The sequence below is a fragment of the Ornithorhynchus anatinus genome, chromosome 3 (assembly GCF_004115215.2).
Source record: "Ornithorhynchus anatinus isolate Pmale09 chromosome 3, mOrnAna1.pri.v4, whole genome shotgun sequence".
NCBI lineage: Eukaryota > Metazoa > Chordata > Mammalia > Monotremata > Ornithorhynchidae > Ornithorhynchus > Ornithorhynchus anatinus.
Genome location: NC_041730.1, coordinates 109663761 through 109807939, shown reverse-complemented (window position 1 = coordinate 109807939; position 144179 = coordinate 109663761). Strand labels below are relative to the sequence as shown.

At 44.9% G+C, this 144179-nt stretch overlaps 1 protein-coding gene and 2 non-coding genes across 3 annotated transcripts; 1 reads left to right on the top strand and 2 right to left on the bottom strand.

Annotated features, from left to right (window-relative positions):
* Positions 1 to 24444: 24444 nt before the first annotated feature.
* On the bottom strand, positions 24445 to 24580 carry LOC114810473. The gene has a single exon (XR_003758172.1). It is a non-coding gene; the product is annotated as a small nucleolar RNA SNORA7 (small nucleolar RNA).
* Positions 24581 to 37197: 12617 nt separating this feature from the next.
* On the top strand, positions 37198 to 37335 carry LOC114810413. Its single transcript, XR_003758113.1, has one exon. It is a non-coding gene; the product is annotated as a small nucleolar RNA SNORA7 (small nucleolar RNA).
* A 12313-nt stretch (positions 37336 to 49648) lies between these two features.
* Positions 49649 to 123480, bottom strand: PTEN (phosphatase and tensin homolog). Its single transcript, XM_029059784.2, has 9 exons — positions 123226 to 123480; positions 100685 to 100769; positions 83413 to 83457; positions 79882 to 79925; positions 78690 to 78928; positions 66251 to 66392; positions 58720 to 58886; positions 55029 to 55256; positions 49649 to 53276 (listed from the first exon to the last, which is right to left on the bottom strand). Exons 1-9 carry the CDS (start codon positions 123302 to 123304, stop codon positions 53091 to 53093), a joined length of 1215 nt encoding a protein of 404 aa, XP_028915617.1. The 5' UTR covers positions 123305 to 123480; the 3' UTR covers positions 49649 to 53090.
* Between the last annotated feature and the right edge of the window lie 20699 nt (positions 123481 to 144179).

Here is a 144179-nt window from a genome sequence, read left to right as displayed (position 1 = left end):
TGGGCTTGGGAGTCAGAGGTCATGGGTTCTAATCCCGGCTCCGCCGCTTGCCAGCTGTGTGACTTTGGGCAAGTCACTTAACTTCTCTGTGCCTCAGTTAGACCTCATCTGTAAAATGGGGATTAAAACTGTGAGTCCCACGTGGGACAACCTGATCACCTTGTATCCCCCAGTGCTTAGAATATAGTAAGCGCTTAACAAATACCAGCATTATTAAGGGATTTAAAGAGGCTACCGCCGTGGTCCCGGGCCCGAGCCAGAAGCTGCGTCCTGCCTACCGGAAAAGGAAGAGCAACGTGGTCTAGTGGATAGAGCACCGGCCTGGGACTCAGAAGTACCTGGGTCCGAATCCCGGTTCCACCGCTTGCCTGCTGTGTGACCTTGGGCAGGTCATTTCACTTCCTCTGTGCCTCAGTTAACTCATCTGTAAAATGGGGATTAAGACGGGGGGCCCTTATGTGGGACAGAGAATGTGTCCAACGCGATTTACTTGTATCCACCCTCCTGCTTAGAACAGTGCTGATTATTATTATTAGCTAGAGCAGCAGAAGTAGAGGCCTGTTTTCTCCCATCCCCACTCAGAATCCTCCCAGGAGCAGCCCCATCACCCCCTCTAAAGCCACACTGGCTCTGTCTACTAGCCGACAGCGCTGTTCATGGCTGACAGGTCACCACAGCCCGAGCCCCAGCCTGCAGCTCTGGCCAGGGCCAGGTGCCACATCACGCCCAAGACCTCTTCCTGACCACAACCGGGAAGGGAAACCTAGCTACTTAACCAATCAATCATATACACTGAGTTCTTACTGTGCATAGAACACTGTACTAAGCACTTGGGAGAGGGCAGTTTAACAGAGTTGGTGGATACATTCCCTGGCCTCAGTGAGCTTACAGTCTAGAGTGGGGATATAGACATTAATTTAAATTATAGATATGTATATATGGGGTGGGGCTGAGGGAGGGGTAAATAAAGGGTGGAAATCCAAGTGCAAGAGTGACAAAGGACTGGGAGAAGAGGAAATGAGGGCTTAGTCAGGGAAGTCTTCTTGACTATGTGCTTTTAATAAGGCTTTGAAGACAGGGACAGTGATTGTCTGTCAGATATGAAAAGGGAGGGCGTTCCAGGCCAGAGGCAGGATGTGGGTGAGAGGTTGGCGGCGAGATAGATGAAATCGAGGTACAGTAAGTAGGTTGGCATTAGAGGAGTAAAGTGTGAGGGCTGGGTTGTAGTAGGAAGTCAGGGAGATAAGGTAGGAGGGGGCAAAGTGATCGAGTGCTTTAAAGCCAGTGATAAAGAGCTTCTGTTTGATGGACAACCACTGGAGGTTATTGAGTGGGAAAACATGGACTGAACATGGTTTTATAGAAAAATGATCCAGGCAGCAGGGTGAAGTATGAACTGGAATGGGCAGAGACAATAGGCAGAGAGTTAAGTAAAGAGGCTGATACAGTAATCAAGGCGGGATAGAATAAGTGTTTGGATTAACACGGTAGCAATTTGGATAGAGAAGAAAGGGTAGATTTTAGCTACGTTGTAAAGGTTGAACCTTACAGACTTTAGTGACAGATTGAAAATGTGTGTTGAGAGATGAGTCAAAGATAATGCCAAGGTTACAAACCTGTGAGACAGGGAGGATCGGTGGTGCCCTCTACAGTGATGGAAAAGTCGGGGGAGGACAGGATTTGGGTAGGAAGATAAGGAGTGAGGTTTGAGGTGTCAGTGAGACTTCCAACTAGAGATGTCCTGAAAGCAGGAGGAAATGTGAGATGACAGAGAAGGAGAGATATGAGGGCCGGAGATATAAATTTGGGAATCACCCACCTAGAGGGTGGGTCAAAAGATTTCCATGACTAAGCCCTCATTTCCTCTTCTCCCAGTCCTTTCTGTGTCATCCTTGCACTTGGATTTCCACCCTTTATTCATCCCTCCCTCAGCCCCACCCCATATATTCATATCTGTAATTTATTTATATTAACGTCTGTAGTTGAAACCATGAGAGCAAATGAGTTCTCAGGGGGAGAGGGTTGGAGAATGGAAGGGGACCCAGAACTGAGCCTTAAGAGACTCCCACAACCAGGAGGTGGAAGGCAGAGGAAGAGCCCACAAAAAAGACTGAGAAGGAGCAGCCAGAGACATAGGAGGAGAACCAGAAGAGGACAAGTTCAGAGAAGCCAAGTTGGATAATGTTTCCAGGAGAAGGGGTTGGTCGACAGTATCAAAGGCAGCTGAGCGGCCGAGGAGGATTAGGATGGAGTAGAGGTTGTGGGATTTGGCAAGAAGGAGACCATTGGTGACCTCTGAGAAGGCAGTTTCTGTGGGGTAAGGGGGGCAGAAGCCATACCGGAGAGGGCGAAGGAGAGAATTGAAGAAGAGGAAGTGGAGACGGGATATAGATAACTTATTCAATGAGTTTGGAAAGGAATGGAAGTAGGGAGATGTTGTGGTAACTGCAGGGAGCTGTGGGATCAAGGAGGGTCTTTTTAGGATGGGGAGACATGAGCATGTTTGAAACCAGTGGGAAGTAAGCCACAGGAGAGTGAACAGTTAAAGATGGTGGTCAGGGAGGAAAGAAGGGAGGGAGGACACCACTGAATTTCCCATCCAGGCAGCTCAGCCCCTCAAAGAAGCCCCCTCACAACCTCCCTCAAAACCACTTCTGTTTTGGAATAATTCATCCTGGATTAGGTGATCTAGGCATGATTCTTTCACCAGTGCCCCACCCAGAATTGTCCTATTTTACTTTCACTCAGCAAATGATGTTCCTAAGAATTAGAGTCACCAATCAGACCATTATAATAATAATCGAGGTACTGGGTAAGTGCTTACGATGTATGGCAAACACTGTACTAAATGCAGGCTACGAACAACCTGATTCCCCTGTGTCTACCCCAGCACTTAGAACAGTGCTCTGCACATAGTAAGTGCTTAACAAATACCAACATTATTATTATTATTATTATTATGATCAGATCAAACAGAGTACCTGGTCCCTATGGGGCTCACAGTCAAAGTAGGGGAGGGAACAGGTATTGAAGCCTCATTTTATAGATGAGAAAACTGAGGCACATAGCAGGCCCAATATTAGAAGCCAAGTCTTCTGATCCTCAAAGCTGTGCTCTTTCCTCTAGGCTGTGTGGCTTCTCAACCATAAGCAGTGGTTCAAATAAGAGGTGTATCCAGTTCAAGATTCTTTCCCCGACAGTGGCATCAAAAGTCACCTGGTGGAACAAAGTGATGGTTATCTTCCTGCTCCAGGCATACCATGGACTGAGTCACAACGTGAAGCAGCATGGTGCAGTGGATAGATTATGGGCCAGGGAGTCAGAAGGGCATGAGTTCTAGTCCTGATTCCACCACTTCTCTGCTGCGTGACATTGGGCAAGAAGGCACTTCACTTCTCCGTGCCCCGGTTACCTCATCTGTAAAATGTGCATTGAGACGTGAACCCTTCATGGACAAGGACTGTGTCCCACCCGATTTGCTCGTATCCACCCCAGCACTTAATACAGTGCCTAGCACATGGTAAGTACTTAATACCACAATTATTGTTATTATCAAACCCTGCTCCTCTAACTACCACTCCTTATTGACTCCAGCCCTCTTCCCAACGTATATTCATAGATTGTGGTCCTCAAAGGATAGGGTCCATGCCTAATTCACTCTTGGGTACGCTCTCCTCATGATCAGTATATAGTGCTTTGCACACAGTAAAAATACTGGGAGTCAGAAGGTTATGGGTTCTAAACTTGGCTCCACAACTTGTCTGCTGCATGACCTTGGGCAGGTCATTTCACTTCTCCGTACCTCAAGCATCTCATCTGTAAAATTAAGATTAAAACTGTGAGCCCCATGTGGAACAGAGACTGTGTCCGACCTGGTTTGCTTGTATTCCCCCGCAGTGATTAGTACAGTACCTAGTTTATAGTAAGCGCTTAACAAATATCATGATTATTAAATGCAATCATTACTACTAAATTCACCAGAGCAGTTGGAAAAACTTCTTCAAACTCATTCATTCATTCATTCATTTGTATTTATTAGGGCTTACTTCCTCTGATTCCCAAGCCGGTGCTTTTTCCATTAAGCCACGCTGTTTCTCAGAGTGTGGGAGGCAGACATCAATACAAATAAATAAAATAACAGACAGAGTGGGTAAATTCAATCCCTGCCTTCAAGGAGGGATTAGCCATCTTCCAAGGGAATATATCACCTCTGTTGCAGCAACCCTGGCTGGTTTCCTCTTGCCTCACCAAGGAGCGGCCCCACATCCATGACTTGGAGCAGAAAACTCTGAACCCGCAGGAGGGCGGACAAGGAGAGACAGAAGCGACTGACCTCAGAGTAGTTGGCGGCAGTGCACGCTTCTGGATGAAGATTCCTAGAGGGATGAGTATGGACAGATGAAAACTAGACACCTCTACCTTTGGGCCCCTCCCCTCCCTTGAGTCACCCATGTTGGGCGAGCGATTTCCTCTAGACTGTAAACTTGGGCAGGGACTGTGTCTGTATATTGTTATATTGTACTCTCCCAAGCGTTCAGTAGAGCACTCTACGTACAGTAAGTGTACTAACAGGGTGTGGAGCTGGATATGGACCGTGTCCAGTGTCATGTTATCCTATGAGAAAGTCCAACTACTTATCCACCTGTATGGTGTATGAAACCAATAAGAGCCCTGTAGAGCTGCTTGGTCATTCTTTGAGTTCAGCTACATATTAATATCGGTCACCCCTTCTAGCCTGGAAACTCCTTGTGGGTAGTGAAAATGTCTACCAACTCTGCCATACTGTACTCTCCCAAACGCTTAGTACAGTGCTGGGAACACAGTGAGCGCTCAGTAAATACCATTGATTGAAGGCGCTTACAAGTGGTCAGTGGCTGAGGGGCTGTTTCCCCACCTTTGGGGCAAGTTTGGAAAGACCCCCATAGTAAGGTGTGGGGATTTGCCCCAGGGTTCCAAAGAACTCAAAGGTATGTTAAGGAAGAAACCTTAGAGAAACCTTAGAGACTGAGAACACATCAACCAATCTATAGTGTGTGCTCGGCATCTAATCTCTTAGCACATTGTGCCGCACAGAGAAGGGAGAATATAAGACCTTCACTACTCCCTGCCTTCAAGAAGCTTACAATCTTGTGAGGGATACAGACAGAATAATTGGGAGAATAATAGGAAGAAAAAATGCTGATACTGTTTGTAAATCGGTTTGCATTCAAAATGAGAAGCGGTGTTGCCTAATGGAAAGAGCAAGGCCCTGGGAGTCAGAGGAACCTGGGTGCTCATCCTAGCTCTACTAATTGCCAGTGGTGTGACCTTGGGCAAGTCACTTAACTTCTTTGTGCCTTAGTTTCCCCAGATGTTAAATAGGGATTAAATACCTGTTCTCCCTCCTACTTAGACCTTGAGCCCCATGTGGGACAGGGACTGTGTCCAACCTGATTAACTTGTCTCTACACCAGGAGTTAGAACAGTACTTGGCATATAGTAAGCGCTTAATATAATAATAATAATCCTACAGTTGACTGTGAGTGTAGAAAAGTGCTGAAGTGCTGATGTGGTATTTGAGGGAACATGATGGGGGGAGAAGAAAAATTTATTGGGAAAAACTGGAGGTGATGGAATTACAGAAGAAGGAAAGAGCTGAGATTTGTCAGATTTGGAGGAGGAAGGAATTCCAAGCAGGAGAAGAGGCTTGTGCAAGAGGTCAGAGGCAAGAATAAAGCACAATGAGAAGATGAGCTTGGGGAGGACGTAGGATTAGAAACTTGGACATGGTGGAAGAAAAAGAGTGGAAAGGTAGGAGGGAGGAAGCCGATAGAAACCCTTAAAGTCAATGGTCAGGGATCTGTACCTATTGCAGAGAAGGATAGATAGCAATTAGAGGATCTGGAGGAGCGACGTCTGAGGAATGATGCTTTAGAAAGATGATCTGAGCAGCAGGGTGAAATAGGATCTAATGACACATCGTAGTCTAGATGGGATAAGAAGAGGATCTTACCCCCATCAAGAATGATGAATCAGACCTGGTCCTTAAGGCACAATGTAGTGAGCCCACAGGAAGCCATTTTACGAGTGGCCGTTTTTGATCCCGCCAACAGTAATAGGGAATAACCAATTGGCAGATGGACTAGGCCACTCTACTCCAGAGCAGATCACTGCAAAGGCAGTCTAGGAGGCGGAGCTCGGAGGGAGGGGTAGTCTTCTCCACCCGGTCTAGCCAGTAACGGGCCTAGACCGATCAACAGCTGCCAAGTAGAGCCATTGCAATGCCCCAAATAGATAAAAAGGCGGTCACTTTGAATAAGGACGGGAGAAGGAGGCTGTGGAGGCTTGTCTCAGAAGTCTGCACCGCTGCTTGCAGCCAGCAACTACTTGAGCATAGCCTCCCGAGCCGCCAGGAACTTCTCCAACTCTTCCGCCATGGGATCATCTGCACGCTTTTGGCAAAACCGTCAGATGGGCAGCTATATTCGTTGTAGTGTGTGTGAGTGTGTGTATGTGTCCCACCCCTGCAATTAGATTGGAAACCAAGCAAAACTTTCCACAGTATATGGTGGTGGTTTGGTTTTTCACTCTGGGCTTGTCACAGAGTGCCCGGTCTAGGAAACACCTGGTCGGTACGCTTACTTCGGGACCCGGGGCTGATGACATAAATCGGCGTAGTTAGCGGGATTAGGAAATATCCTGGGAATCGATGTAATAATAATAATTATGGTATTAGTTAAGTGCTAACTGGGTGCCAAGCACTGTTCTAAGTGCTGGGATAGATACAAAGTAATCAGTTTGGACACACTCTCTGTCCCACATGAGGCTCCCGGTTTTAATCCCCATTTTACAGATGAGGTAACTGAGGCACAGAGAAGTTAAGTGACTTGCCCAAGGTCACACCACAGACAAGTGATAGAGCCAGGATTAGAACCCATATCCTCTGGTTCCCAAGACCGTGCTTTTTCCACTAGGCTACAATGCCCCTGTACTTCAGAGTTGCAGATGGGAAGGAACCTCGGGGGAGAAGTGGTCATTCGGAATGATTGTAGCAGCAGGTACTACGCGTGTACAGTGGGGATTCTTAAACGTACCCCCCTGTACCTTCCACCCTGCCAGCAGCTTGTCCTCACCTGGCAATATAGTATGTCACCGAAATCTGCTGTAGGAATCTACAAGGGGTCATTAATGATCTGGTAAGGTAAGGGGGAGTGTATAGCCCCCAGTCCCCATTTAACAGCCCTGTATGGCCAGTAAAGAAGCCCGATGGGAAAAATAGAGGCTCACTGTTGATTACCAAAACTAAATGCTGCGGCCCCGAAGGTAACGGAGTCAGTCCCCTTATTGAGTGACCGGATCTCTCAAGTGGAATTGGCAGGAAACCCACACATGGGAGCAGTGGATATCGCCGATGCATTCTTTAATGTACACATTCACCCCACCTCCCAGGAACAGTTTGCCTTTGCCTGATCTTATTGATGCCTATTTACTTGCTTTGATGCTTGTCTCCCCCTTTCTTGACTGTGAGCCCATTGTTGGGTAGGAATTATCTCTATTTATTGCTGAATTATACTTTCCAAGTGCTTAATACAGTGTTCTGCACACAGTAAGCGCTCAATAAATACAAATGAATGAATGAACCTGGTAGGATATCCAATATATGTTCATGCAGCTGCCATGGGGACATGTGACTAGCCCTATATTATGCTACAGCATTATGGCAGGGGAGATTAAAGAGATTCCTGGGTTAGGAACATTAATGATGTCTTGATAGGTGGGGAAGACCCTCATGAGATAAAACAATCAATGCAACTCAGTGTCCTCGCTAGAGGCCCGTGGACTGGTACTCAAAGAAGATAAAATCCAGGGGCCCAGTCAGCACATAAAGTTCCTCGGGATCGAATGGACCGGAGATGAACGTGGCATTCCATCTGAGGTAGTGGAGAAGTTATTGGCATGGGATATCCCCACCAACAAGAAGGAAATCCAGGCATTCCTCAGGGCAGTGGGGCTCCGAAGGGCCCACATCCCACATATGGCCCAAATTGCCAAACTCTTGTACTAGTTGGGTAGGAAGTGAAATGAATTTGAATGGGCCCCCACTCAATAGAAGGCTTTTCGGACTTAAAACAGCAAATTTCACAGCCTATGATCCTGGGACCGCAGGACCCTAAGGCGGAAAAAGTCCTATTTGCGGAAGCTGCCCCCACTGCCATTGTTTGGAGTCTGTGGCGAGAGTCTGGACTCTGTCTGTTTTGGAGCTGCTTATAGGAGCAGAAGCAGATTATTCTCCCCTGGAACAACAGGGCCTGGCAGTTTCCAAGGGACCGGCTAACACCAAAAACGTTATCGGGGAGCGAGCCGATCCAAGTGAGAACGGGGCAGCCGGTGTTAGGGATATTGTTGACAGGTCAACACCCCAAGTCTTGGGGCTCAGGTTCTTAATCGCCATTTTATAAATGAGATAGACACCGAAAAGTTAAGTCTTGGCCGAGGTCACACAGCAGACATGTAGCGGGGCCAGGATTAAAACTCAGGTCCACACTCTACTCTTCTAACCCCACCCCGCCTCGCTGTCAACCCCTTGCTCACATTCTCCCACCTCCTTGGAACTCCCCTTCAAGTGCGACGTCTAAAATCACATCTCCAATAAACCTTCCCTGACTAACCTCTCATTTTCCCATCCTATTCACCTTCCCTTCTGTGTTGCCTACACGTTTGGACCTGTGATTCTTAAGCATTTTGATACCCTATCGCAGTGATTATTTCTACCCACTCTATAGTATTCTTTCCCAAGCACTTAGTCCAGTGCTCTACACACAGTAAGTGCTCAATAAATACGATTGAATGAATCAATGAATTGTGGATAATGCTTTAACCTAGGGGCCCTTAAGCCAGAGCAGAGTTGCAGGAGGAACCTGGCTCTCCCTTCGTCTAACCTTGAGAGATAAATAGAGACAATGCTTGGGAAATTCTCATTCCTGCCCCTGCCCGTGATCTGCAATAATACTGTGGGAAATCCCAGCCCTCCCCCCAACTAGGAGGACCTCTGGCCTAGGGGTCAGGAGATGTGGTTACCAATTTATCTTTGGGCTCAACAAGTTGCATGTCTGTGTTTCCCTTCCTTCTCACTGTTCTAATCTCTCTCTTTCAGTTGTCTCAGCTGTACCCTGAAGAAAACTTGGAAAAATACATTCCTTGCCTAGCTCGTTCAGATTCATTTTATCTAGAAAAAAGCCACATGGACTTGGAATCGGACCTAAGGTAAAACTCTTAACGAGCTGCTCTTCTATTCCTTTTGTTTTCCAAAAGGAAAACAGAATCCAAGTTTTGAAATAACACAAGAATTTTGGAAACTGTGGTATCACGAGTTGTTTGCTATGAAGAAAAATAAATAGAAATCCTTACTAGGGATTTTCTAACGTTTTAATATTCTGCCTCCCCTCCCTCCCAAGGAGTCAGGGTATTTTGATGTACTGCCTAGTAGCATGTGCCAGGGAAGCAGGAAAACAGTTCACATGTCACCTAAGCCAACTTGGGAGTGTTGGTTCAGCTCGGGGCAGTTCTGGAGGAGTTAATATAAATCTGGAGCGGGCCCAGGAATCCAAAGATCCAGGAAAGGTAGATTCATTCTTGGCCAAAGATGCAGGATAGATAGATTTGAGCATATCCGAATTTTAATCAGGGTGTAAAGCTTGAAGCTGACTTTCACAGGGTAATGCTGGAAAGAAGCTGATCTATTGTTTGGATCTAGTGGGATTGATTGAACGGATTCAAATTTCTTTGAAGGTGTCATTTTTCTTGTTCTACAGTAAGCTGTATTCTGGAAATTTCCTGATTGAAAGTTTTTACCCTGGAAAATATTTGAATATATGTATTCTTTCATTTAGAATTGAGATATAGGAAGCTGGCTTCATATTTAAACTATGACCAAGTTCTTTAAAAAAAGAATTCTTAGGAAAATAATCCAGAACTTTAAAAGCTTCTAGAAATGCACTTTGATTAATGGTCTGGAAATTATAGCTCAGTAAATTTAATTTTTTATTATTGATAATAATAATAATTGTAGCATCTGTTAAGCATCTACTATGTGTCGAGCACGGGGGAAGATTCAAGATAATCAGCTCTCACATGGGCTCACAGTTTGAGGAGGGAGAACAGGTATTGAATCCTCATTTTGCAGGTGAGGGAACTGAGGCACAGAACTGAAGAGACTTGCCCAAGGTCACACAGCAGACAAGTGGTGGAGCTGGAATTAGAACTCAGGTGCTTTAACTCCCAGACCTGTGCTGTTTTCATTAGGCATAGCAGTCCACTTGGGTCAAATGGGCTACAGGTTAGGGCCAAAGCAGGCCCAGGAGGTCCCCCAGCATTGGTAGAACCCTCCTCTGATGGCCCACCAGGACAGAAATAGTGGAGCTCCTCTCTCGAGCAGTTCCTAGCCCAGTTGGGCAGGGATTGTCTCTATCTGTTGCTGAATTGTACATTCCAAGTGCTCTGCACATAGCAAACGCTCAATAGATACTATTGAATGAATGAATGGCCTATGGATGATACTGCTAAAATCCAGTAAAAAAAGAAAAGTCCTGAGAAAACGTGGAAGAGGCAGACCGGCAGCTAGATGGATAGAGATCATAACGACGATAACGGAAGAACCGTTAGAAAGGTCGCCGATTATGGTAGAGGACAGGTAGTTCTGGAGAAAGTATATCCGTGGAGTCTCTATGGATCGGAAACAACTCGCCGGTACTTAATAATAATAATAAAACTGCTAAAATTGATAAACAACAGATAGAAGCAAATGTAGTGAGCCGGCGTTTCCTAGACCGGGCACTCTGTGGCACCCCTTGAAGGAACTGATTAGAGCGTCACCGCCTCGTCCCTGCCTACCATGTTCCCGCTGGAGCCCCAAGTGCCACAAGCGAGGAGTCGGATAGGGGTGCAGTACAGAGAAGCAGCATTGTCTAGTGGATAGAACACTGGTCTGGGAGTCAGAAGGACCTGGTTTCTAGTCCCAGCTCTGCCATTTGTCTCCTGTGTGACCTTGGGCAAGTCACTTCACTTCTCTGTGCCTCAGGTAACTCATCTGTAAAATGGGGATGAAGACTGTGAGCCCACTGTGGGACAGGGATTCTGTCCAACCCAATTACCTTGTATCTACCTCAGCGTTTAGTACACTGCCCGGTGTACAGTAAGAGCTTAAATACCACAATTATTATTATTACACTGAAAATAGCACTGGAAGGTTTTCACATATCCTCATCGATGGTATTTACTGAGCACTTACTGTGGGCAGAAAGCACTGTACTAAGCGCTTGGGAGAGTACAATCCAATGGAGTTGGTATGCCCGTACCCTGCCCACAGCAGGTTTACAGTCTATACGAACTGTCGATACAAAATGAATTTATGGCCAGAGAGAGGCGGCCCAGTGCCAAAGCTGGGCCACAGCCCCACATACCAGCAGGTGGTGCATCAATCTTTTGATCAATCGTATTTATGGAGCATTTACTGTGTGCAGAGCACTATACTAAGTGTTTGGGAGAGAACAATCTCCATCACCTTGCCCCTTCTTACCACACCTCCCTTCTCTCTTTCTACATCCCAGCCAGCACACTCTGCTCCTCTGGTGCTAACCTTCTCTCTGGGCCTCTTCTCCCCGTCCCGCCAACGACCCCGGCCCACATCCTACCTCTGGCCTGGAATGCCCTCCCTCCTCACATCCGCCAAACAATCACACTTTCCCTCTTCAAAGCCCTACTGAAGGCTCACCTCCTCCAAGAGACCTTCCTACACTAAGCCCCCATCCCTCAGCTCCCCTCCCACTATATATATAGTTCTATTTATTTATACTGATGCCTGTCAACTTGTTTTGATGTTTGTCTCCCTCCTTCTAGACTGCGAGCCCGGTGTTCATTCATTCATTCAATAGTATTTATTGAGCGCTTACTATGTGCAGAGCACTGTACTAAGCGCTTGGAATGTACAAATCGGTAACAGATAGAGACAGTCGCTGCCCTTTGACGGGCTTACGGTCTAATCGGGGGAGACAGACAAGAACAATGGCAATAAATAGAATCGGTGTGGGCAGGGATTGTCTATTGCTGAATTGTACTTATCAAGCTCTTAGTAAAATGGTCTGCACACAGTAAGGGTTCAATAAATACGATTGAATGAATATGATTGAATGAATGAATACAATAGAATAGGGTCGGTAGGTACATTCCCTGCCCAGATATTAATATAAATCCTCTAGAGCATAAGCTCACTGTGGGAAGGGAACATGTCTATCATCTGTGTTGCATTGAATCCATCAGTACTCTTTGCACACAGAGCTCAGTAAATACCGCTGACTGATAACAGATATATTCATAAGAGTCGTGGGGAATAAATGCTGTAGTCCTTTCCACCCTCATTAGCCTCCTTTTTTTCAGGATACTTGCTGACCTTGTCCCTGGTTGGTTCTTTGGTCAGAAACCTTCACTTTCTGATCAATCAATCCATGATATTAAATTGAGCACTTAGTCTGTGCAGAGCACTTTTCTAAGAGCTTGAGAGAGTACAATACGAAGAATTAGCGCATACGTTTCCTGCTCAGAACGAGCTGACAGAGGTCTGGCAGGCATCCCTCCATATTGTTAAACTGGGATTTGAACTCAAGCCTCCTAATTTCCAGATCCGGGCCCTTTCCACTGGGCCAACTGCAAACCATCTTACCCAGAGAGCATTTATAATGCTATCGTTACATACTGTAAGAAGCAGCGTGATCTAGTGGATAGAGCCGAGACTTGGGAGTCAGAAGATTCTAATCCCGGCTCCACCATTTGTTTGCTGTGTGACCTTGGGCAAGTCACTTCACTTCTCTGGGCCTCAGTTCCCTGATCTGTAAAATGGGAAATAGACAAAGAGCCCCATGTAAGGCAGCGACTATGCCCAGCTTAATTAATTTGTATCGACCCCATGGCATTGTGGATAGCTCACAGGTCTGGGAGTCAGAAGGTCATGGGTTCTAATCCCAGCTCACCATTGTCTTTTGTGTGCCTTTGAGCAAGTCACTTCACTTCTCTGTGCCTCAGTTCCCTCATCTTTAAAATGAGGATTGAGACTTTGAGCCTCACGTGGGACTGGGACTGTGTCCAACCCTGTTTACTTGTTTCCATCCCAGCGCTTAGTACAGTGTCTGGAACATAGTAAGCACTTAAGAAATACCACAATTATTATCATTATTATTATCTAGAATAATGTCTGGCACATAGTAAGCACCTAACCTCTATACTGTAAACTCGTTGTGGGCAGGGAATGCGTCTACGTAATAAGCACTTGATCTCTATACTGTAAAATCGTTGTGTGCTGGGAATGTGTCTGTTATATTGTATTCTCCCAAGGACTTAGTGAAGTGTCCTGCACCTAGTAAGTACTCAAATACAACTACTACTAATAATATTAATATCAATAAGTGTAATGACCATGGTATTTGTTAAGTATTCATTATATACCAAGCAGTAAGAGTGGGGATGCAAGATAATCAGTTCAGGCACATTCCCTAACCCACAAGGGGTTCACAGTCTAAGTGGGAAGAACTGGCATTTAATCCTCACTTTACGGGTGAGGAAACTGAGGCCCAGAAAACTAAAACAACTTGCTCAAGATTCATTCATTCATTCAATCGTATTTATTGAGTGCTTACTGGGTGCAGAGCACTGTACTAAGTGTTTGGAAAGTACAATCCAGCAATAGAGACAATCCCTGCCCCCAAAGGGGTCAGTCTAGAAGGGGGGAGACAGACATCAAAACAAGTAAACAGGCATCAATAGCATCAGTATAAATAGAATTATAGATATATACACATCATTAATTAAAGTACATAGAATCATAAATATGAACATATATACAAAAGTGCTGTTGGGGGAGGTTGGGATTAGAGCAAAGTGAGCGAGTCGGGGAAATAGGGAGGGGAGAGGGAGCTGAGGAAAAGGTGGGCTTAGTCAAGGAAGGCCTAAGGTCACACAATGATATTTGTAAGCGCTTACCATGTGCAAAGCACTGTTCTAAGAGCTGGGGGAGATACAAGGTGATCAGGTTGTCCCACGTAGGGCTCACAGTTTTAATCCCCATTTTACAGATGAGGTAAATGAGGCACAGAGAAGTTAAGTGACTTTTGCCCAAAGTCACACAGCTGACAAGCAGCGGAGCCGGGATGAGAACCCACGACCTCTGACTCCCAAGCCCGGGCTCTTTCCACTAAGCCACGCCGCTTCTCTAGAGATCAAGATCACAAGATCAAGATCACACAGCAGCCAGGTGGAAAAGACAGAATGAGAACCCAGGTGCCCTGACTTCCACTCCCGTGTTCTTTCCACTAGGCCTCGCTGCTTCTCACGATATCTCTAGACAGTGAACTCGCTGTGGACAGGGAACATGTCTATCAACTCTATTGTACCGTTCTCTCCCGAGCGCTCGATAATCACAATTGATTAATGACTCTACTATTTATCTAAGGAGACTTTAAATGCCCTAACTGTACAGATGAATACCATTTGTAAATTAACGTATCCACGCTTCTGTGGTCCGCGACTATTTACCGCCGACAGCGAGAGGCGCATCTCGCTACCTCTGCCCGCCCTTTCTTCGAAAGATAGCAAGCATCTAGCAGACGGAGTTACTTGGGCACCGGGAGCTAAAGTTCACCGGCAGGGGTGACGTCTCTGAATTTGAAGGACAACTAGATAGCCGCCTCCCACACCAAGCAGACTCCCTCTTCCCCACGCTTCCTGCGATGCCGGGGAAGACTATTTCCTGCTCAACCCACACAGTTGCCTAAATGGGCTCAGGGCCTGCCTTCCTCATGGGAAGTTTCCCTCTCGGGATTTCCAGAACCCTCTAGCTCAAACTCTTTTGCGAATGAAAGCCAACTGCCGTTGCTGTAAGATGCAACGATATTCACGCAGCCACTGCCACTATCCCAGACACATCCCAAACCACATAAGTTCTTATTGTTTAAACAGACTACGGCAGCTGTTAAAACAGACCGCCGCATATCAAAGCCGCTCTAATTAACTTCCTGCTTCTCTGGGACTTCAAAGTGCTTCTGCAAAGTTTTGAAACAGTATTTTTATAGAGAATTTGACCTAATATATAGGGAAATGTTCTAAGTATGCCCGAGGGACTTCTCCCCCGCCTCGGCATTTCGGACTCCGAGATTAGAGGAGCCGTGAGAATTCTGCAGGAAAGAGGGAGCCTCCGCCCGCAGAGAGCAGTAAGGTAAAGTGGGGCTTCCTGGATCCGCTATGGACCGATGCCCTCCGGGACCCTTCCCGTTCATTCTGACGGAGATTTGGTTTCGTCTAAGTGGGACAGATCGAGAACATTTTTGGGTCACGGGATATTCTGCTCCCAGTTGCCTCCCATTTGACTCCCTCCTGATTTCCCACTAAGCCATGACTGGGGACTTAGGTTCTCAGGGTGGCCTCGTGGATAGAGCACAGGCCTGGGAGTCGGAAGGACCTGGCTTCTAATTCCGGTTCCACCATGTGTTTGCTGTGTGCCCTTGGGCAAGTCACTTAACTTCTCTGCGCCTCGGTTACCACATCTGTAAAAGGGGGATTAAGACTGTGAGCCCCATGGAGGACAGGTACTGTGTCCAACCTGACTGTATTTACCCCAGTGCTTAGAACATCGCACGGCACATAGTAAGCACTTCACAAATGCCACGATTATTATTATTCTTCTCTGTGCCTCAGTTACCTCATCTGTAAAATGGGGATTAAGACAAAGAGACCCATTTGGGACATAGGCTGTGTCCAACCCGATTATGTTTTTAACTACCCCAATGTTTAGAACAGTGCCTGGCACATAGTAAGCCCCTCTAGACTGTAAGCTCATTGTGGGCAGGAAATGATGTGTCTCTTTGTTATACTGTACTCCCCCAAGTATTCTCTCAAGTGATGAGTACAGTGCTCGGCACACAGTAAGAGCTCAATAAGTATGACAATGAATTTTTTCCTCAGCTCCCCTTCCCTCCCGTGTCACTGACTCGCTCCCTTTGCCCTTCCCCCACTCCCCTCCCCACAGTACTTATGCATATATGTATATATTTTAATTCTGTTTATTTACATTGATGCCTGTTCACTTGTTTCATTGTCTGTCTGCCCTGCCCCCACAGACTGTAGGCCTGTTGTGAGCAGGGATTGTCTCTTTTTATTACTGTATTGTACTTTCCAAGCTCTTAATACAGTGTTCCGCACACAGTAAGCACTCAATAAATACGAATGAATGAATGAATGAATGAATGAATGAATGAATGAGGTTCTGCCCCGGGGAGGAGACTAGATTCCTGAACCAGCCCTTGACTGTTCGAGCAGGCAAGGGCTGAGGCGATATTCAGTGCCTTGGGATTTGCCCACCACGGGCTTTGGGCAGAGAGAAGACAAGAGGCCTTCCTGGCCGAAATCCTGAAGTAAAGGGCTGCCAAGTTCCTCTGGGTACTGCAGATGAAATCTTGCCAAAGGACAAGATTACACCCCTTTAAATCTCACTGCTGTTTCCTCATCTGAAGGATGGGGATCATGATACCTACATCTCCCTACCGCGTAATAAAAAGCATGGCCCGGTGGAGTCAGGAGACCGACACATTCCGGGCTCCTTCACTTGCCTGGGGTGTGACTTTCTCTGGGCCTCAGTTTCCTCACCTGGCGATATGTGGTCTCAGTCTGTGAGACAAGGTCTGTGCCCAATTTGAATATCCTGCATCTACCCCAGTGTTTAGTAGTACCCTTGGCGTATAGTAAGCATTTAACAGATACCGCAATCATTATTATCTAAACCGTGAGCCCCTTGTGGGACAGGGACTGCGTCCAATCTGATCATCTTGTATTTCCCCCATCACTTAGCAGGGTAAGAACATACTAAGACAATTATCACTATATCAACACTGACTATAAATTGCCAAGCTACTTCCTCTTTCGGTTTATTACTGTGCCCGAGCCCTTATTACAGGGTTCTGCACCCAGTAGATGCTCAATAAATACACTGAACGATTGATAGGGAATAGCCCCCTTGGGATTCCAAGGACTCTCCCCCTCTAGACTGTAAGCTGCTTGTGGGCAGGGAACAGTCTACCATCTCTGTTGTCTTGTACTCTCTCCCAAACATTTAGTACACTGCTCTCAAAAAATACCAGCATTCGAATGATTTCATGCAACATCTCCATGCATGTTTCCTTTTGGGGGCTTTTGGTTTCCACAGCTCCTTTCTCAAGACGCATGGTACTGCTTACAGTGAGCCACAGCTCAGTTACTGCAGCTGGAGACAAAGGCAGACAACGACAGAGCTGGAGAGAAACAGAGAGGAAAGATCACTTGGGGAGAGTAAGCAACACCTGGCAAGAGGCAAGGGAGGCCTTCCAAGCCCTTGCCACCAAAGTCTGTCCCCATGACTCACCACTGAATGCAAGTTCTTCAACCTTGACCACACATCGACCTCAATTGAGCATCGCCAGGAAGAACAGTTCCCAGCATTCGTCTTCTTCCGAGGAATCTGCTTGGAGTTGTTTTCAAGAACGAGCCTCAAATATGCTTAGCTTAGGGAATGAACAACAATTTCAGCTCTTCCCCACCAGACTTCGCTTCTGGCTCTCAGGGAGTTGGGGATTTTATAAAGAGAAAGACTTTTCCTAGCTATTTCCTTCAAAGCACTTAGATTGTGAGCCCCTCCTGGACTCCTACCTACCCCAGAACTTAGTACAGTGTTTGACATACGGTAAGCCCTTAGCGAATTCCACAATTATTATTGATTTCATTTTTAATGGTACTTTTTAAGCCCTTACCACTTGTCAAGCACTGTACTAAGTGCCGGGGTACCTGCAAGCTAATCAGCGTGGACCAAGTCCGTGACTCAACCATGGGGCTCACAGTCTTAATCCCTTTTTATAGATGAGGTAACAGGCACAGAGAAGTGATGTGACTTGCCCAAGGTCACACAGCAGAAAAGTGGCAGAGCTGGGATTAGGACCTAGGTCCTTCTGACTCCCAGACCCGTGCTCTATCCATTAGGCAACACTGCTCCTCTCGTTTGTATTTAGAATGCGTTAAGGAAACGCAGAGTTTATGGAAGTGAGAGGGTCCCTACCATCCTAGGATACTGCAGCCCACTGTTCAAATCCCAGAAAGCAGAATGGTCTGCATGGGAAGAGAAGGGCCTGGAAGACTGGTGACGTTGGGTTTTGGTCTCAGTTCTGCAAACGACCTACCGAGTTCCCTTGAGTAAGTCACAAACACTCCCTGGACCTCAGTTTCCTCATCTGCAAAGTGGGGGCTGTGATCCCTGCCTCTTCTGAGCTCACAGGGGCACTGTGAAGTTAAACCAAGGTAACTGAGATGAAAGCGCTTCGGAAAAATCAAAACACTCAGCAAGTTCGAGGCATCGTCATCAGGACCAATTTGGCTTGGAAGTGGGCGGCGTTCACCCTCCTTCCTCCCTGCTGTGCCAGGGTAAATCAATGCTGGACACCCCCTCAGTGCCATCCCCATCTTCCAAGTCACCACCGGCTCCACTCCACCTCCATCTTCATGGCCTAAGTGGATAGACTCGAGCCTGGGAGTCAGATGGACCTGGGTTCTAATCCTGGCCTTGCCTCTTCTCTGCCATGTGACCATGGGCAAGTCACTTCTCTTCTCTGGTCCCGTTACCGTATCTGTAAAACGGGGATTAAGACGGTGAGCCCCACGTGAGACGGGGACTGTGTCCAACCCGATTTGCCTGTATCGATCACAGAGCTTAGTACTGTGCCTGGCACCAAGTAAGCGCTTAATAAATACCACCATTATTAGATGCTGGAATTGTGGCAGAAAAAGCACCGGATGCGTGGGAGGCTGAGTGAGGTGTTCCCATCAGCCTCTCTGGTCATAATGACCCTTCCCCCAATTTCTTCCTCATTCCACGTAAAGTCCAAGAATTCCTCTAATTCAAGAATAACTCCACAGCATCATCAGGCGAGAGAAAATGCCACGCTGCCGAACACAAACCGCACCCCTGAACTTCGCAGCCGAATATCAAATTACACTGCTCCCTCCAAACAAGCCCTCGTTTCTTAATCATACCCAGAGGCGGGCCGCCATTTCTAGTGGACTGTGCTGATAATATTGAGAATTTCCAACTTCCGCAGTCCCTCTCTTCCCAGGACCTCAGAGCACTTAAACTTTATTGCGAGGATCAAGGATTTTCCAGAAGCCCCCTGGCAGTTCTAGTTGTGCCTTCCTCATGTGATACTATACCTTCAGTAGAACATTTTCAAGCCATTTTGTGGTCCATCACGTGTTGGTCTGCTTCCTCGTTTTTTGTAGTAAGGGCGCGGGAGCCAAAGGACAACTGGGAATATGAAATGAAGAAGCGATTTCTGCATGCAGATCGTTTTGACCCTCCGTCTCTCTAGACTGTAAACTTGTTGCGTGCAAGGAGCGTATCTATCAACTCTGTTTTGTGCCTTCCCAACTGCTTAGTACAGTGCTCTGCATCCAGTAAATGCTCAATACATTGATCTGGGAGATTATTAGTTGACCGCGTTTCACCGGGTTTTTTTCTCCCTTTGCTCAATTTGCATCATCTACTCCATATTAACCAACCTTTCTGCTTCTCTCTAGGGACCACATACCCCTTTGAAAGCTGGCTTTTGGAAGCTATTTCTCTGACAGGTCTGTTGTCAGATTCGGAGCTAAGATGAGGGGCTGATAGATGTGGAGTCTCCTGATTTTTTCTTTTCCACCAGAAGTAAGTTTGTTTCAGTTGTGTGCCTGTGTTTGTTCACACATCCTCCCGTGTTCTACTTGGTTTCTTCTTTCACGGTCCGAGGGTCCTTTCCACGCACTCCAGCCCACTCCAGGCCTGAGTCTGCTCTTGGGTCTGTACTCAGTCAAAGTTCTGGGGTCCAGCCTATCTGGTCAGAGCCCGCTGCCCACAGCCTGAAGATAAGAAATAGAATCCAATAACTTTCCCTGATCCGTCTGAAGCCGTTGGCAAGGCTGCTCTCAATCCCCCAAACACATTCTTAATACTCTAAAAACTACACATGTGAACTGTGGCCATGCTTTGTTTCATTTTTTTTTTCCTTCAGAAATATTCTTGCGGCCAAAAATAGAACATTTTCCATTCTGGGGAACAAGCAGTATCCATGGGAATTAAAGCAATGCTGCTTGCCTCTCCAGAAAATTCCTGTCAGACACGCACATTCACATACAAGTCATTTGCAAACTGTCAGATAGCTTCGAGGGGGAGTGGGTGTGCGGTAGTGACTGGACCCCAAAATCTGTTTGTTTGTTATCCAAGGTAGTTTCAGGAAAGGGGCACAGAAACACCACTTATGGGGGAGTGAGGGGAAACTATCCCCTCCTCTCCCTCCCTTCCCCCCCCCCCAGCAGATACTCATCCCTCTAAACTGCTCAAAGCTTCCAGAAGTCCAGAGTTTATTGCTTCTTTTCCACTTTAGATGATTAGTCCTGGGGACGGGATTTTAATGAAGTCGCTTCTAGGGCAGAATCATAGTTACAGGTTTGGAGAAAATACTGTGCCGTTGTCACTAGGACATAACACATTCTGGATTTAATGTCTTACGTAGCTCAGAAATACACTCCCTGAACAAAAAACACCTCTGTCTACCATGTTAGCCGAGGCCAAAAAGATCACCTCCTCTTGACATTTGTGTAATGGTGGGAATGAACAGCAGGGGAGCAGAGAGGGAAATCCCAGGATTAGTAGGTGGAAGTTTGCTGGCGCGAAAGGGAGATGAGGAATGGGGTGGGAATAAGGAAAAACCATGCAGGCAAATGGGAGAGATGGGAAAGAGGGGCAGAAAGGAGGATAAATGGAGGGTGGAAGAGAGGAGTGTGGCTGGAGAACAGAATAGTAGAAATGGTATTTTATTGAGTACCTCTTGGATATAATATACTCTATCTCCCAAGCACAAGATCACATCCCTAGCCACAAGCAGTTTACATTCCCAATGGCAAAACAGACTTAGGAATATCAACTATGCACATATGCCAAAGTGCTGAGGAGGAAGTAAAGAAAATAGATAATAGCGCAAGAGACGACTGCAAGGTTGTTAAGAGGAAGAGACAGAGACGGGGAGAGAGAGGGAAGGAAGATCTGAGGGGAGTGGAAAAATGAGGAAGAGAGTGGGGGGAGGGAGGAGAGAGAAGAAGAGAGAGGAAGGAAGAAGGGAAGGAAGGAAGGGGAAAGAGAAGACAGAGAAAGAGGAAGAGAGGTAGGGAAGGAAAAGAGAAAGAAGCAACTGGGGAGCAGGGGAGAGAAGGAAGAACCAAAGGGCAGAGGGGACGAGGAGGGAGGGGAGAAGAGAGCGAGCACATCTCCACACCCAAAATTGTCTCCAACATCCACTGTCTGCTCCACCATTCAACCCTGGCACTGTAATAAATCTCCAGGGGAGCTTTAGAGTCTCTTCATGAGAATATTTTTCCCCTTTCTAAATAGCTTGGAATTGGGTCAGAGAAATAAGTAGAAAGAACGACGATTATTCCTAATACAGCCTGTGGACTCTTAGCAACGTCTTCAAAGTCAAAAGTGTGGGCAGACCAAAGTGATACTAAGGCTTCCAGAGGCAAGAAAACACTGGGACAACGTAGCACAGGGAATGCCTTCTTCATCTGATTAACTCGAAGCAGGACGTTTCTCCTGCTTGTAACAAGGGTCATGATGAAGAACACTTCCCCAGACTCTTTAACTCAACCCGCAAATGTGGTCGCTATTGTACTTTCATCCCAGAAAATAACCCTAACTGCATAGGAAACAAAGACCTCCTTGAAGCTCAGCAGAGGAATGGGGTTTAGCCTTCTGCAGCTGGGAGAAGAGGGGAAGGACTTTACTGGAAAAAAGCTTGGAGCTTTGACCCAGCCACTACTAAATTAAAATTTTAAATTGAATAAAAGAGCAGAGACGAACATGACCAGTGTTTTATAAGCAAGAGACTCAGGGTGACACTTCCCACTCAGAAACAAATCGAACAGCTAGCTTGTCACCGATAGCTATCCGACCTCGTCCAGTTGACCTGGTCTATGGTGAAATCTGCCGGGAGGTTCTGTGGGAAGCAGGTGGTCCTGGTGCATCGCGAAGAAAAGATGGGCTTTAATCTGAGGCTATGATCACCTTCTAGGCCTGCAGGCTCCTGTATGAAACGGAACGGAAAATCCACTCAACCTTTGCTCCATCCGAGGGGTACCTCTCTAGACTGAAAATTCCTCCTCTAGATGGTAACCTCCTTGTGGGCAGGGAATATGTCTACCAACTCAGTTATATTGTACTCTCCCAAACACTTAGTACAGTGCTCTGCACACGGTAAGCATTCACTAAATACCACAGATTGATCAAAAACAATTCCACCTGGGAGCAGAGGACACAGATAATAACAATAGTAATAATAATGGTGGTATTTGTTAAGCGTTTACTATGTGCCAAGCACCGTTCTAAGTGCTGGGGTAGATACAAGGTAATCAGGTTGTCCCAAATGGGGCTCACAGTCTTAATCCCCATTTTCAGATGAGGAAACTGAGGCACAGAGCAGTTAAGTGATTTACCCAAGGTGACAGCAGACAAGCGGCGGAGCCAGGATTAGAACCCATGACCTCTGACTCCCAAACACAGGCTCTTTCCACTAGGCCTTGTTTCTTCTACATACACTGATGGGGTTATTGGAGGGGCAGCTATAGTTCACCCGACTGCCGTTGATGCAAAGCCAGGTTCAGAATCTGAGAATCAATCCATCAGTGGTGTTTGCTGAGTGCTTACTGTGTGCCGGGCACTGCGCCGATTACCTGGGAGAGTACAATACTGTAGAGTTGGTAGGCTCCATTCCTGCCCACCGAAGCTTACAGTCTAGAGGGGGAGACAGACATTGAAATAAATACAGATATAGAAACGGCGGTGTATAAGGATACGTACACAAGTGCTGTGTGGCTGGGGCGGGGCAGTGAATATCAAGAGTTTACAAGTACAGACCCAAATACGTAGGTGTCAGTTTGGGAAATGAGGGTTTAGATGGGGGAAGAGCTCTTGAGGGAGATAATAATAATAATAATTATGGTATTTGTTAAGCACTTACTATATGCAGAGCACTGTTCTCAGCGCTGGGGTAGATACAGGGTAATCAGATTGTCCCACGTGGGGCTCACATTTTTTTCTTTAATTCCCATTTTTACGGATGAGGTAACTGAGGCCCAGAGAAGTTAAGTGACTTGCCCAAGGTCACACAGCAGACAAGTGGCAGAGCCGGGATTAGAACCCACGACCTCTGACTCCCAAGCCCAAGCTCTTGCCGCTAAGCCACGCTGCTTCTCTGTGAGATATGTTTTTAAGAGGGTTTTGAAAGTGAAGAGAGTGGTGATCTTTGGATATGAAGGGGCAGAGAGTTCTGGGCCAAAGGGAGGATGTGGGTAAGAGGTCGATATCAAGACAGACTAAATTGAGGTACGGTGAATAGGTAGACAGAAAAACACACATGTTAAAGACGGATGTACGTTCAAATTTTTCATTCCAGCTTCTTATAGAAAGCACTCATAAGCAGTGTGGCTCAGTGGAAAGAGCCCAGGCTTGGGAGACAGAGGTCATGGGTTCGAATCCCCGCTCTGCCACTTGTCAGCTGTGTGACTGTGGGCAAGTCACTTAACTTCTCTGTGCCTCAGTTACCTCATCTGTAAAATAGGGATTATCTGTGAGCCTCATGTGGGACAACCTGCTTACCCTGTATCTACCCCAGCTCTTAGAACAGTGCTCTTCACATAGTAAGCACTTAACAAATACCAACATTATTATAGTTTCAAATAAGGTAATGTGGCAGGTAGAAAACTCTGCCAAGGGAAACCCCACAGACTAGATTTCCTGTTACTCTCCCAAAATGTGTCCCACCAGATTAAAGATAGGGAGCGAGGGGAGAAATGATAGCAAAGAGAGTGAGGGGAAACAGAATGGTTTTTCACAGCTCAGAAACAGAAAACCCTGAATTTGAGGTTATGAGTTAGTTGTATCTTCCCTTCTTTCCTCTGCCGGCTCTGAGAGTGGAAAGGGAGGGGGTGATTAGGGGTGGGGGTGGGAGGGTGGTGAGGGTGGAGAAGGAGTGTGAGGGGAAAGGCAGAGACAGAAAGAAGGCAAAGCCCGAAGACTGGAAAAGCCACACCCGAAAACAGTCATCTGAATGTAGCGGCACATCATTTTCAAAGACCAAGAGCAAAAGTATCCGTGGAACGCTGTCGACCCATTCGTCAAGTCGTCTCCAACCCACAGCGACGCCATGGACACTTCTCTCCCAAAACGCCCCACCTCCATCTGCAATTGTTCTGGTAGTGGATCCAAGAGTTTTCTCGGTTAAAAATGAGGAAGTGGTTTACCATTGTCTCCTTCGGCACAGTAAACTAGAGTCTCCGCCCTCGACTCTCTCCTGTGCCACTGCTGCCCAGCACGGATGAGTTCGTAGCAGATTGCCTTCCACTCGCTAGCCACTGTCCAAGCTAGGAATGGAATGGGTCTGTCTCTGCTTGACTTTCCCTCCGGTAGTCGAATCTGGTAGAGGACTGGAAACTCTCCAGGTGTGACCCATAGGTCTCAGTTATGAGGACCTGGTCCGTCGGCCATCATACGTGACCCTACTGCGTCCATTTCATTCTATCAGTCGGACACAGGTCTTGCCAACCTTTTCACTGGGTGTTTACTTTTACTTGGTCAGTATCACCAACAGCATTTGGTGATATCGAGAAGCAGTGTGGCCTAGTGGATAGAGCACGGATCTGGGAGTCAGAAGGACCTGGGTTCTAATCCCGGCTCCACCACTCATCTGCTGTGTGACCCTGGGTAAGTTATTTCACTTCTCTGTGCCTCAGTTACCTCATCTGTAAAATGGGGATTAAGACTATGAGCCCTAAGTGAGGCAGGGACTCTGTCCAACCCGATTTGCTTGTATCCACCCCAGCCCTTAGTACAGTGCCTGGTATATAGTAAGCACTGTACACAATTATTACTAATCTTATTATTAATAACAGATTAGCATATTTTGGACACAATCAGTAGGACTAATTTTCTGGAGAAGACACTAATGCTAGGAAAAGTTCAGGGAAAATGTGGGAGAAACAGACCAGCAGCCAGATGGATAGAGACCATAACAACGATAACAGAAGAACCATTGGAAAGGTTGCAGATTATGGCAGAGGACAGGACGTCTGGAGAAAGTATATCCACTGAGTCGCTGTGAATCGGAAACGACTCGACGGCACTTAATAAAAATAATAAATTAATAAACATTTACGGAGTATCTGTGTGCAGGTCACTGTACCGGGGGCTCGGAGACATCACACATGTAGAAGGTCCTGGAGGAGTTTGCAAAACGTGTTGCGTAAGTAAAGTGTTGGATCCTCTATTACCTCAGTGACAGAATTGGGTGACGACATTGAGTTAGGTGACAGATAATAATAATGTTGGTATTTGCTAAGTGCTTACTATGTGCAGAGCACTGTTCTAAGCGCTGGGGTAGATACAGGGGAATCAGCTTGTCCCACGTGAGGCTCACAGTTAATCCCCATTTTACAGATGAGGGAACTGAGGCACAGAGAAGTGAAGTGACTTGCCCACGGTCACACAGCTGACAAGTGGCAGAGCCGGGATTCGAACCCATGACCTCTGACTCCCAAGCCCGGGCTCTTTCCACTGAACCATGATGCTTCTCTATGTAAACTGGGCACCAGATCCATACTCCTGCTCTGTTACCTCATAGCACCTCTGTATATATACTTATTCTCTGCTACTTTCCCCTCTCTGAAACTTACTTTAATGTTTGTAAGCTTCTAAAGGGCCAGGATTGGTTTACCTACTACTTTGCACTCTCCCAAGTCCTTAGTACAGACCTCTGTACACAGTACGTCAATAAGTGGCATTTTTTGATCACTTACTAAGCGCTTGGGAGAGTACAATACGATAGAGGTGGTAGACAAGTTCCCTGTTGACAATGAACTGACAGTGTAGAGGGGGAGACAGACATTAATATCACTTATAAAACACAGTTTATAGATATGGACGTATGTCCTCAATAAATACTATTGATCGATTGATGAAAATCCTTGGCTGTCTGTAGGACTTCCAGAGGACCTCTCTTCCACTGAAGCATAGGCTCTTTGTGAGCAGAGAACATATTGTTGTACCTTCCCAAATGCTTAGTACAGTGTATTGCATTCTCTATGTGTTCAATAAATCATCTTCCTCCTCCCTGTATGACTTTAATTTCTTCAGGTTTCTGTTCAGCCCAAAACAGTGCAGAGCGGTTCGATATCATCCCTTGCCCATCAGATTTGCACTCTGAATTATGTCTTTTATATTGCCTTTGTATTTATATTATTTCATCTTTTCTATCCCTTTGTGATTCTAAGATTGTGGGTCCCTGCAGGGTCAGGGTCCATCTAACTCTCATCTGCGTCTTTTTCCCCAGGGTCTGGCACAAGGCTCTGCACTCACTAGGTACTTAATAAAATGATTACCACTGCATGTGTTCACACAGATGAGCCTCCAGATCACAGTTCTTCAATCAATGTTATGTACTGAACAACTTGTTACGCATTAACAAGCACCAGAGTTATTATCCTTCCACTGGCCTGGAACTTCCATCTCCCTCCATATACACCAAACCCCTTCTCTCCCCACCTTAAAAGCCTAATTAACGTCATCTTCTTCAAGTCCTTTTCTCCCCCCCGACTCCTTCCCCCTTCTGCCTTATCTATAACTTTGGATCTAAACCCTTTGGGCATGTGGTGTTCACCCCACCCTCAGCCCAACAGCATTTATGTACATATCTGTAAATTATCTATTTATATTAGTGTAATAATAATAATTATAGTATTTGTTCAGCGCTTAATATGTGCTGAGCACTGTTCTAAGCACTGGGGTAGATACAGGATAATCAGACTGTCCCATGTGGGGCTCACATTTTTTAATCCCCATTTTTACAGATGAGGTAACTGAGGCACAGAGAAGTGAAGGGACCTGCCCAAGGTCACACAGCAGACAAGTGGCGGAGCCGGGATTAGAACCCATGACCTCTGACTCCTAAGTCCAGGCTCTTTCCACTAAGCCATGTTGCTTCTCTAAGCTCACTGTGGGCAGGGAACATGCCAACCAACACTATTGTATTGTACTTTCCCAAGTCCTTAGGGGAAGCGGCATGGTGTGGTGGATAGAGCACAGACCTGGGAGACCTAGGATTCTAATCTCAGCTCCGCCACTTATCTGCTGTGTGACCTCAGGCAAGCCACTTCACTTCTCTGGGCCTCGGTTATCTCATCTGTAAAATGGGGACTAAGACTGTGAGCCCTATGTGGGACAGAGACTGAGTCCAACCCGATTTGCTTGTAACCACTCCAGTACTTAGTACAGTGCCTGGCACATAGTAAGCACTTAAATATCATAATTATTATAGTGCTGTGCACCTAAGTGCTCAGTGATTACCTTGTACTTGCCAAGGTGCCAAATTACTTACCTAGGTAAGTTCAGAGAAGCAGCGTGGCCTAGTGGATAGAGAGCACAGGCCTGGGACTCAGACAGACCTGGGTTCTAATCTCAGCTCCACCACTTATCTATTGTGTGACCTTGGGCAAATCAGTTTACTGTTCCTCAGTTTCCTCATCTGTAAATGGGGAGTAAGACTGTGAGCCCCATGTGGGACAGGGACAGTGTGCAACCTGATTAGCTTGTATCTAACCCAGTGCTCGGTACAGTGTCTGGCACATAGTAAGCACTTAAATACCATTAAAAAGCACTTAAGGATAATAATAATAATAATAATAATGATATGGTAAGCACTGGGGTAGGTACAGTATAATCGGTTTGGACATAATCCTGCCCCACCCAGGGCTCATAATCTAGGAGGGAGGGAGACTAGGTATTGTATTAAGAGAATTGAGGCACAGGGGGATTAAATGACTTGCCCAAAGTACCAGAGGAGGCCAGAGGCAGAGCTGGGACTGGAACCCAGGTCTCTCGACTCCCAGATGCATGATCTTTCTACTAGGCCATTAAGGGAAGCTATTTGTCTGTCTGGGGTCTCCATTTTTCCAGAAGGCCCAAAACAGTTTCATAATTTTAATTGCTTCTGGAGGTCCACCTATTTATTACTTGCTGCTCTTTTTCTTAAAATACACTTAGAGCAAAGAAATACAAGGAGCAAACCCACTATTGAAGGAAAATGAAGCCATAATTGTGCTCAAGAGACGTCAAAGTATTATGAGCAGGAAGTGTTTAAGTGGAAAATCCTGAACTATGGAACTAATACAGCAGGCATCTGAATGTAAGTATGAAAACTGGTTAAAAGATGTGAGGAAAAAGAGAGAGAGGCTCTTTTGCCTTTAAGTCAATTCATTGGTAAATGATCCTTGATGAATCCAAAATTACATAGGGATTTAAAACTTTCCATGCTCTTCTATTTCATCAGCTGCTTTTAGTTACTTTAAAGAAAGATATTTTTAATGAGAAATCTTGACAGAGAATGTGATGCAGATGTAAATCGGAGGAAGAGTTCTTTACTTTCCTGCTGCTGCTGACATAGTATGCTTTAACCATTTAATCAAATATTGATTAAAACCCTACCCTTTTCAGGGCCCTAGTCCTAACTGTGACCCTCAGGAAAACATCTAAGCAAATACCTTCCCATCAAATGTCCAATGAGAGGGAAGTCCAAAAGAGAGAAGTAACTCCAACTTCCTTATCCATGCTGCGTCCCATCCGCTCCCACTGCCCCCGACTACTCAGGATGTCGACAGTGACGATGATAATGCTGCTAAAAATAATTATCGTACTTGTTAAGTGATTACTTAGTGCCATGCGCTGTGCTAGATGCTGGTGTATACAAGATAATCAGGTTGGACACATTCTCTGTCCCACATGGAGCTCACAGTTTAAGTAGGAGACAGTAGGACTTGGGAGTCAGAGGTCAGGGGTTCAAATCCTGCCTCTGCCACTTGGCTGTGTGAGCTTGGGCAAGACACTTCATTTCTCGGTGCCTCAGTGACTTCATCTGTAAAATGGGGATGAAGACTGTGAGCCCCACGTGGGGCAACCTGATTACCTTGTATTGTACCAGCGCTTAGAACAGTGCTTGGCACATAGTAAGCGTTTAACAGATACCATAATTATTATTATTATTATTCCCATTTTACAGATAAGGAAACAGACACAGACAAGCAAAGTGACTTGCCCAAGATCACAAAGCAGGCAAGTGGCAAGAACTGGGATTAGAACCGAGGCCCTCTGTCTCCCGGGCCTGGGCTGCTTTCATTAGGCCGCACTGATTCTTATGTTATTATTACAACTACTATCAATAATAATAATAACAATTATAGTGGTATTTGTTAAGTGCTTACTAAATGCCAAGCTAATAGCTAGAGATCAATCAATGAATGGTATTTATTGAGTGTTTACTGTGTGCAGAGCACTGTACTAAGTGCTTGGAAGAGTACAAGACAACAGACTTGGTAAGCACGTTCCTTGCCCACAAAGAGATTACAGTCTAGATGCTACAGTCTACAGATAAAAGATACTAGATCATCAGATAGAGCACGGTCCTTGTCCCACAGGAGTTGCCCTGTCACCAAGGGGGAATATCAGGGATCCACGGAAAGTCAGTTCTAGCGGGTGATAGGAGGCAGACTTGGGTGTTTTCTGGGGTCTGAACAGGACACGGGGGCCAAGGAGTCCGTCGTTCTCCAGAAATTGACATCCACTGCCTTTTACTCTGCTCTTTAGGGGTTATAGCCACTCACCCCGCTGCTCAACTCTCCAAAAAGCATGGCCTAGTGGAAAGAGCCCAAGCCCGGGGGACAGAAGGACCTGGTTTCTAATCCCCGCTCCACCACTTGTCTGCTGTGTGACCTTGGGCAAGTCACTTCACTTCTCAGGGCCTCAGTTTCCTCATCTGTTAATGGAGATTACATGCCCCGCTCGATTAGCATGTATCTCCTCCAGTATTTAGTAGAGTTCCTGGCACACAGTAAATGTTGAACAAAGACCATTTTAGAAAAAAGGGCGAACAAAAGCCTCTTGGAATGCTGGGATCCTGGGGCGACTAGCGCCGCTGCCCGGGAGGGCCGCGCTGCAGCTTGCCAACGACCGGGCAGTTGCGTGTCATGGAACGTCTGACTTACAACTGGATTTTTTTCAATAAGCAGAAGATTATTGCCTAGAAACTGCCATCTGGAGAGAAAACCAGAGAGGGTGAAAATACTTCTCAATTATCTTGGTATCTTATTGCCGGACAACTTTCTCTTCTGGACGGAGGCCACCACAGCCTCTCTGAATATGCCAAGAGACAAAATGGAAAACGCTTCCCAGGAACCCTTCCCACCAATAGCTCAGGCTGAGCCAACTGGGAGTTCCCAGGACGATGACTTTCAATATGTCTAGGAGCCGCAGAGGAGCAGGCTGCGGACCCTGGGCCACGTTGGTCATCGGGGGGCTTGCCTGCATTTTCCAGCCCTGTTGCTTCTCCCCGCTCTTCCTGTTGTTTCGTGCTTTCGGCATTTTCTCAGTTCAGCATCCCTTCTGCCCCGTGCTGGCACCTCTGGAAAAAATATTGTGTGGGAAAGAAGGTTAATCACTGGTGACATAAGGACATATTAGCATTTGTCTGTAAGCTCACTGTGGGCAGAAAATGTGCCCAATTATTGTTATATTGTACTCTCCCAAGTGCTTAGTACAGTGCTCTGCACACAGTAAGTATTCAATAAATACGACTGACCGACTACTGAGTGTCCATTTGGGGAGGTGCATTTTATTAAGCCCTTGGGAAATTCAAAAATCGAATGATAAGTTCCTCTTGAGGGCCAAGGATCTTGTCTAATTCCCACCTCTGTTTAATTAGTAGAGTGTTCTGCACACAGTAAGTACTTAATAAATAGTATCCCTACCGTGATACTCGTCTATGGGCAGAGATTGTCTCTATCTGTTGCCAAATTGTACATTCCAGTCGTTTAGTAGAGTGCTCTGCACCCAGTAAGCACTCAGTAAATACGTTTGAATATAGACTTTTTCAAGTCCAACACCAACTAAGCTAGGCTTCGGCATCATATATAGCAATCCATACTCACCGGATCGTTGAGCATTAGTTGCACTGTGAAACTTGGTTAAGTAATGATGTCATACAGGAAAAAGGAACCAAGCCTTAGGAGTGAACCAGACTATCAATCCCCTCTAGACTGTAAGGTCCCTGTGGGCAGGGAACTTGTCCACCAATTCTGTTGAACTGTACTCTCCCAAGTGCCTAGTATTTATTTCTTATTACGTATTTATTGAGCATTTACCCTTAGCAGAAGACTGTACTAAGCATTTGCTCATGGTAAATGCTCAATAAATATGCAATAAGTAATAAATAAGTACTAAGTGTTTGGGAGAATACAACAGAGTCGGTAGACATTTTCCCTGCCTACAAGGAGTTTATGGACTATCAGAATCCTTCAGATCCTTCAAATCCTTACGTGACTGACTGGCAAGCGAATGTAAGGAAAACAACAGCACCAAGAGAGACAAGTGAATGTAATTTCAGAAGAGGAGCCACGTCAGCAGAATGTTTGGAATATTCAGATGTGTCCCGGGGATCAGTCAGAGGACGGTCAAGAGATCCCTGATAAGGGAAGATAAATGGGAATTCTCTCAAGTTGAAAGCCTAGACAGAGGTGCCGTGAATCAAGGTTGGGTTGTCACCCATCTTGCAGGGAACTTCCTGTAGTTGCCTATCAGCCATCCCTGGGTGGCTGGTGCTTTTGACCTACTGATAACCCTGCAGCAGGAGATGGACAGAGGGAGCCTGATCTGAGATAGGCTGCAGAGAAAAAGCATAACGAGGAAACTCATCTGGGCAAGTCCTTTTAGAAGAGGACATAATAATAATAATAATGGTTTTTGTTAAGCTCTTCCTATGTGGCAAGCACCGTTCTAAGGACCGGGGTGGGTACAGGGTAATCGGGTTGGGCACAGTCCCTGTCCCACGTAATAATAATAATAATTAAAAATTCTGGTATGTGTTGAGCGCTTACTACGTGCCAGGCACTGTTCTACGCTCTTTGGTGGATACAAGCAAATTGGGTTGAATACCGTCCCCCTCCCATGCGGGGCTCCCAGTCTCAGTCCCCATTTTACAGATGAGGTAACAGGCACAGAGAAGTTAAATGACTTGCCGAAGGTCACATGGCAGACAAGTGGCGGAACCGAGATTAGAACCCATTACCTTCTGACTCCCAGGCCCCTGCTCTATCCACTATACCATACTGCTTCCCAAAGAGGAGGGAACCCTAGAAGGCCCCTGCAATTGTCCAGTATTGCAGGGACAAAGATGACCCTCATAGGGGAAAGGAGACTCCTCTTGGTCACAACAATGTGGTAACCAATTTCCTTTCCTTGGACCATCCCAGATCCCTAGATCTTGGCAAGCCCAGGTAGATCGTAAGCTCTTCCACTTGACTGTAAGCTCCTTGAGGGCAGGAGTCATGTCACCCAACTCTGCTGTACTGTATTCTCCAAAGAGCTTAGTACAGTGTTCTGCACATAAATAAGCACGCAGTCGACTGACTGATGGAAGACTGACAGCTCTGAGGTAGAAAAATGCTCAGGTCAGAGCAACATCCCCTTGCTTCTCCTGGGATTGCAGGGGATTCATTCATTCAATCGTATTTATTGAGCATTTACTGTGTGCAGAACACTGTACTAAGAGTATGGAGTACAATAAAAACACATTCCCTGCCCACAACGACCTTACCATCTAGAGATGACACCACCAAGTCCCAGGAGGGCACCGAGGAGAAAGAGAACCTGGGAGATGGACATTCCTTCCCTCGCATTTCAGGGCAAAAAGAGTCAGCCGGGAATGATTTAAGCAGCATCTTTATCTCCCCATTCAGGATGTGGCTCTGCTTTCAGCCAGAGGTTGGTAGAAGGGATCGCGGAGTACGCTGAGGTCCCACCGTTCTCCGGGATCATCCAAATGGGATAGATTCAGAGGTGGGAAAAGTAGGAAAGATGTGGAGAAGAGGATTATCTAGCCAAAGGATTCCAGCCAAGTCCAGGCTCCGTTCCAACTAGTCCGGGCACCCAGCCATCGTAACAGCTGGGTGGGTACGGGATGTTGGCTGCATTTCATCTTTCTGTTCTCTGTGGATTCTCCTGTTTGAAGCTTCTTAATATGGGAGCTGTAACAACTAATCCCAGGGACTACTCCAGCCTAACCCACAACATGTAGGCTGCTCCATCCAACCCGATGGGATAAAATGAGGTTTCTGGACTAAAGACTTCAGCTCTCTTTCCCCCATTCCCAGGATTAATGAGTCGGTCATTCAGTCCAGATCACATCTAGCATAGAGATCTGATCATCGTTTTTAAAGGCATCCAATCGTCTCTCTCCTTCCTACTTTACCACTTTTTTTCTATTACACTCCAGCTTGCTCTCTTGGTTCCTCTCAAGCTAACCTACTCACTGTACCTCAGCGTCTCTCCCGCTGACCCCTTCGTATCTGACGGTCCGCAGATTCGCCATCATCAAAACCCTTCTGAAATCACATATCCACCAGGAGACCTTCCCTGTTTGATTTCTAATCCTGCCATTTTATCCACCCCCCAAGGAAATGCCACTTCAATGTCAACCAACTAAAAGCTTAAATACTCTCCTCCTCCCTTAGCACATGTACCAAATTTTTATCTTAATAACAATAATGATGCTGGCATTTGTTAAATGCTATGTGCCAAACACTCTTCTAAGCAGTGGGATAGATACAAGGTAATCAGGTTGTCCCATGTGGGGCTCACAGTCAATCTCCATTTTACAGATGAGGTAACTTGCCCAGAGTCACACATCTGATAAGTGGTGAAGTCAGGATCGGAACCCAAGACCTCTGACTCCCAAGCCTGTGCTCTTTCCACTAAGCCAAGCTGCTTCTCCAGCAGTCTTCTTATCTGTAACTAACACCTGTCTCCCCGGCTAGATTGCAAGCTCCTTGAAGGCAAAGGGCAGGGATAATGTTTATTATTTCTATTAACTCATTTGATCTTATTTTTTGAGCACTTACTGTGTGCCAAGCACTGCACTTAGTGCTTGGGAGAGTACAACAGGCACGCTCCTGTCCACAAGGAGCTCACAGTCTACATGGGGAAAGAGACAATATAAATAGATTAAATAATAACAGATACATATGGATATATACATATGTGCTGTAACAATGGGAGGGAGGATGAATGAGGGAGGAAGTAAGAACGACGCAGAAGGGAGGGAGAGAGGAGAGGAGGGCCTAGTCAGGGAAGGCTTCTGGAAGAAGATTTGCCTTCAATTTCTACTTCTATTTCAATTTCTATTCCATTCAATTCTATTTAATTTCTATTTTCACAAATGGTTAATACAGTCCTTTCCCGGCAGTAGGGGCTCAATAAAAACAAATGATTGATTGATCAACTCTATGCGATGGACTAGGCCCTAAGAAGAATCTGAATAAATGACAAAGAGCCTGCCTCCAAATAAACTAATCTAAGAAACAAACAGAAGCACAATTACTCTTACAGCAATTGATTCAATTCAGGGTGGGGTGACTGGATTGAGTGGGTGGAAGGAATAGGAATTAATCCGGGGAAGGCTCCATGGAAGTGAGAGGGATGGAGACATAAGAATGGTCCGTGGAGCGGGATAAGGTGTGAGCAGGTTAATCTCACCTGCCAGGGAGGGTCCCTGCTCCCATCATGTTCTGTGCGCACCGGGTTGGAGTCTCATTTTACGGTCTCATCTCCAGTCTGTAAACTCAGTGTGGGCAGGGAATCTGCTTATTGTCGAACTGTACTCTCCCAAGTGCTTAGTACAGAGCTCTGCACACAGTAAACCCTCAATAAATGTGATTGAATGAATGAATGAATGATGGGGATAAAGGTTTTCCCATATACTCTTGGATTCTTTCATCCACCACTTTCCCACCCATCCCAGAGTGTTCATTCCTCTTGGCATGTTCTGTTCCCGCCTGGCCTAGGATAAAAGCTGCTCCTGCACATTCTTGGGCCTCTCCATCCCCTGCCGAGACATGAGCCTGGGAAGCAGCTTGGCCTAGTGGAGCGAGCATGGACCTGGGTTCTAGTTCCAGCTCCACCACTTCTCTGCTGTGTGACTTTGGGCAGGTCACTTCACTTCTCTGGGCCTCAGGTACCCCATCTGTAAAATGAGGATGAAGACTGTGAGCCCCATATGGGACAAGGACAGTGTTCAACCTGATTAAATTGTATCTGCCACAGGGCTTAGTACAGTGCCTGGCACATAGTAAGCGCTTAAATACCATTAAAACAATCATGAGCCTATTTTATGTACTTGCTGATGTTGGGCTTGAATATTTCATCTTCCTGGTGTGTCTATCTCCAATCTCTTCTCCCCACAAATTTTAGATTGTGAGCTCTAGGAGAGACAGAGACCATATTCCATCTGTGTAATGTCACCCAGCACTTAATTCACTGGTCTGCATATAGTAAGTGCTTGATAAATAGTACTCTTACAGCCAGAGGAGCAGAGATAATAATAATAATAATAATAATGTTGGTATTTATTAAGTGCTTACTATGTGCAGAGCACTGTTCTCAGGGCTGGGGTAGATACAGGGTAATCAGGTTGTCCCTCGTGAGGCTCACAGTCTTCATCCCCATTTTACAGATGAGGTAGCTGAGGCACTGAGAAGTGAAGTGACTTGCCCAAACTAACACAGCTGACAGGTGGTGGAGCTGGGATTCGAACCTCTGACTCCTAAGCCCGTGCTCCTTCCACTGAGCCACGATGCTGGCCCCCTCCCCCCAAACCCAACCATTTAAAGTGCTCGGCACATAGTAAGTGCTCAATAAATACTATTGAATTTAAAGGATCAAAAGAGAAATAGGCTTCAGCTGGGGAAATCCCAATGACTATCCCAGGGAATAATAATAATGTTGGTATTTGTTAAGTGCTTACTATGTGCAGAGCACTGTTCTAAGCGCTGGGGTAGATCCAGGGTAATCAGGTTGTCCCACATGAGGCTCACAGTTAATCCCCATTTTACAGATGAGGTAACTGAGGCACAGAGAAGTGAAGTGACTTGCCCACAGTCATACAGCTGACAAGTGGCTGAGCCGGAATTTGAACTCATGACCTCTGACTCCCAAGCCCATGCTCTTTACACTGAGCCACGCAAGATGGCCTAGTGGAAAGAGCCCAGGCCTGGGGCTCATAGTCCCTGGGTTCTAATCCCAGCTCCATGACTTCCTTTTCTGGGACTTTGAGCAAGTCACTTGACTTCTCTATGCCTCAGTTTCCTCATTTGTAAAATGGGGATTAAATCCTACTCCCTCTTACTTAAACTGTGAGCCCTATGCTGGGCTGGGTCTGTGTCCAAACTGATCACCTCATATCTATGCCGGTGCTCAGTACATAGTAAGAGCTTAACAAATACCATAATTAGTATTCTTAAGAGGCACATGGAATCTACTGAGTCTAAAAGGTAGAAGAGATCAGCCGAAAGAGAGATAATGAGATGGATTGCTGAGGGCTATGAAAAGGTGATTAAGAATCAGGGCACTCTTTCAAGTGATCATGCGCTGATTGGGTAGGAGAAATTCCCCATCAAGAATGGTGGAGAATGGATGGAGTGCTAGGGTGGTGGGAAGAGATTCCATTTGATGCATTCTGTTCCAGAGGTCATTCCAAAATGGCCCTTTAAAGACCCTGCTCCTCCTTTTCCTAAAATTCCACATTTAAGTCCCAAAGCATAAAAAACTATATAGCCAGAGAGGGAGGAAACCACTCAGAGAGTTGGGAAAGTTCAGAATCCATGCCTGGGAGTCAGAAGGACCTGAGTTCTAATCCCTGTTCAATGACTTGTCTGCTGTGTGACACTGAGCAAGTGACTTCACTTCTCTGGGCCTCGGTTCCCTCATCTGTAAAATGGAGATTAAGACCACGTGTTCCATGAGGGACAGGGACAGTGTTCAACCTGATGATCTTGTATCTTCTCCAGGGCTTAGAACAGTGCTTGACACATAGTAGGCACTTAAAGACCATCATTATTATCTGGGAGGGTATTCAGCTGCTCAAATCAAGAGGGGATTCCTATCTGGGACGGTAGATATGGGACTGTAGCCTGAGTGAAATGGGGGAGAGGAGGAAAGAGGAGGTTAAAGGGGAATAAGTTTGGAGCAGATGGGCAGTTCCCCTCTCAGGGTAGCACCTGGAAAATTTCCAGTACTCTACCAGTCTCGATTAGGGGAGGGAGAGTTAAGCAGAGACATAGCCATTCCATTCCTAGCTCGGGCAGTGGCTAGTGAGTGGAAAGCAATCTGCTACAAGTCAAAACTCACACTGGGCAACAGCGGCATGGGAGAGTCTCGAGGGCGGAGACTCAAGTTTACTGCGTGGAAGGAGGTGATGGTAAATCGCTTCCATAATTTTATCAAGAAAACTCTATGGATACACTTCCGGAACGACTGCAGATGGAGGTGGAGCATTATGGGAGAGTTACGTCCATGGCGCCGCTATGGGTCGGAGACGACTCGACAGTATAAGACAAAAAAGGCAGATGGCAGCCCCGGGTGCCCACTGTCAGGACACCAGCCGAACGGAATGGGTGTGGGAGCGGTTAAGAACCCAAAATTCAAAGCCCGGTTCGTTGTTTTCAGGATGCGGAAGGAACCAGTTGGAAGCATGGCCTAACAGAAAGAGCATGGACCTGGCAGTTACCTGGATTCTAATCCCAGCTCTGCCACGTGCCTGCTTGTAACCCTGAGCAAGTCACTTCACGTCTCTATGTCTCAGCTCCCTCAACCGTAAACTGGTGTTTCAATTTCTGTTCTCCCTCTCACTTAAACTGTGAGCCCTAAGTGGCACAGGGCCTCCACCTGACCCAGCTGTCTGGTATCTACCCCAGTGCCTGGCACATAGTGAGCACTCAACTGTCACTATTTTTGTTATTATTTTATGATACATTGCACTGTGATCATTATCGTCACCCTATAGATTGCAAGCTCTGTGTGGGATCAGATCTACCAACCCTTTTGTATTGTACTTTCCCAAACTCTTACTATAGTTCTCTACTCAAAGTACTCAGTAAATGCCACTGATTGTTCGACTGCTCATCAACAGCTTTACTGAATGTTTACTGTCTGCAGATTTTGGAAGAGTACAGAAAAAATAAGACATATTCCCTACTCTCCAGGAGTTTACAGTCTAGAGGGAGCCACAGGCAGACATGAAATTACTTCATTCAATCGTATTTATTGAGCGTTCACTGCGTGCAGAGCACTGTACTAAGCGCTTAAACAGAGACCTAATTAGTAATAGCCAGAGTTTGAAAATATGGCTAATTGAATAAATAATAAATACAGAGAGCATCACTATGTACGTATCAGGTAAGAGCGGCTAGTGGGATGAAATTATCTGGAGTGCTAGAAAGTAAATGGGGAATGTTTACTGGAAAAGGTGGGATTTCATGACGGTTTGAAGATGGAGAGCACTGTGGTCTCATGGATTGGAAGGGGCTTGGAGATCCTGCACTCAATCCAAAGGAGGGTTAAACTCTGTTCTCCCGTAGCCGAGGTTGGTCACCACACCCACCTGCCCACCTCCCCCAGCTCTACCTGGACCTCCCATCCACAGAGAAGGGTCAATTCTTCCAAACTCCCCCGTCCAGGATCCTCAGAGCCAGGAGCTTGAGTGATCGCCCCCGGCAACCAACCACCACCTTTGTAGCTCAACCACGTCGGCTTTCCGGGTGACTCGATGGGGCAGAGTGGCGCGTTCAGTGTCCTCGTCCACCAAAAGACAGAAGCCGGGGACTCAGAAAGCAGCTTTTGCGGAGAGCAAGGGATGATCAGAGCAGGCGCCATTAGCTCCCTTTCTAGTTCAGCATCCTCTCTCAACTGCATGGGCTACACTCACCCCAGTCTGATATTGCTCTTTGGAGCCAGCTAACTGCCCTGAGACCAGAAATCCATGCCCAGATGGTTTTTCTAAAAGAACATTCGGTCCATTCCCCTGACTTCTCAAGAACCTCCAGTGACTGCCCAGCCACCTTCGCATCAAGCAGAAACTCCTTACCACTGGCTTTAAAGCCCTTAATCAGCTCACTCCTTCCTATCTAACCCTGTTCTCTCCTACTACAGCTCAGTCTGCACACTTTGTTCTACTAGCTCTGCTTACTCACCGTGCCCCGATCTTGTCTATCTCGCCACGTCCCGCCTCTGACTTGGAACTTCTTCCCCCTCCGTATACACCGTACCACCACTCTCCCCACCTTCAGAGTCTTATTAAGGTCACAACTCTGAGAGGCCCTCCCTCATTAAGCCCTCTTTTTCCTGGCTCCCTCCCCCTTCTGCCTTGTCTAGGCATTTGGATCTGTGATCTTTGGGCATTTGGTACCCGTCCCACCCTCAGGCCCACAGAACTTCTGTAGGTAACTACACGTAACATAGAAATTATTTCTTTGTATTAATGCCTGTCTTCCCCTCTAGATTGTAAATTCATTGTGAGTAGGGACCGTGTCTACCGAATCTTTTGCATTATTCTCTCCCAAGCACTTAGTACAGTGCTCTGCACACAGTGCGCACTCAATAAGTACCGTTGATAGATTGATGGATGCCCTCCCAGAATGCCAACAGTCATCCACATAAAACAAGGGCACTATATCAAGTAGTCTTCTGGTCCTGAGGGCAACCTCAGGCAGCTGTCCTCCCCTCCCCCCGAAATCCAGTAGGATTCCTTACTGAGGGGGGACAACTGAGGCGACCACTGGGGTTCTCTTCCTTTCCTTGCTCCCAGGGACATCCCTGCTGGTCTCTCTGGTCACCCAGCTCAGGGTACGGCCCTCAGACTCTCACAGGCCCCGTGAAACCGGTATCCTGACAGGAGGAGCAGAAGCGCTGGTTTAAACCCTATTGCTGCTGCTCTTGGGCCACCAAACAATTCTCTCCAGTTCCCCACTTTGAGGGAAAACACTGTCCCGAGCTCTCCGGCCTCTTTGACCCCTAGGGCTCAGTGCCCTTGATACGCTAATGCCCCGGAGAGGACGGTGGCTCCGTCTGCCAGACTAAGGCCCAGAGATGGGACAGTCTGCCCTGGGACGCCCAGTGAGGTAGTTAGAGGAGGCCAGGTGAGGGCAGGAGCTAATTCAGGGCTGGACTCTCAGGCCCAGCCTTGGTTACTGCAACAGGCTGCCTCCAGATTTCTGAAACACTTAGACACTTCCCTCCCGCACCCCACCCTAGTTGGCACTGTGTCAAGTACTGTGTGCCTGGCTCCTTTCATCTTTCTTCATGAATCAAGCCCCACAGTCCCTTCCTGCATCTTATCCCTCCTGTCTGGACTCCCTCCTAGGGGCTACTGCCTCTCTGGACCTGCAAAGCAGGGTTGAATCTGGATTCCTTCATTCATTGAATCGTATTTATCGAGCGCTTACCGTGCGCAGAGCACTGTATTAAGCGCTTGGGAAAGTACAATACGACAATAAACAGTGACATTCCCTGCCCACAACAAGCTCACAGTCTAGAGTGGCGGGGGTGGGAGGTGGGGATAGACATCATTACAAATAAATAAAATAACAGATATGTACCTAAGTGCTTTGGGTCTGGGACTGAGGGGAGCAAAGGGATAAATAAAATTACCGAATAATGGGCTTCTCCAGACAGGGTGAGCGTCCAATTTTTTTCCTCCTCCTCACCCCCTCAGCTCCTTCATCTTTACCACAGAAACTGCTTTAAGGCACATATAAATCAACTCTCTCCTCCTACCCATCTTCACTCCTCTCATACTACAATCCACCCCACACAATTTGCTCCTTAACACCAACCTACTTACTGTGCCTCAGTCTCATCCTCTCTTGCCACCAACCTCTTGCTCATCCCCTCTCTCCCTCCTGGAACTACTCACCTCTTCAATATCTGACAACACCACTTTCTCACAGATTTCCCATCACAGACCACCATGTGCAGCAGCATGGCCCAGTGGAAAGAGCACGGGCTTGGGAGTCAGAGGACCTGGGTTTTAATCCCCGCTCTGCCACTTGTTTGCTGTGTGACCTTGGGCAAGTCACTTCACTACTCTGGGCCTCAGTTACCTCATCTATAAAATGAGAATTAAGACAGTGCTCCATGTGGGACAGGGACTGTGTCCTACCGGATTAACCTGTATGTATCCCAGCAGTTAGTACACGGTCTGACATATAGTAAACGTTTAACAAATACCCTAAAAAAGAGGAAGCATCACCCACCTCATCTCCTAATTTAGTGATCTTCACCAGTTGTTCAGTCCTCACTGCTCCTGAACCTGTTGAGGGGATGGACACTTCCCTCCCGCCATGATTTTCCACCATGGCTTCCACTGTAATAATCAATCAATGGTATTTGAGCTCATTCTATGTGCAGAACACTGCACTAAGCATTTGTACAAAGCAGTAAGAACACCCTAACAAAATAATAATTACGGTATTTGTTTAGTGTCAACCGCTGTTCTAAGAACTGGGGTAGATACAAGGTCATCAGGTAGTCTCACGTGGGGCTCAGAGTCTAAATCCCATTTTACAGATGAGGTAACTGAGGCACAGAGAAGTTTAAGTAGCTCGCCCAAGGTCACACAGCAAAGTGGCAGAGTCGTGATTAGAGCCCACAGCCCCTAACTCCCAAGCCCGTGCTCTTTCCACTAAGCCACGCTGCTTCTCTCCTCTCCCTAGATCCCAATCGCGCCCTGTGCCCCTCCTCCTTGCCCAGAGGTAGTCAAGAACATCCAATTTCCAGGGGTAGGAATTACAATCGATGCAAATCACCACAGAGTGAGATTTGCTGGGACATTTGGTGAAAAAAGAGGCAGTAGGCATCTGCTACAGTTGATCACTTTTCCAATGTTTGCAGAGGGGTCCCCTTTCAGATGACTCTTGGGGTTTCAGAAGGGAGGGCAGAGGCGAAGGAGGGGAGATTCTGGAAAGAGAAGGAACCTATGTTGACTCAGGAAAGAAGGTAGAGGACAGAAATGTGATTAGTACAGTGCTCCGCACACAGTGAGTGCTCAATAAATACGAATGAATGAATAGGAGATTCATTTCTAACTGTGGGGGGCGGGGGAGGGAGAGAGAGAAAGTGGCTTGAGGCCCAGGGGAATCTGTAGTCAAGGGGAGGGGCCATTTCTGGGGACAGGAAGAAGCCTGGTTTATTAGCCCCAGGCAGAAGAGAGGTTGGAAATAATCCCAGAGATCTGGTAGCTTCTGAATACACCATCCTCTTGCTCTCTGGGATTGGCTAGAATCCAAAATTGCCCAGTGGGGGCTATTTGGCATGTGCTGCTCTTCCTGGCTTCCCCAAGCCCAAACCACCTCCCTAAGAGGGAATAGAAAAAAATGAAGAAATAGGCAGGATCTTTACTCTTTCCCTCATTCACAACTTCTTCTGGGTTTCGCCTTTACTTCTAACAGCAAGGGAGCCGGGCTAACTTTCTGGAATTATTGCTTTGCTCATCTAGGTACTTGCTCCCTTCTTTTCCCACTGGAGACTGGATTAGAAAGGGCTTTCCTTAGCATCCTGAGGACGAGTGGATTCATTTAGACTTCCGTGCTCTCTCTGACTTCTATGAACGTGGAGACAGCGTGCATTTGGCTCCCTCCTATTCCCCCAGATTTTCGAAAGAGTGATTTCTCTGCAGATTTCTAAGCTGCCCTCTGCAGGCTTTTTCTTGAAGGTTTGTAAAACTTCTCCCTGACAATCCCTCCTGTCCTTTGTTCAAACCTGGGGATTACTAGCGCTTCGATCCCTGGTGGCCTGAAGCTGCCTGGTGTGCTCTCAATCCTTCCAGACTGGTTTCGATGCCCTCTAAAAAGCCCTCTCGGGCAGAGTGACAATTTCCACCCAGTCAGCTGCAAACAAACCCATTCCAGTTGACCCCCTCAAGGAAGTGGCACCCGCCACCAGCACATAAGGAAGGCTCAGTGCAACATACTGACAACTCCCCATCAGTGTTAACAAAGGCCAGTTTAAAACTAGGGAATGCACAGACCAGCAGGATGGAGGGAGTCGTGGGACCCAAGACAAGAAATTTGAGAGGTAATAGAACAACTAAAACTTTACCTGGAGACAATCTGTAAAGTTCCATTTGTCAGGTTGAATTAGAAGGTTTTAAAAGTCTGTTTGGCCAATCCTTTTTCGGCTCATGCGACCAGGTGGGAAAGAAGATGAAAGCATAGGGGAGGGGATAATCAATCAATTGTACTTATTGAGCATTTACTGTGTGCAGAGCACTATACTAAACACTTGGGAGAGTACAGAGTTAGCAAACTTGTTCCATTCATTCACTGAATGAATGGGGGCAGAATGGTCTAGTAGTAAGAGACCGGGCTTGGAAGTCAGAGGATGTGGGTTCTAATTCCGAGTCCGCCACTTGTCTGCTCTGTGACCTTAGGCAAGCCACTTAACTTCTCTGGGCCTCAGTTACCTCATCTGCAAAATGGGGATTAAGACTGTGAGCCCCTCGTGGGACAACCTGATTACCTTGTATCTACTCCAGTGCTTAAAACAGTGCTTAGCATATAGTAAGCGCTTAACAAATACCATAATTATTGTTCATTCATTCGATTGTATTTGAGCATGTACTCTGTGCAGAGCACTGTACTAAGCACTTGAGAAAGTACAATATGACAATAAACATACACATTCTCTGCCCACAACGAGCTTACAGTCTAAAGGGGGAGAGAGACAGTAATTTAAATAAATTACAGATATGTACATAAGTGCTATGGGGCTGAGAGGGAGGAATGAATAAAGGGAGCAAGCCAGGGTGATGCAGAAGGGACTGGGAGAAGAGGAAAGGAAGGCTTAAGCCAGGAAAGGCCTCTTGGAGGAGATGTGCCTTCAGTAAAGCTTTGAAGGTGGGGAGTGTAACTGTTGGATTTAAGGAGGGAGGGTATTCATTCCCTGCCCACAAGGAGCTTACAGTCAATATGGGAAGACAGACATTAATAAATTAAAGATACGTACATAAGTGCTGCCGGTGGGGCGGATAATATTCATTCATTCACTCAAACGTATTTATCGAGTGCTTACTGTGCACAGAGCACCATACTAAGAACTTGGAAAGTACAATTTGGCAACAGATAGAGACAATCCCAATAAGCGCAAATCCAAGGACAAGGGTGAAGCAGAAGGGAGTGGGAGAAGAGGAAATGAGGGTTTGGTCGGGGAAGGCCTCGTGGAGGAGATATGCTTTTAATAAGGCTTTGAAGGTGGGAAGCAGCTGTCAGATATGAAGGGGGAAGGAGTTCCATGCCAGAGGCAGGATGCGAGTGAGGGGTCGGTGGAGAGATAGACTGGAGACAGTCCTCTAGACTGCAAACTCATCGTGGGTAGGGAATGTGACTGTCTATTGCTGTAAGCTACTCTCCCAAGCTCTTAGTACAGAGCTCTGTACTCAGTAAGTGCTCAAAAAATGAGATGGAATGACCGAATGAATGGACGAGATTGAGGTACAGTGAGTAGGTCGGCATTTGAGGAGCAAAGTGCACCGGCTGGGTTGTAGTAGGAAATCAGTGAGGCGAGATGGGAGGGGGCAAGGGGTAAGAAAAGCAGTAGCCCCTTGCCAGCCCGTGGGACCTGGAGCACTGATACCAAGCCAACAGAATGGTAATCTTGCCATTACCTCAGCTAGTAAGAAACAAGAGAAATAGTCACCCATCACGTTGTAAGCCTGTTACTGTCTCCACTCCCTCTCTTCAGCCCTTGAGGAAAAGAGCGGGAGAAGGGAGCCCATATTGCAATGGTCCCCTGGAAGAGGATACTGGGGATTTGAGGGGTGGTTGAAACGGCAGAACCCTTCCTCCATCAGCTATCTGGAGGCCCAGCTAAGTAGGGAAGGTGTGGGTATGGGGTGGGGGGAAATGACACAAACACCCTGAACCAAGAAAAGAAGAAGGGTGGGAAGTGAGGAAGAACAGGACAGTGGAGAAGTTGGGGGGAAAAGAGAGCCGTGGTATAAATATACATTGCTCACAAGTGCCACCATCCTAAATATTGCCCAGTCCCTTGAAATCACGTGCCAGGCAGCTGTTCTACATTCTAACGAACTGCTGGAACAGCAGGGAGATTTATCTCTATCCAAGATCAGGGCAAGGGACTGTGTCAAGGGGGGCTATCACGACAAAGAGTAATTCCCAAGTCCAGAAGTCCACCTCCTCCAGTCAACACTTTGTCAGAATGCCTTTGCTTGATCCCTGCAAACAAGTGATCCATCTTTATTTGGAGAGAAAAGCAGTTAAGGCAGCTAGACCTTCTATTTACACTATTACTCAAGGCATTGCAAGGTTGAATGCACAGGAGATTAGCCATCACACCACTTGATCCAAGGGAGGGTGCATTTAGTCCATGAACACATGGCCAAGCCTGTGAGACTCTGGAGTTATGGAGCCCTGGCCCAGTCCAGTCCACGGAAGTGAATGTGTGGGTGTGGGGTGGGGTCCGGGGAATGACAAAAACACTGTGAATCCTGTGAATTCTCCCCCTTCTATTGGAGCCAGGACTGTGGGAGAAAAGATGGAGATGGGCGGGGGAAGAAGCGGTAATAAGGAAAGAAGGAACAGAGGTCTCGACTCTAAGTTGGCTTCGATTACTCTACTTTGCTCTCTGAATGAATTCCCTCATCTTTAAACTGAAGCAGCATGGCCGGTGGTGACCCCTCCCCAGCCCCCCCAGCCCCAGTCACAAAAGCACACACTCGGGGCCCTGGGCTCCTGGGGAAAAAGTGATGCCAAAAGTCACATCGACAATAAAATACTTACGTGATATAAACATCAAAGCAAATGTGGAAAAGCAGAGTAACCCAGATATGAAACCAAGAAGCTGAGAGGTCCATGTGCAGAGGGAGAGAAACACACAAGAATTATGTTCTTAAACAGAGAATACACCCAAAATAACCCCCTGGGGAACCTATTTCTCAGGAACAAGGGTACGCCCACCATATATTGGCCTTTTTTCTAATTGCAACCAGTCCACAGACACGCAACTGGTTTCTGAACAGTCTTACGTCGAAACTTTGTCGATCAGATCTCATTTTCCCACAAGAAAATGAAGTTAGCCATGCTGCTCCTCAACTCGGACCGACTGTGTTATATTCTCTCAAGCACTTAGTACAGTGCTCTGCACACAGTAAGCACTCAATAAATGCCACTGATTGATTTCACCCAATTCCTCAATAAAGGGAGGGGAGCCACTGGTCAATAACTGGGAACAAAAATAAATACACTTTGATTTCTGTCTTTTCTCATTACCAGTTTTAGGAGAAAGGGGCCAAAAGTCTAAACCTACATTCCTTAAGGGTCAGGAATATTTTTAGATGATTGAACACTGTGAGTGTTCATGGTGAGCACCATTTGCAGCAATTCAGATCCGATCAGCACATTGGCAAGAAGAGTCATTTATCACATTTAAAACCACCAATTTCATCTACTCATCCCTCCCCTAGTACCAATTCCATCTGCTCCAGTAATTTCTAATTGGTTCCTGCACAAAGCAGAACCCAATTTATCTTTCTGGTCTTTTCTGAGAAATGACTTGGAATTCAATATTTAATTTAACAAATCATAAAGTGGCCCATCACGTGTTTTTTTTTAAAAGATGGTCAGGGTAGAAAGTGATTGTTTAAACCAATAACAATTGCTCGGCACAACTGAAAGGTCTCAGCTCCACCACTTGTCTGCTGTGTCACCTTGGGGCAAGTCACTAACTTCTCTGAGCTTCAGTTACCTCATCTGTAAAATGGGGATTAAGACTGCAAGCCCCATGTGGGACATGAGCTGTGCCCAACCTGATTAGTTTGTATCTACCCTAGCACTTAGTACAATGTCTAGCACATAGTACACACAATTTTTTTTGTTTCAGTTTTATTCTACACTTGAAAATTAAACATAATCAGGCTAATTTATACCATTATCAGCGATCTCTTTTTTAAGTCATTTGTGTCCCACTTAAAAACTTTTTCCTGGGAATGTAATTTTATGAATAGACATTTCTCCATATTGGTATTTATTTGGAAATTGGTCTACTGAGCTCCCCAAGGAAAATTTGACTGGAGGGCAGTACAACTAATTCTGGCATACGCCGCAGGAGCGCAGATTATTTGGAAGGTAAATCGGAATTAGCAAGAAATCCGATGCAGATGTAGAAGTTACTGATACTGGGGGCCAAGCGTGCTGATGACTGCCAAGAGCAGGCTTTTTTGGTTTCACTAGGGCAGTAGGAAAAATTTCTCATTTTCTCTCACTTGCCAAACAAGATCCATTCGTCCCTTTTACTTGGCAACATTAGCGATACCCTTAAGGTGTGCCACGGCCCAGCGCATCCCCCAGGTTCCAATAGCCCACTGACTTAAGGGTTTTCTTTAAATATTCACTCACCTTTTTTTTTTTTTTTAACCCCTCACACAGTTGGGCAGAAGGGAGACAGAAAAAGGGCAGGAGGGAAGAGGCTGACAGGGGATTAAAAAAAGAAAAAGAGAGATGGCAAAAAGAAAAAAGAGAGAAGCAAGAAGGAGAAAGAGATACCCCTGCAGGATACATAAGGCACATGATAAAAACAGAAAAGTACACAGGCTTTAGTGAATGCAATGTCCCTGAACAATTAACTACATAAAACTTTAACCTTGTCATTTCATTCAAATTCAAGACTTTGCACATTAAATAATTCAAAATGCTCTGGCGTAATTTGATCCTCAAGGTTTCCTTTCCATTTGAAACCATAAGTGCTTAGTACAGGGCTCTGCACACGGTAAGCACTCGGTAAATACGATCGAATGAATGAATGTGTGGATTCACCTTCAATCCACAGGTTCATTCATTCAATCGCATTTATCGAGTGCTTAGCACTGTTCTAAGCACTTGGAAAGTATAATTCAGCAGTAGAGAGAAACAATCCCTGCCCACACCGGGCTTACTCCTTACATTACCACCTTTAATTTCAACGCTTACCTCTCCAGGTGAGCTTTCCTTCTGAAACCTCTAAAGGACTGCTTAGACATTTACCATTTCTCATTTCTGTCGTATCTACCAACTGCTTACTGTGTGCACAACACTGTACTAAGTGCGTGGGAGAGTACAACACAGCTGGTGTGGAGCTGAATTTTACAGAATTGGTCAAAAGGCATCATTAAAATATTTAGCAGCAGGATACAGTAAGGCAATGAAGATTTCCAATCTGTCCCGTCGAGTCAGTGGCGTGTTTTTATTCTCATAGCCACTTCCTCCACGCCCTCCCCAGTGGCTTCAGGCTCAGCGGCCGTGCCTCCCAAACTCGTCCTTCCTTCTCCTCCTCCCTAGGCACCGTCTGGGAGCCATCTCCAAGCCAGAGGACTCAGCAGTGACTCCGAATCTTTAATCAAACAAAAAAGTGCTGACTTAGTTTAGAAAGAACAGCACCCAACTAGGAGAACGGGATTTAAGATGTCCATCAATTTTTCCAGGCGGCACTGGTCATTTTCAATGGAAATGCCGCCTTCGACTCTATTAAACTAAACCTCGTTTTCCAGAAAATCTCCGCTTGCAACATCACCTCAGTTTTACCGAGCTCTAGAAGCACACGATTGTTTTCTGCCATATTTGTTCTTTACGGACGCCCAAATAAAATCTGAAAATGTCAAAAATACACTTTGCCTCAAATACAGATGTACATCAATCGATGGTATTTATTGAGTACTTAGTACGTTTAATGAGTTCCCATATCTTCTAAGATTTCGAAGATAGCCACAAAAATCAAGTCGATACCTTAAGACTTTTTTTTATCCTTCGGAGCGGGAAATAAAAAAATTGAGGAACCCACACTTTGGTCTTCTATGTCTAATCCTTACAAAATACTGCTGACCGGGATCGCCCATTTGGGGACCAGATTACAGCGTGGGTGTCCATTTTCTGGGCCGGGCTCTGGCCAAACCAGGCCGCTCCTACCCAGAGAAAGGAAATGGGAGAAAGGGAGGATTCAGGCACCGTCCCTTCAGCTTGTGGCGGATCCAGTGTCTTAAGGGCGAGGAGGGGACTACACTACTTCACCCCAAACCAAAGGCAACCACCGTATTGGGCATAGGCAGGCCTCGGTTACCTTTCAAATACAGCAGGGAACAACTGGCATGTGCTTTTTTTTTTTTCCTGCGCTATTGCATTCAGTTCACCTGTTTTGAAAGCCGTGGGCCAAATTCTAGATGAACAGATGCAGATCTGCAAAATGCTGGAGGAAAAATGGTCCACGGGGCCAATCACCACACAATTTCCTTTAAAAATGGGGGAATTTATTCCTAACTGGGGAGAGGGAGGAGGAGACGGGACGGGACGGGGAGAATGAGGTGGGGAGGAAAGCCGCTTATCTTTTGGAGAAGGCTGAACTTTTTCAAATCCCTGGGATACTCTTTGGGGTAGCGAAAACCAGCATTTATTACCTGGAATCAGGTGGTCTAAAACTTCCTATTGCTCCGTGCTCCGTTTACAACAACACAAAAAAGCCCCCCAAGATACCTTTTACCTCTCTAGCGTGTAATTCTTACAAAGATGGATATACAGGATAAATACCATAAGGAACTGTTTTCATTTAAAAGGACAACACATTCTAAACAAGCGTATATTCAAAATACTCTTATTTAATAAAACACTCACACAGTGACAAGAATGAGACTTTAATCAGTTTTAAGTGGAGTTTATAACACTAAGAGATAGATAAAGGGTTGTTAACAAACACAATAACAAATGGACATCTGATTTGTATGAGGCATTATCCTGTACACGTCATTGTTGTTTTTGTGTATCCTCAGTGCCTAGCATTACACACAGAGCCACTGCTGCACAGCACAAGAGTATCTGAAGAGGCTGCATCAGAGTAAGGCTGTTTAACAGACTGAAGTTTTTTTGTTTTTTTTTTTTTAGTATATATATTCTATATGAAAACAGATTGAAAATTTGAACTGGCAGAGGAAAAGGCATCTCTGCCAAACACTGCAGTTAAAGCCCCCATTTTAGTGCACCGTTCCACCCCTTCCATCTGCATGCATGACACATTTTAACAGTATTTAAAGGTAAACGAGGCACTTTGTGGCAACCACAGCCATCGTTAACATATTGCACAAATTTTCTAGAACTAAACATGGAACTCGCACCCTAATTTTATCTTTTTAAAGCTGAAACATTTGATGCTGCTTGTAAACTCCATTTCGGTTTTCCACCTGGGCCACAGAAAAGAATCTTGATGCTATTTATACAACTGCCCCTTAATAATTGTGGAGGGAAAAATTTAAAAAAAAAATCCAGTGGGCTACAGATGACTAGGGATGGTACAGGGCCAACGGTAAGCTCGTTTGAAAGAGTGATGCCTTCAAGTAATTTCAGACATGTAAGCTGCTGCACCTCCAGAAGTTTTAAGCGAACAGTCCAGAAACTCAGAGGTTACCTACCGAATGAATGCGTTTCGGGCTAATGATGAATACTGTCATAAATAAAGTTCAGTAAGGACTCAAAAACCTTTCAGTCATAGTAATTCTTGTCAAGTTCTATGGGGATGGTAACTGAAATAAAGTATAGGAGAGTATGTATAATATATATATTTATATATATATATATAATATATATAATGCCATTTTTCCATTTCCAATGACTACACCATAAAAATGTAAGCAAGGCTTCTCAAAAACGCTGAAACATTCAAAATCAAAACCCTCATTCAGACCTTCACATTCCAAAGGAAAAATAAGAACAGTGCAAAAGCCCATTATAATGTCATTATTTTCAACCTGGCCCTCAGTGCGCCATACTGGAATACCACACGAACTAAGGTTCGGTAATATCCTGATCCCCAAACTGGGGCCAAGTCCGTATCAACGGCTAGACATCAGCGTTTCCTCTCTGCATTCGTCAGCGTGACTTGCGGCTATGAAAGACTAGACGGAACGTGAACCCCAGGGTCAAATCTCAAATCGACCGATGGTATCTACTGAGCGCTTACTGTGTGCGGAGCGCTGCACTGGGCGCCTGGGAGAGTAGAGCGCAACCGTCGGCAGACACCTTCCCTGCCCACAACGAGCTTAAGGTAGCTGTTTCCTGCTGCTCAGTTTTCCCCTGAAAGTGGAATCGGTACGCTTAGCACGCGAACACCTTTCTACATCTGTAGAAGTCCTAATATAGAAGTTTTATCGAAACAACGGAAATCGTCAGCTGAGCCGATGGAACCGACCCACGGATATCCTAAGCACGGTCGTTTCATCGTCTACCCAACTGATCAGGTAACGTCTTGCCGCCTTCTAATCACCACTCAAATGCAACGAACGACTGCGGTCTTCGAGTGGGCCCTACAGCTTCTGGATTCGGTCACTCGCTAGGTCCAGCTCCCAGCTTCCGAGAAGTGGCGGCACCGGTAATTCGAACGGGACTTCACGCCACTAAGCCAAAAGAAATGTCGGGAAGCTAGTCGGGTCAAGCGCTTGGGAGGCCCCGGGTACGTTTCGGAGACCGTGGAATTTCTAACAGTCAACGGCAACCTCACCTCTGCTCTACAACAGGAGTTGTACTCGGCTTGATCATTTCCTGCAGCCTGGGGAACTCAAGCCCTGGTCCTGTCTGTAGCCCCGTGAAGAAATGATACAACACTGCCAGTTTAGAAATCTATTCTTTTAATGGCAAAAACATCATAAGAAAGAATACCTGGGAAAATTTCTATTTAAAAAGTAAACGATTTTATAGCTGTGCAGTGTTGTGAATTTATTGCAACACTGGTTTCCTTTTGCACATGTATAATGTTCTTTTTTTTAATATATAAACATCATAGGTATTAAGTATTCTTCAAGTAAAATTCCCTAACAGTTAATGACATTAAAAAAGTGTGCAAAACTGCAAAACTCACTGAAATAGAATGTGTAAGGTCAAAAGGGTGGAACGGCTGACAGCTATTTGATTGAATAAATGTATCATAAATTTTAATAAAAAAAAAAAAACACTTACTGTAGAATCTCAAATGGAAATTTCCCGTGCAGCGTTACAAAATATTTTTATATTTAATCAGAAAAAGAAGCTTGCAGGCAGCACATGAAGCATTCACAGCAGGTATATGATTGAAAACTAATAAAATAAGTGAAAATTGTTGAGTGATGAATGGACTAATAGCATCTGACTTTGAGCACTGGCCTTGATTACACAGGAGATGGAGCAGCCATTACAATCGAGAAAACAAATTTAATAAATCATTGTCAATTTCGTATAACAGTTGTTTCAAGCTCATTTTATTTTGGTAGCCTCCACATTTGTATGGTTAAGTCATTGTTGTTGTGTTTCTCTAAGACCCTATGATCTCTCTATCCCTTCATTTGTGGGTCCTGGTGGTGTTGTGGAAGGTTCACTCCGGTACCCCTCTTACAGAATCCCTCCCTCTAGCTGCCTTTTCTAGCACCATTTTGCTTAAAAAAATAAAACGCACAAACCACGAGCAGTGACAGCGGCCGGTTCCTCAAACGTCCAGGAGTAATTACTGTAGCCTGTGCTAAAGAAAGGTGCATGTAAGTAGCTGGAGACGGTTCAGCATGAAATCGAGTTCCTTTCTGGACATCCCTCTCCATCTCCCTAGCCAAAATACATGCATTCAAATGCAGTAAAACCCTTGAAACTTCTCTTAGCCCACTGCAGATCCATCTGTTGCCACATAAGTGCAAAGGGGTAGGATGTGAACCTGTACATTCTGAAGCGCTTTTTGGCCACTTCAGTGGGTGACAGAACACAAAAGGAAAAATTCCTACGAATACACATCAGATCTGTCTCCGCTTTTATAAAACCAGAATAAAATGGAAAGTGCCATCTTTATTTTCCTAATTGAAATTTTAAATGTCCTCTTGCCACAAAAAGGAATATACAGAACAGCTACGTAACCTTTTTCAACTGGACGACAAGTGTCAAAACCCTGTGGATGGAGAGGGCCAAACAAGATTGGTCAGGAAAAGAGAAATTGTTCCTATAATGGTAATCTGACACGACGTCCTATCGCCGTTAAAAAAGGTCCTTTTTCAGTTTATTCAAGTTTGTCTTTTTTTTGTGGTTTTTTTTCCCCTCTCGATAAAAAAAAATATTCAGACTTTCGTAATCTGCGTATGCTGATCTTCATCAAAAGGTTCGTTCTCTGGATCAGAGTCAGTGGTGTCAGAATATCTATAATGATCAGGTTCGTTGTCACTAACGTCTGGTGTTACTGAAGTTGAGCTGCTAGCCTCCGGATTTGATGGCTCTTCTACCGTTTTTGTGAAGAACAGCTTCACCTAAAAAAAAAAAAACCAAAAACACACAAAAAAATCCCACATCAGGTGAAATTGCCTGTGAGTTTAGTCAAACAGTGCCTGAAACAAAGAGGCTGCTTTTACAGAGCAATACACTAAGCCAGACCTCTACATATATTTAAAAAAGAGAAAAGGAAGAAAAGACACCCACACCGGTCACTCATAATCCGAGCAATCTCCCTGCTGAATACTTCACAATTTCATCTTCTGTATGGGGAAAACTATATAGAATGCTGGGTAATGGATCCATTCTTTAAACTAGCACTCAGGACAGGCTAAATAAGTTTGGGCCTTCTCACACCTCACACACAGACATACGCAGGAAGTTGAAGTATCTAAATCATATTCAAGGCAACTAGTTATTCGCACCAAGGATTTACTTGGATGATCTCCCAAAAGGTTTCGGATATTCACACAAAACTGGGTTTAACTGCCCAATTCCTCAAGATGAACTTGATGGAATTGCCTTGGAATGCGTAGTAATTCTTGCCATACCCAAGGACCATCATTCAAAAAGTAGTGGCTCTTATGCTGGCAGATGCTGTATAGTCGATCTGAGCCACGATCAGGTAACCAGGGAAGCCTAATTTCAAGTGGCCCAGCTGGTAACAAATGATGTTCCAGCGGCTGAATGGAATACTTCTGCCCGCTAAGCTTGCTGGAGGAACCGTTGCAGAATACCGGCTACCATTCACTCAGTGGAACCAAAATTCACTCAAACTGGAGAAAAAAGGATGCCACCTAAATTGGACATTGACACAAGTGCTAACCTCTCCCTGCAGTGGTCAATTTCTACCAGTATGAAGACCACCAGGCTTCTCGTGCTGAGCAAGGGACCTGAGCTTATAAACTTTCAGGTTTTGGTTCATACCCTGGGACACTGTATTTTCCCTTTCCACCCCTCCCCCCCAAAACTAAGGGAGTTAAGTCATTAAAAACCATGGCGAGCTAACCAAGAATAATCTTTGTGACCTGCAGGGAAAATATTAAACCAATTTGGGATTTACTCAGAAGAGGAGCTATTTAAGCCATTTAGCACACACAGACCATACACTTCTCAGCTCCCCTGCACACCAAACGTGAACTCCAGTGCCCACTCCTGCTGTTTGGAGGAGGCAGAAACTACAAGCTCCCAGCAATCCATCAAGGGTTCTCTAACGAAAAACTGAACTGAGGCACACGTGACCGGGGACGGGCAGAAAAAGCGTTTCTACCAGCTTGTGGAAGACGGGGGCTCGCCTCTGTATTGTAAGCTCGTTGTGGGCCGGGAATGTGTCCGCTTATTGTTATTGTGTACTCTCCCAAGTGCTCAGTACAGTGTTCTGTACACAGAAAGCGCTCAATAAATACAACTGAATGAATGAAAGCAGTCTCCAACCATGTGGCACTGCTGCAGTAGAGCGGCCTGGGGAATGGAAATCAAATCAGAAGTTGCTCCTCTGTTCTCTTCTTGGTAGCCTGCCATTGTCCTCTTGGAGAGCAAAGGCTTCAGCAAACCTCAGCAAAGAAAACGCTTTCTACTCTATAGTCATTGCTTCCTTAGAAGATTTAATTGGATTTGTTTGAACATATTTTGAAAAAGGTCAGACCCATACTGAGCTGATTATAAGAGGCCTTATTACATTTCTCAAAGTAGAACTCTCGTACAGAGAATCCACAACACTCCGATAGCCAAAGCCAATAAACTAAGTTCTTCAAGGGCAATACTTCTGACAATACTTTTAGTTTACTGACCTTAAAGTTTGGAGAGAAGTATCTGTTGGCCTTGTCTTTATTTGCCTTGTCTAAATCGTTTTTTGTTAATGTAAGGATTAGATATTCCTTGTCGTTATCTGGGCGCTCTGTACTAGAAATGCTATCAATTTCTTGATCGCCACATAGACTTCCATTTTCTACTTTGTCTGAATTTTCTTCCGGTCCTGGTATGAAGAATGTATTTACCCAAAAGTGAAACATTTTTTCCTGGAAAACAAAAGAGAAGACCATTTATACAGCTGTTTAATCAAGTTCACTTAATACATCAAACTCACTCTCAAAATCAATTATAGGTGTTTTTAAAGGCAGTTTCAAATCGTATTCAACACTTACCACAGGAAGACAGCAAAAGAATACTGGGTCATTAGTGAAAACACATTATCTATCTCAGGGTCCACACGGGATCGATTATTCAACCCTAATCTATCTCAGGGTCTGCAAGGGAGCAATCATTTATTACTTCCACTACCATAGAGCACTGAGCAATAATTACACAACTATTGAAATGAAAATAAAATAATGAGGTGTGGCTTTTTTCCCCCCTCTCACCAGCCTGCCCAAAACATGACAGGCTTTGGGTGCTTAGGAACTGGGGAGAGAATGTCTCTCCAGGCCTTTGTATGCACCAAGTGCTCAAAATACACAGTCCATGCTTAGCATCTAAACTGCAGATCGCAAAGGCGGGGTGGTGGGTGGAGACGGATCTGGGGAGGAAGCTGGGGGTCTCCCCGCCCACCTCTCCTTAGCTCCCTTGTTCTGTTCTACTGTCATCTGCCAAATGGAGTCAGCAGCGCAGCAGGTGCCACCAGGCAGCTTTCTGAAGGTTGGAAGCATTATCTTTCCAGAAAATCCCAGGAGCATAGCTTATTCTTTTGAAAGGATACAACCTCTCCCCACCTTTTGTATATTCAGGTGAAGTGAGTTTCAAGATTTTCAAAATGTTGACTTGGCATTTTTGTAGGTCATAAAAAAGCAACTTTTTCTAGAATAGTACATCGCCACTAGGTGGTCTAGGGTCAGGGAAAGGATATTGATTCGTAAGTGTTGGGCTGATTTTTCCACTTCTACAGTTCTCCAGGGTGCACGGACTTAAATACTGAATTCAATCTTCACTCTTCAATTTTTACATGTGGCAGGCACTGATGGAGAACCAGTTACGGCTAGTCCTTTATGGATGGGATTACAGCTACAGTGTGGGCGAATCACGATGGGCGGTGCGTCCTTTCACATGCCCTGCTAGGCAGGTATCAACATGTAAGCACATGCAATACCTGAATTAAGCCTCAAGTGAATTAAGCTACTTGAACAGTTTAAATCTTCTCCTCCCTGTCCTGAACTTTACGTCTTTTTGCTAACGACCTCTTGAATGTGTCCCCAATACTAGAAGTATTTGTTTCATCAATGAAGAAACTTTAGCAGCATGTGTTTGGAAAGTAAAGAAGATTAAATAGAGAAGTCACAGTGATGTGGCTTTACTTCTCATGACTCTAGAATAATCTCGCTTTCCATCTAGACCTGACTCCTTTTTCCGCCCATAAATTTACTGTTTCCCATTTACTCATTAGTTCACAAACTGTCTTGTAGGAGTAAAAAGTAATGGCATTTCTGAATATCTGTTGAATGCCTTGCACTGTACTTGGGAAGTACGAGAGAAGCAGAAGACATACTGCCCGCCCATAAGGAGTGGACGTTCTTCTCTTTCCGTTCTCTGACGCTTAATTTTCGAGTACTGTGTATATGCACGTGTGTAACTGTGGGTGGATATTAATATTCATATGTAATTTTGTCAACCTGTGTGTGCTCTTCCTCTTGCTGGGTGATAGGGCCATCTGGGCACTTCTTCCTCATTTTATGAAATAAAGAGGCTGAGGCAATGGGGACAAGGGGAGGGAGGCATGGAAACTCTCTCCCTTGAAGGTCCATTCTCTACTCCCACCACATTCTCTCTGTTCCTCTCGCACTAGCTTACACACCGGCCTTCACTCCCATGTCTCCCATCTCCCTCTTCCCTGGGACAGCCTCCCGCAACACCTCCAACGGATGACGAATGTTAATAACTGTGGTATCTGTTAAGTGCTTACTGTGTGCCAGGCACTGTACTAAGCGCTGAGGTGGATACAAGCAAATTGGGTTGGATCCAGTCCCCATCCCACATGGGGCTCACAGTCTCAATCCCCATTTGACAGATGAGGGAACTGAGGCCCAGAAAAGTAAAGTGACTTGCTCAAACCCACACAGCAGATAACTTGGTAGAGCCGGGATTAAAATTCATGACCTTCTGACTCCCAGACCCCTACTCTATCCACTATGCCTCGCTTCTTCCCACCTTCAAAGCCTTTTTGAAATTACCTCTCCTCCGGGATGTCTCATTGATGTCTCATTCTTCACCCTATATTGCCCTGCAAATACCACTTCAGGCCTTCCATGTTACCTAAGCACTTGGAACTCAGACCGGTCTACCTCCAGTGCTAGATTGAATGCTCAGTGACTGAAAGATATCTGCATCTCATTTATTTATTTTGGACAGGTTGGAGCCCTAACCCTAAGAAATGTTCAGCAGGTTTCGGGACTTTAAGGCTAATCAAGAATAACAAGCAGCAGCATGTTGTTGGGTTTTTTAAGTTATATTTCTAATGACATTTTCAAAGCTTGTCTTTTATTCATAAGATGAAGTGTGTATATTACAGAATTCTAAACCTCTAAGGGACCTTAGCCAACCTTTTGCTTCCAACCATCCAGCATATTTTTTTTTTAATAAACCTTCAAGGATAAGCTCCCGAACCTGATTTTATATTCCAGTTGTTTTGGCTTTTTTTTTCAAGTCATGCTGACAGTCAACAATGGTTATATGGTATTTTATGTAGCCCAAGTTACCTATCACTCAGTTAAACTATTATCATAATTCTTCTAGATAGTAGCCCACTTAAAAGGGGACACATCTGTTAGATATTTAGTCTATTCAGTAAACCCAGAATCTGAGCATCCCACAATACACAAAACCCTGAAATATGTCCTATACTCTTAAGTGATGTACCCTAGAATACGTAAACTCTGCTTCCCGCCCCGCAGGGTGTAAACCCCCCACCCCCACCCCATATCCCAATTCTGGCTGCTTGCACCCTTCCAAACCCTCTCTTTAATCAACTGTGTGTGCTGTGCGGTAATTTTTTTTGTTTTCTCATTCGCCTTTAATTCTACCTTAGGGGCAACCAAGACAGCCACTCTTTCCCCCAATAGTGTCCCACTTCTCTCTCCACCACCCGCTACTCCCTAAAAAACCTTCTTTCTGCTACTTTAGCAGGCAATCACATTTTTCCCACCGTGGCTGGGGCAGGGCACAGCAACTGGAGAAGGGATGTAGGGGGACTCAGACCCCCTACTCCTGACCCCTTTCTTGCTCTTGCTATCTGCAAGAACAGTAGCACTCTCTCCCAAGAGAGAAAGTTACCTCAGACCTTAACAAATATCCAAGAGGCAGTAGCATGTAGCAAGGAAAGAATCAAGGGATCCATTCAACAGACTGTCATGATGGTAAATACATTCGTCTTTTAATCGTCTCCTTGCTGAGAATGACTCCTGACCAACATTAACCCAGAAAAACGGAAGCATCTCGGGTTCCTCCTTCAGGGTAAAAATATACATCTCTCCCAATAAAAGTAAAGTTGCAAACCTTTTTAAGCATCTTGTTCTGTTTGTGGAAGAACTCCACTTTGATGTCACCACACACTGGCAACGGCTGAGGAAACTCAAAGAACATGTACTTATCTTCACGTCTTGTGGGTCCTGATGGGGAGGTGTATATCTTCACCTTTAATTGGTAGACCACAAACTGAGGATCTGCACAGTTAAATACAGACCAATGTCATTTTACAGGAAATTCCTCTAACTGTCATAACCTAGGTAAAGTATCAAACTTATGTGCAACTTGTATAACAGAATAGGAAACTCAGTACCTATAAGCTTAGATCAGCCTGAAATAAAAGAATGAGAATAAAATTCATTTCACTTATATACAATTTTACTATCAGAATAACTAAAGTCATTAGAGTGGGGAAAAAAAAGGGGAGAACACAAAAAGAATCTAGTGCAAGCTACCGCAATCTCTTCAAATTCCTAATACTAAAATTAACTGATAAATCTACGTCCCAAAGTCACACTATAAACACTTCATATAATAAATGTTTTCTACCACACTAAAAACCCATATAATTAAAATTTTTGAAGTTAAAACTTCAAATGTACTGTGGCGTTCTAAAGAATAAATTGAGAATAGATAGCAAATAGTGGTAATCCATAATTATTACAAATGGCTTAACATTAAGAGTACACGCTAGAAAACTACATATATTTTTCAACTATATTCATCACTGATTTCATCTAGATTTTTTTCACACCTATAAAACCTACAGCATGGAGGAACAGGAAGGGAGGAGGCTTTAAACATCTGCAAGAAAGGTAACAATCAACCACCAAAGAGTTCAAATTACTCAAATATCTTCTAAAAGTTTTGTGGTTTTAGCCAATTTTAGCCTAACAAACCACATACATAAACCAATCTAAATAATTAGATTTTTATATAGTTTAAGTATTGCTTCAGGGATGGGAGGGACATCAGATTTAGCTCTTTTTTTTTTAAAAAAAAAAGGTCTATTACAATTTCATATTTGCTGTGTTTTAAAGCACAAATTAGGAATAGATAGCACATAATGCTAATCTGTAATCCACCTCTAGCTCTTACAAATTATTTTAGAATTGGAATAATTTCAAGACTAAGAACTAATCGTTTCCATACTTTGTAAACTTCCTTAAGAAAACTTCGGAAAAGTACTAAACTTTAATACTTCCTAATTGTAGAATGAGTGAAGAAATAGTTTCAAGCTAGCATAAAAAAATGAAAATATAAAAACACAACGCCTATGTAAAAATCCTTCGTTTTCAAGGAAGACCCCACTGACAGGGAAGTTCTCCTATGAAAGTGTGTGGCTGAAAAGGGCAATGTTGAACTCAGAGTCCTCACCACGTTGAGCTGTATATGAAAAAAAAATGTGCCATGTTGTGCTATCATGCTTAATGTTTGCAATGCCCAGTGCTAGCTTTCTTGTCTTTTGTTCCTTGCAAATATTTTGCTCGAATAGAACCACTACCTTCTTAATAGCGGTGTGTCACGCTTGTACGTGCTAGGCAGTTAACTCCCAGCTTTCATCTGAGATGCAGTGCTTGGCACATAGTTAGCGCTTTATTATTATGGTCTGAGACTTTGTTTTACCATGCCCATAAAAATGGTACCTCTGCCCTCTGGGTTTTCCGTTTCCCGATTTCAGCTTTCCACACAGCAGGTTGGGTATCCTACGACAGTTCACACCCTTCACAAGTCCCTCCCAGGGTAAGGTCGGCATGGTTTCAATGCTGGGCAATTTAACGACAGTCCAGACTTCAATATCCAAGATCTTGTCTCGCCTTTCGATACGGAGTTCAGTCCAAAAATGACGCTGGCGCCTATGTGTGGGTCCAGGTCTTACCGTCTCAGAGAAGGTTGGACCCCACTAACAGTTCTGTTTGGTCTGTGACCTCTGTTGAACAGTTGTCCAGGACCTCTTGCATCTACATATTAGCTCTCATTCATTTTACAACTCCTTTAGGGAAATGCCTTCCCTTTCCACCCTAGAATTTATTAGAAACTTTTCAAGGGACAGACCGTTTCACCCATTAAAACCCCAATTAAAATTGCTTTACAGTAAAATCTTCTGGAAAGAAACGTTCCCTTGAGAAGCAGCGTGGCTTAGTGGAAAGAGCTTGAGAGTCAGAGGATGTGGGTTCTAAACCCGACTCTGCCACTTATCTGCTGTGTGACCTTGGGCAAGCCATTTAACTTCTCTGTACCTCAGTTACCTCATCTGTGAAATAGGGATTAAGACTGTGACCCCATGTGGGATAACCTGATTACCTTGTATCTACCCCAGTGCTTAGAAAAGTTCTTGGCACATAGTAAGCACTTAACACATAGCATAATTATAATCACTATTACTACCTGGATACAGTGTAGATTTTGGCATAGAGTTGAATATACAGGGTTACTGGTGAGAGTGGGAGAAAGCAAAGTGGGGCATGATGACCTGGGAGGGAGACAGAGGAGTTGAACATTTGGCAGCCAAAACAAGGGAGCCAGGAAAGAGGGAAGGAAGCGGGGAGGTGTAAGAAAAATGGTGAGGGGAGAAGAGGAGCAAACCTCTTTCTGGACTAATAGAGCTTGTATATATCCAATTATCACAGTTGTCCTATAAAGGTCTAGAAATACATTTAAAAAGCCTCATGTCTGAATGCACTACAGAAGAATTTCAAATTGGCTGACTCTAGGCTGTAAGTTCGATGTGGGCAGGGAACGTGTCTACCCATTCTGTTGTGCTGTACTCTTCCAGATGTTTAGTACAGTGCTCTGAACACGTTAAGCATTCAATAAATACCACTGATGGTGATTTAAGGAAATGATTCTCCCTTTTGTGGTCGATGAGATCGGACACTTTACTTAAACTGTAGTCACCAAAAAAACCTTTTCCAGTTGAGTTCCTCTACCATTCAAGCGAAGACCCAAGATCACACGCTGCCTCAGAGATGAGAGATTCAAAATAAGGCCGGAAGATGGTACAAAGTTCCGAAGGGGACACTTTGGAAGATTATAGGTGCCGAGACTCATAAGAGCGTGTTGGAAGAGAAAAGTAGGTGTGCAAAACTGGAGGTACTGTGAAGGCAGTGAAACAGGTGGTGAGGAAAAAAAGAAATAAAAGAGGATCCGAAAGTTAACCAGATCAAACTAAGATCTTAAGAGAAAAATGTGTACCCTACAGCTTGAAGGGGGTGATTGCTGGAGTAGGAAAGGGCCCAAACAGAGAAGTGAGGAAGGAGCCTACAAATGATCCCTTTAGCTGCACTGTTTAACTGCTGCATCCCACTATTTTGTGGTCATCGTTATTGTTAAATCATTGTAATGCGACTTACCTTGTAATTTCTTGTGTGTGGCAGCCAGTCCTTCCCTACGTCCTTGCCTTTTTAGACTTTGGGTCTGTTGTGGGCCCGGGACCTACCTCAGCAACTGGTAGCAGCGCTCTACACTACAGGCTCAAAAAATGCAAAATCCAGCACAAACACCACCACCACAAGAGCAAAGGTGCTGTCAAATTCAATCTCTGAGGCACCCGCAACTACATAATGTGGCTGAAACATGTGTAGGATACTTGAACAGGAGTGTGGCAGGTGGTAACTGGAGCATTTTATAGGCTGCTTGGAATTTAGCACTCTTATTTGGGCCTCCCTACCCAAAAGGTGATGCACCCAGATGGTGGAGAGAATGAGTCCCCTTACAATAGCCTCCACTGATATTTCCTTAAGTGGCAGCACACAAGGGTCCAGAAATGGGGACTGTATTGTACTCCTCCTAGTGCTCTGTAAGCACAGAGCAGACGCTCAGTAAATACCACTGATCGTACCACACACATACACACACAAAAAAAAAACCCTACAAATTCTAGAAACGTTATTTACACATCCACGAACAGAAAAAATGACTCGCTAAGGAATATTCTCCCAAATCAATTAGACACCAACTAAAGACTTCAGAAAAGCAAAGAAAGCAATTTTGTCATGACTTTAAAAAATTATCCATGGCCTTAAGATAGTTAAGGCCCTGAGAAACCATTTAAATTATTTTGTTTGGCTTCAAAGTCATATGCTCTAAAATAAATGCTCCTTAAAACACTTAACACTATTCTAAAGAAGCTTGAGTCGTTGAGAGAACGGAGGACAAAATTTAAGCCAATTTCCTCAGGCACAGCCATGTAGGCACAGACATTCTAGATACAAAAGCACACCAATCACCCATAAAAGCTTTTATGAAATGCTTAAGCTTCTACCATATAAACAAAATCCCTATCTTGCAGAGTTTATAGTCTAAAACAGTCTAAAGTGATTGTTTCAGCAAATAAGCAGGTACTCGGAGAACTTTGGGAAGCGGCAAGACCTGGTGAAACAAGCATGGGCCTTGGAGTCAGAGGACCTGGTTTCTAATTCTCGCTCGGCCACCTGCCTGCTGTGTGACCCTGGCAGGTTACCTAACTTCTTTGGGCCTCACGTGGCTCAGTAGAAAGAGCACAGGCTTGCGAGTCAGAGGTCATGGGTTCGAATCCCAGCTCTGCCACTTGTCAGCTGTGTGACTGTGGGCAAGTCACATAACTTCTCTGTGCCTCAGTTACCTCATCTGTAAAATGGGGATTAAGACTGTGAGCCTCATGTGGGACAACCTGACTACCCTGCATACCCCAGCGCTTAGAACAGTGCTCTGCATGTAGTAGGCGCTTAACAAATACTAACATTATTATTATTATTTCCTCATCTGTAAAATGGGAATTCAAAGCCTGCTCTCCCCCTCTGACGGAGACAGTGAATCTCCTTTTTCTAAAAACAATTCAGGACATGTTGCCCCGCTCTCTCAAGAAACTCCAGTGGCTGCCCATCCACCTCCGCATCAAACAGAAACTCCTTACCATCTGCTTTAAAACACTCAATCACCTTGTCCCCTTCTACCTCACCTCCCTATTCTCCTACCACAACCTGGCCCACACACTTTGCTCCTCTATTGCCAACCTACTCACTCTACCTCAATCTCCCCTATCTCACTGCAGACCTCTCGCCCACATCCTGCTTCTGGCCTGGAACGCCCTCCCCTTTCATATCCGACAGACAATTACTCCCCCTCCCCACCTTCAGAGCTTTACTGAAGGCACACCTCTTCAAAGAGGCCTTCCCTAAGCCCTCATTTCCTCTTTTCCCACTTCCTTCTGTATCGCCCAGGCCCACGGCACTTATGCACATATCCATAATTTGTTTATATTATCGTCTGTCTCCCCTCTAGACTGTAAGCTTACTGTGGGCCGGGAATGTGTCCATGGTATAGGGTTGTGCTCTCCCAAAAGCTCAGTGCAGTGCCCTGCACACAGTAAGCGCTCAATAAATATGACTGATGGATTGATTGTGTCTGAACTGATTAACTTGTATTTTCGCCAGTGCTTAGAAAAGTGCTTGATGCACAGTAAATGTTTAATACCATAATAATAATAATTACCATTTGGAAGCACTGTAAGGCTTTCCATATAAATGAGTCTTAACCTTCTGAAGTAAAAGGTTGTTGCCGCCACATGGAATAACAGAGGAAGACAGAAACAGAAACACAGCAAGAAAACAAAAGCCGTCTAGACCGTTGGGTTGAGGAAGAGAAAGCAAACAAGGGACGTAAAATACAACAAGACAGGTAGACCTAGGCAACAATGAAGTGATGAAGATGACCCTTAGCATTCATCAGTCAGTGGTATTTTTTGCGTGCCGTCTGGAAAACGTCATGAAATGTGCTGACGTAACCACTGCCACAAAAATACAAGTTGTCAACTCTGTGGCATTTCCAGTGACAATGAATGGAGCTGAAAGTTGGAATGTGAAGAAACAAGATAGAAAGAACATCGATTCTTCTGAAGTGTGGTGTTGGAGAAGACTTTTGTGAATCCCATGGACTGCCCGAAAGACAAACAAATGAATTTTAGTGCAAATTAAACCAAACAGGTCTTTGAAAGGCCAAATGACTAGACTTAAATTAGTATATTATGGACACAATCAGGAGGACTAATTCTCTGGAGAAGACACTAATGCTAGGAAAAGTCCAGGGAAAACGTGGAAGAGGCAGTTAGATGGAGAGAGACCGTAACAATGATAATGGAAGAACCATTAGAAAGGTTGCGTTATGTAGAGGACAGGACGTTCTGGAGAAAGTATATCCATGGAGTCGCTATGAGTCAGAAATGACTGGACGGCACTTAATAATAATAACTGCATTCAGAGCATGGTACAAAGTGCTCAAAGAAGGAAAGTTTAGATCGGATGCCAAGTTAGCTGGCGACCAACAAGAATTTAATAAGCATCACGGGTGACCCATCACTGGGCTACATCCACTGTGTTCTGCTCTCGGCAGTGGGTAGCAACAAAAGCAAACAGACTCTGACTGAAGGAGGAAGGTGATAGCGAGAGCCCTTTCTCACTGAGGTCTCCATCAAGGTACCACCTGTGCTCCCTAGAGCACAAGACCCCAGGCCACGGTGATGAGAAGCCTCCAACGAACCATCACCCGGGGGAGACAAGGAGCCCTTCCCTCGGGCATCCCTCCTATTCTCTAAACTGGTGGGCAAGAGCTGCAACTATATTTAAGACCAAAACGTTTTGCAAAACACGCTCCATACGAGTCGAGAAGGGATCTGCAGATGAATATATGTGGTCCAGGGGACAGGCAAAGCAGAATAATTGAACCGGTAGAGGCTAATGAGCTAATGACTGATACAGTAAGTTGGAATTTGGCCTGTGTCAGAGAGAAGGTCACAGGGACCCAGATCCAGAAGTAGCTGCAGCTAGTGGGAACTTATTACTTTCTTGCCAGTTTTCCTCCATCCCCTTTTTCACACTAGCAAGGTTAGAAACAAAGGATGCCGGCGGCTGATTTAATTCTTGAAACTGTCAGAAACTGGACATTTCTTTGACTCTCCCCTCTTTGGAAAGCTATCCCCCAGGTTCGACTCTGGAGGATCACAGGTCAGAGGTGTGGTAAGCACAAGTGACTCCCCCAACTATTTTCTACTTTACTACAAGGTTTAACCCACATACCTAAACTCTCAGGCTCTTCCCTTTAGGGAAAATCGAGTTCAACATGTTTAGTGCCTAAACTACACCAGTACTACATAAAATAACTCTTTCTGATTAATAACAGACTAAGGTGCTTTCCTAAACATCTAATTTATACCAAGGGAGGAAATCGGGATCTGGACAAAACAGACCTAAAAGATATATTTGCATGAAATTTCCCCATGAGCAGAATAAAGTTGCAAGGGGGGAAAAAATGACAATTTATTTCATCGAATTATCCCTAAAGTGATACATTAAGAACAAGAAAAGAGTGACAGAGAAGTACAGAACTAAAATGGCACAAATCATCATTTAGCAAGGTAGGAGCCCAGGCTGAAATGTCATTTTAGAGCAATATTTCAAATGAAAAGACTCTACTACATGAATTTCGAACATTGCAATACATTTATTCCAGGTTTTTAATATACCAAGCTACCTTATTTCTACCTAAGATGAGGCATACGGGGAGAAAAGATTTAAAAAGCACTTACTGCATGTTCCACCACTGAACATTGGAATAGTTTCAAACATCATCTTGTGAAAAAGCAGTGCCACTGGTCGATAATCCAGATGATTCTTTAACAAGTAGCTATAATAATACACATAACGTCTCTGACTGGGAATAGTTACTCCCTGGGAAGAGAGAAAAAGAAAGTGAATTTTAGGGTGCAATTAATTATTTTGCTAGATGTTATAATTAGCTGCCACCCCCTGAAAACCATTCATATTCATTAGAAAGGGCTTTAATTCAGTAATGATCATTTTTTTCCACATCAGGTGAAGAGTTTAAAATCCGCAAAAATCAACGTCAGAATGGAGTGAGAGAAACCAACTGGGTTATATTAAAATATATCTAAGGGGAAGCACCCACTTTCCTTGCTATCGTTGATTTCGCATTCACTTCCTACTAGCTCAACACCTGGAACAATTCCAAAGCCAAACAATCACCGTTTCACAAGTTCAATACAAACAAATCCCCATCTGCTTTTAGAGGCATGCACAGAGTCCCACAGGAAAGTAAGGGAAAATTTCTGCAGTGGTTGTTTCTCATTCACCTCCAAGTTCCTGAGCACTGCACTCTACTACTCCTAGGGGTGCTAATGGAACACTTTGTAATGAGAGATGTCTATGCCCCTTGAAATGTACATTTAAGACAGTCATCCATTCACATTTTGTTCTCTGGGAACACCCCAGAACAAAGTTCAGGCACCCCTAGCTCTCTAAGTGGATCACAACGGTCCCCTTCGGGCCACACATCTGTAATTTGCTTATTTCAGACAAGACCAGCAGTTGCCTCCACCCACATTATCCTCTTCCCCCACTTCTCACATAGACAAGTTCACACCCACAATATGCATATTTGTTGATGGGGAAAACAGGTGCACGTCCTACAGTCTCACTTTACTGTAAAAAAAAAACAAACAAAAAAACCCAACAAACTGTCACTTCATTCTTCAAAATACTGCTGGAAATCATCTCTTCAAATTTGAACACTTCAAAAGGACGAGTCAGTAGTATTTCATTACAAATACAGAAAACTTGGGCCGTTTGATGAGTTGAGACAAGGCATATCAACTAAAGTATAGGAAGTCTCGGTCAGCTTCTGCGTTTGCCACCCGTCGGTGAAAATCACAAACCACTAAAGTAGCATTCAAATTCTTAGAAACAGTTTTGAGTGTAAAAAATGTTAAAGTAATGCTGAGAAAACCACTATAATCCTAATTAAGTCTACACGGTCATGCTACTTTCATTATCGCGATCTCATTCTAACTTCACAGAGCACTTCCTATAGGTGGCAAATGTTACAAAATGCTCGAGGCCGTGTTTTCCAAACTATCTTAATATTTGAAAATTGACATAACCCTAAGACAGACCATAAGAGTACTTCTATATCCATTCCAAGTAAATGCTACAAAAAATTCACTTAATACTGAACACTGATATCATACGAATTAACTGAACAACGGTTTTAGTTAGCTATTAAAGTCCATCATAACACACTAAACTATCCACTAAAAGATTACAACGCAGCATTTGAATAAGGAAGCATGCTAGCATACTGAAGGAACATTTTCTAGTTTCAGCACTTAACATACATGTAAAATTAATCTACTTGAAGAAAATTCACAAATCAGTTTAAGAAAAAAAATTCTGCTTGTGAAAGAGGCCTGAATTTAGTGTGAAAACAGATCTTAAGCCATAAAACAGATAGATAATAATAATAATTATGGTATTTGTTAAGCACTATGTGCCAAGGACTGTTCTACACGCTGGAGTAGATACGAAGTAATCAGGTTGTCCCACATGTCCACACTCTTAATCTCCATTTTACAGATGAGGTAACTGAGGCACAGAGAAGTTAAGTGACTTGCCCAAAGCCACACAGCTGACAAGTGGCGGGGCCGGGATTAGAACCCATGTCTTCCGATTCCCAAGCCCGTGCTCTTTCCATTAAGCTATACTGCTTCTCTGAGCATCTGACAATTTTGAAACCTCAATAAACCGGATCAAAGCACAACAGTACTATACCTCGAGCGATCAGCTGACAATTTTGAAAATGAATAAACCAGAGGGAAGCACAACCGTACCACACTTCCAAGATGAGAGATCCAGCTGACGATTTCGCAACATCAGTGAACCAGATCGAAGCACGACTGTACCACACTTCAAACATGAGAGATCAGCTGACAATTTTGAAAATCACTAAGCCAGGTAATAATAATAATGGTGGTATTTGTTAAGTGCTTACTATGTGCAAAGCACTGGTCTAAGCACTGGGGATATACAAGGTGATCAGGCTGTCCCACGTGGGGCTCACAGTTTTAATCCCCACTTTACAGATGAGGTCACTGAGGCATAGAGAAGTTAAGTGACTTGCCCAAAGTCTCACAGCTGGCAAGCGGTGGAGCTGAGATTAGAACCCACAACCCCTGACTCCCAAGCCTGGGCTCTTTCCACTGAGCCCTGCTGCTTCAAAAACAGAGATCTGCTGTTAGAGATCAGCTGACAACTTGGAAAACCTATAAACCAGATCGAAGCACAACTGTACCACACTTCAAAAATGCTAGGACAGCCTCTAAATAGTAATATGTTGTATCTACTCCAGAGCGTAACACGGTTCCTGGCACACAGCAAGCACCTAAATATAACAACGAATTTTATTTTACTACTAGTAACCAAAGATTAAGGAGTCTACCGACAGAGTGACACTCTAGGATTCAGGTAAGTGTGGTCGGTGCAATCTGTTTGGAGCAGGCGACAGTAAACCTAGTTCCTCTAATCTGTAAACTCATAGTGGGCAGGGAACGTATCAACCACCTCTGCCATACTCTACTCTCCCTCAAGCATTTAGAATAGTGCTTTGCACCTAGTAAATGCTCAATAAACACCACTCACTGATTGACTCTACCTAATATACTACCCTATAATAATAATTATGGTACTTGTTCAGTGCTTACTATGTGCCAGGCATTGTTCTAAGTACCAGGGTAGATAAAAGATAATTGGGTTGGACCCAGTTCCTGTCCCACATGGAGTTCAGTCTTAATCCCTTACAGATGAGGGAACTGAGGCACAGAGGAGTTAGGTGATTTGCCCAAATTCACACAGCAAAGTGGCAGAGCCAGAATTAGAACCCATGACCTTCGGACTCCCATGCCCGTGCTCTATCTACTAGGCCATGCTGCTTCTCAGCCTATATACTGTGGGGACATGGAGGTCTGAATGGCTTTGATTTCCTCATGCCGCCATTTTCTAGATCCTCCGCTGCCAACCCAGGCACCTGCCACTCTCCCCAGTCACTCCTGGTAGTCTGTCCATAGAATCTTGATCCTACGGAGAAGAAAAAGCTTCTGAGTGCAGCCAAAAGACGCTAACTTGGATCCAGGATGCACTATTCCACTCTTCTCAGTCCTCTCCCTTATTCCCCCTGCCGCAAAAGAAAAATCAACTTTGCCACATACACACCCGCACAAAAAAAACCCAAAACCTATTAGACGCCCGCATGGTACCAAACTCGCTGTTTTAGGAGCTGGAGTTACATTAAACCATAAAAATAAATATCTCTGACCTGCTCATAGGGGGACAGAAGGAAGAAAACAATGAAAATGTAAACTCTCAACAACACAAAATATAAAAGAGCATCATAATGACTAAAAGACTCATCAAGGAGGAGGAAGACATTTTCTAATTGACGAAAACCTGAACTCCCCTTCTCTTCCAAATGCTCTCTCTGCCTTAATTTTTCCATCACCGTAGCCTTCTCTCACTCATCTATCACCCACAGATGCCCCAAGGGTGCCAGGACTGGGAACAGCTGGGTTAAAAATGCCAGTGGTGGTGGGGAAATAGCAAAGCATTTGGGAGAGTGCAAAAGAGTTAAGCTTAGAAGCTCAATAAGCTTAGAATCTAGCTGGGGAGAGAGACACAAATTACAGATGGGGGAGTAGAAGAGTATTTAAGGTATATAAGTGTTAAAGGAATCCTTCTATGGCACTAGAGGGTTGAAATGGGTGGGCGTTAGGGGAGAAATGGTGGGGAGATTAGACATAACTGATGAAGGCCTCTTGGAGAAGATGGGATCTCATAAAATCTTTAAAGATGGGGAAAGAATGGGGAGGGAGTTTCAGGGCGAAATGAGCATGAAGTCAGTAGGGGGAGAAATAGGAACAGGACAGTGAAGAGGTTACCTTGAGAGGAACAGAGATTTCAAGCTGGGGTGTAATTAAGCAGTGTAGGAACAGGGCCTTAAAGTCGATGGTCAGGAGCGTCTACCTGATGCAGAAAGGAATGGGCAACCATGGAAGTGTTTGGAGAAGAAGGGGGACGTGAGCAGAATGACTTTTTAGAAAAACGTTCCAGGCAGCAGAGTGAAGTATGCAGAGGTGAGAGAATGGAGACGGGGAGATGCGTGAGGAGAGTGAATGTCAATTCTCTCCTGTCCCCACTGGCAGCAGCTGATGATGCTACGAAGCAGACGCTACATTGCGTCATGTGCAATGTGACATAAGGGCGTCAACTGAGGGGTGGCCATAATTTGCATGGCACTTTTCCCACCATTTGCTCAAAGGATTCATTTTGGCTCTTCCACCAAAACAAGTTGCTGACCACGGTTCTATAGGATTTCATGGATCCACACCATGGTCTCCAGCTTCCCTTACAGCTGGTCTACAATAACAGTTTTCTTACTGGTCTACCTGACTCAAGTTTCCCCCTGCCCTTCAACCTATGCTTCATACAGCTCGATCTATCACAAGCACATCACTCTCTTCCTCAGAATCAGCCAACAGTTTCCCATTGCTTTTTATATAAGCTCCCACTCTAGACTGTAAGCTTCTTGTGGGCAGGGCACATATCTACCAATTCTGTTACATTCTCCCAAGTACTTAGTATACTGCTCTGCAGCGTGCTCAATATATACCACTGACTGAAAAATCCTGTCCCTTGTTTTCAAAGTTCCCATGCTAATCTCTTCTTCTCCTCAATGATCTGCTCTCCTAATCTCTCTCAGTTCCCCCCATGGGAAGCGGCCTGGGCTAGTGGAAGGAGTAAGGGCCTGGGAGTCAGAGGTCCTGGGTTCTAATCCTGGCTCTGACATGCGCTTGCCTGCTGGATCATCTTGGGCAAGTCACTTGTTGACTTCTGTGTGCCTCAGTTCTGTTCTCCCTTCTACTTAGTCTGTTAGCCTCATGCAGAACAGGGACCGTGTCCAACCTAATTAACTCATATCTACCCCAGAGCTTAGATCAGTGTTTGACAGAGAGTAAGCACTTAAATACATAAAGAAGGTAATGTCCTAACCATCCTTCTCTCTCAACTCCTCCCTCTCCAACATATTGCTCTCTGCCTAGAAGGGTGAAGTTCCAGCTTCACCACGGAACAATCGTTCCTCCTTCAAAGCCCTTTTAAAGACATCTCATCCAGGAGAGATGGATTAATTGTACCCCTTTCCGGTCACACTAACCCAGGCACCTCAGTTTCCATTAATTTCTGAAATACTTGTCTTGGAGATCTTTTCTCTTTATTATATTTGTCAATCTCACCCATTATTTGGCAAAATCTTTGATGGCACGGAATCTTTAATATTTTTGCATGTTCCCCAAAGCCTCATAAGGAGCTCTGCACAATAGCTATGCTGACCATAAGGAGTGCTATTTCTATCATCTGCAAAAGGATTCATGTCTGAATAGGTGTTCATTCATTCAATAGTATTTATTGAGCGCTTACTATGTGCAGAGCACTGTACTAAGCGCTTGGGATGAACAAGTCGGCAACAGATAGAGACAGTCCCTGCCGTTTGACGGGCTTACAGTCTAATCGGGGGAGACGGACAGACAAGAACGATGGCACTAAACAGCGTCAAGGGGAAGAACATCTCGTAAAAACAATGGCAACTAAATAGAATCAAGGTGATGTACAATTCATTAACAAAATAAATAGGGTAATGAAAATATATACAGTTGAGCGGACAAGTACAGTGCTGTGGGGATGGGAAGGGAGAGGGGGAGGAGCAGAGGGAAAAGGGGAAAATGAGGCTTTAGCTGCGGAGAGGTAAAGGGGGGATGGCAGAGGGAGTAGAGGGGGAAGAGGAGCTCAGTCTGGGAACGCCTCTAGGAGGAGGTGATTTTTAAGTAAGGTTTTGAAGAGGGAAAGAGAATCAGTTTGGCGGAGGTGAGGAGGGAGGGAGGTGTTGTGTTTCACACCCATACCTGACTTGCATCCATACCCTGCACACCATCCATCCATACACTGCGTAGCTCAATGGAAAGAGCCCGGGCTTGGGAGTTAGAGGTCATGGGTTCTAATCCCCACTCTACCACATGTCAGCTGTGTGACTTTGGGTAAGTCACTTAACTTCTCTGTGCCTCAGTTCCCTCATCAGCAAAATGGGGATGAAGACTGTGAGCCCCAGGTGGGACAACCTGATCACCTTGTATCCCCCCCACCAGCGCTTAGAATAATAATGTTGATATTTGTTGGTATTTGGTTTTACAACTGCTTGGCACAAAGTAGGCACTTAACAGATATCAAAAAAAAAAAAAAGGCTGAATCCATAAAATAGATCTACCAAACCAACTCATATTTTTGATGGTAGTTTAAATTCTCATGCGGTAGTCCTAAGAAGTCCTAAACTGAACCTCTCTATTTTTAAAGTTTCCCCAATGAAGATATAGATCAACACCTCCATGTGATTTCTTTTTGTTTCTGTTTGGCTGAAAAGTCTTGGGGTTTGATGGCTGTGATTTAGCAAGAAATCATTACCTGCCCTTAACGCATATCACATTAATTACGCAATCCACTATTTTCCTGGGTTGGGTCTGGTAAATTGCAGATGAGCATATCTCTAATGAGGGGCACATGGTTGCCTGTTCAGTTCCATTTCTAATACTTAGAAAAATTATTTCAAAGTGTATTCACATCCCAAGCTCACAGTAATAAATATGTTTAAGGGCATAATCTGTGCCAATCACCGTACCAGGCACTGAGATAGATACAAGATAACCAGCTTACACCAGGCCTCATGTGGGCTCACAGTTTAATTGCATGGAAGAACAGTATTGAATCCCCATACTCTCCCCAGCTCTGCACATAGTAAGCGCTCAATAAATACAATTAATTTTAGTAAATGGGAAACTGGGGCACAGAGAAGTGACATGTCTACTGTCACACAGCACGCAAATAGCAGAACAAGGACTAGTACCAAGGTCTGAGCTTTTTCTGCTAAGCCGTGCTGATTCCCTTCCTCCTTTTGGTAAAAAAATTCTCAGGTACAGCTCTATATGGGTCAACATGAATGCCCAATAGGGTAAACGCATGCTCTAAAATCATGCCCGGGTATTATTCCTTTATTCAGTACACTGAAAGATCAAGGTAACCTTCTCAATAAAAACGTCTTTTACCTCTACTTCACAGGATCTGGCAAACTCAACTAACCCTGAGCAGAAGATTCATCTCCACATCACTCAATAGTATTTACTGAAAGCCCTACTGAGTGCACAGTCCCATACAGTCAGTTCTCAATTTTAGACATTTCAAGTTAGGACGCACACCACATTTTAAATTTATGCCCTGTTTCAGCACATTACACCAATTTCGGCTTTACAAAACGCCAATTTCAAAGTTACAAATCTTGTCTCCTTTATGGCATTGGTTCCACGGGGACAAGGGTGCACTGGAGCTGCACGGAAATGAGGAAACAAGTTTCAGAGCCGCGAAAGGGGGGCAGGGGAATATGGGAGAATGGAGGAGGCCCTGGTTACCTGATCTCCCGAAAAAGTCTCCAAGGTACCCATGGAATAAAAGTTGGCCACTCCACCATGGGAACCTGACAATGTAAATAATTAACATAGTTAAACTAGTCTTTTTTTTGTATTAAGTGCTTACTCTGTGCCAGGAACTGTACTAAGTGCTGGGGCAGATACAAGTTAATCAGGTTGGCCCCAGTCCACGTCCCACATGGGGATCACGGTCTTAAGCCCCCACTTTTACAGATGAGGTAAGTGAGAAGTGAAGTGACTTGCCCAAGATCATCTAGCAGACAAGTGGCAGAGTGGGAATTAGAACCGTGGTCCTTCTGAGTCCCAGGCCCACGCTTTCATGTGTATTTGTGGAATAATTAACCGAGTAAACAATTCTGGGTAATTGTGGTAGAAACAGGGTATCTGATCTGGGTTCAGAAACCCATCCCCTATTCATACCATTGCTCCTATGAAAAAATTACTTCCAACCTACAACATTTATATAGGACAGAATTGTCAGGAACAAAGAGAGACAAGTCTGAGGACTTTCTACACTAAACTCTTGAACTCTTGAAAGCGTACAAAAGAGTAAAAAAAGATGAAGTTAGAGAACACCAACATTAAATCACCCTTGTTACTTGATCGTTTTTACCCCTTGGCTACTCGAGTAAACACCCAAACCAAATACTTGAATTAAAAGAATTTTCAGAAACACGTAAGGAACCCTATTTATACTATTTTGAGTTCTAAGTTACTGCCGAACACCATAATCGTCATGGTGAACACAGAATCAGATGTTCATCTCAGTGGCCTCATCTGTTAAAATGGGGATTAAGTGTGTGAGCCCCACTGTGGGACATGGACTGTGTCCAACTTAATTAGCTTGTATCTACCCAGACAGTACATGCCTGGGACATAATAAACGCTTAACAAATACCATTTAAAAAAAGTGCGTGCAGAACACTAATACTCTAATAACAATTCTCTCCAAAGTGAACTAATTATAAGTGACCAGCAGAAAAGGGGAAAGAAAGGTACTTCAAGCAAGAGTGCAGAGCGAAGAGAGCAGCAACCAGAAAGAGGGGCCACTGTGGCTGGGCTAAAGCTACGTCAAGAAGATGGGTGCAGGCCAAACCTTACTATTTTCAATACAAGTTAATGCTTCTACAGCATTCACTGAGTATGATTTATGGATTGAGCTCATGTTAGTCAGCCAAACCTCACTTGAAAATCCAATATCCTCTAACCTCCGATTGTTAGAAATGAATATCGGCTACCTCTGGGAACCCGGAACTCAGTCTGGCATTTCACAAGGTGTCTTAAGTGTCAGTATCAATCAAATTATTCATCTTGTTTTTCCCCCTATTTACCTCATCTGATTCTAGAAGAGAGAGAGTGCATGCGTGGGGGGCAAGGGAGAAAAGAAGCAGGGGAGACTGGGTTACCTTGCAATTTTGAGTTTGTATCCCAGTTGAAGTTGACATTTCTGGTGGGAGAAACAAGGGGAAACGGCAAGCTGGAGACAGTAATTGCTGCCCCTGCCATTTCTGCAGAAAGGACTGGAGAAACATCACAGTGCAACCCACCACCAGTGAAGAGAGACTACAAGGTATCCGCTACCTGGCTTCTCACTGCATGATACACAGCAAAGATAGAAGAACAGCACCTAGGTTCAGCCTTACTTAGTACAATGTAAGGATTGACTGGATTAAGGGCTGACTAGAACCAGGTGATGTCTTCTAGAGCGCAAGTGACCCGGAATTCGCTTGGGTTTTTGAAGAGATTGCTTTTATATTAAATTTTTTTCCCACCCCAATCCTTAGGGTATTTCCAATTATGACCCTTCCATTACCTTGTTACTGTTGAAGTAACACTCTCAACCAGTTAAAAAATGAGTTGGAGGTAACTTAGGATGACTGAAGTAAAAGTTCTCCGAAAACACCAAGCAATCTAGAGAAGCAGCGTGGCTCAGTGGAAAGACCCGGGCTTGGGAGTCAGAGGTCATGGATTCGAATCCCGGCTCCACTTGTCAGCTGTGTGACTCTGGGCAAGTCACTTCACTTCTCTGAGCCTCAGTTACCTCATCTGTAAAATGGGGATGAAGACTGTGAGCCCCACGTGGGACAACCTGATCGCCTTGTATCCCCCCAGCCCTTAGAACAGTGCTTTGCATATAGTAAGCGTTTAACAAATGCCATCATTATTATCTACAACTGGGATTTATGATTCCCTCTTCAATGGAAATTTAGATATTAGTGTCTTGGGGCCTTTGATTTTTCATAAGTCTTGTATTACAGACTAAAAAATGATTTTTAATTTTAGGTCACCGGGCTGGCCCGGGTAGGTGTTTATTTACTGGAGTCTTACCATGGCTGGAGTCTGACTAGTGGATTCCAAGTGCCTCGGGCCTTGTTTCCCAATACCTCGATGGATTTGGGTCGGGCTCCTAACGCCCTCGAGTTCAATAGCGCCATCCTCTCACCGTAGATTTAAGCTAGGGAAGCGGGGCCGGTTTGCAGTCCAGTAGCACTACCCTGCATATTTAGTGCGTTCTCGCGGGTATGATGGTTTTCCTGAGGGCGGCCCACCATAAATAGCGAGGTCCCCCTCACCGATCTATGCATAGCAGAGACAGATGGTCCAGGCAGGTGGGGAAGGGGAGCCGTTCAGTCATCCTCGGTTCAGTACCGCCTTGGGGAATGCAACCAAGTTGCTCCATGAGATGTCTCCAGGGCTGGATGGCCTTTGGCAGTGCAATCGGTGAGAAGGATAAGACAACTAAAGAACCATCTTCTGAGGCAGAAAGAAATGGGGCGTTCCCTGGCCGAGGCCCTAGTGAAGTCTACTAGTAAGTCTAGAAGTCTAGTAGTAATTATTATTATTATTGTATTTGTTACCTGCTTATGATGGTTCCAGCACTGAACTCAGTAGGGAGGGTAGATACAAGATAATCAGGTCAGTCATATTCCCTGCCCCACAGGGAGCTCACAGTCTAAGACGGAGAAAGAACAGGCATTGTAGCCCCACTCTGCAGATGAGGAAACTGAGGCACAGAGAAATTACGCAACTTGCCAAGAGTCACATAGCAGGCGGAGCTGGGATTGGAACGCAGGTCCCCCGACTCCCAGGCCTGTGCCCCTTCCACTAGGCCATACTGCTTCTGTTTAATGAGAAGCACAACAAATGAGCTCATTCCCACCCACTTTTGGAGAACTCCCAGTACATCGACAGAGCACCACAAGCTAGAGTCATGACTAAAACCTTTGGCTACACTTTGAATTCAGCAAGATTGGGAAATGGCCAGAAATAAAAACCACATGATACCTAGTGAAATGCAAGGAGGAAAAACAAATGGTACAAGTTAGAGATGGGGAATGGCCTTCATTGTGTATGGATGGCCCAAAAAAACAAGACAGACAGCTGTGGCCATCTTAGTGAACCTTAAACTGACCATGAGCTAGTAACAGACTGCTGTAGTTAAAAAAAAATAAACAGCATTTTGAGATACTGACATTAGCATCCCATATAATGACAGTCAAGAGTACTATGCCTTCATTTAGTTAGGCCCTAAAACTCGAGGGTTGTGGCAAAGTTGGAGACAGGTGGTAAATACAACTTAAAGAGGAATTGCTGACAGAGATGACAAACACTGGAATGGGTTACCATGGGTAGGTGAGGGCCTTGAGGGTTTTTTTTTAGCTTTTGAATAGTCTAGCTTTCAACCCGAAGGCTAAAAGATGGACTGATTGGCCCATCCTTCTGAATAAAATGCTCCCTCTTTGCCATCTTTACCACCCACAATCACTTTTCTACAAAAACATTACACTGCCTCCCGGTTACCACGGTACCGATCGCCGACGAGCCATATTCATGCCCCAACTGCATCTACTCATACGTTTTCTAAGTTTCTGGCAGAAACACCCAAGTTGAACTTTTCCACCAAAAGAGGCTTCGCTTGTGACTACCTACACCAGCGACTATAATCTTGAAGTCTACTGAGAGAGGAGAGCCAATAGCAATTTACGGGGGGGTGGGACGGACGACAGGACTCTTTCAAAGGTGAGATTTTTTGACTGGGTAAGTTTCAGTAAGACTCTAATCAAGATTTACACTCCTTCCGCTGTGCTCTTTTTATCACTAGCTTTAAGAAAGAGATCGCACAAGGGCAAATTTACAATAAGGGTAAAGCGGGCAGTGTTTTTCTATTCCAGTCTTAACAGGAAAAGGCAAGGAGGTGCTGGGAGCAGCTTGGCATTGAGCATCTCCTCCCACAGTGCACCTGCTGCTTGAGCAGTTGAGGGGGCAGGCAGATAAAGCAACAGAACCTCAGAACAGTGACAGAGATAATGGCCGGGGAAGTGGAACCCAAAGTGATGGCTAGAGGCTGGTGTGCCAGGCAGGAAGGCCTGGTGTGCCACCTTCTGGCATTAATGCCAGGCCTTGCCAAGCTGCGTAATTAAGAACTGCTACTTCTAGACACAGTGTGTGACATTCTCTAGCCAGAAAAGCAAATAGAAGGGATTAGGTAATCTTGTAACATCTTGCCTCCCAAAGCTGCATCTCGAAAAAAATCGTTCCAAAGCCCTCTGAATCCAAAATGAAGCAAAAGTACGTGTCGATCCAACTTACTAAAAGAAGTAGGTGTCCAGAAGCTGCCGCGAGAGGGGCACGGAAACCAAACGTATCCACTCACCTTTTTGTCTCTGGTCCTTACTTCACCATAGAAATCTAGGGCTTCTTGTGCCTTTAAAAATTTTCCTCGATGTAATAAATATGCACAAATCATTACACCAGTTCGTCCCTTTCCAGCTTTACAGTGGATCGCTGCAACATGATTGTCATCTTCACTGAGCCATTGGTCAAGATCTTCACAAAAAGGCTTGATAAGCTCTAGCTGTGGTGGGTTATGGTCTTCAAAAGGATACTGTGCAACTGCAATTAAAAAAAAACCACAAAAAAAACCCTTCACTATAAATTACTGTTTTTCCCAAGTTGTCCCATCGATTTTGAAATGAGTTGAAATAAGTTTGTTTTACTGTAATTCTGTGGTTCTCTTAGGTCTAGGTGAATTCTGGAGAAACTTTCTTAGGAATCTTTTAACCTCATCTCCTTTCTTCTCAAACTTTTCCTAAGCCTATTCATGCTTCGGGTGACAGTGGCATTAGAGAGAAGTGTCTCATCAGTATCTACTCCTCCAGTTCAGTCTTCTAGCGGGCTCCTTGTGGTCAGGGATCATGTCTTCTACTTTTTATTTTAGTCTCATGAGCGCTCACTAGAGTGCTCTGCATACAATGCGCCTTCATTAAATACAACTGACCAGAGCCTCAGCATCTTCCAGCAGTAGCTGCAGTATTTACGCGGTAGCCTGTCTAACATTTTACATTAAAAAAAAATTACCAGATAATAGGAAAAATAAACCACATCATCTTTTGGCACCGTAAGGTACAATGCCCGGAAATCATGAGTTAGTGGGTTGTCTAGGTGCTAATTCTGTGTTTCTCAAGACTTGAGGCATTTCAAGAACTTCCAGCAAATCACATTTTCATATTTTCTCTGTGCTATGTGTGGCAAATATGATATTTTAAAAAAATTTTTTAATGGCTAAATCACTGGTGCTGAATGATAAAAAAAACAACTTGTGAGTTGCCTTTTACGTCACAAGTAAAGCAAAAACATGTTTCAGGTAAGCCTTCTAAAGACTAATACTTGCCCATTTCTAATACAGAGAAGAACTGCGACCAAATTACGATTGCAGTTTCTCCATTCTTGGCTTAAAAGTTTTCCTTTTGTATTTCAATTTTTTTTTCTGCTTTCTGTGGGCATAAAACAAAACCCTAACAGGTTAATGGTAAGTCATATAGCAAATAAAAGTGTATCCCATTTACCTCTGCAGTTAAATTTGGCGGTGTCATAATGTCTTTCTGCACATCTAGAAGAAAAAGGAAAATAATCTTTAATTCCAATTTACAAAATTTACTCCTTTACAATCTAAAAATCCCCTGAAGAGATATAATATTCCTCATAAAAGCCTACTACATCACTAGTGCCTGCACCTTCTGATAATCTTCACAACCTTCCTTCTCAACATGTTAGGAATCAACTTCTAGCTTTACATGCAACATAGTCTCTGATTGACTTAAAAAAAAAAAAAATTAAATTCACAGTCTGACCCAGGATCTCTCGGCCCACTCTTAACCATCGATTTCCATCAAGAGAAGACTTTCTTGGTGCAACATATATCAGTCATGGTATGGCTCTATTCTGGTCTGCTGTAACCCCAACCCTACGTTTAGATTAAGATGCAAAGTTTTTGGCAAATCGGAAGAGATCAACATGTAAACATCATGTCTCTCACGTGATCCCTACTTTTTATATAGAGGAAACGTGAAACTACAGATCTGAAATTAGTGATATACTTTTTTGATTCGTTACCAGAAATGTAGGTTCACATTTAAATGCCACTTACGGGCTGACCGCAGTCTGTCGGCCACGAACTGAATAGCCCTGAATTAGATAGAGTCTTAATGCCGGTTACTCTGAACGATCCTACACCAGAATTCTATTCCTTTACCTTGGGTTTTCCTTAGGTTTTCCCCAGTACTGCATTGGGCTTTGGTGTAGAAAGCAGATATGTGTTTGTATTTCTAGAAGACGTTTGACTTTTAAAATAGATAGATAGATAGATAGATAGATAGATAGATAGATAGATAGATAGATAGATAGATAGATAGATAGATAGATAGATAGATAGATAGATAGATAGATAAAAAGATTGATGAAGAGGAGTTCAGAAAGGTTGCTTCTCTCAAAGTAAGTAGGGGAAGTGAAGGGGGTGAGAAGACCCCAGATCCCAGTGAAGTTCACGGAAAGTGATGATCCCGTTTTGGGAGTGGTGCCGCCTTCAAAGCTCTCTGGACTGCCACGGCGACCGCTCCCGCTACAAACCCAATGCCCACTAGAGCGCTGCGAATGCGAGGCCACAGAACCACAGGGATGGATTCTGGCCAAACTACACACGATTTCAGGTTTCCTCCCGCCAGAAGGGTGGGAGCTTCCTACATGTGAGGTAGCTCTGATGCCAACACGAATGCATGAAAATCAGAAACGTGAAGTACAATTAATTCCGTTGCTCACAAAGATGTCGCATGTAACTCTCCACCCCACGCTGAAAGGTGGCCGGACCTCACTGACTCCCCGCCCTTCGGGCTACAGTGGGGTGTGTGTTTGTGGGCCGGGGGGGGTGGCTCAGTTCAAGCTGGCTGAACTTTTGAGCTTTGTAGAGACACATTCTGGGGGTCAATTGTCACCATTATCGACTGGGGGTAAAACTATCATCAACACTCCTAATCCTCCTCCAACCCCCTCCCATTTGTCTGCTTAGGCAGCAGGAACTTGTCAACTCCAGTTCAGTGACCCAGCTGCTTCCTCTGACTTGGCATTTCTCTGCTTTCTCCACCCTATCAGCCCACATGCAGTGAAGGCGAAAGAGCAAGAAACCTCAAACCAATTGTGTGGCCAGGTAAATAAAGGGGTGAAGCAGAATGAGCGAGGAGTAATCCTCTCCGTACGACTGAGCGCCTGATTTTTACTTTTTTTAAAAAAAATTTTGGAAGGTGACTTGACATACGATAATCATAGATCACAAGTGGGGGATGGGTAAAAGGAGAGGAAGGAAGGGGAGTTGGAAAAATCTTAGAAACACTAAAGATAATCTGCAATGGTCTTCCTGAACTTCATTTTCTCTTCCATCCCTTCCCAGGAGGCAGAAATAGAGAATTTGGGTCACACTCTAGAATGAATAGTAAATATCTTTTTCTTAAATTGTCAACAAGAACTTCAAATATGAGTTCAATCAGTAATCCAAAACTAAAGCTTTGCTTTTCAAAAAGGTAGTGAACGTTACTTTAAAAAATAATTTAAATAGCCCAAGTAACTTCCTCAGGCTATTAAAGAGCTTATTGCCTCCCTACTGGAAACTGATCTACTTCGCATTATTTTCTTTAAGTATTTCTGAAATTGTAAATACAGTTAATTTTTGAAAAACCCTTCCGATACTGAAGTTTGGTTTGGAAATAAGGTCCCCTGAGCTTGAAATGAATAGATATTATAATGGACGGATATGGGGAGTAGAAGAATTTTAATAAACACGTTAAATGTGAGGAGCATCATGGCCCAGTGAAAAGAGCACGGGCCTGGGTCCAAATCCCGGCTCTACCGCTTGCCTACTGTGTGACCTTGGGGGAGATACTTAATCTGTAAAGTGGGGATACGATAGCTGTTCTCCCTCCTACTTAGATTATGAGCTCCACCGGGGACAGGGACTGTGCCTGACTTGATTATTTTGTATCTATCCCAGCGCTCAGGACAGTGCTTGGAACACAGTAAGCACTTAAATACCCTTAAAAAATGTAACTTCACCTTACAATAAAACTTCAATCCTATACTTCCTTATTCATTATGGGCATTATGGGCGTTCATTTCCAGATTCAGGCACCTTTAGGACTTAATTATTTGTGAGGGGCATTAATAGCAGGGGGTTTTTAGTAGCCTAACATGCAAGCCCGTACGTTCATGCTTAACTTTACATAGGCTTGCACTGAGGTCGGAAGTGAGGTTGGAGGGGAGAGAAAGAAACCTCACGGGCTAGCTGTCAACCACAGGGAGCGTGGAGGAGATGAGATGAAGATGGCAGAGCCCTCGCAAGGACTGGATCTGCCAGCCTGGTTCCCATCCTAGCCTGGCCAAGCCTGACTCTGGCAAGACCAAGCGGACACAGCAAAAGGGAGCAGGCCCACCCCTGGCAGGGCTCTGGAAAGCAGCAAAAGGGAATGGCGGAGAATTAGCCATGTGGATCCAGTATCTTCCCAGGAAAATTAAGATGGCCACCATGACTGATGAAAGTCGGATAGGTGGTCCCATTGCTGTCACATGGGCCTCAACACAGGTACACACGCACATCCTGGCTAGCACAGACATCCAAGAATCCACTGAGGTAACTTTCACAGCAGGAAAATAGAGGGCACAAGCAACTGCCACAACGCTATCTATATGAACACAAAATAAATACATCAATTTTGCTGTTTTTCTTCAGTGAAGACATCATTAATGCATTAACAGAAGCCCTACTGTGCATTACAGTTCAATTTGCCACATGGTTCCAGAGTCAAAGATGGGCTGGATGCCAAGTCGTTTAAAGTAGATCAAGTAACATGAATCTGGGCCAACATTCCATTTAACCTCATCACTACACTTTCTAAATGATCCAACAGTACTCTCAATCAGGCTTCTCGGACTAATTGTTTTAATACAATTCTGTAAAATAATAACTAATTCTCCTTCACTCTAAAAGGAAACCACTTTCACTTGGGCTATTTTTAGGGGAGATATTTTCAAAATTAAATTCAAAAAATACTTACAGATTGTATATCTTATAATGGTTTTTATGCTTCGAATCCAAAAACCTTAAAAAAAAGAAATTACTATTAGCAAAACTGGACGTTTTAGGAATTTTGCATTATATCCCAAAATATCAAAAGGTTAGCTCTTATTTCTTTATCTCAACTATTTCAAAGAGTGACAAGACGACAATACTTAAACATCCTAGAATTATCTCTACCTATATGTCATTCTGAATTAATTTATCACATCATACACAAATGTTATAAATCACATCTAGTCTTCATGCTATGATTTATGTATACAGGAATCATTGCTAAGACTGTTAGAACAAACTATTTTGGCATAATTTCGAGTACAAGAAAATTTCAAGACCTTTTCAGGGTCTAGTCATGTGCAGTGGGTGCTAAAATGTGCATGCCTTTAAATTTCACTGTGCTCAACCCAACAACTCCTTTGAGAGCTTCATCACTGGTATTTCCTGAGTGCAGAGCACCGTACTAAACACTTGGGAAAGCGCAGTACAACCAAGAAAATAGAGGCGATCTCTGCCCACAAGGATCTTCGGAAAAACTAATTCATCATTCAACAAGGTTAAGTGACAGTCTGGAAATCTAACAAAGTTATAAATTCACCCATTACATATTTAAACAGGAAAATAAAAAATCGATCGTGTTTTTATAAGCACTTAATACCAAAATTGTGACAAACTCTGCTTCCCAACCAATCAGGGATTATCAGTTTTGGACAAATGGTATACATGTGATTTTTGCTCTCCTAGACACTTAAGAATATGGAAAGCATTAAGAGAAGGGAAACCATAGAAGCAGACATTGGCAGGTGAAAACTCTCACAGGCCCAGAGATTATTTCAACATTTTGAATTTTCACAGCAGATGGTACATTAGGAAAATAAGACTATTTCAGTAATGAAGAAAATAGAAATTAAACAAAATGAGGTACCCTGTATGGAAAAGTGTTTCAACAAGTCAATCAATAGCACAATCACAATTTGCCCCAATATCTTTGTGATACCCAATATTTATTTTAAAAACCTAAACACAGAAATTTTACCTTCTCATCAGAATGTGATTCACCAATTAAACGGATTAATAAAATAAATGGCTCTCTCTGGACCTTAACTTTTGTACACTCTGTTCAAAACAATCAATTGTATTCATTGAGCGCTTACTATGCGCAAAGCATTGTACTAAGTGCTTGGGAGACCACAACGAAGTACTCAGGTAAAAGACTTCATGAATAATAGGGCCTTATAATCAGTTATTCCCTAGAGTACAGCAACCAGGTTATCTTTCAAATAAATATTTTCTAAATTTAAGTATTTTCTAGGTAGTTCTTTACTCTATATTATTGGTCCTCTTATGAGTTCGTGGCTGATTATAATTCAATATAATTTTCTGAGCAAAAGACAGGGTCCAAAAAATCTGAAGCTTGGTTTTTACTTACACAATAAAATTACCATAATTGCACTTAATGTGTCACCTGGCAGTTTTCAATAAGAAGTACTACATAAATGTTTACACTCAGCACCAATGTGTGTATGCACATCAGCCAGAAGAAATTAAATTAGCCATGGCAGGACATGCTGTTCATACCGAAAAGAAAAAAAAAAAAGAAAAGAAGAAAAAAAACACGAGCTGCTAAAATCCTGGAAAGCTCAAGCAAAAACAAGCTCCAGTTATCAGTCATAATATTCCTAAAGAACCTAGAAGAATTTGGTGGTTAGGTTAACGTGCAAAAAGAATAGACCCATGTGGTTTTCTTACTGTTGCTGTTTCACTACAGCACTGTGTATCCAACCTAGGCACATAGTTTTACCAAGCAAATTCAGCTACACCTGGAAATTACACTGGTGGTCACGGGGAAGGAACAAGTGATTCAATAAATGCAATTTCTCACCCATAAAAATCATTACATGTCAAATATTCTACCCTTAATCTCCTCAATTTTCCTTTGGGGTGATAAATTTTCAAATTACTATTTCAGATATGGTTAAATTGAGGGACACAAGTTAATTTACCTCTAAACATAGAGCAAACAGGTGGAGCCCAGGAGAGAAAGCGGTTATCCAGATAAGAAGCAGAGTGGCCTAGTGGAAAGGGCATGGCACGGGGAATCAGAGGACCTGGGTTCTAATCCCCTCTCCACCACTCATCTGCTGTGTGGCCTTGGGCAAGTCGCTTCACCTCTCTGAGCCTCAGTTCCCTCAATCGGTAAAATGGGGGTTACAACTGTGAGCCCCACGTGGGACACGGACTGTGTCCTACCTGATTAGCTTGTGTCCACCCCCAGCGATTACTACAGTGACTGGCATATAGGAAATGTTTCAATACCATTTAAAAAAAAAATAAACTCATGACAATTGATTAGGAAGGATATCTCCTCTGCAACGAAGACTAAGTTATCTTCTCACTCGTTAATAAAATCTTTTGAACCCTGAGACCCATCTGTCATTGTCCTAAGCAGTTGGGAAAGTACAATACACCAGAGTCCGTGGACACGTTCCCTTCTCACAAGGAGCTTAGTCTAGAGGGGGAGACGGGCACTAAAATTAATTTATGGGGCTGAAGATGAACAAAGGGTACAAAATCAAGTGCAAAGGGGATGCAGAAGGAAGAGGGGAAATGAGACCTTAGTCGGGGAAGGCCTCTTGGAGGAGGTGTGATTTTAATAAGGTTTTGAATGGGAGGAGGGTGATGGTCTGTCAGATATGAAGGGGAGCGGGTTTCCGGCCAGAGGCAGGATGTGAGAGGGGGCTCAGAAGGGAGAGACTAGATCTATTTTTTCTAATCCCCAAGATCAACTAAACAATAACAGTGGCTTAAGAGCAGCCTGGTTCAGTGGAAAGAGCACAGAACTGGCAGTCAGATCTGCCTTCTAATCTTGACCCCGCCACCTGTCTGCTGTATGACCTTGGAAGTCACTTAACTTCTCTGTGACTCGGTTGCCTCAACTGTAAAATGGGGATTAAGACTGAGCCCCTCATGGGGCAATCTTGTATCTACCCCAGTGCTCAGAACAGTGCTTGGCACATAGTAAGCACTTAAATACCATAATTATTAGGCTGTGTGCTAAGCATTTGAGTAGATACAGGGTAATCACACTGGATGGAGTCCCTGACCCCCACAGGGCTCACATTCTAAATGACAGGTGAAGAAACTGAGGCACAGAGACATTAAGTGACTTGCCCAAGGTCATACAATGAGTGGCAGATCTCCTGACTGCCAGTTCTGTGCTCTACCCACTTGACCACACTGCTTCACAGTAGCTACAATCACCTTTTATGTTCACTTTTTGTTTCAACTGTCTCTCTACTACTCGCGGCTTTCCCCTGCACACTCCTAATCAAATATTGGCTTCTAACTGCGGTCTAATCAAACAATGGCATTTACTGAGTATTTACTGTGTGCAGAGCACTGTATTAAGTGCTTGGAAGAGTACAATACAACAGAGTTGGTGGACAAGTTCCCGGCCCACAATAAACCTAGCCTAATCTATTCTCAATCTCCAATATACCGCTTTTTTTTTTTTTGGCAGCCCCAAAGGAGTGGGGCCATTATGCGTAAACATACAAAAATTAAGTCCAGCAACGAGGGGAACGGGAGGAGGGAAGAAAAAAGGAGGAGCCAAAACAGAAAGGTAAGAGGGCACCTGCGACTTCATCTTACTTTTAGGGCACTCTCCCAAGTCCTGCATTCATAATGGGCATAGGTGAATCAACCTCCACAAGCCCCCTTCGCTTTCTATCCAGTTCTCTGGTTTCAGTGAAGAGTGTGTTCTGCCTCCTTTCTTCTTCTCCCGCTGCAGGCGCACATTTATGAAGAAGATACTCCCTCCCCAACCCAAGCCTGTATCTGCACCTTTTTCGTATACTGGCTCTCTTCTTCTACCGAATCCGGCACATAAGGATTTCGCTGCTTAGAAAAATAGACTTTTCTTTCCTCTACCAAAATTGGGATAGGAGTATTATAGGATCAAGGCAATTAGGTGAGTAAACATGGTGCTGATTTCCTGCTTGCAGGCCCCTCCTCCCTAGTCACACAGTAGGTAAGTGGCAGGACCGGATCAGAACCCAGGTCCTTCTGACTCCCCGGCCCACGTTCCATCCACTAGACGAAAGCTGCTTCTCATCTTTAATCTATAAATCCTACCTAGTTATCGTATCTCATCCCGCCTCTCCTTCAGAGTTTAGCTTAAGGCTGCTTCCTTCGAGTAATATTATCCTTGAGTTTTCCAGGTCAGCACAATCTGTGTGGCCCACTCCACATCCTCAACTCTTTCTTGAAACTAGACTGACAAGAAGATTTATGCTCTGCTGCAGATCAGGCTTGTACTACGGAGACTGCTAAATCCTTAAGGGCGGGGCGGTATAATTTCCTTTTTTACGGTACTTGTAAAATGCTTACTATGTGCTAGACACTGTACTAAGAGCTGAGGGAGAACCAAGATTATGAGGGCTGACAGTCCCTGTTCCAGATGGGGTCAACAGTGTAACCAAGAGGGAACTGGACTGAGTCACCATTTTACAAGTGAGGAAACTGAGGCAGAGAAGTGACTTAATAAATACTATTGAATAAAAAATACTATTGAATGAATAACTTGCCCAAAGTCACACGGCGGCCCAGTTGCAGACCCAGGATTGGAACCCAGGTTCTCAGTCTCCCAGCCTTGGGCTTTTTCCACTACACCAAGCTGTTTCTCAAAGGGTGCATTTGGGCCCCCCAGTATCCGCATTAGGGCTGTTCCCTCCAGAGGAGCTGAAGAGATGATGTAGCATATGGGAAATCCTGTATCCCCTGCTTCCTGTTCTGAATTCCAAGTCAATAGACCTATCAACCAACTGTTTTTCAATAATTTTAAAATGCACTGTGAGTACAAACTTTAGTCGATTACGGCATAGTGGGCAGAGCACTGGCCTGGGAGTCAGAGGATGTGGGTTCTAATCCCGGCTCCACCACTCGTCCGCTTTGTAAACCTGGGCAAGTCACTTCACTTCTCTGTTCCTCAGTTACCTGATCTGTAAAACGGGGATTAGGACTGTAAGCCCCACATGGGACAACCTGATTACCTTGTATCTACTCCAGCACTGAGAACACTGCTTGGCACACAGTGAGCGCTTAAATTCCACAATTGTTATGATTATTATTATTAGTGGAAAGGAACTTCCATTTTAAAGGAAGGAAAATCATGAAAATCTTCAAGTTTTGGAAGACTACTAACATGTCACTTGTTGCTCATAAACCCTAAAGGCGGCAGATCATGTTTCCTAAATGATATTATGTAAATAAATATGGTGTGACTGGAAGTGGTACTTCGTTATGCTAATGAACAGGCCCTAAGCTTCCAATGCAATACTCCCTTATAAATATTTATACTTTTGTTTTATTGTTAATGTTTATAGAGGGTTGCCTGCTACTTCAGTAGCCAACAAAATTCCTGAGATTCACTTTCTTTTCACTATTTCTTTCAAAAGATTAAAGTTTTTCACTGCAAACTGTACTTTTAAAATCAATTTGCAGCAACCTGCATCTGTTTACTTTCACAGCCATCATTCCCAGTAATTATTAACCTCTAAATATGCAAGCAATAAAAACAGCAGATTTAGTGATCGGGCATATTCCAGATTATTCCTCACTACCTCTCAACTTTCCAGGATTATCCAACTGACCATTAATATTTTCAAATATGGGATTTAAAAAACAATGACCGGTTTTACAGATATTTGGAAAATACCTGAGCCAAATGTTAAGAGTGATTATATTTGATTTATTCCCATTTTAGAAAAGACAACACAAACTCTTGGGTTAGGTGCCCTTCTCCAAATTAAAAGCTAAGTAAGAGTTCCTGTTTTACAATCTTGTATTAACACCAATATGACTTTCTTTTCTAACTTGGTAACTATTAATGAACACGCTCAGGGAAGACAAAAGGGGTAACTCCTGGAATGTCAACAAGACGCAGGGGATGTCATTAGAAAACAATGACAGCACTGGGAGAGGAGGGAAGCCGCCTTCCCTCTACCATCCATTCTCAATGGATTTGCTTGTTGAGCAGTTACTGATCTCGGGCAGTCACTTAACCACTTTGGACCTTAGTTTCCTCATCAGTAAAATGGGGATAAGATCTCTGTGCTTCCCTCAGGTTGTGAACCAATCAGAGGTAGTTATCTAGAGCTTACTTGTGTGCAGAGCGCTGCACTAAACACTTGGGAAAGTACAATAGAGTACACATAGTACAATAGAGTACATATACAGAATCCCTGCCCTAAATGAGTTTACAGTCAAGTGTGAATTGGAGATATCTGAGCTGATGATCCTGTACCTACAATGCTTGGAATGATGCTTTTAATCCTTTCATTACAGAATGCATATAGCTATCCAGCTCCACATCGAGAGGAAATTCCTGACCGCCAACTTTAGGCACTCAGTTCTCTCCCCATTATTGTTCCTTTCTCTCTTCCTACTAGAGAAGTAGCGTGTACTAGTGGAAAGGGCACAGGCCTGGGAGTCATAAGGCCCTGGGTGTCATAAGGCCCTGGGTAGTACTCCTGGCTCTGCCACTTGCCTGCTGGGTGATCTTGGGAAATTCACTTAACTTCCCTATGCCTCAGTTCCCTTATCTGCAAAATGGGGATTCGATACCTGCTCCCTTTCTTCCTTAGACTGAGCGCCTCATTTGGGACTTGGTCATTTTCTATCTACCCCGGCACTTAGTACAGTGCTTGGCACATAGCAAGTGCTTAACAGATAAAATTATTATTATTACTGCAGCCCAGGCCAGACACTTGGGTACTTCTCATTAAGCCTTGCTTTATCTCTTCACTAGCTCATAACCTCCCTCGTCCTTTACACCTGACAGACTACTACGCTCCCATCTTCAGAGCCCTATTAAAATTACAAACTCCTCCAGGAAGCCTTCCCTGGGTACTCTCTCATATGTCCATCCTATTTAGCCTCCCTACCGTGTCACCTCTGCTCTTGAGTTTAACACCCCTATTTGGCTATTTGCCGTGCCTGACCCTCCCCGTCCCCCCAACCAACCCAAAGCATTCCTCCATATATCTTTACTCGACCGCGTCCCCCTCCTGTCACTCATTTTTTAACGTCTATCTTCCACCCACCACCCCCCAACCCCCCATTAGATTGGAAGCTTCTTTAGGGCTCATTTCTACCAACTCTGTCAAGAGATCACGACAGTCCTCAGCACAGAATAAGCACAGAATAAACAGCACTGGTTGACTGATAGAGCTACATTACAATACACGGTACATTAGTTGAGACTCATGAATTAAGGGCTTGATTTTCTGGGTACTCTCCCACTAGCTTCCCCATTTTCCCAAGTACTGCCAATCCAAGTTCTTCACCTGGTTGGCTAGACCCCTGCCCCTAATGGGCCCGGGGTCTGTGAGTTCAGAGACCCCACACAGAGCTAAACCCACCACCCATGCCTGACCAAGGTTCAGACATCCTCACTGTTCCCCAATCTAAGCTGGGGTGACCGTACACTCCGACCAGAAATGGTCTGGACCCTGGGTCTGGAAGAGGTTGACGCACAGAGGCAATAAAGCTAAAATTCCCAACTCCCCTGTGGGCAACTGCACTTATGTAAGAGCATCAAATGTAAAGGCCGGGTGTTTTCAGTTTTGTGTATCCTTTGGACTCCATGCCCAGCCAGGGGTAGAACCAGCCTCGGCGACTTAGGGATCGTTCCTTGTCTCAGAGCCCAGGTTTGGGTTCCCTCCTGGATATGGTGCCTGGCCCTGGGATCAATTCCTTTTGCTTCCCTCTCTCTGCCAACCACGGAGAAGCAGCATGGTGTACTGGATAAAGCATGAGCCTGGGAGTCAGAAGGTCACGGGTTCTAATCCAGGTTCCACAACGTAGCTGCTGTACGACCTCGGCTAAGTCGCTTCTCTTCTCTTTGCCTCAGTTCCCTCATCTGTAAAAGGGGGATTGAGACTGTGAGCCCCATGTGGGACAGGGACTGCATCCAACCTGATCTGCTTGTAACCACCTCAACACGTAGTACAGTGCTTGGCACACAGTAAGCACCAACACCATCATCATTATTACTATTTGCATAAACACTATCCCTATGGGGTCTCCCTAGTGCCTAGGGTTTCTACGCCAACACACATTTACATGGAGTACTTTTTTAAAACATAAAATGAGCATCAGTAACTTGGGTTAATTTCACCAGACAGATTTCCCCTTTTATATAGGTGACAATTAAATCTGAATTAGAACATTTTATTATAAGAACTAATTTTGCTTTTTAGCTGGCCTAACCTTGTGACATTCGGGGGCCCTTGTTTCCATTAGAAGTTCTACCACCGTGTCAGTTTGTGATTTTCAAAAATCCCTCAGAGTCACTTTCCATCTGTAAAGTGGAGATAATAAATACCTGCCATTTGCCATCTGGAAAATGGGGATAATTACCTGCTACTCCCCATCTGAGGGATCTAGTGAAGATAAAGGAGAAAGAGAGCAGGTAATGAAGACATGTAAACTTAAGGTGGCATTCTATTTATTCCATGCAGATTTAGATTATCTCTGTCTTTCAAAGGCTAAATGTTCTACAAATTCGCAGGAATCCCGTTCCCTGTTCCATAGAGTTTTTTGTCAAATGCATTATTTTTTCCTCTGCATCATCCTAAGGGCTCAAGTGGAGTTTTCTGAAGGTTAAAAATTCCTGAATTAAATGGAATTAAAACCCCACTGATAATTTAGGGTAAAAACCTGACAAATCTCAGACCAACTAGCAGGATAAAAAAAAAACAACCAGGCCTCGAGAGCCTAGATTGATTTCATTAGAGAGAGGGAAGACAGAAGCAGGACACTGCCTCATCCGACCACATGAAAAGTTAATCAAAGCTGCTAAATTGTTCAGTAGGAGCAGCCAATACCCAAGCAACTTGATATGACAAGACCTCAAGACTGAAACACCTGCTCTCCGCAGCTGGGAAAGCACCACCCAGTGAACCCCCTTTGACGCCCCACGCCCAATTATCTAGCACAGTGGACAGCTCCCAGGACAGTGCTTGTCTGGAAACATCCGCAAAACCTGGGAAGGGTTGGTGGGGGGGAAGGGGGGCAGGGCAGAACTTCATTATAACAAAATAATCTTATTTTACTTCTAGCGTTCACAATCTTAGGGCACCGGTCTTCCAGTTCACTACATGTCCATGCTCTGAATGCTAAAACCCCCAAAATTCATAAAAATCTCACTAACTACAAGTTGGTATTTTCTTCATAATCTCTTTGATTTAATACTTTCGCCCTCACATCTTGCTTCTGAATAGTGCTTATTTCAAAACTCTGGTTATTTAGTTCCTTTACCATTTTGCCTAGCCTCTCCTGCTTTAAATCCAGCTTGGGTGGGGGGAGGAGAGAGAGAAAAACAAAAAAACCCTTCCATCATTTCTCTCTAGCTCAACTCCTATTCTGCACAATTGTCCTTTGAGTTTAAGAACAAGAAAAGAAAAGAACTCATAGCAAGAGGTGTAAAGACAGAGTTACACTAAATCAGCTGTGCTCAACCCTCTATTACATAGTAGTTTACAGAAGCTAAACCCCTCCTTTGGTTTAGCAAGGTAACCAATACACATTTGAAAGGTTATTTTAATCCCTCCCCTTTATTCAAAAGGCAATTTTCCTTACAGATTTGCTTTTTCCCACACCACTACCCTGGAGTCAATGAAAAAGTAAAACCATATTCACTGTTCAAAATCATATTCATTTATTTCATATTTTCTCTTATCCACTGTCTCTATCTCGCTCAGTGCTTAGTACAGTGCCCGATATATAATTATTGTATTTGTCAAGTGCTTACTATGTGCTAAGCACTATTCTAAGCATTGGGATGATGAAACAAGGTCATCAAGTTGTCCCACATGGGGCTCAAAGTCTTAATCCCCATTTTACAGATAACTTAACTGAGGCACACAGAAGTCGAGCGAGTTGCCCAAAGTCACACAGCCGGTAAGTGGCAGATCCGGGATTAGAACCCAAAACCTGACTCCCAAGCCCGTGCTCTTTCCACTAAACCACGCTGCTTCTCATACAGTAAGCACTTAACAGATACCACATGATTATCATTATAAGTACTCCAAATAGGATAATGACGACTTTACTGCACTCAGTTCTCTTGGCTTTCTTTTTAATACCTTATTAAAGTAATTAGAGTTGATATTTTAATTTTCAAAAATTAAAAATCAGAACAGCTTGCTGTAGAAAAGGTCTCTTCAACACTTTGACACTCACCCCAGCACTTAGGGAAATAACTTTCTATTCTACTAATACCTAACTCCCCCTCCTAAACTGTAAGCTCCTTGTATGAAGGGATCACATCCAACTTTAATTTACCATACTTTCCCAAGCATTTGGTATGGTGCTCTGAAAACAGTAAGCGTTTAATGAACACCCCTGACTGGAAGATCACTCATCGATTCAGTGATGAGAAATGAGCTTAAAATACATATTTCCCAAGTAAGTATAAGAAAGAATCTGCAAGCTCACTCTTTCAACTTTAAAGTCATCCCATGAATAATATTTCCTTGTGCAAAAATAGGATCTTTTCCACTGGGGTTTGCCATAATGTGTTTTCACAGCATGTTTTGGCTGACGTTGTTAAGGAATTAGGGAATGTTCAGACATCACGAACCTGTTGGGATACAGTTTGCCGTGGTGTCAGAAGAAATTATTTGTGGGCGTGTGTGCATGTCTATTGTGGGAGGAGACACGGTGAGAACTGCAACACTAGTTTTCCTTAACAAGGGGTTCTGCAAGAATGCAACTCCAGTGTTCAAGAGGATGTACTTTAGAGAAGGGATTTGTCAATTTCTAATAAGTAAGGAGCTGATAACATAAAAACAAGGAAGCGACTAAGGAGCCAGAAGGTAAGTTAGGTTAGCAAGTCTCTGGAATACTTATGAAGGGAAAAACGCATATTTTCACATATACATAATAATGATAATAATGGTATTTGTTAAGCGCTTACTATGTGCCAAGCACTGTTCTAAGCACTGGGGGAGATACAAGGTAATGAGGTTGTCTCAGGTGGGGCTCACAGTCTTAATCCCCATTTTACAAAGGAGGGAACTGAGGCCCAGAGAAGTGAAGTGGCTTCCCCAAGGTCACACAGCAGGTACGTGGCAGAGCTGGGATTAGAATCCAGCTCCCAGGCCTGTACTCTAGCCACTACACCATGCTGCTTACATATATATATATATATATATATATATAAAAACACATATTTAGTTTCTGAATATTATAGGTTTTCTCATCAAACCACTAACAAACGTTTTAGCATTTTACTAAAGATCCCTCTTCCTAAAGGACCCTAAAGTCACACAAGTAAAAGTCTGACTGTGGGCAAGTCACTTAACTTCTCTGTGCCTCAGTTACCTCATCTGTAAAATGGGGATTAAGAGTGTGAGCCCCACATGGGACATCCTGATTCCCCTGTGTCTACCCCAGTGCTTAGGAACAGTGCTCGGCACATAGTAAGCACTTAAATACCAACATTATTATTATTATTATGACATGTCCACCATCGTTCCAGGGTCATAAGTTCTTACCTTTATGTTATCCTCTACTCCTCTCTCATTCAACCCACATATTTATTCAATCTGTCACTAAATTCTGTCAGCTCAACCTTCAGAAGATCACAAAAATCCACCCTTTCCTCTCCATCCAAACTGCTACCATGTTAAAACAAGCAGCTTTATAGTGTAGTGGATAGAGCCCGGGCCTGGGAGTCAGAAGGGAGTCAGAAGGACAAAGGTTCTAATCACAGCTTCGCCACCTGTCTGCTGTTTGGCCTTGGGGAAGTCACTTCACTTCTCTGGGCCTCAATTCCTTCATCTGTAAAATGGAGATTGAGACCATGAGTCCCTTATGGGACAAGGGCTGTGTCCAACCCAATTTGCTTATATCCACCCCAGTACTTACTACGGTGCCTGGCACAGAGTTAAGCTTTTAAATACCACAATTATTATAGGAGAAAGAGCGTGGCTTAGTGGATAGAGCACAGGCCTGGGATTCAGAAGACTCTGCCACAGGTCACTTCACTTCTCTGGGCCTCAGTTATCTCATCTGTAAAATGAGGATTAAGAGTGTGAGCCCTAGGTGGGACAGGAACTGTGTCCAACCTGACTAACCTGTATCTACCTCAGCACTTACAACAGTGCTTGGCACATAGTAAGCGCTTAACAATTATCATTATTATTATTATTATTACTGTCCTATAATTATATTATTATTACTGTCCTATGCCGCCTTGATTACTCTATCAGCCTCCTTTCCTGACCTCCCTGCCTCCTGTCTCTCCCCACTCCAGTTCATACTTCATTCTGCTGCCTGGATCATTTTTCTACAAAAACATTCAGTCCTGTTTCCCTTCCCCTCAAGAACCTCCAGTGGTTGCCCATCTACCTCTGCATCAGACAGAAACTCATTTCCATTGGCTTTAAAGCACTCAATCACCTCGCCCCATCCCACACACTTTGCTCCTCTAAGGCCAACCCACTCAACAAACTTCAATCTCATCTATTTTACTGCTTTTATTTATTTAATTTATTTCATCCACATCCTGCCTCTGGCCTGGAGAGCCCTCCCTTTTCATATCTAACAATGACTCTCCCCACTTTCAAAGGCCTATTGAAGGCACCTCTCCTCCAAGAGGCCTTCCATCAATCAGTCATATTTACTGAGCCCTTACTGTGTCCAGAGCACTGTATTAAGCACTTGGGTAAGTAATACATATTCCCTGACCACAGTGGGCTTACAGTCTACACTAAGCCCCAGTCTAGATTAAGTCCCTGACTAAGCCCTCATTTCCTCTTCTCCCACTCCCTTCTGTGTCACCCTTGTCCCTGGATTTGCTCCTTCTGTTCACCCCTCCCTCAGCCCCACAGCATTAAGGTGCATATCTGTAAATTGTTTACATTAGTGTCCCTCTCCCCTCCTAGACTGTAAACTCACTGTGGGCAAGGACCATGTCTACCAACTCTATTATACTGTACTCTCCCAAGAGTGCTTACAGTACCGTGCTCTGCAGAGAAAGCACTCAAATGCGATTCATTGGTTTTTCATTGAAAATCAAACCTGCACGAAATATTCTACAGTGATGCATCCAGAATGATCAGACTATATTTCAAAGGTGGGGAATGCTGTTTTTCTCTAATCCAGAAAGGGAAAATTAGGCAGCAAATACACTAAGTTTGAATTCAGGTAAAGATCATTTGGATTCACACCCTGATTCTTTAAGACAAGGCAAATCATCAGGAGCTTTATTTCATCCGGCTTCTATAGACAGGCCTGTAGCTGCAGCCTCTAACTTCTGGTTTTATTACCGTGCAATTACACCAATCCCTCTTTATAACGCTTCTGTTGCCTTTCCACAGGGGTGCTACTGAATTACATCACCAGTTTCCCTGATAGTACTTCATTTTACAGCTCTGGTTTGGCTTCGCATGCCCAGAGAGCAGCATACATGCAGAGACTAATAATAATAATAATGTTGGTATTTGTTAAGCGCTTACTATGTGCCGAGCACTGTTCTAAGCGCTGGGGTAGACACAGGGGAATCAGGTTGTCCCACGTGGGGCTCACATTCTTAATCCCCATTTTACAGATGAGGTAACTGAGGCACCGAGAAGTTAAGTGACTTGCCCAAAGTCACACAGCTGACAAATGGCCGAGCCGGGATTTGAACCCATGACCTCTGACTCCAAAGCCCGTGCTCTTTCCACTGAGCCATACAGCCACTACTGTACATCATCATCCAAAAGCAAATCTCAAATACTGCATGATTGTCACAGTTAGCTGGGAGGCTAAATGGATCTATTTTCTGGCATGCAGCAATCGGGTGGCTGTTTGAGCACAATCAGATGCTGCAAGTAATGGAGCCTCTCGTTTGGAGCAAAGGATGAGTTCTAGTCCTAGAACCTGATTAGAACAACTGATGATTGTGCACGAGAAGCAGCGTGGCCTAGAAGAAAAACCCGGGCCTGGGAGTCAGAGCAACTGGGTTCTAATGCCAGCTTTGCTTCTTGCCGGCTGTGTGACTTTGGGCAAGTCACTTCATTTCTCTGGGCTTCAATTTCCTCGTCTATAAAATGGAGACTGTTTTTGTTCCTACTTGGACTATGATCCCTCTGTGGGGCAGGGTTGTGCCCAGCCTGATTTTTTTGTAGCTACCCCAGCGTTTAGCACAGTGCTTGGCACACAGTAAGCTCTTAAACATCACAAATGCTGCCATTATTAGTAGAAGCTTCTTCAGTTCCTACTCGTACTCTCAAGTTCCCGCCTGTCAGCCATTTTTCTGCTGATTCCCAGAGTGCAACAAGCAAACAGGTAGGCAAAGGGCATGTGTGGTCTTTGACCAAGTTTGTCAGCTGCAGGCAGAGCCACGATTAGAACCCAGGTGCCCTGATTCCCAGAGCAGCACTATCTACTGGACCAGTTAGAGTGTTGGTGCTCAGACACAAACACTGAAATTCCTTTAAGTCTGGCAGGTAAATTAGATGCATCTGTACTTGGGTGTACAGCAAATCAATATAGATATCTTATTACTGGCAAATATATTTACTGCTAGCTGATCATGCAAGTTATAGAAGGTGCTATTACAAGGTGTATTTTACTTTGCATCTTCAGAACACGTTATTGCAACTCTACACTGTTTCGTATAGGAAATCATTGTTAGTTGAGAGTTCTTTCATTTAGTACTATTCGCAAAGAACCAATTCAGAGCTCTGTTTCTCAACACTTGAAACTGAACACTCAAAAGCTTATAAAGCCCTAGTATCTAAAAGAGTCAGCTTAAAACTGAATCTCTAAAATTTCAAGTCATGTGAAGTTTAGCATTGCCAATCCAAAATGTCCCTTTATGTTCCTGCTGGCTACTACATGCATGCACCAAAACTTGATATTTGCAATGTACTTTTCAAGCATCTCCCAACAGCAAAAACCAGACCACCTAGAAGTAGAAATTTCCATAGCAGTCCTTAGGCCCCAGGTAATAATAATGTAGGTATTTGTTAAGCGCTTACTATGTGCCGAGCACTGTTCTAAGCGCTGGGGTAGACATAGGGGAATCAGGTTGTCCCACGTGGGGCTCACAGTCTTAATCCCCATTTTACAGATGAGGGAACTGAGGCACAGAGAAGTGAAGTGACTTGCCCACAGTCACACAGCCGACAAGTGGCAGAGCTGGGATTCGAACTCATGAGCCCTGACTCCAAAGCCCGTGCTCTTTCCACTGAGCCACGCTGCTAAGATGAATAGCTCTGTTCCATGGAACACATTAATGAAGGTGACAAATGAGGACAAAAATATCCTAAGTTTACACTGCATAGGTAAACCAACCACTGTCCCGAACCACCCTCTGTAAGGAAAAAAAAAACCAAAACCCACAACAACAAAAAAACCTACTTGAAGTTTTTGCCCAAAAGAGGAAAGAACGGCACAATCTTGAACCCAACCATCTGGAACCTATTCTTTCCCTAACTGTATAGTTTATTAAGCACTCCCTTGATGAGGCTGCAATGTACTTGGGAATTATTACGCATCACGTTCTCAGCCCACAAAGAGTGCACAATGGGGGCAACAAACTCAGAAGACCCAACTGCCATCGAAGGAGAGGAAAAATTAACTGGAACATGAACATCATTTCTAGTTCCCGAAAGTTTTGTCCATAATTCCCCTCCTTTCCTCTTCTTCCGTTCCCTTCTGCATCACCCTGACTTGCTCCCTTTGTCCTTCCCCACCCCAGCCCCACAGCACTGATGTGCATAACTGTAAATTATTTGCACTGATGTCTGTCTCCCCCACTCTAGACCGTAAGCTTGTTGTGGGCAAGGAATGTGTCTGTTTATTGTTGCATTATACTCTCCCGAGCGCTCTGCACAGTGCTCAATAAATACGATTGAATAAATGAATTCAAAATTTAATGAAAGGTCCAAGGTGTAAGACATTTTTCAAACTTGCAAACTGCTACATTCACCTCCCGGTATAATGCTACGCATTTTCTAAAGAAATGTATTCAGAATGACCCTGAAATAAATTCAGTTCACTGAGCATAAAGTGGGAGAGAACTCTAACTCTACCTCAGATATGGATGGAAAACACAGGGAAGTTGGGGTGGAGAAATGAGCTTTCAAGCTAACTCAAAGAGTACAACCCAGAATGTTCTACTCTAATGCCAAAAGATAATGGGAATTTATCTACCCGCCAGTCTCACGATACATTGATTTACATTGCCATAACTCTGACAAAGTGACCAGCATATTATGGTTTCTACTTTTTCAAGCATCTTCACAAAACCCACCAATCAGTCGCCACCTGATCAAACTGCTACTCTATCGTAATAATTCCCTAAACCTTATCCTAGCATTTTGGTGGTGCAACTCCCCATCCCCTAAAGGTTATATAGTTGGTGTTTAAAAGAGTCACAATTTACTGCCAATTTAGAATATCCAAGTTGGCACAGGTATCCGTTATTAAAAGAGGTTAAGATCATTTGCCTTAAAAATAAATCCTCCAAATCACTCGTTTTTAACACTTCATAAAAGACGCACCTGAGGGACACTTCACTAGAGTCTGAGGTCTCCCCAGAGAGGCAGAAGGACTCAAATAACCATAGGACATTTGACAACTCCAGTTTTAACAGTTCACTTAGAAGAACATCTATTCTATGGTCTATATGGCCTTTCGCACCTTCTAATACTTGAAAAGCCTCCTTTCTGAAAACATGAATAATTCATAAAACTAAGTACACGACATCAACTCCAAATTGAGACGATGTCCCTTGGAGTAATAATAATAATGATGGGATTTGTTAAGTGCTTACTATGTGCCAAGCACTGGGATAGACACAAGGTAATGCGGTTGTCCCACATGGGGCTCACAGTCTCGATCCCCATTTTACAGATGAAGTAAATGAGGCACAGGGAAGTTAAGTGGCTTGCCCAAGATCACACAGCAGACAAGTGGCGGAGCGGCAATTAGAACCCATGTCCTCTGACTCCCAAGCCTGGGCTCTTTCCACTAAGCCATGCTGCTTCTCTGCATTGCACTACATAAACTGACCCCAAAAAGTACTTTAGATCACCACCAACAAAGATTAAATTCATCTAATAGACCAGATTTTCCCCACTGCACCTCTCTGGGGAATGTTGGAAAACCGCACACCTGAAATTAAGTGACTGCAGAGACATAACCCACCGCCTACAGTGAAGACATCAATCATACAGTAACGAAAGAGTCCTTACCTTACTACATCATCAATGTTGTTTCTGTATACACCTTCAAGTCTTTCTGCAGGAAACCCCATAGCAATTATGTTTGGATAAATATCTGATTGTTGAGAGTTAAGGAAACCTTTGCAACATACATATACCTGAAAATAGAAGAATGTGACATGTAACGGTTCAGGTACAGCTATTATTTCAACTAATTCAGGACAAAATTTGAACATCAGCTGAAAAAACGGTCCATCAGAGGAAATGACAAAATGATAGCGATATTTTCACATTTTACGTTCAGTTTCATATGAGTGCTCATACCACATTTTAAATTAACTTACTGTTATTCTATCTTACTATTGGAGAAAATTACTTATAGTAAGGCTAAACACATTTGAACACATTACAAAATGAAGACAGTGTTTTACACATCTACCCAAGATTTGCACAGTATGAACAAGGGTTAATAACCGACATAATTAGAAAGGTAGGAAAACCCCCTGAAAGAAACTTACTCTTTGCTCAAGTGGCAGACTTCATAAAACTATGTTGAAATGGACCTCAAATTCCTTCTTCTTGGACAATACTTATTTTACCTTTTCAATTATTGTCTTCAAATAAAGGGGCAGCTACCAAAAGAAAATGAACTCAGCACAGATTAAGGAATCATCTTCCAGGCACCTCAAATTATTCCACAAGCATTACAGCTATTAAACTTTAATCCAGCTGTTAAAAGTTTGGTGCTTTTGAAAATGATTTACAGTTGTGGATTCTAAGGCTAGTAATGGAGATGCTCAGAAAAAAAAGTAAAATATTTTTAATAGGTAGCTATTACTTGGTAAAAGTTGAATATTCTAAAAAAACCCATCATGTCTTCCTTCAAGTTTCTACCCTGTCAAGAACTGACCAGACTTGACTCAAGAATAACATAAAATATGAAATTCTTCATTGATTTTCCCAAAAAACTGCTGAAACACTGGTAGTTATCAAAAAGCACTTTCAAGGGTATCAATTACTTTCTCCAACTCAGATAATTTACCTTATCTTAGTTCAGTATTGCATTCAACTATTCCATAAGTTTACTACACCCCCATTTTTCTATTTGCATATTTCCATTTTAGATGATATCAAAAAAGAACATATCCATGCATATTTGGCTTATTAAAAATGAGAAAGAAACAAAGTCTAGCAGCTAATTAAAATAGAAATATATTTCTGAGAAGAGATCCAGTTCTAGCAGTACAAATAAAGCTTCAATTAGAAACTCTAAAAAAAAGGCTTAACCCTTCCTGCAAGTCATATGCTAACAGTGAAAACATTCTAAAGGATGGCAAAGTGCACTGATAAATGAATTTTTTTTTTTTTATAAATAGAAATACCTCACCGAAGAATTTTGATCAGTGTATTTAGTGTCCCCTTTAAAAAGAACAAAAAAAGATTGTGTTTCTGTTTTCTAAGGCTGTAATTGTCATTCCCTAAATGTTTCCACTGAAACCACTGAGCAAATTTAGATAACCCATTCAAAAACTTAGCATACTTAAACTTATTTATTTGTATAAATTGTCCGGTTGTCCTTTGGTTCAAAGATGATTAAATATCCACGCAAACACTAAACTACCTAGGGTCATACACTAAAAAAATGCTCTAAGATGATGACATAACTCTTTAAAGTGCATTTACTTTTGTGTTGCTGCCATTATTCTCTACACCCAGTGGTAAAGGAACAATTTTGAAAATTCATTCATTCAATCGTATTTATTGAGCGCTTACTATGCGCAGGGCACTGTACTAAGCTCTTGGAATGGACAATTCAGCAACAGAGACAATCCCTGCCCAGTGATGGGCTCACGTCTAAATCAAGAGTATGATTGTAACTCAGAGGAAAAAAGTGAGAAATACCAGAAAAGACAGAAACAGAATTCCTTACCTTCCCTCCCAAACCCTGTCTTCCCCCAGATTTTCCTATCACTGTAGACAGCACCACCAGGTTTCCTGTCTCACAAGCCCCTCACCTTGGCGTTATCCTCGACTCATCTCTCTCATTCAAATTATTCCATGTCACTAAATCTTGCTGGTTTAACTTTCACATCACTAAAATCCATCCTTTGCTCACCTCATCCCCTCTTACCTTACCTCACCGCTCTCCTACTACAACCCAGCCCTCACACTTCACTCTAATGCAGAGTATTTCAAACCTATCTCACTGCTGAACTTTCACCCACCACGTCTTGCCTTTGGCCTGGTAGGTCTTCCCTCTTCATATCTGACAATTACCCTCCCCACCTCCAAAGCCTTAATGAAGGCACATCTCCTCCAAGAGGCCTTCCCTAAGCCCTAATTTCCTCTTCTCCCACTCCCTTCTGTCTCACCCTTGTACTTGGATTTGCTCCCTCTGTTCACCCCTCCTCAGTCCCGCAGCAATTACATACATACCCACAAATTGTTTATTTATATTAATGACGGTCTCTTCCTCTAGACTGTAAGCTCACTGTGGGCAGGGAACGTCTACGTAGTTTTGTTATATTTTACTCTTTTCCAAGCACTCCGCACACAGCAAGCACTTGATAAATATGACTGATTAAAATAGTTGCATAGGACTGGAAAATTACATTGCCAATATTTAAAAGGCAACTGAAAAAATAGGGTGTTAGGCAGATGTACAACTGCAGGCAACCAAACAAGTACGTAAGAATATAAAAAACAGATACATAAGGCTGTAAAAAGCAGATATTATAACATCAACGCGAAGCACTCCAATAATGAGCCCTATACCCGGAAAAATGTACGGCCTCGCCCTCAAGCAGCTGACATTGTCTTTTTGGGCATTTTGGCAACTGGGATTTTCAAGTTACATAGTGAAATGGTGATTGAAGGTAATTTTCACTGCAGTGTTTAGGATTTAAGAAGAGACCAATTTTTAAACTTAAATCTGATCTACAAAACTGAAAAGTGATTAAAATGCACTTCACGAATTTTGTCGAAAGACAAATATTTAATTTTGACAAACCCAATTTTGCAGCTAAATTACAATGAAGAAACACAATGCCGACTTTAGTATTTAAGGAAGAAGCAGCATGGCCTACTGGAAAGAGCACGAGCTTGGGAGTCAGAGGACCTGGGTTCTAATCCCCAAGTTGCCACTTGTCTGCTGTGTAACCTTGGGCAAATCACTCCTTGGTACCTCAGTTACCTCATCTACAAAATGGGGATTAATTCCTCCTCCCTCCTACTTAGACTGTTCACTGCTTAGAATAGTGCTTGGCACATAGTAAGCACTTAAATGCCATCATCATCACCACCACATGGGACAGGGACTGTGTACAACCTGACTGCAACAGTAACCTGTTTGTTGTTATCCTGTACTCTCCCAAGTGCTTAGTACAGTGCTTTGCACATAGTAAGTGCTCAATAAATACGATTGAATGAGTGAATGAATACAGTGCTTGGTACACAGTAAGCACTTAGGTACTATTTTTTTTTTAATCCCTAATTTGTACCTAAAATAAAGGAACCCATAAATTCTCAAGTTTCCTCCAGGGGTCATACAGCTGCAGTATCTGTTCCTGCTCCCAAAGGACTCAAGACCACATTCCTAACATATCCGCTAACTAAAAAAGCTTTAAAATTAAACTTTTAAAAAGGCACCTCAAATATTCAGGATCTTAAAACAGTGTTTAATTGCATTTTCTTATACCTGACAGGGATGAGATCTTCCCTACATCATTAGCAATTAAAAATCCCAAAGGGACTGCCTCAGCTGAAGCAACAGTACCTCTTCCTTTTTGACGTGTTCTGGAGCTGAGGTTCTCGGACGGCAAAAGAAGACACACAGCTAAGACTGCAAGGCCCAAGAAAAGTGCAAAATTGAGCAATTATCTTAGTTGATTCACTCCAAGACGACAGCTCCGGTGGATAAATCAGCCTAAAAAAAGTGTGCAGTATACAGAATGACCCATTTAGAGACACAAAATACCTCTTGTGAATTAATCAGTCAATTTCTAAAATAAGCCCATCTTCATCTTTCCTTTCTTCAAAAGAAAAAAAATTTCTTCTGTGACTGCAAGGCATGATTTCATTACTAAAAATCCCCAAATGCCCATAATTCAGATTCTGGTTAACTCTTAGTAATTAACTAGGTAATTAACTAGTAATCCTCCTTGGCCATGGTCCAACAGGATTACTCCTTGTGGGTGTCCCTCGAGACTCAGCTGTGAGTCCCCCTCTATTATAAACCTACACTCATTCTCTTGGGGAGTTTATCCACTCCCACCATTTTGACACCCAAATCCACCTTGCCGGGACCAACTTCTCCTCTGTTAAGCCACGTTTCCTTCTACCTCCTGATGGTGGCTCAGGTTGAATATGACCAAAGGCTGAACTCACCAACCCTTGTAAATCCTCTCCTCCCAATGACTTTCCTATCACTGCTGAAACCATCATCCCTGTCTCACGAGCCTACAACCTTGGCGTTATCCTTGACTCATCTCTCTCCTTCGACCCGCATCGTTCAGTCACTTCCATATACACAACGCCCCTAGAATCCGCCCCTTCCTCTCAATCCCAACTGCTATCACCATGGTCAGTCAACCATACCGTACTCTCCCATGCACTGAGAACAGTGCTCAATAAATACGATTAACTGACATTGCTATTTCAGTGCTTTCTGTGGATAGAGCACTATTCTGAGAGCTTGGAAAAGCACCATACGATTGAGTTGAAAGACAATCTCTGCCCACAAGGAGCTTACAGTCGAGAGGGATGACAGACAGTAAAATACGAAACAGAGTATAAGGATATATGCTTACGTGTTGTGGGACTGAGAATAGGTAAGAGGGGGAGAGCTGACTGCCTCAAAGCTAATGTCAAGGTTTTTATGCTTGATATATAAGCGGTTGGACAACTTTTGAAGGTTTTTGAGGAGTGCGGAGATATGGGCTGTAATTTGGGGGGGGGGCGGGGAGGGGATTTTTGGAAGAATGATCCAGAGAGCTCGGTGGAGTAAGGAATTGGGAGGTGGGGGGGGGGGGGGCAGGGAGGTCAGGGAGGAGGCTGGTGCAGTAGTCAAGGCGGGATATGGATTAGCGTGACAGCATTCTGGATGGAGATAAAAGGGATTCTAGAGATGTTGTGAAAGTAGAACCGACAGCACCTGGTGACAGATTGAATACAGGATTGCGATAGTGCTGCTGTCTACGGTAATGGGAAAAACAGGGGGAGGACAGGGTTCAAGTAAAAAAAAGAGTAGTTCTGTTTGGGACATGTTAAATTTGAAGTGTCAGCAGGTCATCCAAGTAGAGATATCCTGAAGGCACAAGGAAATGTGAGACAGAAGAGATGTAGGGAGGTCAGAGCTGGGAGAGGTAGGTTTGGAAATCAACTGTGCAGAGATGGTAGCTGAAGCATTTGAGGGAATGAATTATCCAAGGAAGCGGGGGGTAGATGCAATATAGAAGAGGACCCAGAACTGAGCCTTGAGGGGCACCCCCTACCCCCTGCCAAATTAGAGTGGGAGGCAGAGAAAGAGCCAGCGAAAAAGACCAAGAAGGAACGGCCAAAGAGATAGGAGGAGAACCAGAAGGCGACAGGTCCCGGCACGTGTCATATCCTGATTTCCCTACGGCATCAATTTCCTGGACTCAGGTCTACACAGTCTGCTGCACAAATCATTTTTATAAAACATCGTCCTGCACGCATCCCTCCAACTCCTCACAAGCCTCCAGTAGTTGTCGATTCCTCTCCACAAGCTTCCCGCAGAAACTCCCGGCCAGAAGTTTTAATACGCTCCCTTCTCTCTTCTTCCTTCTCCCACAACAAAGCTGCCCACGCTCCCATTGTTCCTCTCAAACAAGCCTACCAATGTGTCTTGTCTCTCCCAATGTCGACCGACCTCTTGCCCAGACCCTCTCCCTCCTGTCTGTAACTCCTGCCCACTTCTCATCTGGCCCACCACTGTTCTCCCCTATCCCTTCTGAAATCAAATCTCCTCCAGGAGGCCGACCCTGGTTAATCCTTCATCTCCTCCACTCTATAGTCTCACCTACTGCCACTTCAGCATTTCCATCACTTCTAAGCACTTGAGAATTCACACTCCCCTCACCCTCATAGCACATATGTTCACATTTTATACCTTACTGATTCCTTCTATTTGTAACACTTCCATATCTCTCTTTCCTACTAGACTGTACACTCCTTGAGGGCAGGAATCATTTCTATTGTATTCTCCCTAGTGCTTAGGATTAATAACAATAATTAATAATGATGGTATTCGTTAAGCGCTTACTATGTGCCAAGCACTGTTCTAAGCGCTGGGGAGGATAGAAGGTGACCAGGTTGTCCCACATGGGACTCTCAGTCTTCATCCCCATTTTACAGATGAGGGAACTGAGCCATAGAGAAGTTAAGTGACTTGCCCAAAGTCACACAGCTGACAAGCAGCTGAGTAGGGATTAGAACCCAGGACCTCTGACTCCCAAGCCCATGCTCTTTCCACTGAGCCACACTGTGTTCTGCACATAGTGTCAAATAAATATGATCTATTGATTCTGTTTACTGGGTCTGCACAATCCAAATGAAGTGGGAGAGTATCCAGTTGGTAGCACACTCACAACAACAAAAATTGAGGCTATCTATATGGAGCACATCAACTGGAAAATTGAGCAAGCCTCCATTTCCTTTGGGCTGCGCAGACAGACAACCGCTGTGTCATTAACTCTGATGGCTCTTATCTCAATATCCATAAAGGGGAAGAGTCCTACCTCCACTCCTGATTTCAGTCAACTCTGAGGAATTATAGAGTTATAATTTCTTTTCCAAATAACAAACATCCTTTACATCTTCCAGGAATACATCTTCCAGATTATGTATTCTTTCCAGGGCCTTTGAATGGTCCCATTTCTTCAGTCTTACAAAGTCCATACCTTTTGCTTAGATTGATTTCTTTACCTCTCAAGATTCTCTACACTTCAAAGATGAAAAGGTCTTAAAATGTATATCTACTATGCACCCACAGATGCCAAATTAACCCACTCTAAACCCGATTTCTTTACATGTACTTTGAGAGCTTTTTTACCAGATTACGAAGGCAACATTAATACCAAATGTGCTCTTAATACCCGACAAATTTTAAAACTCCAATGGGTCTCAAATGATTTAAACTCCACTAAAACGAGCTGGGGCTCAAAAATATATCATCCGTAATCGTCTCACCCTACTTGATCACGCACAATTAGGCCATGATGACACAAGACAAGCATGTTTAACCACATTTTTCAGCTGAGCAGATTTCTGTGGCCCGAATCAACACAAGCAATTGGGTAAGTACACGTGTACCCACTCAGTGGGTGGCTTGCCTTCTAACTCCAAAGGTGATTTCATATAGACTCCAGTCACTTCTATGCCTCTCTCAAAACTCCAAGACATCAGAGCAGCTACACATTATGGATAGCACCACTTGTGATTTTGTCCCTGACAGGCACTAGATTCCTGCCTTTGTGGCCCTGTTCACTGAGTGCCAGGGATCCAGAGCGCCGCTCAACACTTAGAAGGGTTCCTTTTGTAAAAAAAAGAGCCCCCGTATAATACCCAGAGAAAAAAATCTAAAATCTAGTCCATCTCCTGTCCTGCCCGAGCCAGTCTGGCACGTGATCCCATCTCCAACTGGACGTGACCCAGAATTTACTCCAAGAAGCACTGGCTGCACGGACTCAGTTGCCCCAGGGGGTTCTGGAACTTTCAATGCACACGTGAAACAGCAGCCCTTGGGAGTCAAAGCAGCATGGCTCAGTGGAAAGAGCCAGGGCTTGGGAGTCAGAAGTCACGGGTTCCAATCCCGGTTCTGCCGCATGTCAGCTGTGTGACCTTGGGCAAGTCACTTAACTTCTCTGTGCCTCAGTTACCTCATCTGTAAAATGGGGATGAAGACTGTGAGCCCTACGTGGGGCGACCTGATGACCTTGAATCTACCTCACTGCTTAGAACAGTGCCTGGCACAGAGCAAGCGCTTACTACCAACATTATTATTATTATTATTATTATAGTCAGAGGTCTCATCTCCTTTTGTTACACAGCTCCCTAATCTTAAAAAGGAGGGTTGCAAGTGACTGGGAAGAAAGGGTGGAGAGGATGAGGAGGAGGAAGACGAGGACTTCCAGGTCCCTGCTGAATTTCAGATTCTGGACTGACTCATATAAGCCTTTAAAGGAAAGAACCCCATAGGCCCAAGCTCTGACAGTGTAACCGGACTAGAAACAATAGCACTGATTTTCTGAGTGACCACTGTGGGCAAAACATCATGCTGCGCACTTGTCAAGTACCGAATGAGTGATACAGTCCCTGCCCACAAGGAGCTTATTCTTAGGGGTACCATGACTTCCGATGGGACTACGAGTCCCGCCACGCATAAATTTCTCAGTTGCCAACATGAAGAATCTAATACAGTTGGCTCAGCTGAGAGACGTACATCACCCAAAAACGAGAGAGAGAGGCCATATTTCCAGCCATTTTCTTCACCCGAGGGAGCAGCTGAGAATCACTTTCAGACAGGTACGCACTTGTCATCTGAGCGGACGGAAGGTAATCCCAACCTCCCTCATGGATTAGGCAAGCTGCCTTCAGCTGTGTCAGCTTCCACTGCTTACTCAGCAGAGGGGTGTTCCTCAATTCCTTAAAGCCCACAGAACACCTTCAGGACACACCGAGGAGCTCTTAGTCAAAAGGGAAGTTCTTCGGGAGCACTCAAGGACTCCTGGGGCAGAGGAAGACACGGGGAGACCTCTCGATCGCTTGGAGCTGACGATCGCCAGCCAGAACACCCCATCATTCATTCATTCAATAGTATTTATTGAGCGCTTACTATGTGCACAGCACTGTACTGAGCACTTGGAATGTACAAATCGGTAACAGATGGAGACTGTCCCTGCCCTATGACGGGCTTACAGTCTAATCAGGGAGCCGACGCTAGAGCCGAGCGTCTTCAATACGTCGGACCCCTCCGTGAACCGAATCGAACGACTCAGTTGGGATGAAGCACGCTGCTGTTCAGTCAAATTGGGCAGAGGGCAGAACTGCTGTTCCATAAGCGTGAAAGCAGCCACAAACTGCACACGCCCTACATAGGCTTTACTGGTTACCTAGCCCAAGTACCTTTTTGATGAACTAATTTTAAGTACTCACTATTAAGGTTTTCTTTTTCATTTTATGAATTGTAACTGATAATTATGTATTACTGTAAATACAAATGCCCAGACTACATCTGCGAACCACTTAAACATTAAGTTGCCCAACTAACTGGTTTTAACGAGTACACCCAGTAATTACTTTCTTCCTAGTTCTCTGGGTGAGTACGATAAGGCTGGTTTCCTGTTTCAGAACAGTTCAAAAAAAAAAAAAATGATTTGCAGCTTGCATTTACAAATGCGAGGCTTTACCACCCGTACCAAACCAGCCAAAAATACAGACATAACTTACATAACTGATTTTATAAAGACTATCGGTTTAACCACAAACATTGGTGATATAAGCTGTCCCACATACTCAAGTACTTTCAAGAAACATTCACATTTTAAATCCAATGCTTCCCATTAAAAATGCATTCTCTACATTGTCTAAAAGTTTCGGGAAGATTATACATCTGATTAAGTATATACAAGAGTCAGTCAATCCACCGCTGCTGAAAAATATCATATACTGCCCAAAAAATATCTTGGGCAGTACTGCTGGCATTATCATTGATGGATGAATCCACATCTCTCTAAACTCAAAGTCCTAAATGCACTCATTTAACTCAGTAACTCTGGAAATTAGTCTTTAATGAGTTTAAAGTGCAAAACTGACTACCCCTCCACATATATCAGGGTGTCAAACAGATCATTTTTATCACAAAAGGCTACCACTTAGCCCAAAGAAGGGGTTCCAAAAGTTTCTAAATTCTAAACATCTGTCCAGGTGACTGAAAATGAAACTGTCCCTGCAGGCCAGAAATAAACAGAGAGGTGCGCAAGGTTGGGAAAGGAAAAGTCTGTGATTGACTGGCTGAGAATTTCAGGCAGGCCTGACGGTAACTCTCAGCTCTCAGTGTGTACGTGTGACTTTTCCCCGTTTCCTTCCTCCTCCTCCGCTCCAAGCAAGCCTACCTACCTGTATTTTCTTAGACAAAATTCAACTCAATAAGCTACCTCTGTCGCATGCTATCAAATCTCAAAGAGAGAAGAGAGAAGTTGTGGGAATGACTAATTACAGAAGACCAACGTGACATGATCCGCGAATTCTTTCTGAATTTCAAACTACCTTAATGGCAACGCAGAGTCTCCCGGGTTCCAAGATGGATTGACTCCAAGACACCAATGGTCTGGTGACAACAAAGCTAATCCAGGTCTCACAAGTGGGAAGATCTCGGGTTTGGTCATCGGAGGAACTGGGTTCTAATTCTGTCTCCCCACTTGTCCACACAGTAAACCTGGACAAGTCACGATGTTTCTGTGCTCAGTTGCCTCGTCTGTAAAATAGGGATTCACTCCCTCTTCTCCCTTCTTACACTGAACCACAATGAAGGGCGGGGACTACTGCCACGTATTTATCTCAGAATTTAGAACAGTTTTTGACATACTGTAAGCGCATAAATACGATTACCAATAATATTTAAAAAAAAAATTTCTAGCACATGGGCTGAAAAGCTTAAACATACTGAAGATGCTGAAATGAAATTACTTGTAAATTTAAATAACATTTCTCCACATCCACCAAAAGCCTCCAGATCTAGTTGAACATGTCCACCACATTCCAAATACAAGAGTCTGAAAAGGAAATGTTATACTGGATGAGACTAACGGTCCAGCCAGGCCCATTTCCTATCTCCAATCAACAGGATCTACTGAGCACCTAGTCTTTGCAGAGAACTGTACTAAGCCTAATGATGTTTCCAGCAAACAGAAGGGGAAAGAGAGCCATCTCAAGGTATTTTCCTGTGGGTTAAAACTCCTGGCATGGTATTTGTTAAGCACTTATTATGTGTCAAGCACTATTCTAAGCGATGGGGTAGATGCAGGTTTATCAGGTAGGATGAAGCCCCGTCCCACATGAGGCTCATGCTCTAAGTAGGAGAGAATAGGGTTTAATCGCCATTTTACAGTTGACAAAACTGAGGTCCAGATGAGTTAAGTCGACAGAGTTGGCAGGCTTAATCCCTGCCTTCAAGGACTTTACAATCTAGCAAGGGTGACAGACACTAAAAGAAACTACAAGGGGGAAACAATAGAGTTTAAAGATCTGTACCTAAATTCTTCTGGGGGTGGGGAGGGTGGGGTGAGTATATAAGTGCTTAGAGGGCAAGTACCTCAGTGTTTAGTCAAAGAAGTCACCTTTGCTTAGTCAAAGAAGGGCCCCAATGCGGTAAGGAGAGAGAACATGGTGGCGAGACCATCAGTGGCACTTCTCCCTTCTTACACTGTGAAGCACATGAAGGATGGGGACTGTGTCCGACATGATTGCCACGTATTTACCTCAAAGTTCAGAACAGTTTTTGACACCTTGTAAGGGCATAAATATAATTATCATTAGTATTTTTTTAAATTTTCTAGAGTGCCACGGTTGTAACCCTCAATCTGAGAGAGAATAGTACACCTACAATTTCCCCTGCCCTTGGGTACTCAAAGGAAGGCTATGGGTCAGGCGTTATTGCTTCTCGGCAAGGTACAAATCGGGCACAGGTAAGTTTTGCTGAAGACCACACTTATCTCATCCAGGGTATCCCAGGATAAGTCACGGAGGGGGCTGCATTACTACCGTCCACTCCGACACTGCCCCAATTCCTTTCCTCCCCTAGCCTCGCATCTTCCCTTTCCCTCCCTCACCCACTCCCAACTGGGATGCGGTCTACACACCCTTCTAGCTCAACAGAGGAGGATTGTAGCCAGGGAGGGCAGCTGCCTTTGTCTCCCTTACCTGGGAGCCTCTTTGGACTCACATACCTGCAATGTTCCCTAGACTAGCTGCTGGTCTGGTCATGTTTATCTGCGGGTACAGATCAGGGACGGACATATAGTTTGTCAGTGGAAGTCAGTTACAGGTGCCACATACAGGGCCTGTGCAGGTCTCTATCTTAACTCCATCCTCACATGCTGGTTCCTTTGAACTTTAATTTTGTAATCACATTTCCCATTTATCTATATTGTTACTAGGTTTTAAAAAAAAAAATTTAGGACGCAGTATTTCGAATGTTATTAGGTTCATGGGGAGAAAAATTCCTGCTTTGGATAAAAATAGTCTCACAGGTCTAACAAATGAAAACATGGTGCAAGAGATATTAAAAAGGGATAATAAATGGACATGGTTAGGCACCTAATCATATCAATATTGTCAGAGTATAAAAATCACTTTGGGGGTGGCTGCCGTACTCTGAAGATCAACTCTTTGATAGCAAAATTTTGATTCTTTCTTATTCAAATAGGGCAGTCTTCCCTCAGTGTTGGATGTCAACACTTTCTCTTATGATCTTGAAATCCTACAGCCCCTCTATATCATACCAACAAGTAAAACCCAGCTGCTCATGTTAAATTCCAATATCCAATCACAGAATAAGTCTTCACCTTCAACTTAAGTGGTTAGACCATCAATTAAAATTCTTATCAATTTTATATCTTTCAACTACAAATTATTCCTCAAGAAACAGAAGGGTTTTGGACAACCGTCACATAAACCTTGAAGGTAGTATGTTCAGTAAAATCTAACAATGCCAAGGGTGGGGGAATAAAACCTTAATACAGGCTACCTTCTGTTTAGCACTAATAAACTGTATTAACTGGATAATGGCTACAGCTGCACAGCGCAAAACCAATGTTCCTTGGCAGAAAAAATCCTGACATCACAAGCCTCTTAACAGCAGAATCATTTTCATCCTCTCTTCAACACAATGAAAGGGGGCATTTTTAGTAACAGCTTCGGTCAGTTTGCATGGGTCAACTGAATTCCATTTGTTTAAAGATCTTTGGGGTGACTTTTTTCTCCCCCGTAAAACTGTTTCCGCGGACTCTGCTCCCGAAGGACAGAGGCTGCCTGGGGGGATGCTAGCCAGACCCAGAGATCAGCTGGAAATCCAGGATGCTAAATTTCATCGGTCTGTTCTTTTTATCTAAATCAGGCATTCCAAACTCACTTTGGTGGACAAGTTACAAAATGGGCCATATATTCCTACCCGAACCACACTTTAGCAGCTGCAAATCACTATTATTGCATTATTAATAAATTCTTTGGACATTCATTAGCAGCCAAACACTACTAAAGAACAAAAGGACATGAAATTGGTGAACAGAACTATTTTCTTGTAGATGAAATGTCAGCGGATAAGGCAGTGATCCAATAATAAAAGAAATCAGACACGAGGCACGCATATTCCTCCGCACACATCTTCTGCCACACTCTCTCCCCCTCCAACGCCCTCCCCATTTGCCAACACTCCTCATTCCTGGCTAGAGGGGCTGCTGATTTTGCCCTCCGTCTCTGGGGTCATCCGCTGAGCAGTCCCTGAAATCCTGAAGGTCATGGGGAGGTGCAACCAAAGCAGCAGCTTGGAGCCAAGTTGCCAGAGGTGGAAAATGGGCACTTCCACCATGCCTTCCTCCTCCCGCTTCCCTGGGGAGGCCGGCTGCCTGCACGGTACTCAAGGCTGGGGAGGCCTGCAGGAGAAGCAGCATGGCTTAGGGGGTAGAGCACGGACCTGGGGGTCAGAGGGACCTGGGTTCTAATCCCGGCTCCGCCACACGTCTGCTGGGTGACCTTGGGTAAGTCACTTTACTTCTCTGTGCTTCAGTTACCTCATCTGTAAAAGGGGGATTCAGAGTGAGCCCCTGTGGGACAAGGACCGTGTCCAGCCTGATTGACTTTTATCTACCCCGGTGCTTATGATGTGATTGTCAGGAGAACAAACAATCGGAGGGGGGAAAAGATGCGGTGAACGAAACCTCCTACGAAAATGAATATTTCTCCTGGAGACAGCACAGAGTGGAAATGCGTTCCCATGAATGGACATGGTGGAGATGGAATGGGAAAACAGAATAATTTTTCAATATTACTGGTCAAACAGGAAATGTAAAATAACTTTATTCCACAAAACAGAATTCTCGCCCACCCTGCTGAAGCAGCATTACATGAGTTGTCCCCTTCTAAACACTTTATCGTTTAGCACAAATTTTAGCCTTTCATTAAGAATTAAAGCAGAATTTCATTAGTTTCCCTGTTCCCTAGCCTACTTTGATGGACCCTTTCTCTATTAACCATCCAGCATATTCAGGGTATTATTCGTTTATGTCAAAGGTAGAGTCTGGAAGTCAAGTCACAGCATGATTTTTTTTAACTAAATGCCAATGCAACACAACCACTGTCCCATGCTCGACTAATTTTACCCTAAACAGGGTAAAACTGATCTCAATCTTTCTGTAAATTGATTTGCTTCCTACCCTCTTACTACTTCACAGCAAAATCATTTGGAAACTGAAATCTGCCGGGTACTCGGAAGGCTAGTAGCATTTGGGGGAGGACCAAAAAAAACCATCGTATCCTAAAATTTCAAAAACAGTTCAGCCATTTCTATCTGGATAGGGTGCTTGGGTAATATTTTATGTGGTACCCTCTTTGGTACAAATGTTCCACTTTGCCAAGGGTTTTATATCGTTTCTTAGATCGCACTAACTCCAGTTCTTGAAAAGCTTTTCTTTTTCCAAAAGTTTCTAAACCCCAGCACAAAGTTCTTTGAAAATAACAGACAACCCTAAAAGTGCTGCAAACTCACTGCCATGCAAAATGCAGCATTTGTCTGCTTGGGTGAATGGCTAAAATGAGGTTCACTTTAATGGGTCGTCATTTAACATAAACAATGCAAAACACTGGTGAGTAATGGACAATGGAGTCTCTATTTCCTGAAAAGTTATTCTTAATTTTTTTCTGCAAATTGCTCTGTACCCTCTGGACCCTGACTACTTGGCCCCGCTGAGCTGCCACGATGTCCCAACCATAGCGTTTACGCACCTGGGCAACAGTCCTAGCTCATTGTGGGCACCCTAGCTTACGTTTTCAAATACGAATGAGGGGAAAAAGCAAAAACAAGAACATCGTTCACCACAGATTGAGAACCGAATGAAAACAGTTCCAACAACAAAATGAGATCAAAGTCTGTCAGGCCAGCACAAGCAGATGCAGAAGTGTACACACGCACACACAAACCCAAAATGGAAAGAATGCTACGAAATAAAAGTAGCAATGTTTACTATAATTACTACCAAATTCTCGAACTAATGATGTTCAAAGCTTTCCTGCCTCACCTTTCCTAATGTGCCTGTTAGTTACAGGATTTCATGGCTCATCCAGAAAGAAAAGCAGCAAATTTTCAGCAATACTTACTGCTAGTTTCCTAAGTCAATATTATAACTCTAAAGATCTCTTTTAAACCCTAATGTTACAATGTGAAGTTAGTCCTAGGCAATCTCAAGAGTTAGACAGGCAAAACAGCTGATTTTCAAGACAACTGGACTCTTTCTAGGCAACTGAAACCTACCCAGAAGACTATCAAAAAAGGCTACATCTCTGTGGAACATATGAGCTCTCAACAGGAGTTTCTCTCTGGACTGTAAAATACACCAAGATCGCTGGTGTTTTCACCTTCTGTCCATTACATAGTTCTTAAACTTATACATACCCACAATCCCCAAGAAATAATTGAGTTATCCTTGATGCTACCTTACTTCACTAAAAAGGAAATAGTTCTAATAGATCAAATACTGCCCACACCTCAAGGATCTCAAGATTTGGGGGGGAGCTACATTTTTCAACCTTATATATGCTGGAGCAGCAAAGGCATAGATCAGACTAAAATATCTCTGTTTGTAATGGACTTTTAAAATGATGAGAAACTAATTGAAGAGGCAACAGAGTCAGGACCAAATAACACTACTCAAAGTCCTAATTTTAATTTCCAGAGTCACCTTCAGTAATTCAAGTGTAAAAATCCCCCAACCATCAATAATCTGAAATAATGATAGTTTATGCAGATCTAAAGGTAAAGTTTGCTCCAATAGCGCAAACTTAAATTTTGTTCTCGAATTTCTTTTGTAGTTCAAAATACCTTCTCCACATTTCACAGAACGATGTCAAATGCAAAATCATTTTAACTTTTCATAGTCCAAAAGCCATCGAGACTCATAGAAGAGGCAACCTCACACTACAAACTTACAACTTAATACCGTAAAAAAAAAAAAAAAATTGGTGATTGAATCCTTCCGCTGCACTCAAACTGACTCACCCACATAAACATCCTTAGCCATTACCAGATTAGCCAAACTCACAAGTTGAATGGGAAGTGGTTGCTAACACCAATCAAAAAACAGTATAGGCGTGTTATTGTTTACAATGTGGGTAAAAGTAACAGCAATTCACTTTTTACTAAATCCCACCACTGCAAAGGAGCTAAGCAAATGTTTATCACTATGAACTAAAAATGAAAACATTTTTAGATTCCACTTCATTCACTCTTTCGGTTTAATATTTAACGCCCCCCCACAACCCTGAGCAATATAAAGACTTTTTTTTTTTTTTTTTTTTTTTACTAAATTGAGATCTAGCCAAGCATTTGGAAAACTGACAAGATCTAAAGAATTTGGGCTATTATCACCTCTAACTTAAGTCAGCAATGCTTACAAAATTAGATTTCCCCCAATTTTAACATAGCAGTATCCTGTTCCTAGAATTAATTACTCTAAGGAAAAAGCTCACAGGCCCAATACAAAACAGAGATCAATATTTTAAAGAGCAAGACATGTCTAACTTACTTAATGCCAGTTCCAACTCCTCTATCACTCTCCCCAGAATGACTTCAACCTGTCACGTTACCTTAGAAAGGGTAACGCAACATAATGAATTCCTCAACACCAAATCTGACAAGAGGAATTCCCTAACACAGAAAAAGCTAGGGAGAAGAGACGGGGTTAGAGAACAGGATGCCTTGCTCTTGGGAGGATGCCACATAAACTCTCCCCCGATTAGACTGTAAGCCCGTCAAACTGCAGGGACTGTCTCTATCTGTTGCCGACTTGTTCATCCCAAGCACTTAGTACAGTGCTCTGCACATAGTAAGCGCTCAATAAATACTATTGAATAAACTATACCTATTGGAAGTTTTTTTCAGAATTCCCACATTACAATCGTTAATTGCCAGTTGCCCAACTCATTGGATAAAACCAGAGAAATATATTCATTCCAATAAGAGTTACAAAGTACGTGACATACACAGACAAAATTGAATTGTGAAATGATTGGATTTTATATTAAAGATTTTTTAAAAATTCTACCCTTTCTTGAAAAGGAGAGGTAAAGCAAGAATATGCTAATGGTGGATTACATGTTCACACTTATTTCATTTAGTTTTACATGGTTCTGAGAATTGGCTTTCAATTCTAAACAGAGTTCTCAAACAGAGTAAATACTCGATTTTTTCCCCCCAAGGGTTGTTTTGTGATGTTCTGGGAATTTGCTTCCAATTTTTAAATGGAGCTCTTACACTTGGTAACTACCCTTTCATATATTTTTCCAAAGAGTAGCAGATCACTCAAAAGATTATGGCAAGTAAAGGTCCAGGGAAACCAATAGAAAAATGAAAATGACGACTGATACACTGAAAATAATCTAAGATTATTTCCAAATAGTAGGAATTTCATAACAACTGGCAAGTACATTCTATAAGATTCCAGAGCAAAACCCCATATTGCTCTTTGTAAATCTAAGGACAATCCAACAAAAACACCAGCTAGCTTTCTCAAGCAATTATAATCAAACTGTTGCAAATTAAATGCATTAGAAAGGTGATTATCCAAACTAATTGAGACTGAGGTTAGTTCAGCTAATTGAAAGTTTGGATTTTGTTTGTCCTCATTTTTATTTGGATAATCCCTTCTTTCCGGCTCCCCAGATCTTTCTTTCCTCCAAAAAAAAAAGAAAGAAAACCTATATAACTTAAATAACCTCAGTTCACAAACACTAGTTTAGATATCTGACTTTCAGATAATGGGGGGGGGGGGAGAAAGGGGGTGTTCCCCCAGGCTACTTAAATAAGAAATCCAAACATTTTACCTATGTCTAACTCAATCTATAGTCACTTCCCAAATGATATTTCCATTATGTTGCACTCAGGGATTGCTTAATTCTCTAAAATTTGGACAGGTATTAAAATTCAAGCTATTGGTTTGTGAAAAGGAAAGTTGTCAAACAATAATAGCATTGATTTCTGAACGTTTACAATTTTGCTCCATACTATTCCACGGAACTGAACTCACATGCAATTCAAAATGACATGAAATGCTTTTTACTTTTTAAAAAGATAATCGTTTTAATTATTTTTTTCAATTCTTCTATAAATCTTACATAATCTCATTTTAAAAAAAAACCTGGTGGGGTTTTTTTTAATGGGACTGCCGTGTGTTCTAATTGTAAAATACTGGGAAGAAATAAAATTCAATGTACAAAAAACACACACGCACACCCACCTACTACAGGTAATGCTACAGTTTCTAGCACTAGGCTTTTAGTCTCTGTGGTCTGTATGATGTGACAAGCATTCTTCCCAAAGTTGGTTTTAAGATACAAATCTATTTCAACAATAAAAATGCAACTAAAAACCAGGCCATCCTAAAAGAAGCTACACCAGTTCTAATGACAGGGGGGCCTTTACTCTCCCACATGTACGTACACTTTTTAGATTCTGCCTCAAGAAAATCCTTTCCTGAAAAAAAAAGTGCATTTATGTTGATTCCAGGTACCCAAATTCAAATTTTATTTTTAGAGTGTCCTGAATGAGGGGGAATGTGCAGCAATAAGGCCTGGCTCTTTATTTTTAAAGTGTCTTGAATGAGGGAAAATGTGCAGCAATAAGGTCTGGTTCCTTCAGGGAAATAGATTACAATATTCCATTTATTTTGCTCTTTGATGAGATAATCCAAGGGTAACTAACTGCCCTTCAATTTATTCCTAAATCCAGTTCCATTTTTTTTTTTTTAACCCCAATGAGGGTATCCATTTAATTTAATTTAGTTTATCTCGAGTATGTAGTCGTTTCATTCCACATTTTGCATTTGAAAGTTTTCCACAAGAAACAGAGGGTCCTAGGAAAACTGAAGCCAAGCAAATGTTCTGTTGACAGAGTACTCTACTTGGGAATTAAGGGCCAATAAAAGCGACTTCCACCTAGACCTTCTGCGTTATGACATTTGAAAAACAGGAACTCGAAACGTGCAACACTAAAAATCATAGCAAACGAAGCTACGATATTTTCACGGCAGTGGCCAAGAAGTCATTTCGCACCAATATGGACACTCTTCAAAATGAACTGAAGGAAATGACACAATGAAAGGTCCCTAAAACTCTAGACCCGGAAACCTACCCATATAATGACAAGAAAGTTCCCTTATTTCTTTCCCCTACCACCTACTGCTAAAGAATTAAGAAGGCTCTAAGAACTCATTGGACTAATAGAGAGAGAGCAATTAGTAGCCCCACAAACGATTCAGATGCTGTATACTTATGATTATTACTAACCAGTCATGTGGGCATTATAGACAACTATGAATTGATTTGCATCATCATAACCTTCGGTAATTTGACGACGGCATCAGATGCGAGTTTCTAATGATCAGATCAAGAAAATGTTGGGCAAATAATTTCAGAGGGTAAACTGTTCCTAACTCACTAAATTATTTATGCATTGATTAATAATTTCTTGAAGATGAAATTAATAAACTTAAAAGATTGAGCTTTCCAGCCAATAATGTAATATGCTAACTAAACGGCCAAACCCAGATTTATTTCAACTATTCAGTCTCCAAAATTTCCAAAGCAACTTTAAAAGTTCACACACACACACCTGTTAAAGTACTAGAAGTATCCTAGAGAGGAACAATTTATCAGGCTCCAAAGATGCTCAATAAAACCTTCCAAAATACCTATTCCCAAGCTCTGGTACACTGTAAAATTTTGAGAGAGCCATTAGTCAAAAATACAATATTACCCCAAAACAGAACTATAGCTTCTTTCAAGCACTAAATATCTCCATTTTCCCCCAACCAAGCTTTTACTTAAATGAAATGCTTCAAGCTACTTTTGGTCAATAACTCACTGACGAGATTCTCTGGTTAGGAAGAGCCTTTTGGTGAAGATAATTTTCCTAAACACCACACAATTATACATTTAACCTCAGTTTAAAATATTACTTGCTGCTGCTGCTGCAATATGCGATACACATTTCTGATTTTATGAAGAACTCGTATTCTCCATACTACACTGAAAAATGCAGGATCCAAAACGTTTGTCACCTGACCTCAAGAAGATAATCTACTTTCACAGATGAAACGGACTTCGTGCTCATGAACCACAACTGATGCAGGAAAACGTTTTAAAAACCGAATGCTGGTCAAAGTCGCTCTCGCTCCTAATTCTGCTAAATAAAAAACTGCACCCTTCTCAAGTAAAAGCCTTCGACTAAAATCAAGGGGGATTTTAATGTCTTTTGGTAACTGCCCTCTTAAAAAAAAAAAAAAAAATCATTGACCTTAACTTGGTCAAGCGAAAGCCACACAGTTGCTGAAACTCTTGGTTTCTACCTCATCCAACGAGCTGACTCGGGAAATTTCTAAAAAGAGAATCACATTCCAGGTACCGTAACGACATCATTTTGAGTAGTCATTTCTCTCCATCTGAAAGTGGATAAACAGACCACTCTCCACAAATCCGATGGAGGAGGTTAACTGGAAGAGGATATCTACCCCATTTCACATTAGACGACAAAATTACAGAAGACCTCTAGAGATCGGCGCCCCCAAAACCCAAGACGGACAGATATCAACCCAGACGGCCAACGGTCATTGAATTTCCAAGTGAGCACCAAAATTAATTTCTGCCATCAACATTTGCCAGGCGTAACGCCCCTTAATCCACACAGGCCATTATGGGGGATCAAAGAACCACTCAAATCTCCAGTCTAATACAGCGGACACAGGGTACTGAACGCAAGTTCCCACTGTGCGCTTCGTTTTCATGTCTTCATCGATCTGTTATTAAAAAAAGGCCCATTTAAAGATCTTCTACAGGCCTTAAGGGGCTAGTTCAACTTGACCCTAGAAAGGCATCTAAATGGAGCTCCCAGGTGGTCAAATGCGTTTTCATTGCAGAAACCTACTTCTGCCCCCTGACCTCAAAAAAAAAAAGTTAGATCTAGCCCTACAGGTTCTGCACCTGGAGTTATTCTGCAAAACGTCAGCTACTTTGAATCTCTCGATGCCCCCCAGGAAACGCCACCAACAAAAACTCAGGCACGAGAAAAGGGAAAATCACCGCCAGCTTCCGATGCATCCCTGGAGGGGAGTGCCACGCTCGTTTTCATTTTAATCTGATCTAGACCCTCCATCTAGGGCAGGATCTATGGAAAATTCCCCCTTTTCTGGTCACATCTCAGCAGCCTCAGTCCTCTTTGGTCCCCACCGGCCGGCCAATTTCGCTCCTCAAGGACAAAGGCCAGAGCCTAATGAGCCCGAGAGAAGCAGCGGGGCTCGGTGGGAAGAACCCCGGCCTTAGGAGTCCGAGGTCCTGGGTTCCAATCCCCCCTCCGCCAGCTGGGTGCCTTGGAGGCCAGTCGCTTGACTTCTCGCCGCCTCAGTGACCCCATCTGCAAAATGGGGGTGGCCTGTGGGGCTCCCTGATGACCCCGCACCTACCCCAGCGCTTGGAACAGTGCTGGGCACAGAGTAGGCGCTGAACCAATCCCAGCCTCCTTAAGAGGACAATCAGCGGTTGGAACAGTGCTCTGCACAGAGTAGGCGCTGAAACAATCCCAGCCTCATTAAGAGGGCAATCAGAGGTTGGAACAGAGTTCTGCACAGAGTAGGCGCTGAACCAATTCCCTCATTAAGAGGGCAATCAGCGGCTGGAACAGTGCTGGGCACAAAGTAGGCGCTGAACCAATCCCAGCCTCATTAAGAGGGCAATTAGCGCTTGGAACAATGCTCTGCACAAAGTAGGAGCTGAACCAATCCCAGCCTCCTTAAGAGGGCAATCAGCGGTTGGAACAGTGCTCTGCACAGAGTAGGCGCTGAAACAATCCCAGCCTCCTTAAGAGGGCAATCAGAGGTTGGAACAGGGTTCTGCACAGAGTAGGCGCTGAAACAATCCCCTCATTAAGAGGGCAATCAGCGGTTGGAACAGTGCTCTGCACAGAGTAGGCGCTGAAACAATCCCAGCCTCCTTAAGAGGGCAATCAGAGGTTGGAACAGTGCTGGGCACAGAGTAGGCGCTGAACCAATCCCAACCTCATCAAGAGGGCAATCAGTGCCCTGACATTTAGCAACGAGGGGGGAAGGCCACTTTCCGTTTAACCGCACGCCCCCCCCCCCAAGACCGCTGCACAAAAGCCCCTGAATAAAGAAGGGAAAAAAAAATCGATCGCCATCTCCCTTCGCCGCTGCAACTCGTTATCTTTTCTCTTTTCGCATCCGTCCGGGGGGTGGGGTGGGGGTGGGGGGGGAGGAGGGAGCCGAAAGGGATACAGGTCAAGTCTAAGTCGAATCCATCCTCTTGGTATCTCCTTTTGTTTCTGCTGACGATCTCTTTGATGATGGCTGTCATGTCTGGGAGCCGGCGGGGAAGGACGACGAGGAGGAGGAGGAGGAGGAGGGGGCCGCTGCGGGGTGGCGACGGAGGCCGGGGAATGGGAGGCGGGATGGTGGTGGCAAGGCCGGGCCTGCGAGGAGGAGGAGGAGGAGGAGGAGGAGGAGGGAGGGAGGCAGGGGCGGGCCTGGCGTCCTCCTTCGGACGACGACGACGACGACGACGACGACGACGAGGACGACGAGGATCCCGGGGGCCCCGCCGCCGTGCGGGAGCAGCGCCTCGGAAGGGACCGTCCGGCCTCCCCGGCGATGGAGGAGGAGGAGGAGGGTTAGAAGCGCGGAGCGGGCCGCGGGACCGGCCGCCGCCGCCGCTGCCGCCGCAGGCCCGGGGGTCGGGGCGCGGCGCCCCCGCGGCTGCTGGCTGGCGGTGAGAGGGGCTCCGGGCCGCCGCCGCCGCCGTGGCTCATCTCCCCGGCCTGGCCTCGCCCGCCAGACGCTCAGCTCGCCGCCTCCATCATGGCTCCGGCTTCCGAAGGCGGCCGAGGGGAGGGGAGGAGAGGGGAGGGCAGGGGAGGGGAGGGGAGGGGACGGGACGGGACGGACGGGCCGGGAGGGGACGGGCCGCCGCCGAGGGGGAGGGAAGGGGCGGAGGGAAGGGGCGGAGGGAAGGGGCGGAGGGAAGGGGCGGAGGGAAGGGGCGGAGCGCCGACGCGGAGCCCGCCGCCCCCGCCCCCGCCGCCGCCGCCGCCGCCTCCCCGTACGCGCTCACACACGCCGCGACGTCGGATCCCGCCGCCGGAGAAAGGAGTCCCTGCCCCCGCCGCCGCCCCCGCCGCCCGCCCCGCGGCCCCCCGCATCGCCGCCCGCCCCGCGCGCCCCGCCCGCCCCGCGCCGCCCCGTCGCCCCGCCGCCCGGGCTCCCCGCGGGCCCGGAGGGGGGGAGGGGAGGAGAGGGGGCGGGGCGGAGGAGCGCCGGCGCATGCGCGCTAGCGGCCCGGGCGGCGGAGGAGGCGCCGGCGGGCGGCTCGGAGGCCCCCGGGATCCCTCCGCCCAACTCGTCGAGGCTCGGGGCGTCCGGCTTTTGCCCCGTGAGCCCGTTGCTTGGGCGGCCGTCGGCTTTCTCTCTCTGGGCCGAATCGCACAAACCAGGCGCTCAGTACAGGGCTCTGCACGCGGTAAGGGCTCAAGAAGTCCGCCCGTTCCTGGGCGGGGACTCCGGGCCCCATTGCATAGCTCAAGCCCTTAGCACAGTGCTCTGCACACGGTAAGGGCTCAGGAAGTCCGCCCGATCCTGGTCCAATTGCACCTCCCAAGCGCTTAGCACAGTGCTGTGCACACAGTCCGCCCGTTCCTGGGCGGGGATTGCCTCCGTGGCCCAATTGCACCTCCCAAGCGCTTAGGACAGTGCTCTGCACACGGTAAGAGCTCAATAAGTCTGCCCGTTGCTGGGCGGGGACTGCCTCCGTGGCCCAATTGTACCTCCCAAGCGCTTAGCACAGTGCTCTGCACACGGTAAGGGCTTAATAAGTACCCCCGTTCCTGGGCGGGGACTGCCTCTGTGGCCCAATTGCATAGCTCAAGCGCTTAGCACAGTGCTCTGCACACGGTAAGGGCTGAATAAGTCCGCCCGTTCCTGGGCGGCGACTGCGTCTGTGGCCTAATTGCAGATCCAGAGCGCTTAGGACAGTGCTCTGCACATGGAAAGCGCTCAATAAGTATGCTCACTGCTGGGCGGGGATTGCCTCTGTGTTGGAAGTGTACATCCCAAGCGCTTAGGACAGTGCTCTGCCCCCAGTAGGCGCTCAATAAATACGATTGAATGAATGGAGACTTATAAGCTCCGGGCCTGCCTTCTGCCCTCCTACATTTATAATAATGTTGGTATTTGTTAAGCGCTTACTCTGTGCAGAGCACTGTTCTAAGCGCTGGAGGAGATCCAGGGTAAGCAGGTGGTCCCACGTGGGACTCACAGTCTTCATCCCCATTTTACAGAGGAGGTCACTGAGGCCCCGAGAAGTGAAATGACTTGCCCACGGTCACACAGCTCTTACGTAGGTGTTTGTTGAGTGCTCACTATGTGCGGAGCACTGTTCTGAGCGCTGGGGGAGATACAGGATAATCAGGTTGTCCCACATGGGGCTCCCAGTCTTCATCCCCATTTTCCAGAGGAGGTCTCTGAGGCCCAGAGAAGTGAAATGACTTGCCCACGGTCACATAGCTGCCAAGTGGCAGAGCGGCATTCGAACCCATCACCTCTGACTCCCAAGCCCGGTCTCTTTCCACTCACAATCTTCATCCCCATTTTCCAGATGAGGTCACTGAGGCACAGAGAAGTGAAGCGACTTGCACAGTCACACAGCTGACAATTGGCCAGGCTGGAATTCAAACCCATGACCTCTGACTCCCAAGCCCGGGCTCTTTCCACTGAGCCGCGCTGCTCCTCTAATAATAACGTTGGTATTTGTTGAGCGCTCACTATGTGCAGAGCACTGTTCTAAGTGCTGAGGTAGATCCAGCGTAATCGGGTTGTCCCACGTGGGGCTCACAGTCTTCACCCCCATTTTCCAGATGAGGTCACTGAGGCCCAGAGAAGTGAAATGACTTGCCCACGGTCACCCAGCTGACAAGGGGGCGTAGACAGGATTCGAACCCATGACCTCTGACTCCACTGAGCCATGCTGATTAATAATAATGTTGGCATTTGTTGAGTGCTTACTCTGTGCAGAGCACTGTTCCAAGCGCTGGGGGAGATACAGGATAATCAGGTTGTCCCACGTGGGGCCCACAGTCTTCATCCCCATTTTCCAGAGGAGGTCACTGAGGCCCCGAGGAAGTGAAATGACTTGCCCACGGTCACACAGCTGCCAAGTGTGACCCCTTGACTCTGTTTATTGCCATTGTTCTCGTCTGTCCGTCTCCCCCGATTAGACCGTAAGCCCGTCAAACGGCAGGGACCGTCTCTATCTGTTGCCGACTTGTTCATCCCAAGCGCTTAGTACAGTGCTCTGCACATAGTAAGCGCTCAATAAATACTATTGAATGAATGAATGAAAGTGGCGGAGGGGCATTCGAACCCGTGACCTCTGACTCCCAAGCCCGGGCTCTTTCCACTCACAATCTTCATCCCCGTTTTCCAGATGAGGTCACTGAGGCCCCGAGCAGTGAAGCGACTTGGCCACGGTCACCCAGCTGACCAGTGGCAGAGGTGACATTCGAACCCATGACCTCTGACTCCCCAGCCCGGGCTCTTGCCACCGAGCCACGCTGCCCCTCTAATATTCAATAGTATTTATTGAGCGCTTAACTGTGTGGAGAGCACTGTACTAAGCGCTTGCTTAGGTGTTCCTGAGCGCTCACTATGTGCAGAGCTCTGTTCTAAGCGTTCTCTCGGGACCTGCCGCCCCGCGAGGCCAAACTCTGGCTCCCAAGCCCGATCCGCGCGCCTGCGCGCTCCTCTCTGTGTCTCCGGGTTTTCCCCCTCGCCCGCCCCCCCGACCGGTCGGGCCCGGGCCCGGAGCAGCCCCCCCCCCCGGCTGCCGGGAAAACCCGGCCGACTCCGCGCCTGGAACGGAGCCCCCCCAGGTGGCGCATGCTCAGTGAGGCGCGGGGGCCCTCCCGGCGGCAGGGGGAGGGGCCCGCTCGGGCGGAGGGATCCTCCAGCCGCCGCCGGGACTAGTTTTTCAGAGCGGGTCACGTGGGGCCTTAAGTGAGGAACTTTCCCCAAATTGTCTTCCTGGGCTATCACAGTTAGGAAAGGCAGGAGGGGAGGAAAGAGAGAAACAGAAAGAAGGAAAGGAAAAGAGAGAGAAAGAAAGGAAGGAAAGAAAGAAAGAACCTGTGCAGGGATTTCATGAAGAAAGGAAGAAAGAAAGGGAAGAGAAGGATGGAAGAGAAGGAAGAAAGAAAGGGAAAAGCCCGTGCCGGGAATTCCTAAAGAAGGGAAGAGAAGAAAGAAAAAAATACCCGTGCAGGGATTTCATAAAGAAAGGAATAGAAGGAAGGAAGAGAAGAAAGAAAGGAAGAAAGAAAAAAAACCCATGCAGGGATTTTATAAAGAATGAGAGGAAGAGAAGAGAAGAAAGGAAGAAAGAAAAAGAACCCGTGCAGGGATTTCATAAAGAAAGGAAGAGAAGAAAGAAAGGGAAGGAAGGAAGGAAAGAGAAGGAAGGAAGAAAAAAATCCATACAGGGATTTCATAAAGAAAGAAGGGAAGAGAAGAAAGAAAAAAAAATGTGCAGGGATTTCATTCGGTCCCTATGCCCGCTGGGCAGTGATGGCCCGAGCTTTCCAAGCCTGCCCTTCTTGGAGCAGGAGCTGGGCTGGCAAGGCTTCGCTTGGCAGGACCAGGCCCAGGCCTGGAGTTAACACAAGTGCGCACCCAACATGAAGGAGCAGAAGAGTCCCCAAAGTGCACCCAACCCGACCCCAAAGTGGCAAATCCCACTCCCCCCCCCGCAATCCAACCCCGCTGAGGCCGAGGCTTGCTGCCTGGAGGGACGGGCCTCAGGCCCTGCCATCCCTTCTAGTCCCCTCTGCGCTGCTCCGGACCCTCTCTTCATGCCCCCTAGGTCTCGGGTGTGCACAGAGCCTTTTAAAATAATAATGTTGGTATTTGTTAAGTGCTTACTATGTGCAGAGCACTGTTCTAAGCGCTGGGGTAGTTACAGGGTGATCAGGTAATCAGGTTGTCCCACGTGAGGCTCACAGTTAATCCCCATTTTCCAGATGAGGTAACTCAGGCACAGAGAAGTGACTTGCCCACAGTCACACAGCTGACAAGTGGCAGGAGTCAAACCCAGGACCTCTGACTCCGAAGCCCAGGCTCTTTCCACTGAGCCACGCTGCTTCCCTAATAATGGTGGTAGTTGTTAAGACCTTACTCTGTGCAAAGCACTGTTCTAATAATGATAATGTTGGTATTTGTTAAGTGCCTACTATGTGCAGAGCACCGTTCTAAGCGCTGGGGGAGATACAGGGTAATCGGGTTGTCCCACGTGAGGCTCACGGTCTTCATCCTCATTTTATAGATGAGGTAACTGAGGCACAGAGAAGTTAATAATAATTCATTCAATAGTATTTATTGAGCGCTTACTCTGTGCAGAGCACTGTACTGAGCGCTCAGAATGGACAGTGCGGCAACAGATAGAGACAATCCCTGCCCACTGACGGGCTTACAGTCTAATCGGGGAGGCAGACAAAAACAAGACAACTTAATCGCAATAAATAGAATCAAGGGGATAATGGTGGTATTTGTTAAGCACTTACTATGAGCAAAGCACTGTTCTAAGCGCTGGGGAGGATACAGGGTGATCAGGTTGTCCCACGTGTGGCTCACAGTTTTCATCCCCATTTTACAGACGAGGTCACTGAGGCACAGAGAGGTTGAGTGACGTGCCCAAAGTCACCCAGCTGGCAAGCGGTGGAGCCAGGATTAGAACCCATGACCTCTGACTCCCAAGCCCGGGCTCTTTCCACTGAGCTATGCTGCTTTTAAAATCCCCTAACTGGGCACAAGTTCTAAGCCCTGCTTCTAAGCGCTGGGGGGGATAGAAGGTGATCAGGTCGTCCCACGTGGGGCTCACAGTTTTCATCCCCATTTTACAGACGAGGTCACTGAGGCACAGAGAGGTTGAGTGACGTGCCCAAAGTCACCCAGCTGGCAAGCAGTGGAGCCAGGATTAGAACCCGCGACCTCTGACTCCCAAGCCCGGGCTCTTTCCACTGAGCCACGCAAATTCGTGAGGCTATCTCTTTTTTTAGAGAAGCAGCGTGGCTCAGTGGAAGGAGCACGGACTGGGGAGTCAGAGGTTATGGGTTCAAATCCCAGCTCTGCCGCTTGTCAGCTGTGTGACTTTGGGCAAGTCACTTCACTTCTCTGGGCCTCAGTTCCCTCATCTGGAAAATGGGGATTAAGACTGTGAGCCCCACATGGGACAACCTGATGTCCTTGTATCCTCCCCAGCACTTAGAACAGTGCTCTATTAAATGCCAATATTATTTTTATTATTATTATTTTAAAATCCTCTAACTGCGCACGGGTTGGGATTATGTGATGCTGCAACCCGGCCCCGGCCACTGTCTTGGGCCTTGCATTTGCACAGGTTCTGGCCGGTCCGAAGCTTCCTCTTCGTGGCTCGGTGGAAAGAGCGTGGGCTTGGGAGTTAGAGATCATGGGTTCGAATTCTGGCTCTTCCACTTGCACTTGTCAGCTGTATGACTGCGGGCAAGTCACTTAACTTCTCTGTGCCTCAGTGACCTCATCTGTAAAATGGGGATTAAGACTGTGAGCCTCACATGGGACAACCTGATTACCCTGTGTCTACCCCAGCACTTAGAACAGTGCTCTGCACATAGTAAGCGCTTAACAGATACCAACATTATTATTATTATGAGTGGTATATTATAAATGGAGGCGAGAAGCTCTGCTTCTTTGGCGAGAGCCATGGCTGGCCCTGAAGGTATGACCACAGTTTTGTGGTGGAGAAAAAGCCGTTTCAAGGGAAGAGTTTTGAAGAGCAGAGTAAAGGCTCCTCCTAGGGGTCTAAGCTTCATATAGTTCATGCTCATAGATGAGAAACTGGGGCTTGCCCAGTCTCAGATAAAACCCCAATGGGGATCCTGTGACCGTGAGCCCCATGTGGAACAGGGACTCCCACCCTTACCTAATAAAGATGGTACTTGTCAAGCGCTTACTATGTCCCAGGCACTGTACTAAGCGCTGGGGTGGATACAGGCAAATCAGGTTGCGACACTCCCTGTCCCATGTGGGGCTCCCAATCTCAATCCCCATTTTACAGAAGAGCTAACGGAGGCCCAGAGAATAATAATAATAATGTTGGAATTTGTTAAGCGCTTACTATGTGCACAGCACTGTTCTAAGTGCTGGGAGAGATACAGGGGAATCGGGTTGTCCCACGTGAGGCTCAAAGTCTTAATCCCCATTTTACAGATGAGGGAACCGAGGCATGGAAAAGTGAAGCGACTTGCCCAAGGTCACACAGCAGACAAGTGGTGGAGCCGGGATTTCAAACCCACGACCTTTGGACTCCCAGGCCTGCGCTCTATCCACTACGCCACACTGCGACCCCAGAGCTCAGTACCGTGCTTGGCAAATAAGTTAGCGCTTAACAGGTAGCACAATTATTATTACTGTTTCCCGTGGGAAAGGAGCAAGAAGAATGACCCCCAGGGTGTGGCCACTTTGGGATGGGTAACCCAATCAAAATGGTGCCACGTCCCCGAAGAGAGCAACAGAGCTGCATTTTAGAATGGGGATGACCCTCCGACGCCACTTCCTTGCGATACGAAGCGGAGGGGTCTGTACTGAAAAACGTTCGGGTCAAGTGCACCTCATCCTTCACCCTCTCGTCTTGCTTTTGCTCACTTTTATGCTAATTTGGAGGAATTTCTTCTCCTGACAGTGGACCTTCACTCTGTTCACTCCGCCTTAAGGGGATGTTTTTAAAATCCCCCCCAGCCCGGTCCGTGTTCCTTAAAAACTATATTCTGAACACTTCTGTGGCTGTGCTGAAGTTATTACAGATTAATTCCCAAGCCCTTTAGCCCCTTGCCTGCCTGCTTTGCGGAGAAGGAAAAAGTACCAGTCACAGAAAAATGTGCGATCTCTAGAGCACCAGGGAAACATCCCGTTGAACAATTAGTGAACAGGAGTCAACGGTCTTGTTTATAGTGTCTTCCAGTTGATTCTAACAGTTCATTTTCAGTCTGGCCGAGGAGTCAAAGGAAAATACCTTTCTTGCTTATCTTTTGTTTCTGATTTGGCCAGGCCCTCGATCGTGTGTGATTCAAATCAATAATACCAAACTACTGGGATATTGCTGCTGGCGTATTGTCTTTAGCTACATCTCCCACACTCTGACCTTTCCAGAAGAGCCCTTTTCAGTGAAGCGGTGGTTTTAAAGTTTAAGCCATCTTTGATGTCATCTGTTTTGTTTTTCTGAGCAATTTAAAATATAAAGTCACAATGGTATTTTGAATTTAAATAACACCCTCCGCTTCCAGGTAACCGAAGCTCTCCGTTTAATTCATTTATCCATTCCAGATTAGGAATAAGGCACGGTCTCGTTTGCAAACCGAGAAACTGAAGTAACGAGAGGTGCGGAGGGGAAGCCGAAAGCAGGCTTCCCGACTCTTTGTTTCGTTTTGTAGGGTATTTAAGTGCTTACTGGGTATTAAGCACTGTTAGATACAGTTTGATGCAAGTTAATCTGGATGGACACACTCCCAGTCCCACATGGTGCTCAGAGTTTTAGTAGGAGGGAGAACGGTTATCGTATCCCCATTTGCAGTTGACGAAACTCAGGCTCAGGGAAGTTAGGTGACTTGCCCCAGGTCAAACAGCAAGCAAGTGGCAGAGCTGGGATTAGAACCCAGGTCTTCTGACTTCCAGGCCCTTATTTTTTCCACTCGGCCACGCCGCTTCAATGCCTTCTTACTAGAGCTCGTACGTGGAGAGACGCTGCCCCAGTCGTTCACTAGATTCATCTTATTCAAGTACCCACCTCTGACTCTCCCTATACCAGTGCAGGAGATTAAAGCAATTCTTGCAGAGAACTTCTAATTTGATATTCCCCTCCCCCACCACACACACACACCTTATGCAAAGATGGTACCCATTTTAAACTCGGGAGGAAAGGAAATGAAACTCGGGCACTTTGCTGAACCTAGGGTTAGACAGGCTGATAGTGAGCGAAGCCAGAGCAATGTCTCTGACGGGAAAAACAAATCCAATCTACTCCCTTCTGGGAGTAGAGTAATGCTTTCCTCTCCTCCTTTCCTTGCCTTCCCCAGCCCCACACCCTAAACCTTAGACCTCTATATTTAGAACTGTCGCGATCTTACTGATCCTTCATCCCCGTCATCCTCCTTACCAAATTGGGCAAGATTCCTCTTCCTCCCCTTCAGAGTCCCCCAGGAAAGAATGGGACAAAGGAGATTTGGCAGGGAATGTGTCTGTTTAGTGTTATATCCTACGCTCCCAAGTGCTCGGCACAGTGCTCTGCACACGATAAGTGCTCAGTACATACAAATGAATGAACGAATGAGATTTTCTGCCGAGTTATCCCGGGTCACCTTTTTAGGTCCCTTTTGAACTGACAAATGAAGCCAAGAGAATTCAGCTCCTGTTGCCCATCCCTAGTTTCAGAAGTGAGTTCACTGGCAGCTGCTGTGAAGGAGGAAGTTTCAGGGGGATGAGATCATAATAATGGTCCCGGTGTTCATTAAGCGCTTACTACGTGCCAAGCACCGGGGGCCGGATACAAGCAAATGGGGTTGACACAGTCCCTGGCACGTGGGGCCCAAAGCCTCGGTCCCCATTTTACAGATGAGGTAACCGAGGCCCAGAGGAATGAAGCGACTTGCCCAAGGTCACACAGCAGGCAAGAGTGGGGCCGGGATTAGAACCCATTACCTTCTGACTCCCAGGCCCTATCCATGATGCCATACTGCTTCCCATGAGGCAGGGGCAGGCAGCCAGCCCCAAACCAAAGGGCTCAGTGGAGGGAGCGGGGCGAGCAAGGCCAGGGGAAGACAGGCTGAGTCCCCGAGAAGAGAGGTCGGATGGTTTAGTGCCGGGTTAGTGCTTTACGCTGCGGGAGGCCTTTAAGAGCTCGGCTCACTACAAACCTGCACCGCGTCAACCTCGGACAGTCTCCCGGTCCCCGCAGCCCCGTTCTTGGGCGAATCACTTGATTTCTCTATGACTCCGGCCCTTCATCCGTCGAACGGAGAATGAAAACCAGTTCTCCCTCCCGCTCAGACTGTGTCCAATCTTGAATCTACCCCGGCACCTAGTACCTAGAAAGGGCTTGACAAATACCACAGTTATCACTGTCATTGTCGTTACTGTCATCGTTATTATTATCATTAGTAGTAGTAATAATAGCATTCTCCACCCACCTCCGGAGGTTTCAGCTCTGGACCGCCTGGCCCGGCCAACCCAGGATCGCAGCTCATTGCAGCTGAGGCTTTGAGGAAGGAGGGCCGAGGACTAGGCAACAGAATCCCAAGCATCGACCTGACCGTGGTTTTAGAGTCTCCATTATGGTTGTCCATTTTGTACATAAACGGCGTAGTCGGGGATGACCCTTGGAGTGCTTCTTTTATTTTTTTAATGGTCTCTGTTAAGCGTCTTCCAGACACCGTACTAAGCACTGGGTAGATACAAGCTAATCATGTGGGACACAATCCACGTCCCGCATGGGGCTCACAGTCTTAATCCCCATTTTTACAGATGAGGGACCTGAGGCACAGAAATGACGAAGCGATTGGCCCAAGGTCACATGCAGCAGATGAGTGGCGGAGCGGAGATTAGAAGCCAGGTTCTCTGACTCCCAGATCCGGGCTCTAACCACTAGGCCTCGCTGTCTTTATCCCCACAGCCCAAAGAGGGCAGCTCTCTTGACCCTTTGAAGTTGAAACAAACTGCCCAATTTTGCCATCTTGGGGCTCGCCTGCAACTCTGCACTGTTCTCTTCTCTCCCGTCCCTTTGTATCACTTGAAAAAAACTACTCTGCTTTCACAAGAATTAATAATAACAATAATAATAATAATAATGGTATTAAGCGCTTACTATAATAATGTTGGTATTTGTTAAGCGCTTACTATGTGCCGAGCACTGTTCTAAGCGCTGGGGTAGACATAGGGGAATCAGGTTGTCCCACGTGGGGCTCACAGTCTTAATCCCCATTTTACAGATGAGGGAACTGAGGCACAGAGAAGTTAAGTGACTTGCCCACAGTCACACAGCCGACAAGTGGCAGAGCTGGGATTCGAACTCATGAGCCCTGACTCCAAAGCCCGTGCTCTTTCCACTGAGCCACGCTACTATGTGCAAAGCACTGTTCTAAGTGCTGGGAGGGATACAAAGTGATCAGGTTGTCCCAGTGGGGCTCACAGTCTTAGTCTCCATTTTACAGATGAGGTAACTGAGGCACAGAGAAGTCAAGTGACTTGCCCAAAGTCACACAGCTGACAAGTGGCGGAGCTGGGATTAGAACCCATGACCTCTGACTCCCAAGCCCGGGCTCTTTCCACTGGGCCACGCTGCTCCAAATAGACTTTGATTCAATTCACAGGAACTGAAAAACAAGGATTGTTCTTTGTGAGGTTAATGACAGAGAATCCCGGCATTCCATTTGTAACCTTCATTCATTCAGTCGTATTTATTGAGCGCTTACTATGTGCAGAGGGCTGTACTAAGCACTTGGAAAGTACAATACAGCAATAAAGAGAGACAACCCCTGAGCACAACGGGCTTACAGTCTAAAGAGAGGGGAGACAGACATCAAAACAAGTAAATGGGCATCAATATAAATAAATGGAATTATAGATATATACATAATAGATACATAAGCACATATATATATATATATATTAGCCCTACTGAGAGCTCACCTCCTTCAGGAGGCCTTCCCAGACTGAGCCCTCCCTTTCCCTCTGCTCCTCCTCCCCTCCCCATTCCTCCTACTTCCTCCCTCTGCTCTTCCCCTTTCTCCTCCCTACAGCACTTGCACATATTTGTATATATTATTTATTACTCTATTTATTTTGTTAATGATGTGTATCTATCTATGATTCTATTTATCTTGATGGTATTGACTACTTGTTTTGTTTTGTTGTCTGTCTCCCCGTTTAGACTGTGAGCCCATGGTTGGGCAGGGGTTGTCTCTGTCTGTTGCCGAATTTACATTCCAAGTGCTTAGTACGGTGCTCTGCACATAAGAATCGCTAAATAGATACGATTGAATGAATGAATGAATTATATATATATATATATATATGCATAGCGAAGCAGCGTGGCTTAGTGGAAAGAGCCCAGGCTTGGGAGTCAGAGGATGTGGGTTTTAATCCCCGTTCTGTCACTTGTCTGCTGTGTGACCTTGGGCAAGCCACTAAAGTTCTCTGTGCCGCCTCTACCTCATCGGTAAAACGGGGATTAAGACTGTGAGCCCCACGTGGGACAACCTGATTACCTTGTATCTACCCCAGCACTTAGAACAGTGTTCAGAGCAGGCCCTTCACTCATTCCTCCCTTAATACATCCTGCAATCTGCAGCAACCAGATTTTTATTTCTCTTGTTCCTTTCGATTCCAGGCATTCTCCCAACGTGGAATCCCCTACCCCCGAAGCCTTTGTTGCCCACCTTCTTACTCTAGTCTCTCCCATCCATCTCAGCCCTGTCCCTCTGGTAGCCAAACTCTCCACATTTACTCACTTTCGGGCCTCTGCAGAGTCAGCCTGGCCTCTGCAAGGAAAATGGCAGAAAGGACCAGCAGCTTCCACTCTACGCGACAGGAGCAGGAAACCGGGAAGGGAGTCCTCGTCTGATATTCCCAAAGTAATAGCGAGAGTTCATGGAATCGGCATATTTCTGGACCGTGAGCCTGTTGTTGAGTAGGGATTGCCTCTATCTGTGGCCGAATTGTACTTTCCAAACGCTTAGTACAGTGCTCTGCACACGGTAAGTGCTCAATGAATACGACTGAATGAATAAAGCATTTGGCTGATGAGATTTTTCAAGTCCTGCGTGTCTGAAGCGAGCAGGGAGACCTCAACGGGAGTAAGGGGCGGTGGGGAATACGATGATATAACAATACCACCGGTTCCGCGTTGGATCTGACTTTTAAAGATCAGCGCTCTCAGGCCCCAGTTTCAACATGGGGGTAAAAGACTTTTCATTCATTCGTTCACTGAATTCGTTCGGTCGTAATTTATGGAGCGCTTGTTGGGTGCAGAGTCCTGTACCGAGCGCTTGGGAGAGGACGTTACAAAAATAAACAGTCCCATTCCCTGCTCAAGACGAGCTTAGCAGAGGAGGAAAGAGTTATTTGGCTACCCATACCCGCAGGAACAGGGTTGCAAGATATAGCATTGAAGGTGGAGTGGGAAAGGGAATGAGAGAGGCTGCCGGGTCAAAGGGAAAGAAAAGACGCTCCCACTGTCTGCGATTTGGAGGAAGGAAATGGGTGAAAATGAAAGACGAGCAGTGCCATCTGCTGGGAATATCAGCTTTAATAAAAATGGGATAAGGGGAGAATGAGCGCTTACTAAAGCGCCTCCCGATTTACGCAGCGGTATTTATTGTCTACTTTGTGCAGAGCTCTTGGGAGGGAACCATAGAGTAATAAGACAAAATCCCCGCCCTCAAAAAGTTTACAGTATAGTGGGGGAGACAGACACTAAAATATCCCTTCTAGTCTCCATTTAATTATAATAACTGTGGTGTTTGTGAAGCACTTACTGCGTGCCAGGAACTGTACTAAGCGCTGGGGGTGGATACAGGCAAATCGTGTTGGACCAAGTCCCCGTCCCATGCGGGGCTCATAGTCTCAATCCCCATTTTGTAGTTGAGGTGACTGAGGCACAGAGAAGTAAAATGACTTGCCCAAGGTCACACGGCAGACACGTGGAGGAGTCTTTACACCTACTCCCACGGATTCAACTACCATCTCTTCACTGAGGACTCCAAATCTACTCCCAAACTCTCTACTTCTCCGCAATCTCACAATTTCCTCTTGCATTCAAAACACCCCTACTCAGATGTCCCGCCGACACCTCTAACTTAACATCTCCAAAGCAGAAAATCCTCATCTTCCCACCCGAATCCTCCAACAGCTAGGAGGAAGCAGTGAAACACAGAGAATTGTACAGAATTTAGGGGGATAGAGGAAAGCGAGTGCCAGATGACTAATTAAAGCAGAAGTGGAACTTGCAGGAGATCCTCTAGACTGTAAGCACGTGGTGGGCGTGGAACGTATCTGCCAACTCTGTTGCAATGTTCTCTCCCAAACGCTTTGTACAGAGCTCTGCACACAGCAAGCGCTCAATAAATACCTTTGGTGATGATATACAGTGGGGTGTTGGGAGATTAATAATAATTATTATGGCATTTGCTAAGCGCTTACTATGTGCAAAGCACGGGATTAATCAAGAAAGGGCTCCTGGAGGAGATGTAATAGGCCTTCCCAGACAGAGCCCCCCTTTTCCTCTGCTCCTCCTCCCCTCCCCATCGCCCCGACTCCCTCCCTCTCCTCTACCCCCCTCCCCGCCCCACAGCACTTGTGTGTATATGTACATATTTCTATTTATTTTATTAATGATGTGTATATATCTATAATTCTATTTATATTGATGCTATTGATGCCTGTTTACTTGCTTGGTTTTGTTTTGTTGTTTTTCTCCCCCCCTTCTAGACTGTGAGCCCGTTGTTGGGTGGGGATTGTCTCTATTTGTTGCTGAACTGTACTTTCCAAGAGCTTAGTAATAATAATAATGTTGGTATTTGTTAAGTGCTTACTATGTGCAGAGCACTTTTCTAAGCGCTGGGGTAGATCGGGTTGGCCCAAGTGAGGCTCACAGTTAATCCCCATTTTCCAGATGAGGTAACTGAGGCAGAGAGAAGTAAAGTGACTTGCCCACAGTCACAGAGCTGACAAGTGGCAGAGCCGGGAGTCGAACCCATGACCTCTGACTCCTAAGCCCGGGCTCTTTCCACTGAGCCACACTGCTCTGCACCCAGTAAGCGCTCAATAAATACAACTGAATTGAATAGTTGCTATCTGTGGGACTATGGGTGATTTCAGAAGGACTTCGAAGGTGGGAAGATGGGGGTCAGCCAATCAATTAATGATATTTAGTGAGCTCTTACTGTGTGCAAAGTGCTGTGCTAAGCGCTTGGGAGAGTACAACAGAGTTGATAGGCCCGATCCCTACCCTCAAGGAGCTGACAATCCAGTGCTCCACAGGAGGTGAGGGAGGAGGGAGTTTCAGGAAGAAGGGCAGTGAGCATGAGAGCAGAGGCAGGAGAGAAAGAAACGAGGCCCAGTGAGTAGATTGTTTTGAAAGAAACTAAGCGTGGTTGTAGCGGGTGAAAATAAGAAAAAAAAAACCCCGAGAGCCGATTGAGTATCTTAAGACCGATAATCAGGAATTTCTCCTTGTCTGCAGAAAAATGGACAACGGTTGGGGATTTTGGAGTAGGGATAATAAAATAATAATGCACTTTATTAAGCGCTGGGGTAGATACAAGATAATCAGGTTGGACACAGTCCTTTTCCTACAAGGAGCTCACAGTCTTAATCCCCACTTTACAGATGAGATAACCAACACAGACAAGTTAAGTGACTGGCCCAAGGTCACAGAGCAGACAATAATAATAATGATGGTATTTGTTAAGCACTTACTTTGTGCAAGAAACTGTACTAAGCGCTGGGGTAGATACAAGATAATCATCTTGGACATAGTCCCTGTCCTACATGAAGCTCACAGTCTTAATCCCCATTTTACAGATGAGGTAACTGACACAGAGAAGTTAAGTGACTGGCCCAAGGTCACACAGCAGACAATAATACTAATGATGGTATTTGTTAAGCGCTTATTTTGTGCAAGACACTATACTAAGCGCTGCGGTAGATACAAGATAATCAGGTTGGACACAGTCCCTGTCCTACATGGAGCAAGCAGTGTGGCTCAGTGGAAAGAGCACGGGCTTAGGAGTTAGAAGTCATGGGTTCTAATCCCGGCTCTGCCATCTGTCAGCTATGTGACTTTGGGCAAGTCACTTCACTTCTCAGTGCCTCAGTTACCTCATCTGTAAAATGGGGATGAAGACTGTGAGCCTCACGTGGGACAACCTGATTACCCTCTATCTCCCCCACTGCTTAGAACAGTGCTCGGCACATAGTAAGCACTTAACAAACACCAGCATTAATATTATTAATCCCCACTTTACAGATGAGGTAACTGACACAGAGAAGTTAAGTGACTGGCCCAAGGTCACACAGCAGACAGTAATAATGATGATGGTATTTGTTAAGCGCTTACTTTGTGCAAGACACTGTACTAAGAGCTGGGGTGGATGCAAGCAAATTGGGTTGGACGCAGTCACTGACCCACGTGGGACTCACGGTCTCGAATCCCCATTTTATAGATGAGGTAACTGAGGCACCGAGAAGTGAAATGATGTGCCCAAGGTCACTCAGCAGACAAGTGGCAGAACTGGAGTTAGAACCCATGACCTTTTGACTCCCAGGCACGTACTCTATCCACTATGCCATGCTATTTCCCCTGATGCCTGCACCAAATGATGTTTTAGAAAAATGATCTGGGCAGCAGAGTGAGGTCTGATTTGGAGAGAGAAGAGGCAGGAGGCTGGGAGGTCCGTAGACCAGTGAGGAGGCTGATGACGTAGTCAAGGAGGGACATGATAAGCTCCTTTTTCAAGGTATTTGTTAAGCGCTTCCTAAATGTCAAGCCCTGTTCTAAGCCCTGGGCAAATTCATCAGGGATTAGAGGAAGAAGATAAAAGCTCACAGTCAAATAGAAGCAATGTGGCCTAATGGATAGAGCACAGGCCTGCGAGTCAGAAGGTCACGGGTTCTGATTTCGGTCCCATCGCTTGTCCGCTGTGTGACCTTGGGCTAGTCACTTCACTTCTCTGTGCCTCAGGGACCTCACCTGTAAAATGAAGACTGAGACTGTGAGCCTCACGTGGGCCAGGGACTGCGTCCGACCTGATTTGCCTGTATCCACCTCAGCATTAGCACAGTGCCTGGCACATCGTGAGCACTTAACAAATGCCATGAAGTAGGAGAGAGATCAAGTATTGCATTCCCATTTTTTGCAGATGAGGAGACAGAGGCGGAGTTAAATGACTCGACCAAGGTCACACCGCTGATAAGTGGCGGAGCCAGGATTAGGACCCCTGTCCTCTGGCTCCCAGGCCCGTGCTTTATCCACCAGGCCACACGGCTTCCCTTGTTGACAAGGATCATGTCTACCAAATCTAATATGTTGGACTTTCCCCAGTGCTTAAAATGCAGAGCTCTGCACCCAGTAAGCACTCAATAAATACCACTGATTGAGAGGAGCGGGATCAGAGGCAGGAAAACTAGAGGCAGTATTCTAGACTGTGAGCCCGTTGTGGGCCGGGATTGTCTCTATTTGTTGCCGAATTGTACTTTCCAAACGCTCAGTACTTTCCACACAGTGGGCGCTCCATAAATACGATCGAATGAATGAAAATCAGCGAGGAGGCCGATACGCTAAGGGCCTGGATCGGCACACTAGCAGTTTGAATCGCGAGGAAGAAACGGATTCTGGAAATACTGTAAAAGAAGAACTGCCAGATGGGCCAGAGGCCGAACAGGAGGTCGAAGGAGGAGGAGGATAATGCCAAGGTCACATATAGGCTTGAGAGGATGGGGTTGGCGGTGATGTCGACTGTGAGAGGAAAGCCAGGCGGAGGAAAGGATAAAGGGGAGACGGTGCGACAGGTTAAGTTCGAGATGCCCTGGGACATCCATGTTGAGATGTCCTGGAGGCGGGAGTTAAGGAGAGACGGCGGCAAATATCTCAAGGAGTGAGAGGGGTCTGGCTAAAGACTTACTGGGGAGTCATCTGCCAACACTGAAGCAGCGTGGCTCAGTGGAAAGAGTCCGGGCTTGGGAGTCAGAGGTCATGGGTTCTAATCCCGGCTCCGCCACTTGTCAGCTGTGTGACCTTGGGCGAGTCACTTCACTTCTCTGTGCCTCAGTTACCTCATCCGGAAAATGGGGATGAAGACTGGGAGCCCTACGTGGGACGATCTGATTACCTTGTATCTACTCCAGCGCTTAGAGCAGCGCTTGGCACATAGTAAGCGCTTAGCAAATACCAATATTATTATCTGCATAGAAGTGGTAGTCGAAGCCCAGAGAAGCTGGGAGCTGCCCAAGGGAGGTGGAGAGTGACTAGCCATCTCTCCCAAATACGCGTCCTTCTTCTAAATAGTTCAATATGTCCCTACCAACTTTTAGCTCCTCTCTCTATTCCCAATCCCAATAAATCAATCTCAGGTACATTAACGGTTTCGCTTTCAGTGTTGGCCCTTGAAAGGCTGCAACTTGGCCTAGCGGAAAGAGCACGATACCGGGAGTCTGATCTACCGATCCCGGCTCCGCCACCCACCTGCTGCGCGACCCTCGGCAAGTCGCGTCATTTCTCTGGGCCTCGGTTTCCTCCTCTGAAAAATGAGGCTCTTGTTCTCCCTCCCTCTGAGGCTGTAAGCCCCAGGCAGGACAGGGATTGTGTCTAAGCTGTTTACAGTGCAACTACCGAGGCACCCCGTTCATTCAATCGTATTTATTGAGCGCTGACCGTGTGCAGAGCACTGTACTAAATAATGATGGTATTTGTTAAGCGCTTACTATGTGCAGAGCACTGTTCTAGGCGCTGGGGTAGATACAGGGTAATCAGGTTGTCCCACGTGAGGCTCACAGTTAATCCCCATTTTCCAGATGAGATAACTGAGGCACAGAGAAGTGAAGTGACTTGCCCACAGTCACACAGCTGACAAGTGGCAGAGCGGGATTCGAACCCATGACCTCTGACTCCCAAGCCCGGGGTCTTTCCACTGAGCCACACTTCTCCCCATACGAACTCCTATATTGCCACCCCTACCCGGCTAAACTGTCCCAACCTCCCCAGTGGGATACCAAAGACAGATTTTTGAAGGAATATATACAGTCTCTGTCAAGCTATTTGTCTTCCCTACAGAGGAAGGGGATTATTGCTCAAACCTCTCCGCTGAGTACTAAACTCTTGGGAGACTACAATACAACAGTAAACAGATACATTCCCTGCCCACAGCGTGCTTCAGTGTTATTATTATAACATTATTTTAATAGTGATATGTAGTAATAATAGTAACTCATAGTATATAATATATATATATAATTATTATAACACCCACCAGATACCCTTTTCGGATAAGATATTCCGTTCTATATGGTGGTGTGTGGAAAGCCATGACCAGGCACCAATTAAAACAGAGAGAATGGCGAGGTAAGCATTTATTTTCTCCAAGGCTACCATCCTGTGATTTTAAGAGAAGATTGGTGATATAGAGCCTCTTTTACATAAAATTCAGTGAAGGCTCTTTGGAGCCTTTAACTACTAGACCGAACCTAAAGGTCTTCCCTTTATAGGCCACTATTCTACCTTGCTGTTGTATTCTAGCATGCTGAGACATTACTGTGCCTAAAGCCAGTCTCGTAAACTGGGCTCCCATTTTTCAACACCAAAGGAAAACCCATCCTGCCGCTGCGGGCTGAACCCAAATCTGTTCCATCCCATATTTTCCTAATCCAGTTTGACGTGGGCCCCTCTGCCCACTTCCAAACACCATTGTCAATCAAACAGTGGTATTTAGTGGGTCCTTACTGTGTGATGAGCACTGTTCTAAGGACTTGGGAGTATAATAGAATTGGTAAACAGGACCCCTGCCCTCAGGAACCTCAAAATCGAATAATAATTATGGTACTTGTTAAGTGCTTACTATGTGCCAGGCACTGTTCTGAACACTGGGATAGATAACAATAATAATAATAATAATGTTGGTATTTGTTAAGCGCTTACTATGTACAGAGCACTGTTCTGAACACTGGGATAGATAATAATAATAATAATGTTGGTATTTGTTAAGCGCTTACTATGTGCAGAGCACTCTTCTAAGCACTGGGTGAGATACAGGGTAATCAGGTTGTCCCACGTCAGGGTCACAGTCTTCATCCCCATTTTACAGATGAGGTCACTGAGGCACCGAGAAGCGAAGTGACTTGCCCTCAGTCACACAGCTGACAAGTGGCAGAGCGGGGATTCGAACCCATGACCTCTGACTCCCAAGCCTAGGCTCTTTCCACTGAGCCATGCTGGTTCCCCAGATACAGGTACAGATTCATCAGGTTGGACACAGTCCCTGTCCCACACGAGGCCGATTCTCTTACCCCCATTTTACAGGCGAGGTAACCGAGGCACAGGAAAGTGAAGTGACTTGCCCAAGGTCACACAGCAGACATGTGGCGGAGCCGGGATTAGAAACCACGTCCTTCTGACTCCCGGGCCCGTGTCCTATCCGCGAAGCCACGCTGCCTGCCTCTCCTGCAGGGAAGGCAGACCTTAAAATAAATTTTAGGTAGGGGAAGAAACCGTGTACAAGGTAGATAGGTGTTGTGGGAATAGGGGGTTGAGGTGAATATCAAAGTGCTGAGGGGATGTGGACTTGAGTGCTTGGGGATGAAGAGAGAAAGGAGATAGAGTGGGGAGATGAGGCTGCCTGGGGCAGATAAGATTTTTAGGAGACTCTGAAGGTGGGGCTCTCCAAAGGCCAGTATTAATAATAACAACAGTGGCATTTGTTAAGCGCTTACTGCGTGCAAAGCACTGTTCTAAGAGCTGGGGGGATACAAGGTGATCAGGTTGTCCCATGTAGGGCTCACAGTGTTCATCCCCATTTTACAGATGAGGGAATTGAGGCCCAGAGGAAGTGCAGTGACTTGCCCACAGTCACACAGCTAGCAAGTGGCAGAGGGGGGATTCGAACCTATGACCTCTGACTCCCAGGCCTGGGCTCTTGCCACTGAGCCACGTTGCTTCTATTACCAAATAGATAGAGCTCCAAATATTGCCAAATAAATAGAGCACCAAGATAGAGCGTGGGCCTGGGAGTCAGAAAGTCACGGGTTCTAATCCTGGCTCCACCACTTGTCTGCTGTGTGACCTTGGGCAAGTTACTTCACTGTACCTCAGTTACCTCATCTGTAAAATGGGAATTGAGATTGTGAGCCCCATGGGGGACAGGGACTGCATCCAACTCGATTTGCTTGTATCCACCCCAACACTTAGTACGGTCCCGGGCCCATAGTCAGCGCTTAGCAAATACCATCATCATTATTACTATTATTATTTTATTATTATTAGCACTTGGGAGTCAGAGGTCATGGGTTCGAATCCCAGCTCCCCCACTTAGCTGTGTGACTTTGGGCAAGTCACTTAACTTCTCTGTGCCTCAGTTACCTCATCTGTAAAATGGGGGATTAAGGCTGTGAGC

Excerpts from the sequence above, each read along its gene's own strand:
- PTEN (XM_029059784.2), bottom strand. The coding sequence starts at position 123,304 with ATGACAGCCATCATCAAAGAGATCGTCAGCAGAAACAAAAGGAGATAC. Across the intron at positions 79,926-83,412 it reads CATTATAAGATATACAATCT|ATGTGCAGAAAGACATTATG; the intron begins GTAAGTATTTTT and ends TTTTTCTTCTAG. Across the intron at positions 78,929-79,881 it reads CGCCAAATTTAACTGCAGAG|TTGCACAGTATCCTTTTGAA; the intron begins GTAAATGGGATA and ends TTTTAATTGCAG.